The sequence below is a fragment of the Neopsephotus bourkii genome, unplaced genomic scaffold (genome assembly GCF_033783945.1).
Source record: "Neopsephotus bourkii isolate Nb327-2 ecotype Australia unplaced genomic scaffold, CSIRO-AGI_Nbou_v1 NB_549, whole genome shotgun sequence".
Classification (NCBI taxonomy): Eukaryota; Metazoa; Chordata; class Aves; order Psittaciformes; family Psittacidae; genus Neopsephotus; species Neopsephotus bourkii.
In genome coordinates this window covers 1006130-1150308 of record NW_026901050.1, presented here as the reverse complement: position 1 = coordinate 1150308, position 144179 = coordinate 1006130, and the positions used below count along the sequence as shown (strand labels likewise).

The 144179-nt window shown below is 41.5% G+C and overlaps 4 protein-coding genes and 1 long non-coding RNA gene across 5 annotated transcripts; 3 read left to right on the top strand and 2 right to left on the bottom strand.

The window, feature by feature from the left end:
* The first annotated feature begins 6425 nt into the window (after nt 1-6425).
* COLQ (collagen like tail subunit of asymmetric acetylcholinesterase) lies at nt 6426-50278 on the top strand. Its single transcript, XM_061351026.1, has 17 exons — nt 6426-6942; nt 19998-20110; nt 21861-21965; nt 24584-24628; nt 25314-25340; nt 27007-27078; nt 29474-29536; nt 30578-30604; nt 31262-31306; nt 32037-32072; nt 32924-33004; nt 37422-37518; nt 39557-39696; nt 42491-42610; nt 43201-43321; nt 45292-45394; nt 47362-50278. Exons 1-17 carry the CDS (start codon nt 6837-6839, stop codon nt 47429-47431), a joined length of 1371 nt encoding a protein of 456 aa, XP_061207010.1. The 5' UTR covers nt 6426-6836; the 3' UTR covers nt 47432-50278.
* A 12389-nt stretch (nt 50279-62667) lies between these two features.
* PLEKHA8 (pleckstrin homology domain containing A8) lies at nt 62668-87478 on the bottom strand. The gene is made up of 14 exons (XM_061351025.1): nt 87238-87478; nt 76115-76231; nt 75295-75450; nt 73461-73585; nt 72222-72380; nt 71476-71516; nt 70633-70790; nt 68615-68774; nt 68117-68202; nt 67410-67468; nt 65988-66118; nt 65411-65481; nt 64051-64112; nt 62668-63112 (listed from the first exon to the last, which is right to left on the bottom strand). The coding sequence occupies exons 1-14, from the start codon at nt 87275-87277 to the stop codon at nt 62915-62917; spliced, it is 1563 nt and encodes a 520-aa protein (XP_061207009.1). The 5' UTR covers nt 87278-87478; the 3' UTR covers nt 62668-62914.
* Nucleotides 87479-87944: 466 nt separating this feature from the next.
* Nucleotides 87945-94526, top strand: FKBP14 (FKBP prolyl isomerase 14). Its single transcript, XM_061351024.1, has 4 exons — nt 87945-88192; nt 90022-90173; nt 92846-92973; nt 94066-94526. Exons 1-4 carry the CDS (start codon nt 87996-87998, stop codon nt 94222-94224), a joined length of 636 nt encoding a protein of 211 aa, XP_061207008.1. The 5' UTR covers nt 87945-87995; the 3' UTR covers nt 94225-94526.
* Nucleotides 94527-100066: 5540 nt separating this feature from the next.
* Nucleotides 100067-105335, bottom strand: LOC133211027 (uncharacterized). The gene is made up of 3 exons (XR_009725078.1): nt 105120-105335; nt 104345-104470; nt 100067-101824 (listed from the first exon to the last, which is right to left on the bottom strand). It is a non-coding gene; the product is annotated as an uncharacterized LOC133211027 (long non-coding RNA).
* A 618-nt stretch (nt 105336-105953) lies between these two features.
* SCRN1 (secernin 1) lies at nt 105954-143657 on the top strand. Its single transcript, XM_061351022.1, has 9 exons — nt 105954-106095; nt 116556-116715; nt 127683-127864; nt 133922-134124; nt 137015-137209; nt 137623-137788; nt 139301-139481; nt 141092-141251; nt 141531-143657. The coding sequence occupies exons 2-8, from the start codon at nt 116557-116559 to the stop codon at nt 141248-141250; spliced, it is 1245 nt and encodes a 414-aa protein (XP_061207006.1). The 5' UTR covers nt 105954-106095; nt 116556; the 3' UTR covers nt 141251; nt 141531-143657.
* The last annotated feature ends 522 nt before the right edge of the window (nt 143658-144179 follow it).

The window sequence follows — 144179 nt, the reverse complement described above, 5'->3', positions numbered from 1 at the left end:
CAGTGGTGACAACATATCCTCAGGCACTCATCCAAGCTTGAGCTCCACAGTGTCTGGATCCGAGCCTCTCTCTAATGAAATCAGCACATAAAAAGTGTATAGCAAAAAAGAAGTTGGCACTTTCTGGAAGCGCTTGAAGAACTTGTCATCTGTCTCCTTGTCACTGTCATTAAGATACTGTGCACGTGTCATTTTATAGACCTTCGCCTTGGAGACAGTACTGGTGGACTTGAAGGTATACCTGAAGTTCCAGCCAAAGCAGTGCATCAGTCTTGCAGCAAGGAGGCACAGCTGCTGGGATTTAGATGTGTAAAACCTCATTAGCCAGGCCGTAAAACTTCTGCTTGCTCTGCAAACAGGGATGCCTTTCAAGTGCTCAGAAAATATGTTAGGAAAAATTAATCTTTCAGCCCTACCATTGGTTTTAAGCTACCAGAGGCAAGCAGCTAATGCTGGGCCTCTTTCTGTGTAGGTGAAATCAGTGAGACCTTTACACTAAAACTCAGCAGTGAGAGCTGTTTTTTTCTCCAAGTTTTCCTCCCTGTGTGCCAAATTGCTGCTTGGTAAGGATGTCTTAAATACAGATGATTGAAGCTTCAAAAGTAGGAAACGCTAATGCAGTCTTAATTGCAGCTCCCTGATTTTGCAAAGGAAATTGGGAAAATGCATTTGTCCAGTTAGATTAGGTTCAGCTGTTAGCCTGTGTTTGGAAGATGACAACCCTGGCATCCCAGAATGACTGGGCAGTGTGCAGTGCTACAGTAAGACCCAGCATCCCTGGAGATCAGCATGAAATTTGCCATCAGCTTACACTATGGCAGTTTTAAAACACATGTGGGCTGCCCAACAGCTATGGTGTTGGAGAAGTCTTACTGAGTTCTGCTTGCTGTAACTTCATAGTCAGCACTTGTAGCCATCCATTTGCTGAAATTAGAAAAACAAGCAAGCAAATTTGGCAACACACTGCTACTTCATCTTGTTCTACTGTGACCTATTTCTTTAGTCATCCTCAGCTTCATAATGTTGATGTTTCATCATGCCTTTGGGTAAGCACATGAGTGTTGTCTTCTACTACTGCTCCCCAGTTGAGCTCAGCAGCTCTGTGCCTGGTTTTGCATTCTGCAAGGCACGGGATCCATAAACATTTAGTTCCCAGAGGTACTCATGAGAGGAAAACCAGCTGCAGGAAAAGGAGGCATCCTTCTATGCTAAAAACAAAGTATCCGAAGCTTTTTCAAGGCCTTGTTTGGCAAGGCACCTATACACATGCTTCATTTCAGGAGCAGCTTCATTATGCTTCAGAATACACTATGAATACTGGGAATAGGATGCTGCATTGCCAGCATTCATAAAGCTCTCTGGAATGAAAAGTCCTGAGACTAGCGTGAGCATTGCAACAGTAGTATTTGTTCTCCTGTAAGAATGTTAACAGAGAAAAAAAGGAGATTGTGCCTTGTGGTGTTCAATTGATTGGGCTGTTTGGCAAGCTAGGTGATAAATCACATAAATTAGGAGTCTTGAGAGCCAGCTACTGCCAGATATTCCTCTGTTCTGTGTCTCCAGCAGCACTGCAGTGATACCAGTATGGGCAGCGAGTTCTGCAGGCTTTTACTAATAGAAATAAATTGCAGCACTGAACAATCCAAATGAAAACAAGATGGAAGAATTACTCTGAGGCCTATTTCCACCTCCTCTAAATAGGAATATCAAGAACAGTCTGGGTGATAGTTGTGACTTTTTTTGTGATTCACCATCCTAGGATGTTAAAAGCTATTTACCTACTAGTAAATGTAGAACTCAGCTGGCCAGGACTCCCATTGTCAAGGCCATTGTACATGTGGATTTCTACGAGCACCTTCCTTTTCCAGTAGAACATTTTTCTATGACTAATTCTGGGATTTTTTATGTTTATCCAGGATTTCCAAATACCTGGCAATGCTGGACACATCTCTTGATTCTGTGCAGGCTTGTGATCATGTGTGATGATTGCATCTCATCCAAGAAGCATCATGCATTCAGCATGGTGGTCTGCTCCTGCACGGTAGATACAGCACAATAGGAATGTGTTTGGCTTACTCTGTGTACACCACATACCTGAACATTGTAAGCAGCCATCAAACTTTTTGCTTATTTGATCAACACATTCAGCAAGTCCAGGGAATTCTTGTATGGATTTTTACAGCACGTGCATGCACTGTAGGGAAGCAGAGGTGTTCTGCATGTCTACCATATTATGTATATGGATGTATTTCAGCTGTGAAAGGTAGCGCTGCCATTATGCAAAATTCTATACAATCCCACAGTGATTTGCAGTTTAAAAGGCAGGGTCTAGAATGCAGCTGAAACAGGAAAGGGGAGTCAGAGTAATCTTATAAAGATCTGGGATTGAATTATTGTTTTAAAGTTGTTCTACTTTGTTGTGTCTTCCACCATTACAAGGCCACAGTGGGGTTTTGATAGCTCTGATGGAAGTCACTTTGCATTATCCCATTATTTTTAATTACGTCCATAACTTTTCTGTTTGGTAGTTTGTTCCATTATTATCAATAGAAAAATAAATGATACATGGGGATTACTCATCGGAGGAGAAAAAGTGAAGGACTGAGTCTTTGCAATAGGTCTAAAGTGCAAAATTAGAGTTTTGAGCTGAACTTTCTCAAAATGAGGTGAGAGCTCTGGAAACAAACAAATATGTAAAAATACTTTGAAAAGTGTAAAAATGATTTGGATTCCCTGGCCAGCTTTGCATTTCTGTGAACATGGGTTATAGAGAGAAGAGGAGGCTGGACGCCCACCACTCGTTATGCAGTGTGTAGCATCCATTAAGCTGCTGATTTCCAAAAAGGGGTTGCTTTTGGAAGTTCCTAGACAACAATGTCCTGCTTTCACCCTGTTCATCCAGTGCATAATCTGAAGATTTACTAGCTCTGGCTTGCCTTTAACTGGCCACCTGCCCTGTGCCTGATATCCAGCTGGGTGACTGGCATGGGTGGATCTGTGGAGTGAGCCAGAACTTCATCATGTGGTTGAATTTACTTCATCGCACACAGTTAGTGGGTCTGCTCCTATAGGGGCTTCTGAATTAGATTTAAATACACCAGCATGGTGAAGCCATTTGCTGGTATTCTGCACTTAATGTCCTCTTTACACCAGCAGCTGCCTTTGTACTTCAGATAACACCATCTGAGGTGAAAAGCTCAAGCAACAGTTACTTAAGCAGGTAAAATGTGTGGACTTCTTTTCTCCATCATGGTTTGGTTGGCTTTTGGCATTTTTAGTTTCTACTTGAAAGAGGATTCTTTTAAACTGCACTTGATTTGCTGCAATAAGACTGTGGGGGTCCTTACCTTTGAACACTAAACTGCAGATAACGTTTGGTGTTCTGGGGTTCTCACTGTAGAACAGTGGAAGGTTTTTAAATTTAAGTCCTCAAAGCCTCTTGTTCTCACTCAGGCCATTAGGGTGCCTTATAAGACTCAGAAACTGCAGTGTGAAATCTTTCCTGTGTTTCTTTCTTAAGCTAATGCTACCTGAAACAGAAGTAAGCTAAAGCTGTTATAGTTTCATTCAATGAATGCTACTCCTAGTATCAGAGTCACAATTCTAGGTGAGACAAGAATAAGAATTATAGATTACTTCTGTTTCTAGCAATGGCATAAATTTGTATAAAAATGTTAAGATTTTTTATTTATTTATTCCCCCAAAGATTTAAAATATTTTTATTCCCAAATATTTATGGATTTTCTTCAGTGGTTGCACTGTGAAGTCATATTAATGTGGGTTTTCACTGCACCCAGCAGCAGCAGCTCTGGATAATAGAAGCAAGGACTTACCTCTAATCTCACAGCACTGACCTTAGCTACCTGCTGCAGAGCTATCTGAAGGGAGCACAAGCTTTCCATTGGTTTTATGATCCCATGGCAATAGCTGTAAGAATGCACTGCTTGACTGAGCAAGCTCACAGATGACAGATGGCTCAGGAGCCTGGAAAGCACACATCTGTCAGATTTCTCACATCAGGTAAGACTTGCACGGCTACGTGACACTTCCCCTCCTCAGGACTGTCTCTGCACATGCATCAGTGCCACAGTGGTCAGAAACAAGCAGTGTAACCAGGTGTACACCCCTGTCATCTAGCATTGGGTGTCAGTCTTGCGCGGTGTCACCTAAGTCAAAAGCAAAAAGCCTGCAGCTATTGTCTATTTTATTTCCAACAGACTTCATTCATCTCCTGCGGAAACCATTAGCAACCTCGCCAGCAGTGTCAGCTGGTAATGCCAGTACCTTAAAATGAGAGGAAACAAAACCCAGCACTTGCACCTTGAAGTGGCCTGGCTCGCTGCCTTGTAATGAGTAAGAGCTCTCATTTGTGTTGACCTAATGGTGGTCCCAATAAAAAGCAATGAGTTGAACTACCACTACATCATGATGAAGAGGTCTCTTCAAACATAAATCCAAACATCTCCTTTTGAGTCTTTAATGGATGATGGTGTTTGCCACAGCAGGCTATTTGCCTACAGAGCTTTCTTCTTGCATTGGCTAAAAGCCAGTTCAATTCAAACAGGCCCAGATTTTGGAGTGATGGAGATGCTGTGTCAAAAGAAAGGAGAATGTTGACAAAACATTCATTTTTAGTCATGGTTCTCCACTGAAAAAAAGCTGATAAAGATTTTACCTAAGGATTGACTGCAAAGCCATCTATGTGCAAAGCCATTGTTTCAAATCTGAAGCAGCCCTGGCTTCCTGCATCATTCCTGGTCCCCTCTAATACAGCATTCCTTCTTACAAGGAAAAGCTACATTCCTTGTTCCTATCTTCTTTAAAGCAGATCAGAGGGTGGATGTGGTTTATGATAGAATTCCTTGCAACATTCTTTGAGGGAGATGTTGCATTTTTTCCAAACCCTATGTTTCTGGTCTAGGCTGAAGAACCAAGAACTGACATTGGTAAGGAGGTGATGGAGGAGGGGAAAGATATGGCTCCTACTGCATGATCTTAGTTCTTTGCAGTATTATTGTATTAATTAATTTCCCTATCAGATAGAACATATTTTACACTACAAATTTCTACCAAATTTTCTACTGCTAAAAGACTGCAGGAAGACTTCAGGAGGAACTGAAGTTACTCAATCGCTGCTCTAACTACTGAGTCGGTCAAATGTTTTCAGAGGTGAGCTTTTGATCAAATTTTGACATTCTAACTTTTGAGCAATTTCTTCCAGCATCTACGCAGGCTTTCTTAGGGTTTGTCATGATAAACTTTGCAGGAGCTATGCCTTTCCCTCTGAGATGCAGCATGCCTAAATGGCATGCTAATGGCACTTCCTTGATCCATGGTCATCTTGGCCTAAGCAGGAAGAAGTCAAACTACTGTCTTCACCAAAAATAACCAACTATTAAAAAGTAACAGACAGTGGAAGAAAGTGAATTAGATTAAAAAATAAATTCAGTTATCCAAAGTGTTGCAGTACTGGAAATAGATTTTAGAAAACATTGTGGTTATATTATGTCCTTTAAGGACAGAAATATATAAGGCAGATGTGATTGCTCCTGTCAAACCATTACATTTAGAAAGATTTTGTCAATATGTTTGCAATATGTAACAGTCAAGAGTGTTTAACTAGAGTTGTGGAAATACATCACTTTGCCCTTTAGTGGTGTACTCAGTAGGAATTAACGCCCAGTGGAACAGCCCATTGTCAATGAGTACCTTACTCATATGAAAAAAGCCCCATCAATTCTGTAATTAATCCAAAAGATTTCCGTGTTTGTCTTGGGAGGAGCAATAAACAGTGGGCAAAGAAAACCATCTCCATCTGGAAGAAAGGGAGTAATGACCATTTTGACAGCAAACGATTGCCTCTGCTTTTCATGGAAACCACAGTCAGATTCCAGGCAGAAGGAAGATCCCTCTGCTAGTTATTCACAGGACAGAAATTCATTTGCAAAGCCCTTGGGAGCTGCAAGTGAGGCACAGAAACACCAAGCTCTTGTACAGGTAACAAAGGCATATGTTGTTTTTCAGAGTGACAGAGGTTTGTTTTCTTCCTGCAGTGCTGTATAGAGTGTTGACCATCACCACCTTGGGAGCTGATAGCGTTCTGCTCACCCCATCATGACACATGTATTGTTCCTTCCACCTGTTGCACCCTGTCAGTAAATCCTTACGTCCTACAATGACTGGCACTGTCAGTGATGATACTGTTGTTTTCACTTAAGTACTAAATAATAATCTGTTCTGTACTTTGTGAAGCCTTCGTGGCATCCCCCAGCCTGCGCTGCACTCTGTAAATGAATGTAACGCTTGTAACTACCAGTGACAAGCAGATGTTAGGTCACTGCTCATCTCTCTCATTAAGGCAATTAGTGACCTGTACAAGATGATCGGTCAGGGGGTTTATCCATCTCGATATCGGTGTCTGGTTGCCTGCACCGCTGTTTATAGCCCCGTTCATAATTTCTCCCTTTCCTGTTCATCATTATTATTATCCAAAGTGCCTTTTTGCTTCTGTTAGCAAAACTGGAATCCCCCATGCCCCAGTTTTAGCAGCTAATGTCCACAATAGGGGCAACTGATCCAGCACAGGAGTTAAATATAACTGTGTCTAGTGCAAGGAGAAGATTTAATGGGAAATGGTTGTCATTCTTTCTTCCTAAAGGCACGGGAAGGGGAGGGGGGGGGAGAGAGGGAGACGTACACACACAGACACACACGCATCCCACAGCGAGGGAAGAGGCAGAGAGCAGGCAAGGCAGAGAGGGAGCGAGGGTAGAGACAGAGAGATCCCCAAGGCAGCCCTGCGCCTCTGAGGTGGAAGCTGCCAGGGCACAGCCAGCATGTTGGTCCTCAGCCCGCTTGTCTGGGGATCTTACCTGCAGCTTGTCTTCTGCTTTGCTTTATCTCAGACTGCGTACGTTGACAATGTCTTCTCAGTTTCAGCAGGTAAATTGCTTTAAGTCTTGTTACTTTTTCTTGCTTAGAGCTCTCTGCACTTTGCTTCTTGCAGTCTCCGGTGATTGGGAACACAGGAGAAAAAGACAAGTAGTTGAAATTGCAGATCTTGGTGAAGGGATTTTGCACTACAGACCTGTTCTGCCACATGCCGGGACGTTTTGTTGCTTGGTTGTTTCTGCTTTTTTCTTTATAATCTCTGTTTTTAAACCCCTCCCTTCCCTTCCCCAGAAGAAATAATAGACAAGATGCTCAGCTGCTTTAAAATGCCTTTTCTCCATTGGCTTCTATGGTGCTGTGCTAATTCATGGATCTGGCCCAATTAGTATACTACTTGCATGTCTGCATGTTTCCTTCTACTTTGGATGAGTTTAGGTGGATTACAGCAAGGGAAAGAGAATGAATCTCAATGTATATCTGCTTCTATAAATAAAGCCCTGACCTCAATGAGCGCTGCCGGAGTCCAACTGGATGTTAACAGAATAAACATCATCTGGCTCTGGCTTTGACACTAACAAATACTCGGATGACTTACATAGCAAACAAGAGCCCACTGCATGGAAAATCCCTGCTAGGCAAAGGCAAAACAAATTAGTTGTCAGCTGAGGCAGGGCCCTGGAAACCCCACTTAATAGATTTTACAGTTTCATCAGCAAGATGTTCCTTTAGCCACGTTCTGTGCAAAGGAAGGGGAAAGCTGCCCAGAGCTCTGACTTCATCCCTCCTATGAGGAACTTGTACCAACTTAGGCAAATTGCTGTCTCCCACCTTCTGTCTGTTATTCCGTATCTTGTCAACAGAGATGCTTTTGACTAACATCCTGAGTTCCTTCAGTGTCAAATCTGAGATGGTTCAACTGAGATTGGTCAAGGTCAGCTATACCTACAGATCCCCCCTCCTCCATGTCTTTCACATGAAGACAGTGCCCAAAAGGGTGCACATTTTAAGGGTATACATAAAATATGCCTTAGACATGACGCTAAAGACACACAGACTTTCTCTCTCTCTGATCTCTGGTGTGACTGTAGAGCCAGATGGTTTAATTCAGAGCATTTACAAGATAAGGGCATCAAGAGGGTGGCTTCTATGAGGTGATAGATTTCTGCACTAAGTTACAGAATACATGATTTTTTCTAAGGGTTTGGGTTTTCTTTAATCTTTTCAAATATGCAGAACCAGTATTTCACTCCAAAGAGTCTGTCTGAACAGTCCATTCATTTAAAGATATTAAAATAATAAGATTCTGAAGGCCAGATGAGTAATGCAGATATGCTTTGGGGAAAAGCCCTATAGCATTTAGTAATACAACCTTTATGGTCCTGTAGTCATTTCAGATAGCTTTTAAGGTAGCATCTAGAGAAGCCTAATGTGTGAAGAAGTACATGCTTTGAAAAACAATTTAATCCATTCTTTTAGGAACTAGTATTTTTTTCTACTAGGCTCTGCAGGATGCTAAAGAGCATTTACATTTGTTACCGTTTCTACTCAGTTGGGTAGGCTTTTTCCGTTATGTTGAGATTAGGTAATGCTGAGGTACAGGCATTGTCAAGATTTATTTTCACTCATATATTCCAAATTGCTTTGCAATAACACGTATGTTATTAGACCTTAAATTTGTTTATTTGGCACTTGTACAGGCCACGAAGTCAAACAAGAATGTCATGTATCCATCACCTGCATGACCTGGACTTTCTCATATGGCACATACTTGTGTGTCTAGAGAAGCCATTTTAACTGTCCCCTTAAAAAACAATTAACTTTCCCCTTAGAAGAGGAAAAACTTATCTTCTCTACTGAAACCATAGTAGAATAGGCAAATATGAAGGAAAATGCCAGGCTCTGCCCTTTGCACTAGAATATTTTCCATAGTGGAGCCCTGGAGCCTTGCCTGCAAGAGATCCCAGGGCTCCCCACACAGACTGCAGCCAGTCAGCAGCTCCTGGTTTTAGGCTTGGACAAGGTGTGAACCTGATTGGGAAATCTGGTTCCCCATGTGGTGGTTTGGGCAGACTGCCACCCCATGCACCTGTCTGGGATAAAGCCCCACACCATGCTCTTCTGGCCAAGCCACTGGGAATCACCTTTATACCCAGCAAGCATTAGGAAGGCTTTTGTCACAAATGTATTATAAATGTTTACTTGATAATATGTGAACAAAATAGCATCAGGCATATTCAGTCATAACCCCACAGCTGAAGGGCTGGATTAAGAGCCATACCTTGGAAAGCTGTTACATACCTGTGTGCCATTATTATTTGTTAATCAGGGCTGTTTGGTATGAAAAATGATGCAATAAAAAAATTCCTGCGTTTTAAGAAATATCTCCTTAGAAAAAAGCTGATTTGAATCTCACAGCAGGTACAGGAGGTGAATTAATCCTCTTTAAATTCTCAGTTATTGTAATGGTTTCTGGAATGTTCTGTAACTGTCAGCTCTATCTGGCACTGGGATGTAATTTCCCATTTAAAGAATGGATTTAGCACTGTGCTTGCAAATTCTATAACTAATCACAGTTAACAGTGAGGATGTTCTTAAGTGACAACTTGTTTTTGCTACACTTGGGAAATGCATTTGGGTATTTTCCAGGTATGCCTGAAAACTTCTGGGCTAAAAGTACCTTGAGTTCTGCATAGCAACAGATCACGTATAAAGAGGTTTACAGGTCACAGAGCAGTAACTGGAAGGCTGAGATAAACAACTGGTAAGGGGGAAATTGTAGAATATTTGGGGAAAGAATAAATGTAGAATAAATGTAGAAATTCTTGTAGAATAATTGGGGAAAGAAAGATAATCTGGGTCTTTGTTTTGCTGCCAACTCCACCTTATGTTCCCATTAGCCTCAAGCAACAGCGCATCCTTGTTTCTGGAAGTATTTTCAATGTCACAGCAGCTCCAGAGAGTTGAATCTTCTGGTACTGAAGCATCAATCCTAGAGGAAATACTTCAGGGAATAATACTACAGCACGCTTGAGCATGTTGCTGTGGTTCCACATGGCAGTGAAGATCCCCAGGAATGGGTAGCTCAACCCTCCTGGCAACAGCAGGTTTCTTTTCAGGGTAACCCCTTGTATCTCACCCTGGTGCCACTGCGTTTATGGGGTCATTTATAACTATTTTTCAAAGCTCTGCTCTCCGAGGTTCCTGCATTGTGCACTTGAGGAGGTTGCACTCACACGATGTAAACCAGGCATGAAGTTTATACTAATCTTTAGCAGTTACATGAACCAGCTGCACCTTGTAAGAACCAGCCTGAAGGGAGCCACCTTCCAAATTCAGGTAGCAGAAAGGCACTCGTCCTCTCCCCTTCATTCCTTCTCCTCCCCTATTCAAAACATCCAGGATGAAGATTTCTGAGGTTTTGCAGAGAGATGGGAAAGTATTTAAATTACCAGAAACAGCTGGAGAATAAGAACGGTATCTTGATGCTTTGGACCTTGGCACACTCTGTGCTGCTCAACTAAGGGAAGAGGATGCTTTTCATGTGTGAAAGAAACATCAGGAGAGACAAAACATAAAACCAAGTGGCTATTCCTGACACTGAGGGAATCAGGGTCCCAGCTGCCTTTCTGTAATATATGACCCTCACGTTTGTCTTAGGGTTTGTTTTAGGTTTTTTCCTCTAATGAAACAACCTGTGGGAGCTCTAAATATTGTCCAAAAGGACAGAAGAGATGTCAGGTGGATGATTTTGTTTCTAAAGAGAGTAACTGTAAACATTTGTTTATGTGAAATCGCAAGGGAAAAAATGATCAGAGTGCTTGCAGGAGTAAGAAAGATTCAGAAGGGATTTAAAACGAGACCAAATGTAAAAGCCAGAAGACTCTCACAGAGCCTACTAAGAGAACAGCCCAAAGGTGACTAGCAAGTAAATCTTTGAGGGGCAAAAATATCAGCCCAGGGAAGGAAGCCTGGCTCTGCTCTGGAAAGTCAGTGTGGGCCCAGGAGGTGCCCAGCATCCTGACACTGTTGCTCAAGGGCTTTCTCGTGGAACACACGAGTAGGAGATCTTAGGTAGACTAAAATTCCTGGTGGAAATGAGCCCCTGGCAGAGGCTTCACTAGGAGAAGGAAAGCAGAGTGCCACTGGCCATAAGACAAGGCAGTCACCTGGTTGTGGATCGGGTTAGGAAAAGGTCTTGGGGCTGAACTCTCTTAGGGCTGGGCATTTAAAAGCTTTCTATCTATCTTGTTCGTGACTCACAGAAGCTTGAAAGGGAGGCAACAAATTCTTTCAGTAGAGTATCTCTTCAGCTTCAGAGAAACAAGTAACTTTGGGATAGGCCCAAATGAATGGCTAGAATGATAAGCCAAAAGAACGGTTGTATAGTGGTTAGCCTTCGAAGAAGGTAGTTCCTGAACAGCTTCTGCAGAAAACCTTGGACTGGTAGCAAAACAGCAGGCTAGTATGGTGTGGTTGCTCTTGCTTTAAGTAAATGGGTCATTAAAATAAACACAGTTAGGTTAAAGAAGCACTTGATTTGTCTTTATCCATAGTTCCACCCCCTAGTAGAGATGACCTGTGAAAATCGCAGACTGGGTTCCATGCTCAGGTCAATGCAGGTAATACTCAGGGATGAGATTACCTAAGGATTCATAGACCCTTGTGGCATATGGTACAACGCCTGTGCTGAGTCATGTGTGAGCAGAGCAGCCATGCTGGTGCACAGCCTGTCCATGACCTTGTGCCTGCACCCAGCTTCATGTCGGGAAGGACAAGGGGAAGATCGGTGCAAGTCACAATAGCAGAGGATCCTCAGGACGTCCTGTGAAATTAGCAGTAGACCATGATTAGCAGCCCACTTGATCCTGTGGGTAAGAGACAAGGAAAGGCTATCAGAGGCAGTTAAGAAGGCTGTGGCATTTGCCTTGAAGCAGTAAATAAAAACCAGAAGAAGACACAGCCACTGGTGAGAAAGCTGGAAATTGTCCTTGAATACAGCTCTGGGTTTTGCATGCAGGACAGGAATGGGGGCTGCTGACCTGCTTGTGACATTACTGGGTGACAAGGTGCTCAGCTTGTCAAAAAAGATTCAGTGACTATAATGCAAAGTAAGAGAAAGGGTTCAGTGAAATGCTGCTAAAGGTATCACAGATGTTCACTTGCTCAAGGAAATGCATGTCAAAGGACCACATGGTGTGTCCCTCCCCCTGGGTTCCCCTGCTGCCCCTGACTGAATATAAAGGTGGACTTGTTTGGCTTCATGTGGTGAGCTGATGGGGGCAGAGGCATGCTGAAATACAGAAGGCAGGTTTCATACCTGGGCTCCTGAAGCGCAGGAAGCTGGGACTGCACTGCTGGGCAACACTTGCATGACAAGCAAGGCAGCTGTCCAGCCTGAGACTGGGGAAACTCCTCTGGAGACACAACCAAAGCAAAGCCAGTAGTTGCTCTGCGGTGAACAAGTTATCTGCCTGCCAGGAGCAGAGGTCAGGACAGGAGCTGAGGCAGCGCTTGCTTTCTTTCCAGCAAAGGAAGCAGTAACTGATCCGAAGGGTTTTCAATAACCTGCGAATGTTTCTGACAGCCAGCAGCAGGTCCAAAAGGGAATCTCAGGGCAAGGATGGGAGCTCCACTGACAAGCAATCCAAAGTGCTGAAAATCAGTTTATTCCCTATGTACTTGTAGACAGTGCCTGCAGACCTCAGCCCTAGTATAGACAGTTCATTTGTGGATTTGTCAATGTCACCAAACCCCTGCACATGAAGGGAACAGTCTGTGACTTCACATTTTAGCCTCCTTGGTTTTTACAGCCTGTTTCATATCAGATACAGAGACTCCCCATTGGGTAGGCTGTATTGGCACAGGAGCAGCAGCAGCACGATTGCAGCAAAAGAAATCGTTAATCTTAGTTAGAACTATAGAAAAATATCATTTGTGTTTATGTGGGAGGAAGTTTGTTGTCAGGATAGGCCATGTATCCCTGCAGTCTTTAGCTCTCAGTGCTAGAATAGAAAGTGATTGCAAAATCAGGGGGCACATTCAGCTGTACTGCAATAGTTGACTCACTTAGGACACGTTCAGGAGACCTGCATCATGCTGCTCCTTAGCAACCAGAAGAGAACTGGGAAAGCCCTTCAGTTCCAGGGCTTTGAGAAAGATCAGAAATAGGCAAGAGATAAAAACCCCACAGGAGTTGACAGACCCCAAACTAGATGTGCTGTTTCTTCCCTTCTCTCCAACGAATTGCTGTTTTAATGGTGAAGGCACTGGGAGGATGTTTTCTGTAGTCACACAATTTTAATGGTACAAAGGCATTTGGGCTGAGAAGATGGATGTAGGAAGAATACAGAAGAGGACTGAGACTGTGGGGAAAAGAGACAAATAGCTATTAACCATTTTTCTCAGCAGCTAACAAGTGTGTATGCATAAATACATGTGCCTGGGGAATGCACACCAGTAAAGGGAGATGCTTTATCTCAAGAAGGCAGCGCTACGACTTCAATTTTCTTCTATCCAGGGAAAATGTTGATGGATTTATTTTTTTAGCTTCTTGAGACTACAAAGTGAATGACTTTTTACAATACCAAGTCAGTGCAGAGTTATTTCTTGTGAAGGGTGGGAGAATAAAGTCATCTGGGCTGTGAATCTGTCACAACAAGGGAGTCATGAGGAATTAATCTAGCCAAAGTCTCAAAGAGGAATTTGAAGGCCTATCTCTGAAGTGTTTCTGAGCACACAGCAACACCCCCAGTCTCATAGGGATTGTCTGGGACTCTCTGAGTATACGGTGGAACAACATCAAAGTCAAGTACATGTTTGATCTGTGCCAGCACTGATGGATTATGATCTTGCAGTTGCAGAAGGGCGGCACTGGTGTCTCTCAGTTTTGTGGCTACTGATCTCACAGATAAAGTGAGAGAGGACTATGCAGCAGTGGATGACATGGAGAAGTTTTAGGGCTGATGCAGCAGCCATCTTGCATTAATCTTTTGGATTTCAGGCTCTTCTACAGATCGTAGAAGGTTCTTAGGCTTTATATAGAGTATATATGTTACACTGCTGGTATGACAAGCAGCTGAGTTTCGTAATACAGTTCATAAAATGACTGAGATGAGATACTGTAGTTTACCAGAATGGAACTCTGTTTCTGGTATTGTAATTGACTTGTCTGTGGATTTGGGGTAGTTACTTAACTTCTCTATGCCTCAGTTTCTCATGCACTAAAGGGGAGCATATTGAGTTGCCAACATTGTGTAGCAGTGTCTAGAACTCTGGACATCTGCAAATGGAAGTCAATAGAAGGAAAATGGCACAAAATAGCCCTGTTGTAGGGATTTATAAGTCATGGGTTTATTTTATAAACCCATATAATAAACCATGTTACACCCATGACAGATTTTACTGGGATTTTCTTGTTCTTGTGAAACTGGAGTGCAGAACCTATCTGAGCAAATGCTTCTCTCTCTGTACTGACCTCAGCATTTTCCTACTGCAGTCAACCTGAGAGAAGAGAATACAGTCTTTTGGTATATGCATTGCCCTCATGTATGCACATGCACACAGACCGAATGTCTGAAATATTTGCATATAGGGAATAGAAGGCCTTTCCCTTGCTTAGAAATCTTGCATCTTGCCATTTCTGCAGCGTTTTCTAAGGCTGTCCTGCAAAGATGCAGCCACCTATGACTGCTGAGCCAGGAGGCTGCAAGGGGCTCACTGGGGCCTCACTGTTTGTGAACACATGGGAGGTGCTTGGAGATGCTGGGGGACGTGGGCTAAGTATTAGGTGGGGACATGGGACAGAGTGTCCTTGCTCCTCCAGCCGGGTGAATACCAAGATCCGCTGTCCAGGCAGTGTGCCAGGGTCCTGCTATTGTCAAGCTTGTTGAACGTTGACTGATTTTAAATACTTTTATTTATTCATTTGTTTGTTTGTTTATTTATTTATTATGACAGCTTCTGAGTGTGAGCCAGCTGCTAAAGCGCACATTACTGCTGCCACAGCCCGTAGCCACTTTGGGGGATTAAAAATGGAGTATTTTCAGATTTGTATGAGTTTTTCTTGGCTGAAAAGAGACTTGCAAAGGTTTCAGCTGGATTTGTTTATTTTTTTTGTCAGAAAGATGGGGAATTATTTTCTCATCAGGTTTTCTCTGTTCCTTAAATACTCTGAAGCCCCATTTCGAGCAAAAGGAAACCAGAAACAGGGGAGAGCTGCAGCTGTGTGTCTCATCCTGTAACTCCCAGGGGAGCTTCATGGGTCACCACCTCCTTCTCCACACAGACACCATTACCTAAGCTGTAGGGCTTGGTATACTTCTTTGGCACTTTTATGTTAGCTGGTTTATAAGGAAAAATGTATTTAGCCCATCAACTGTAGGGTCTAAGCTTGAACATGTACTGAGATGCGGACCATCTGCCAACCTGACTGTTCAACCCAGCTCCAGACACGAGCTCTATTCTATGCTTCTGTGTAAATAAGGCACATTTTTGGTCACAAAGCTTTGTAAAACATGTTTTTAAGAGGTATGTATTGTGAATATGCTGCTTCATGTCTGGGTTTTAAAGAAGAGCTTAGCTCCTGTGTCTGCTCTGTAAGTAAAGTATTCTGACCTGTATGGCTCTCAAAAGGCACCTTTGGCAGGCTCTTAAACTTTCCTAACTTAAAAGGAACATGTGCTATAGTAACCTTGCAATAGATGTACAGAAAGGCACTGGGTGGCTGTGGCCCCTGGCACGCTGCTCTTCTTGCGAGAAGAGTAAGAGGAGCCTGAATGAATGACAACAAAGCAGATGAAAGCAGATGAAAGTCTCAGTTTCAGCTGTGACAAGCCCACAGTCATTAACTGGCTGGTCTGCCCAGCTTGTTTATTATTAATTCTGAGTGCCATCCAAGCAGCAGAAGCACCTGTGATGGGGTATCAGCCATCAGAGGTCCCCTTCTAGCAAAGCCCTGCCCATCACAAGCTGGGCAGGCCACCAGCACTGCTGTCAGGGTGACAAGCCTTTGGATAGCAGCTCGGCTTCCCGTCAGGGCTCGCTGGAAGAATGTGGTTGGAAATAGGAAGGGAAACACATGTTAAGTATCTCTTTCCTTCCATGCCCTTTCCTCCTGGCAGTTGGCCTACAGCTTTGTGATTCATAGAGTCATAGAATGGTTAGAGTTGGAAAGAACCTTAAGGTCATCAAGTTCCAACCCCCTTGCCACGGGCAGGGGTGCCTCACTCTAGACCACGTCACCCAAGACTCCATCCAACCTGGCCTTGAACACCGCCAGGGATGGAGCATTCACCACTTCTCTGTGCAACCTGTTCCAGTGCCTCACCACCCTCACAGTAAAGAACTTCTTCCTTATATCTTACCTGGACTTCCCCTGTTTAAGTTTGAACCCATTACACCTTGTCCTATCGCTACAGTCTCTGACGAAGAGTCCCTTGTAGGGTCCCTTCAGACACTGGAAGGTTGCTATGAGGTCTCCACGCAGCTTTCTCTTCTTCAGATTTAAAGATAACAAGTAACTCAGGGTTTATTTATGAGGTTTTTTTCAATGAAATCCTATAAAACTAACTGTAACACAGGGCAGGACTTCTCTGGTACCCCCACTGTAGTGTAGCTGAGGGGGGTTGAGGGTTGAAGGTCAGCTCTAGGATCAGCTCTAGGAGAGCTCAGAGACCTCATATGAGCCCCATTCCAGGGGACTCAGTATGGGTGACAGCTTCTCTCTGGCTCTGTCAGATCACCTCAGATAAGCATTCCCAGGCTTCAGCTATGTTCAGAAGCTAGCAGCCTGCAGGAGCAAAATGAAACATTGCAACAGCTTATCTAGAATATGTTATTTTATAAAGCAGCCATTGCCACTGTACCCGTAGATATATATAGTTACTTTCTTGAGCTACATTAATATACAGTGTGGACTGTAAAAATAGACTGAGTTTGAAAAGGGTACAGATCTTCTATTTTAAAGCTGACTATTATGATTTTTATGTTCTTTGAAAGCATCTGTCACTTAAACAAGTCTTAGAAGGAGTTTTTCATTTTGTTGTCCTTCTTTTATTGAGCACGTTCTTTGATACCGAAGCTGTTGACAGAGCAATTTCCATAGGAGATATGTAAACACACACTCTGTGTAGGCAGGGTCTTCATATTTCACAGAAAACTATGACAGTCCTATTCTTGGGCTGAGATTTTTTCCACTGATGGGGACTGGAGTATTCCGAAGCTGTGTTTAGCAAACAAAGCTAACCTGAAGCCTAAAAATATACATTGCATTTGCACAGGGCCTGTAAGCCTGTCAAGGTAACCCTGTTGTGACATAAAACAAGCCAATACTGAACTAGTGTGTATATCTTGGACCCATAGCAGTTACAAAATCTGTACCAATGAGATGTGGTGCTTATTGGAAGATCAAATTAAAGCAGTCATACCTGTAGTCATTCAGTGACCCGCTTTTTTACTCTATATGATGTCCTGTCACCTCTCATACCTCAGTGTGGGAGTTCCTTGGGTCCAGGACCAGCCTTACAAATACACCTTCCAGAGCATAGCCGTAGTTAATGATAGAGCCCCCGGAATATTATCTACCCACATCATTTATAATTGATATCTATCCTACATAATAGAAATTAGACACTTTTTTCTTGTTTTGACATAGAGATCAGTACATGCTATCACCATTTGTGCCAGCAAACCTAAATTGATTTGGTACAGTAGTATTAGAATAAGACTATAAAGACTGAAATCAGTGGCTGTTCTGCTACTAACTTGGTTAGCTAGAGTGTTTTCCATGACAAAACCCATTCCACAGAATTTCAGATTTTGCTGCTAAGAAAGAAAATCCAAACTTTATAACCCAGGACTTGACTTTACTCGTAAGGACATGATAAATTGAAACTATTAGGACTATAGATGTACATCTATATTTAATCTTTGTAAAATAATTAAACGACAACACTTTAATCTACTCCTTTTAAAAAAAGAAGTGCAATAACTAAAACCTTTTTCTACAGTGCCTGGTAGTGATCTCTTAGCAACTAAACCTCATCGAGCCAGCTTTGATGTTCTTATTCTTATTGAACGATAACAACCCTATTTAAATTTAGCTAGATCCTGGCATAAAGTAATACTAAAAAAGAGTCATGATATTGGAATATAGCCTAAAATAAAATAATAAGCACATTTATATCTGTTAAATTACCAGCTGTCCACTGTTTTAGTAATATGCAATTCAGTCCCAGTGCAATATATTCAGATACAGTCCTGAAATTAAGAAAAGACAGAATTATGTGGAGTAAAAATTGAAGGCCTTAGTTACAGCTGCATAAGAGTGATTGAATTCAGGATAAGCCAATACAGAACTTAGCTCTACTTATCTTTCTATTTTATTGCTTGTGAGACTGGAGACAGGCAAACGCAAACCTTTGTTACTTTTTAATAGGCATTGGCATATTCAGTATGTATTTAAATTTTTAAATGAAATAATATGGGTCTATTTTGAAACTGAAAAAGGGTAGGCTTAGATTAGATATTAGGAAAAAATTCTTCACTGTATGGGTGGTGAGGCACGGGCACAGGGTGCCCAGAGAAGCTGTGACTGTCCCATCCCTGGCAGTGTTCAAGGCCAGGTTGGGTGGGTCTTGGAGCAACCTGGTCTAGTGGAAGGTGTCCATGGCTGTGATAGGGGGTTGGAACTGGATGAGCTTTAAGGTCCCTCTCAACTTAAACCATTCTATGAGTCTATAAGTTTTTCATTATTATTATTACTATAAATCTTCTACCTTTCTCTCATATTTAAGTTTTTAGTTCAGTTTCAAACTTGTGAGGAAATGTTGTGAAAGAGTCTTCATTATGGAACTTTTTAGACTTTAATTGACTCACCTCTCAAAGGTATCATCACAGATAGTATTTTGATAGAGAAAAATATCTGCATAACATAAACTATCCTGAATGCTGCTGAATCACACTCCTCTGGGCATGAACATTTTCTATGCATCAGGACTGAGAAAATACTGCACCCATTAACAGCATAGGATGCTAGAACTGATATAATACATTTTCTGAGACATTTGAAAACTCTCAGAGTACCTCTGTCACTTGGAAAATTTGCCTTACCTTGAGATGTGACCAATATCCAGCTTGTGATTGATTTGCACACAAATCTAACTTTCTATCTATCTATCTATTCTATCTATCCAGTTTGCTTTCCTAGAAACTTAATTTGGAGATTTTCTATTCATAGCAGATACTCCACCATAGGCTTTTCTTCCTGCTGTGTTTGGCTCAGTTCATTCCAGCTGGAATTTGCCAAAGGAAGAAACCAACAGACATAAATAAATGTTTGGTGTCTTTGGCAGAACCTTTGTAGAAGGCCCCCACCATGATTAGAGGTGTATTTCCCAAGGAGCAAACTGATTCAGAACACCCTCCGCCCCAGTATAAATGCATCATCTTCACACCCTTTCTCTGTGAATCTTTGGTCACAGCTTCTCAGGTTGTTGGTGGAAGTTTACCTCTTAGAAAAGGTTGAATACACTGGTGAACACAACTGAGATCCTGCCTTACCAATCAGCTGGTGATGAAGCTACCAGATAAATCTGGGTTGCAGAGTATTTATTCTTAGGGATGATGCATGAACCAGAAATAAGGCAACCTGATTTCAGTCCCGGAGGAAATATAAGCAAATGTGCTGTAGAACAGCTTCCCACTCTGTTATCATGCAAGTGCCTGAAACAATTTGGTCCACAGGGAATGTTACTGGGTGACAACACAGAGTTCCTGGTGGCATGCAGGCTATAATGGGAATGAGAAAATGCTATTTCTAATAATGAGAGAGACAAAGCAAGAAATACTTCTATTTTCCAGTGTTGCCTATCTGAAATTTTCCAAAACAGTCACATTAAGAACTTAAATCTCCGCACAGCCTTCCTTCAGCACAAGAAGGAACTTATAAACTTGAGAGACCATCTGGTTTCTTAAATCCCTGCTTGGATTGCAGTGTTACAACCAATGCACACAAGACGTAGGAAAACCCTGTGGAATGGAAACTCCTCTTATGCTGTAAGAAATGTTTGTGGTGTTCAAGACAACCCATGAGTGTTTGTGTTGAACAGATCTCCCTTGTTTGGAACAGAAGAAACAGCTCAACCTCAGAGCGTGCTGCCTCCTCATCCCTCCTCCACCACCCCTCTTCCCACCACCGTCCTTCAGGCACGGCTGGAACACTGTAAGTGTACCCTGGAGCCTTTCTCTTTCTTTTACATGACTCTTTATATATGACAAAGACTGAAGCATCCTCTCAAACACTGCTTCATGGTGTCACTCAACAAACCTCTCTGATCTGGCTTTGTTGATATGGCTCTGTTAGGAGCATCATTCACATCCCAGACTGTGGCTTGAAGTGAATCTCAAATAGATCAAGGCATCAAATGAAGTAGGGTTTGTTCAGGCAGTTAATTTAATTAACTTAAAATATTCTTATTCTGTTTTGGGAACTTACTTAGCAGAAGGCAATCCTGAACTAAGTGAAACGGCAATGCAATAAACCAAGTAAGGACAGAAAGGCAATTTTCCATCCCACACAGTGATTTCAGGGTGTATGTTATGTATGTGTCCTGGTTTAGGTCACATTTGCTTATCCAGCAGATGAAATGAAGGTCCCAAAATCCTCCAGTGGAATCTATTCCCACCATTTCATTTTGCAGAAAGACAGACATGTCTGAGTTGCTGTATGCAATTTTAACTCACCCACCTATGCATGTACCTGCTCTAGATGATACATACCCATATGCATGTTAACATGCGCAGCATACAGCATACAATGGGTATGTTTGCCCAGTTACTGTCATTGCTAGGGTCTGTTAACTCTGATATATTTTCCATCCCAACATTAAGAATTTTTCTACCTACTCCATAATTTCTTTTTCTTAATTCTACTATTCATTTACCATATACAAATACTGCAATTATTGCTACTGGTATAGAAATAGTCATTAGCAAGATGTCCGACAAGAACTAACCCAAGAAAAAGTACAGTGTAAGATTCTCCATTGCCTTCAGAGAGATAAGGATTGAGCCCAGGCTGCTGTTTCCACCAGACCAAAATCTAGTTGCTTCCATCTTCCTCATCCCCTCCCTGTGCCTTAATGTCCATAGAAAGGAGACCCAGAGACAAGATTTCCTTAGGAATGTGGCATACTCCTTCACTGAGGATGAGGTTGGGACCAGGGCCCTGAGAGTAATGTGAGTATAAGTTCACCCTTCACATCATCCCCCTTATGTGGGGGAGAGAATAAGACTAGTTACTATGAGGATGAGCCATGTGAATACACTATGGACTTTGTGCTTTGGAGTCTCTACTTGGAACTTTTCTGGAGACTGGCTTTTTGCTGGGAAGCTGAAGATCAGTTTTGTTAATCTGGTGTTTCTGGCTCAATGTTAGTCTACATTTCCAAGGGATATCACTTCTGTCACAAGCCATAAGGCAGTTTACTCATGCAATCCTAATTTTTAAATCAAAAGATTAAGCTTTCATTGATTATCAAAGAATTCTGCTCTGGTCTGGAGTGAATGAAAGCCTATGGGCTGATGTCTTCTGGATCGAAGTGCCTATACCCTCGCTGAGCACAGTCTCTATTATTAGAGCAAAGATGCTATTTTTGGAGAGATGCAGATACATGTAAAGTGGAACAGAGAGAGCAGGGTCAGGTCTAAGAATAGGCCAGGATCCCATGCTGGCTCTGAAAGACGTATGGCAGCCTGGCTGCCATGTGCCTCTAGGAGAGGAGGAGGAGGAAGTGTGGGGCAGGACACTGCTGAAGTGCTAATGTTCAAACATGCGTGAAGTTAAACTTGTGACAAACCCTGGGCAAATAAACTCTCCTGGGCCTGTAGCACTTTGTGGCACTTCTCTTGTTGCATTTCTCCAACAGGCTACATATGGCTGCATATTCACCCCTATGTTTTATTTTATGTAGAAACTCCTTGCACCGGATAGGAAAGAGTTGTGTCAGGAGCACCCGATGGTACAAGTTCCCTCTCTGCCCAAATCATATTGCCCTGCAGGGCCACCTGGCCCCCAGGTGAGTGATGCCCTTGTGATTAAACCACATGTTTTCTCACTTGCTCCTAGGTCCTTGCAAAGCTGTAAAACATCTGCAAATGCTTTTTGCCTCTCAAGCTCTATCTTAATTTCATTGTGACATGACTATGCATAAATCATGTAGGCATTATACACTATGTTCTCATCTCTGCCTTGTGTACTCATTGGTTTCAAGTTCACCCTTTGTTTGTTGTGGAGTTTTATAGTGGGTAGCACCCATCAAATATCACAGAGGTGCAATCGCTTCCATCAGAGGCTCTTGTTACTTTTCTCTTTGCTTTAGACTCTGTTGTCCTTCATGTGAGCCTGTAAATGGATGCTCAGAAAGTGCAATGAGCTTGCATATTAGTGGAGTATATCCCTGAGATGGCAAACCCCTACAGGAAACATCAAAGACAAGGAGAGGCTTCAGGAGGGCAGTGGTATGGGATCCAGGAGATGTGGGATCTTCTAGCTTGACCTCCAACATCTCCGCCTCGGACTTGCTGGGTAGCCTTGGGCCATTCTTTCTGACCTCCCATTTCATTCTGTACAGTTTGTATGTTCAGAAATGTTCTGAGTGAGATCAGAAATCTTCCAAGGAAATGGTCTGTCCTTAGGGGTAACGTTTTTGCACACATCTCTGTAGCATGGAGAAGATCACCCACCTGCCCTTCCGTTCCAGTTCATTCTATCCAAGGAAAAATTAATGGAGACGTAATGTCAGTTTCTCCTGGGGCATAGGAGTTCCCAAGCTACATGCTGTGCCTGGTGCACTGGGACAGTGATCTTCCTCAAGGGCCCCAGGTGTAGATTTTGTTGCAATACAGCTAATAGCAGACATGGCACAGGACCTTTGCTGCAGCAAAAGCTGTGAATAGGGCTTGGGCAGCCTGAGAAGTTAACAAGCACCCAAAACGTATTTAAAACATATGGACAATAGGTCACAGTAAAGGTTCAGTTATGTGGAAAAAAGCTTAGCTATAATTATTTAGAAGTCAATACTTCAGAAGGTATTTGTGAACAGTCTAGAAGCTGCAATGTGAAAGCCACAAAGTCTTGTTTTACCAACTTTGACTTTATTGTTCTGCCATTTTGTCTTTGCTGAGATGCAGGACGAGGCAGATTCATTTAGCATGTGGATGATGTGAGAAGTGATGGGAAGTGTTTGTCCTGTCCTGCACTATGGAACAGCCCTGCAACGTGGTTGGCCATGATCCAGAGTTGCAGTATATGTTAAAGAAGCCGTTGTTATTTCAGTCTTCTCTAGACTCTCTTTTTTTTTAATGAAAAACCCTCTTAATGCTCTATCTGACTTAACTGGAAGAACAGAAATATTAATTCTATTGTTCCCCAAGGTCCATTGCTATAAATAATACTGATCTTGCAACCAGATGACCTACCATCCCTCCAAGAACATTTTTCAATGGAGTAGGCTGGCAGATTTTATCACAGCAGCAGACAGTAGGGTGGGTATAACATGGCTTTGGCATTTTTAATTATACATGATGGGACTGTGTCGCTTAATGGGACAGTGTAAGAGCCAGCAGTCCTCTGGGCAATACTTTATGGCCATGGTCACCTGAAAAGAAATGCTACCATTACAAAAAAGAAAAAGTAATCTAAGAAGCAATTCTGAATTCTTTTCTGCTGTAGTTTGCTCGGCTTTCCAAGGTGCTCTAAAACCTCCTACTATTGACTCGGAGCTACATTTTAACACTTTTTCATTAGAAAAAGAACTAGAATTGTAATGGTTTAACTCACAGTGTAATAACCTGAGGTAAAATGGAAGTAATAAGATAAAATTTGGCTCTGACTCTAATAGGGTGCATTCTGATTTATGGTATTGAAAACCTAAACTAACTCCACTGACAAAAATATTTGGAGTAATTTACATTTGAGGGTACACTTTCCTGCTATTCATGTACAATTTGCATTATGTTTTGGACAGCATAAATCAGGATCCAAACCTGGGGTGATTTGTATGGTGAATCTAACACTCCTCTGATACAGGCTCAGAGGAGTTTTTTCCTTGGTCATTCACAAATGCAAGGTGATCTGTGACCTGGAGCACTCTAGAAACAGCACTGTTTTTCTCATTTCTTTTTCTCTAAGATGGGGTTCAAGGTCTGTCTGGATTAAGAAGTCTCCTGAAAGAAGAAAACCGTCCTCATTTGAGGGAGAGAAATATATCCAGAATTCAGAAGTGGTGGCAATACACTATGTCTGTACTACACTGCAGAGCCCATCCCACATGTTTTATGCCACTTCCCTTACCACCCCTTTGGCTGACCTGGTTTGCCAGGTGACACAGTGTCTCTGTGTCCTCATTGTCACTAATTCTTCAGGACTCCAATAACTGTTCATCTTTCCTTTGCCCCAGGCCTTTTTTCCTGCTTTTTGCTTCATTTAGAAGATGCCCCTGCATTTCTCACACCAGTCCAGTTCTCAAGCCTGCCATTCAGCAATGGCAGAGACTTGGCATTTAGATGCCACGTTCAAACATCATACCCAACTTTATTCCCAGGAGACACCTACAGGGTCAGGGGCTGAGGGAAGACAACCACTAGTACCTCCTTACTAATGTAATTTAATAACAGCATTCACTTTTCTCCCTAGGGCCCACAAGGAATTCCTGGTATAATGGGACCAAAAGGGGAGAAAGTAAGTGTCACTTGCTATGGAGTTTGATGTGGTTTTGAGGAAGAAAGGAGGGGGCGGGGGCATGTTCACTTTTTTCCTTTTGTTTGTAAGGGTGGGCCTTACTGATGTGGGAGTTTGGTTTGAGTGTAAGGCTGTGAATTGGTTTGAATCTGTAATTTAAAGCTTCATATTTCAGTGTACATTTTCAGTCTTTACATATTTTTTATGGCTTCTCACCATGCCTACCTCTGTCTAGAGTATGTGTTAAGAAAGCAGCTCAGGTGTACAAGTCAGGGATCGTACTGATCCAAAGGCGTTTGAATGTCCTGTCCTTCTGGGAGGACATGAAAAGCAGAGCTCTCCATGCATGTTAATTGTATGGGTCAGCTCAGATGTGAAAATTGGCCTGTATGTTAAGTTTGGTCATTTGCTCCATGATGATGATTTTAGGGGCCTTATACCTGAAGCTGGACATATAATTATGTGCTTTACTATACAAGGGGATGACTGTAGATTTAGGGCTGAGAACACAGCGAAAACCAAGGAGCTTTCTTAAAGTAATTTTTCTCATTTTGCCTTTGGAAGCGAAGTCCTGAACACAAAGGTATTCCCAAATTATTATTATTTTTCATATAAACGCATTGACGAATGAATCTCTGTGCTTCGTGTGGTGCCTATGGGACTAACATGTTCCTTTCTCTGGCAGGGGGAGATTGGCAGGCCAGGAAGAAAGGTATGAACAAAAGTGCTCTCTCAGAACCCACCTAATACTTGACATGTAACAGCTGTCAGAGAGGGGTGCAGACAATAGTTAGATAAAGATTAGCTAATGTTGAAGTTTAACCTGTATGTGCTGCTTCTCCTGGTACCCAGGGTGGGTGGTAGGGAGCGCTGGGTGAAGGCTGGAGAGCTGGGCCCTCTGGTTTGGAGACCTGTCCCAGCTGGTTTGAATTTGACAAATTCGCTCATTAAAAGCATACATCTCTGGCCAGACAATTAAAACAGAATAGGAAGTTATCTGACCCATGCCTTCTGTGGACAGGGAAAGAGGAGTATGCGAGCTATCACAAAAGGTGCATGAAAAAGAAGTCCAAAACAGCATTAAACTTTTTACTTCTCCAAAGTCCCCAGAAGGGGGATAGCCATCAATGATTACACTTCCAAGGTTCTGGCACCAATACAATATGCTGACTACAGTCCTATGCTTGGTGACACATGAGCCATGATATGCTGTCCGAAATATGTGTCCCTACATGTGATGAAACAGAATATGTTACCTCAGTCACTAAGTACCTCCATTTAATGTAATTAACTTTGAAAGAAGACAGCAATGCAGGATGAAACCAGAGATAAGCAGAGGGTAGTCACTAACCAGGAAAAGAAATACTCTTCTAATAATACACCAAGGATTTTAACACCTTTTAAATAACATACAAAGGATTTTAACACCAATCAGTAGTTCAAATAGATATGAAACACATAAACAGAAGAGGTTTTTTTCTTTAATCTAAATTGCAAATGCCCTACAGTAAACAAAGATATTACTTCTATAAATTCAAGATTTCAAAACAGTAATGTCTCAGAGAGGGTCACCCACCAATCTACAAGAAAGTACAGCCTTAAAAGTAGTACATCAGTACTTACTTTTCTAAAATAAACTAATAGGTCCAGAAAAAGAAGTTGCTCAAGGTGGAAATAAAACAGTTTAACCCTTGCTACAAGCTGTCTGGCTCATGGGAGGTCATTTATGGCCCCGGATGTCATAAGGACATTTCTAAGATCATATTGTCAAGTGGCATAAAGCAGTGGAGTAGCACTAATCTGCAGCATTTCAGGAGACGCTCAAACAGTGATTTACAGACAATAATTAAAATAGATAAATAACTGTATGTATGTAGTTATTGCTAGTCATAAAGTAGCTATAAAGAAGCTGTTATAGTTAGTAATATGAGAATGTTCAAAATAACAGTAAATAAATGTAGAAATATCTCACTCAGCTAAAAACCTGGTTCTGTTCTTAACATAGATATGTACTGATATAACTACATGAAATTCTTTCTGATTTACATCATATTATTAAATGAAAAGAAGATTTAAGTTATTCACACTGGGGTTTTAGGGTAATTATTTTAACTGCGTGTAGATTTACTGTGTAACTGAACTGCTTATTTGAATCAGTATAATTTGGTATTTCTGTAAGCCCACACTTCCTCCAGCAGCATCAATGTAAACTGTACTATGAATATAATATAGTATTTTTTTGTATTAACAACCAGGTAAAGAAGCATTTTCAGGTCTTTTGCTGAAAAGACTTTATTCCTCTATACCTCTTGTCTGCAGCGGAGGTCTGTGTGTAGGAATGTTGTTACATGAATTGCTGTAATTGTTTTCCGTTCAAGGGTAGACCAGGTCCCCCGGGTCTCCCTGGAATGCCAGGACCGATAGGATGGCCTGGACCTGTGGGACCAAAGGTAAGACTAAAATTCACATGGAATAACCTGTTCAACATCATGATCTGAACATGATAGTTGTCATGGGAAGTCATTGGGAAGTCTCTAAGTGATTATCTGCTAGAGGCTGGGAAGCTGCAGCAGTGCAAGGACACTCTGTGCTTGTCCTGTTTCTTACACTGCTCTGCAAAGACCTGCCAGATCTAGAGTTAGCTTTATCCACCTTCTGCCTAGCCCCTGTAGCACTTCTTATGTTGGTTAAAATATGTCAGAGGGAAACCAAAAATCAATCTAATGAAGACTCATTGATAACCACTGGTGTCTCACAGTCACATTGATCAGTGCTTTAAAGCTGATCATTATCTTTATGAGTGTTCTTTATGATGATCTCTTTGCCTGAATGTGTACTTCTTGGCAGTGCAACTATGTGCCCATGCAGTCAGAGGGAAAACACCAGGTTGGTCTCAGCAGAAAGAGATTACAAACCATGTGAATTACTGATCGTGTCTTTGAAGTTAATTCCCATACAAACAGACATTTATTCCTGTGACTTTTAATAACCAACAGCAGAAGAAATGTCAGGACCCGCTTTGCTACTGCGGAGCGGTTGCTTCCCCTGCATTTCTTATGGAAAAGCTTTAGGACAGTCCTTTGCTGAGTATAATATCATGTGAAATCTATACAGCTCTTTACAGAAGCCACAGTATATGGTGTTTCTACTAGGACTTGTGAGATAACCTGCTTTCCTTCAATTCAGTATGCATCAGGCAAAAGGACTGCATACAATGTTTAGTTCAATGCTACGTTTTCCAGTAAATCTTTGACTCTTCATTTGCTCCATGGATGCTTGTGCCACCACCTCAGAGGACTGCAAGAATTACAGTATATGACTTCTGAATTCAAGCCACATCTGGAAAGCAGACCCTCAACCCTAACACATCTTCACTGTGTTAGATGAAAAGTATCATATCATAGAATGTAGACAAGCAACAAGAGTGTTGCTTAAAGGGATACAATGTTCACTTTGAACTGTGAGATAGGAAATGGTGTCCCCCCTGAAAACGCATTGTGTGCTGTGATTTCTGACAGTAGGAGCAGTGAGGGTAGAAGGAAGCTTCAACTACCTCCTTTTCTCACAGTCTTACTACTAAGAGCAGAGTAGTCAGAAAAATCATTCACTTGGCCTTTCCTTATGCAAGCTCTCGTTTTATTTACAAAGTCTTCCTAATTTTGATATTATCTCCTCTTTGCTTGTTGTTATGCTTTTTCATAACACTTCTAGAAGCATCCTTCATATTCAGTAGTAATACTTTTTTCTATACTTTGACTGCAAGTGATACTCGCTGTTTGATTCCAATTCTTCTGCTTTTATTGTCTCCTCTGATACCTGTCTCCTGTGTTTCTTAGAGGAGTTCACATTTTCATTTCTCCTGGTCTTTACAAATTTCAGATTCCTGCTTGTCAGTAAAGGCTCCAGTCAAATAGAGGCCAGCAGATCTCTCTGCTCATTTCCATTGGTTGCGTCTCTCTTTCCTTTCTCTCCTTCTCATCTCTCATCTTCCCAGACTCCTGATACTCATCTTCTCTACAGTCATTTGCTGCATTCTCTTCTTGCTGTAAATATCCAGTAAGATGCTCTCTGTTTTGTTTTGCTTTGTTTTTTTCTCTCATACCCATCTCTGTGCTTTCTGGTTTTTAGCTGTCTCCTTACTTCTCTTTCGTTGACACAATGTTGGTTTAATCCTTACTTCTACTTTGTTTCTTCAAGTCTTTTCTAAACTTCTGCTGGGACAGCAGCCAATGTGAGAATCCTCTTCATTTCTAGGACAGTGAAAGCCAAAGGAGAATGAGAGCCAACTGTATTCTGCTGTAGTGCTGCTGCATGTCTGCAGGGACTACTCTGTATTTCACGCTAGATATAATTAGCTGGCAGCAGCCAGAGAAGTTGTTGCAAAGCCTTTTCATGATTTGCTGGCTCCAAACCACTGTAAAGCACATGATGTCTCAGAGCTGCAATAAAACTACTCACTATGTTTTCCCAAGCCATAAGGACTTGCAGCAAAATACCTTTATTTTCTGCAGTTCAGTGGACGTGATGCTGGGTAGAGATAATGCACCTTCATGCAGAAAAAATGATGCACTGCTGCTTCTAATTTGTTTGCATGTCCTTTAATAGCATCTGGCAAAACTGAAGCAGAAGTTATGCATCCAAGAAAATGCCAATAGAAGGATAAGATAACATATGAGGACTCAGGCAGGATATAATTGAAATATAGACCTCTGACTACAATTCTACACCAAGGTCAGACTTGTCTCACTCATTTGAGATAAAGCCTCAACTGCTAAACTGTCAGACATTCAAATATGACCTCATCAGAGAGCCACAATGAATAACTCTCTTTATTGACCCCTTTAGGGTGAAAAGGGAGAGTTGGGTGTGATGGGATTGCCAGGTACAAGAGGACCAATGGGCTCCAAGGTTTGTTAACCAAACACTGCATTTTCAGACATTGGTTTCTAACGCTCTGCTGACAGCTGCTTCCCTCATGAATTGGCTAGAAAGCATTTATCAAGATGCATCTTTTCTAATACAGCTTAAAAGATGTGCTCTTCAAGCAAGGTTATGTTGTCTGGTTGGGCTTGGCTGTGGTTTTGGCTTTTCATACAAAATGCTTAGGTATAAATTATTTTAATGCAAAAATTTATGTTAAAAGCAAAACTCATATATAATTGTATCCCATTAGAAAACTGGAGTTGTTAAGTTTATCTGAGGCATTAAATCATGTCTGCAACGTTTTCCACCCACCTCAGAAGACTGGAGATCATTTTGGTCCTCTACTAAATCTATGCATGTGTATTGACAGTCAGATAGTAAGCACAGTTTAGTCTGAATGTTCTAGTATCTGCCCATCATGGTCTATAGCATAGCCTTTGCCTTTACAGATTTAAGCCACAACATTTTTAGGTACTTGAAAAAGATTATGCAGTCAGTTTATTCAAATAAAGGACTGGAAAGAAGAATTGAACCCCCTTGTTTATTGTGTGTTTCTGAAAGAAAAACTTGTTTTTATGGCAATCTTCACATTGGAAAATGACTTATATATAATTTAGAGATGTCCCGGGGGGGGGGGAGGGGGGAGGAGGAGGGGGAGGAACCTAAACACAACAACCCAGAAGAAGAAGATTATTGCTAAAAATATTTTAGATTATTAATTGTGTCATCTAAGGCTTTATTCAGCTACATTTTATCTCCCTTGTTTCAATTTTAAAGCAATATCAAACCTGCTGGCTTTACCCGGCTTTTTCATGTTGGCTTTTGGGCTGAGTTGTCTTGCCTTTAATTCGTGTTTCATAGCTCTGTTTCAGTGCAATTTTAGAAGCTATAAATATTCATTTGCATTTACAAGTTGATGCAGTTAATTATTTGTGCTTCACTCTTTTTCTTCACTTCAAAGTTTGAAAGTTCAGCTTGGGTGATGTTGAAAGCCAGAAGCATTAAAGTGTCTATCATTCCCTTTAGGGTTTTCCTGGAAGTAGAGGAGAAAAGGTCAGTGTGACAACAGAATAATGTGTAATTTAACCATGGGAAACAGTTATGCAAAAGAAGTAACTGTAGAAATGAGACTGGGTTTTGATGGGGTGGAGTCCAAAGGTCCCACTGAGAAATGAAAACAAGCATCAATAAGGAGCACAGTCTTGTGGTTTGGGCTGGAATGCTGAAGAAGTGAGTTTTGCACCATGTCTTGTGAACAAATTACTACAGTGCACCTCACTACAGCTTCTCCATCTGTAGAATGGGTATAATAATACTTAGTTGTCCCTCTGGTTTATTTAGGCTACATATATATACTTTGACACACAGACAGTTTTTACTATAAGACCTTAACAGTGGAACCTCAACTTAGATGAAGCCAAGTGGGGAAAAAAATCAAGTTTGGAATTATTATATCCAGGAAAGCACCTATTTAAAGTAATAATATGGGGAGAATGAGTCCTTTTTCCTGAAAGCCTTATTTTTAATTCTGTTGTAATGTCAATGAAAGTAGAAAGGAAACACTTTAGGGTATGGAACCATATGCCTCACTCTGAAGATAATACTGTATTATGTGTGACTCCAAATAACACCTCATGTGGGAGAAATATTTATTACTTCCTCATGAAATGGTAGTAATCAAGCTGTTATTACCCTGTTATCTCCTTCCAGGGATCCAGAGGTGACAGGGGTGACAAAGGAGTCAAAGGAGACCAGGTAATTTTCTTTTCCAAATAGCTGTGAGCTTTAGCTGAATGTGCACATGAGGACTAATGTACTTCTGATGGCAAAAAACAGGAGTGGCTTGGAGGAAGGGAGCCTGGAGGCATCTTCCTTGGAGGGCAAGAGTGGGGAGGGAAGGCAGTGGTCCTGCCTGATGGGAGGGTGGTGGGGTAGCATCCATGTCCATGTGCCCTTCAGTGTCAGCACACAGGGGGGCTCACGAGTCAGGGAGGGAATTCCCTGGGGATAATCTCAGTCTCTCGTGGCATGTGCAGTCCAGAACCACAACAGCTTGCCCAAATGGTTTTAACTGGTGAATGATAATGCTGAGGATAGGAGGGAAACGGAGGGGTGAGATTCGTGGCTTGGGGGTTCTTTGAACTGAGAAAGTAAACTGTTTCTGATGTAAATGGAGAACGCTATTCCAAAACGCAGGAACTGTCCAGGTAGCAGAGTTGCCTGCAGACAAAATATGATCAGAGTGTTCTTGCTGGAGGAAAGGAAGCAGGTGGCAGAGGAATAGTGTTACAGTATAAGGCGATTTACAGGAAAATTGTGCTTATAATTCTCCACCTACTGCACTGCCCACAGTGCTGAATCACAGTGTGGGTTTCTTTAACCAGTGTCTGTACATGGCACTTGTTCTTCTTGCATCCAAGGAAGGTGCTGCTTTGGCAAAGATGACTCCACAATTTTTTATCATTTTTGTCCTTTTATTTTGTAGGGAGAAATAGGCTTCCCTGGAATGCTGGGACAAAAAGTAAGTGGGTGTGATGTGTTGGGGAGCTGTGTTAAGTGCTGGCACAGAGTCAATCAGTGGCTTCAGGGGCATCCTGGAAAGTATAAGACATTGAAAGTCATACCTGACTTCTTAGACTGATGATCAGATTCTTCAGACCTTTTATCTTAGGAGAAACCCCTGAAATGTAGTCATTGGTTGCTTCTCTTTTTTCCTCAGAACACTGGTTTAGTTATAATTTTCCTCCTGTTTAATATGTTCAACCCCTTGTTTACAGGTTCATAACTGCCCTAGCTGTTTGGAAATTATTCATTTGAAGCTAATAAACATTTCCTCCTTGGTACTCTGAATTCAAGTGGCACCACTATAAATATCAGTGATAACCCTGACCAGTTTTTATGTCAACATAAATCTGTACTTGAAAAACAATAAAATTTGGATGTTGGCTCCTGGATAGAAACTCTAAAAGAGGATAATTTTAAGATGTAATCAGGTCTTGTCTCTGAAATTAGGATAAGGAAATAATAGTTGCTTCTAAGGAGGCTAGAAGATGAGTGAATTCACTTCCTTTTCCATGAGTGATTTTGTTATACATCCATCTTAACAGCAGAGCATGATATTGCCAAGGCATCAGAGAGTTTTGCTAGCCTTGGCCTATCCAAGTCTCTGAGCATGTTTCTGATCTTCCCATTCGGCCTCCTCTTTAAAGGATTTTTCAGGGAAATTTTAAGCAATATTTTTTAATTTACACTTGTTTGAAAATATTTAATTGAATTTGGGATTTTTGAGTAAGAAACAGTGCCCGCATTGTCCAGAGGAATCATGTGAATCATGTACTCACATCCTGCTTCCTTCCCTCTGCACCCGCCAAGGGAGAGATGGGCCCGAAGGGACAATCGGGAGTACCAGGACACAGAGGACCTATAGGAAGACCTGGAAAACGAGGCAAACAAGTAAGACCATGGCTTTTCCTTTTCCTGTGACTCGTGGCATATGTGTGGTGTGTACTTGTGTGATACCAGGCACTTCATCACATGAGGAGCAGACAGAAACTCTGAAGCCCCTCATATACACGTACAGACTATACAGGAGTTAAAGCCTCATCTTTAGGGCTGGAACCTTACCTGTAGCGTTCAGCTCTCTGGCCTTGCAACATGGGGAAAATCATTTTCTTCCTGTCTTGGTAATGAACTCATTGAATAGAGCTTGAGCAGACCATGAACACCTCCTTGGAGTCCTAAGCAACACAGAGCTACAGTCTCAGCCCGGCCTGATGGCTAGATAGTTGATACAAGGTTCAGGTCTTAGACAGTGTGGGATATAACATTGTGGTGCCTTACACTTTGTAGATCCTAACCGTGAAGCTGACTTAGGGAGCAGGGCTGCTTGATTTACAGGCTGGCTGCAATGGCAAATGGGATATATCCAAAATTCAACAACCAATGCCATCCTCTATCCCTCACAATAACAGGTTCCTGGGATGAGTGAAAGAAGGTTTGTAGGGGAACACCTGTTTTCTGAGCCTCTGAATGGGGAGAGGGATTGCTGTTGATGCTACAAAAGCTCACCTTAGCTTTGGGCAGAAAAGGCAGCATTAGCATCCTGCAAGGAAGGTCCCATTGCCCGTGCATGAATATTCTCCCTGGCTTACCAGTGTCAGGAGGTACGCTACTGCTAACAAAACCACTGCTCATGTGCACTAGCAGGAGCTGCCTGTACACTAGGAATGGTGTGCTGTAATGGGTTAAACTGGTGTGTGTGGGGGTGGCGGCAATGAAAAACGCTGGTCTATATGTCCAACATGCAGCCTTGTATTGCATTGTAATGCACTCTGGGTTTCTAGCACAGGTACGAAGTGTTTATCCAATGTATATTCAGGCTCTGCCCTTGCTGCCTAGCCTGCCTGGAAGATGCTTTCTGTCCACACTATCCAATTTGGTTGATTCAGGCTTTGTGCAGACCCAAGTGTTGGTCAGCACAGATCAGTTTTCCGAGCCACAAGGTCTTGGAGGTGTTTGGCATGCAGTGCAAAGAACCAAAGCACTAAAACACCCTCTCTGTTTCTCCCATTTCCTCTAAATCAAGATTGATGTGTTAGACTAGATATTTATATGGCAGTTCTCACCGTAGTACTGCATGCCAGGGACAGATTCTTCTGCTCTGAGAAAGGTCAGGAAGACACACAGTGACTTTAAGGAATGGTAATCTTGTACGGAACCTGTTGAGGAATGGGGTAGCTGACAAACAGTCCTTATTTAGAGTTCAAAATAATTATACTGGTAGAACTATTTTTTTCAGACTTTCAGAGGAATTGTGAAGACCAGGAGTTGTGTGTAAATTTGGTATTGACTCGTCAACCATAGCATTTTCCAAGGAAGAGGTAGCAACATCAGTACAGTTACCTGTTCAAGTCACCAAATGGGCCTCTTTGAGTACACCTTTCCTTTTGTATTCATTTTAAACAATGGTACCGGGGGTAGAAGGACACCAGTTCCTGGTGCTCTGAATCACTGCCTCAGAGCCTGTTTCTTTCTGCTGACCAACAGGGAAGGGAACCTGTTCCCACTGCACTGACTCGGGGTTAACGTACATCTCTATCTGCTCAGACACAGGAGCTCGTAGATGAGGTGATTAACAGGCTTAGCTGAATATATTTTATTTGCAGTGTGGTTATGCCCAGCACTGCAAACAAAAGCACATCTGCTGCTGAGGCTTTGATGCTGTCAGCTAATATCTGAAGTGAAAGAATAGCCAGTGTGGGGAAAAACTAAAAGTTGGGTGTTAGGAAAGGAAAACAGGTCACCAAGTAGGGAAAGTCTGCGCAAAGTACGTCTGCTTTGTGACCCACAAGAAATGGGGGTTTTGTCCTTGGTTTGTCAGGTTTTAAAAGCTGATGTGTGCTCTCTCCTCCTTTGGTTTTGCTTGCTGTTTTTATAAACTGTGCTCATCTGTCCTGCCAGGGTAATATGTGCACAATGTCTTTCTATAGCACAAGGCAAAGGGAAGACACAGCACCTGTAGATCAACCTGAACACAGCATGTTCCTTACTTGACCTTTAACATTTTGTCACATTCCAACATGTCTTAATCAAAAAGTGGTGGCATAAGGCATGCCATAATTTAAGGCAACGATCAGTGTGACTGAAAGAACAGTAGTCTGGCCCTAAATTAGGATTTCTAGGCCCAAGGCTCAATACACAAACCTTTCTTATGCCCCAAAAGCAGTTTTAGCATTGATTTTCTGCATGAAAACCTTTACTTTTTGTAAACCTTTGAAAAAACTTGACAGTGGCATTTTAAGGCTCTGTGGGCCTGGGTGCTGCCTTTAAGTGCTGTAGTTGTCTGGCTGTTTGTTCAGCTGAGAAGATAGTTTCCATCAACATGGGGCCATTTCCTGTCTCTTGATCCCGCTGACACCCCTAGATAAAAGCAGCTAAATTAGGAAGGTGTCACTTCCACTTCCATTTCAAGATACGTCTTGATTATCTCACTGACTTCTTCAGCTCTCCCTTGCCTCTGGGCAGGCTCTTCCTAAAAGGTGACCAGGAGGTGGGAGTCACAAGTCACAGCCTCACTGCCCTCTGAGCTACAACACTCAAAACTTGGGACTTGATCCTAAGCAGCAAGTTTCGGGTTTCAGTCTTGATAAGGAGGAATGACTCAGGGCTTTAGACAACGTTACATTGAAAGAAAGGGAGGGAATATAAATATTGTCCCTGGGGAAAGCTTCTCTGATGCCATGTGTACATTTGAACAGAAGCAAGCAAACATGTTTAATATAAACCTCCGCCATTATTTAATCCATCTGTGCTAAGCAAGAGAGCATTAAGCAATGCTCCTCCAAAGCAGGAGACATAGAAGACAGCTCATTTTCAGGCAGTATATGTCCAACTGGCACTGACTTATCTCTGCCAGATCACTGTTCTGTGGGGGAAAGAGGTTTCCCACAGACTTCTCTGGGGCTACAAAATCCTGGTCTGCTCATTCTGTGTTGCATAATGTAAGAAGTAATTAGGGATCAGCATCATTGACATCCACATAAATCCTGGAAGAGTTTGATGGCACAGAGCTTACCTAATAGGATTAAACAAGGCAAATATTCGATTAAGTTCTTTATGGGCCATGTCAAAATGAACCTTCCTCAACATTCAAATGTATCCATGGGATATGACATGTTATATAACAACAGATTATTTTAGCATCCTTAACCCCATATGCTTTATTACCCTGAAACCAGACATGTAACCACTCATCATAAGCCCTTGAATTTACATTAACCTAGAATTTTACCATCTTTGAGGAACTCATCTCCCTTCTTATTAAAAGAAAACTTACGCAACATACATTATTTTTGTTATGCTAAATAATGTATGCTGTCATGTAAAATCAAATCAGATATTTACACTTTAAGCTATGTAATATGCTTCCGAAATATAAAGCTGAGAAACCCAAGCCTTGGAGAGCGCATGAGCAGGAAGATATATATAGGTATTTTTAATAAGTGTTACCATATTAAATTCAGGAGCATAAATATGAAGGTGCTGAATAGTTCTAAGGTGAAAACTTCAAATGCCTAAGGCCATAGCTGCAGAAACAGGATCCCATGAGGCAAACTACGGCTGATTTTGCAGAATATTAGCTATTGTATGGTAACTGTGTGTAAGCTCATCTCCCATAGATAATGTTACAGCACTTTGACTGAGAGGTAGGGTACTGGAGAAACACTGTTTGTCAGTATGTGGTTGCCACACACCAGCTTGCACTTCTTAAAGCCAAGCCCTTGCCTTGTGATTTGTTAACGTAGCTATACCTGTGGCGAAAGTCAAGGAGATACAGGAGTCCAGGCAGCTAAGGTACTTCTGGAAACAGTGTGGGCATCAAAGTCATTGGTGTCCTTCTGAAAGATGGCACCCTCATACTGGGAAATGTCACGTGGAAGCCCTTGCCAACTGCTTAGTGAATTGTCTCTTTTTTCAGTGTGTATTACTCCAGTAACTAAGGATTTCCAGGATCAGCTATTTCAGCTCCATCAGCCCTTTCTGTCTGAGCTGCACTGACAGCTACCAGGGGTAAAAGGTATCCTTGAAGAAAGGCTATCAAATAACTGAAGTCAGGGTGATTCCTTACTCCACACAGAGCACAACTCTGGGACCATTCACATTTAGGAGCAGAAGCCCTGCCTGGACACACTTTTCTGTCTCCAGGTAGAAGAGGACAGAACCTTTTCTTTGGGGTGGTGGCTATGAAGCTTGTGCTGCGTGCTTCTACTGGCAAATGCCTTGGCTTTCTTGAAAGGGAAGCTAGTGTGGCTGGAAAAGGTTGTGTGTTATGAGTAGTTCATCAAATAAATGGATGTCTCCTCTCTCCTAGGGGCTGAAGGGAGACACCGGACCTGCGGGTGTCATGGGTCCGCCTGGAAGGCCTGGTCCTTCTGGCCAGCCAGGCCCCCCTGGACCTTCAGGATCAGGTAAGCAGTGTCCCTTCCTCCCTAACCCCTCCTAACTCAGCATATATGCCTACATAGGCCCCTTTACAAAAAGTGTTGCAGGAATATGTTTGATTCTCCGCTGACAGCAAGCAGAGGATTTCTCCTGAAGGCAGGTCATGCCATCCTTGTCCATTGTATGGATTCGATACCTTGCTTTAAAGCCTACATTTTGGCTTCTGATGTTTCAAAGAAAAACAAAAATATGGCTTAAGTGGTTCCTGTGGGACTTTGGTAGATGAGGATGATGCAAAGCCATCTGGCAGCCTAGGAGGGACTAGTTAATCTCCACCATCAAAGGTCTGCAGCTTCTCCAAATACCCTGGCTTACAGTGAAAGACTGGTTTCTGATCAACATACCCTGTGCAGCTCTGTAAAAGAAAACCAGATAAAACTCAAGTCACGATGGCATTAGGGAAAGAAGGGAAGAGGAGGGACAGGAGTCAGTGGGGGAAAAAGGCAGTGGGGAAAAGCTTTAATTAAGTGCTGGAGATGTGTGCTTGCTGCAATTGTGCCTGTGCTACAGATCATGAGAAAAATCTTGTAACTGGTAGTTGTACAGCTTCAAAGCTATGCATGCACATGAACTGGGCATCTTGTAGGACCAAGTGTAGACATGAAGGACAATACACAGCCCACAGTGTTCAGTGACTGGATACATACTAAGGTATCTGAAAACAAAAGCAAAGCCATCTGGAAACTACTGTTGTTTCAAATGGACATCTGCTTCTACTGCAGCTGATCTGTTCAGTGTCCTCTTCCATTTTGCTTTCCCTTATTCTTCCCTTGTTTACATCTGTGAGCATAAGGTCTTTTCTAGCGGTGATGTGGAAATGCTACATCTGTGAAGCTGGGGTTTGCTTCAGAATCTTCACATACCTCATGTCTCCCCTAATGAAACATCTTTGTCTTGAGTAAATTAGCTGGAAGTTGTTTTCAGAGGAGAGAATTTTCACTGTGCCAATGGGAAGGCAGCCATGATCTTGAGACTGAAATAATTCCGTCTATGGAAAGTTTATGTGGTGTCAGGCTTGTTAATCTTTTTCCTCTAGAATACAAATCCTCATCCTAAAAGACCTTGCTGTAATGATGTCACTGCTTGCAGTATGAGTGTGGTGGCTCACAGTCTAATTCTGCAGGTAGCGCATCCTTGCCAAAGTTTGAAGTAAAAAAGCAGTATTTTTTACATTTTAATTTGCAGCTCTCCTGTATTTCTAGTTGTGTTTTCTATCTCTGAAACAGCACTGTTCAAGTGGTTATATAAATGCACAAGTCCTATGCACTGTGGTTCTATACACAGACTGACTCTGCTAAACTTGGTGCACAGGTGTTATAGAGTGATCTGTGTGTTCACCGTGTCCTAAATTTCTATAGCTTGAAACAGGCTGATATTTGTTCTAAGCAAATAGTGTCTCTTCCTCTGCAAATGTGGTAGAAAATTTAAAAAGAGAACTGAAATAATGTGACTATGGTACAAACTTGGGTCTTTCTCCTGAAGTGCTGGAATTGGTGGTTCTGCTAATCATAGAATCATAGAATCATAGAATCATAGAATTCATAGACTCAGAATGGTTTGGGCTGTAAGGGACCCTAAAAATCATCCATTTCCAAGCCTATGCCGTGGCCAGGGACACCTTCCATTAGACCAGGTTGCTCCAAGCCCTGTATAACCTGGCCTTGAACACTGCCAGGGATGGGGCAGCCACAGCTTCCCTGAGCAACCTGTGCCAGTGCCTCACCACCCTTACAGGGAAGAACTTCCTCCTAATATCTGACCTAAATCTCTCCTCTTTCAGTTTAAAACCTTCTCACCTTGTCCTGTCACTACATGCCCTTGTAAAAAGTCCCCTTCCAGATTTCTTACAAGGTAATCTCTTCCCTCAGTTCCCAGTGAATTTAGTGGGAGATATGCATATCTGAAAGCTTATATCCACCTGACCTGTACTTTTTCCACTAAGACTGTGTTTGTGTTTTGTGTATTAATTTCTCAACAAGGGCAACCTGGTATTTTGCTTCCTAGGGCAATTCGCAATAGGACCAAAAGGGGAAAGAGGACTTCCAGGACTTCCAGGGAGATGTCTCTGCAGACCCCCACAGCACATGAGTAACCCATCGTATGAGGAATCTGTGTTTGGACACAGTTATCCAAAAGTCCCTGTGGTAAGCAGATTTTCTGGGAGATGGTGTGAGCAGTTCTTAAGTAGTTTTGTTGTGAGAGGTGGTGTACTCACTACTATTTTTGATTTAACATGGAAGATGTCTGTATGTGGGCAATGTGTTATTTCTAGCATCCAAAACCTCTGCAATCCAGTTGGTGCAAAAGAGTTTGGTCTCATAACTAGTCTGAGAGGTTTGTGATTGTGGTGCTGAAATGCAGCTGTTTCAAACCATCAGTAATGCAGCATGTGTTTAGAAACCTTTTTCAAGCCTGAGGATGCTCTCTTTCATCTTCTACTGTACATACATAAACTATTCTCTTTATTTCAGTAAACTGAAATATATTTCAGATTGCTCAGTGAAGTCTCTTTCTTGCTTATTTTTTTGTATCTTCTTCTGCAAAAACAGTGATTTTAGAATTGAATATTGGGATCTTAAAGTACGGGCCATCTACCTTGAAAAAAAAATGTGAGATTTCTGAGCTCCTGTCTGTAGACGTACACTTTGTACAGCTAATTTTAAACTCTAGCATCCTTGAAAGCATTTAAGTAGGGAGATTGGACACAGCAATGTAAAGGAAAAGTCATTGGTGGGAGGTTACTTAGCAATTTTTCATCTCTGATTTCTTTGGACTTTGTAAATACTATTCCTGCACATTTTCCTTCTGCTGGGCCCTGCCATTATTCTGTGCATTGTAACACTCAATCGGCAATGAAAATGCTGCCTTGCTGCTGTGTACCAGCACAGCCCAGCCACCCCACTCATGCATGGATATTGCTGGTGTCTGGTCCCCTCTGAATGACAAAAAGCAGCAATTAGCTGTGTTAACTTTCCCATCTGTCACGTTGTCAGAAAGCTGTTACAGTGTGTGAAAAGGACCTACTCGCAACACTTCCCATTAAACCGGGTCATTGAACTCAATCTTCTGCTTGAGTGTACTGCAAGGCTTGTCAGCTGCTCGTTCATCCCTTTCTCTGTTGCATTACAAAAAAGCCCCATTGTTCTGAAAATGTAATGGTGAGAGAAGAATGTTCATGAAATAAATGTACATATCGCATCACGCTGCATACTATTGCAGAAAAACCTATCATGCTTCATGGCTGGAGAACTTGTAGGAAAGGGTATAAGGCTTGCAATGTTCTGTGTAGGTCTTCCTTCTCCATCAGGCAGTTTCATATTAGATCTTAAAAGATGGAAATGAGAATGTGACCACCTAATCATATAATACCCTGCTCTATCACTGTGCACCCTCAATTGATGATGATCAAATGCCATTTTGTCCTCAGAAATGTGGGATGACAAAGCAGCAAACCTCAGCTCTCTGGAAGTGGAGCACACACATAGCATCAGTCCCTATACTCCTGCCCCATTTGTTTTACTCCCTGGAGTGTCAAGAGCAGGAAGTTAAACATTGCTGTTATTTATTCTGTTCAGATCCCCATGCAGCAGCTTTGAAGCCTGCCTTGTACCACTTGAAAACTATCATCAGGGTTTCTATAGCTATACATGGAAAAGACCCAGAGATAGCGCTCTGTGTCCCAGTGCCGGTGTCGAGTGGTTTGCCAAAGCAGCATCCTTCTGCAACAAGTCCCCAGTGCACTCACCCGTTTGCCCATCAGCTCCTCCAGTGCCAGTACTGCCAGAGAGGGGAGAGGCCAGGAGACAAAGCAGTTTTCTGTCACTGGCTAAGGTTCATTCTGGTTTTTAAATCTTTTGCAATTTCAAAGGCCAGTGTCTGTAGCAGAGAGCACAGATCTGCTATTGATTTCAAGGGAAATTAGAGCTCTGGGGCTGGGGCTTGAGCTCCTGAGCACAATTACAGGATCAGTTCTTTGTTGGCTTTCTATTTCTTTGCTTTCTTTCATTCAAGCTGAAGGCAATTTTATTCAGTGCGTCTTTAATGAAATTGGCCATTGTTGAGGGCTATGGGAATATTCTGCTATGTAAAAATTTCAGGGTATTTTGCTTTAAAAAGAGCCAGTTCTGTTTCTGCTGGTGGGAATCGGGCTCAGCCCTGAATCCATTTTGATCAGAAGCACTCCATTTGCCTTTGCCTAATTTAAAAATGGTTTAATCTTGCTAAAATTACTTTGGTTAAACTGCTGAAGGGAGAGACTGTTTCCTAATGCCCCTTACAGCCCATTGCAGTCACTGAGACATTTAAAAAAAGGGTAAGAGAGGAGCTCATCCTAATTTCTCCATTTTAAACTTCTTTTTTTTCTATTTAATTGGAGACTTGGCTTTAGACCAAAGTGCATACATATAAAGAAACATGCATTTCAATGCAAATTGAGTCTAAATAAAGTACAAGGTAGTAAAAGTGAAGGTTGCATTGAGTGATGAGTTATTTATTTTGTACACATGAGCATGCCTAAAACATTATAGACGAACCTCCAAAAAGCACATGCACCCATGTGGATTTTGCAGTTGTTCCAGCCTTTAACCATTTGAGCATCTGACAGATTTCCTCAGCAATGACTGTGCATAAGTGTTTGCATGCTCATTACCTGTGGAAGTACAAGCTGTAATAGGGGCCACTGGAGCCATAGCTGGGTGCTCAGGAGAGGCAGCTCTCCTTTGGAAACTTGTGTCTCACTGATCACTAAGGAGGCTCTTATGGTCTGGCAATCAGGGGTGTAAGTTCTCACGCCATTCTGTATCTGGAAACAACAAAACCGTTTTTCTGTGTGATTATTTAACTATGTGCAGGTGCATGGGTCTGTTGGCAAAACTAGATTCTGTGAGAAGCCAAAGTACTTCAAGAGGGTCCCCAATCACCTCTCTTTCTGTGCCCCAGATTTTTGTGGTGAATAATCAAGAAGAATTGGACCGGTTAAACACAGAAAATGCCTTAGCTTTCAGAAGAGATCAGAGATCTTTGTATTTCAAGGATACCTTTGGATGGCTCCCAGTCCAGGTGAAAATATGACTGTGGTCTCAGAAAACTCGTGAGTGTATGTTTCATTTTTAAATACAGAACATAATGTCTGTACTTAAGGTGTCATATGTAGAGCAAGCTCATTTTTGAGCACTGCCACAACTGTACATAGTTCTGTGATTTTTGTTCACAGGAGTCTTAATTACTGAGGCATTAACTCATCAGTGTTGCAGGTTGTGATAACACCTCTGTGAACCAGGCTCCACTGGTGAGCAAAATGGGGACAGTTTGGGGGATTACAATAGTAAAGAATTTTTTTTTTATTTAATACAAAATGAGGCAAAACTCACCAGGGTACAAGGTTATGGAAAACACAGAGCCTGCAAACCAAACCTGTGGATTTTGTTTTTGCTTCATGGTGCTATACTAAGTCTTGCTGAGATCAGGAACAGGATCTTTCTTCTGTCCACTGGATTTTGAATCAGATTCTGTATAAACTCTGTGAGCCACCAAATAGCAGGATATGAAAACCTTGTTGTGGGATCTGCCTCCCACAGCCCTTCACCTCGGCTTGCTAGCCAGGCTGCTCATGGTCCAGTTCAGTAACCGCTGTGTGTTTGTTTGGCCAGCTATCCCCTTTCTATCCCATGGATTACCGCTTCAAGGATGGTGATACTTGTGGAGATGGGATTGTACAGGATGGGGAAGAGTGCGATGATGGCAATACGGTTGTGACTGATGACTGTATAAGTAAGTTACAGCACATCAAGAGCAGCCTCTTTCTAACTGGGAAGGTGCATGAATTGTTTCCATAGGGTACACTGCTGTGTAAGTCACACAAGTATATCAGTTAGGGAAGCTTGCGTGGCTTGTGGATAGAGTGCAAAGGAATTAGGTACAATAGCCATAGTGTGAAAACTGAGGTCCTTTGTGCATGCGGATGTCACACACCAGCACAAGCTAGATCCTGGGTCCAGTAAAACTGCTTTGGATTTTGTTATTCACTTGCATAGGGAAGGTGTCAGCCTTCACTGCCCTCACAGTTCGGTTTATACAACATTTGATTCCTGTCTAGTCGAGCTTCCTTCATTTTGCTGGTTGTGGATAGCAAAGGGCATGTAAGCATGCAAGCAGCTGTGACAACCTTCGTATCTACCTTTCAGTTACTTTTACCGCTTGATTCCTTCCCCGGAGCACAGCTCTGTACCCAGTCTACAGCTGACACACATCTGGTTTGGTACTCTGTTGGTTCTAGCAAAGGGATGCTTCTTCACATTTCAGAACCAGCATCAGCTGGCGCTGAAAGATTTAGTTTTTCTTTGTCATTTATATAGCACTCCGTTCTTTAACCTGACTGCAAATGTGGTACATGCAGCCACGCTCCATATGAGTTTATCTATTCACCTGTCCATCACCATGCTTCCCCTTATAGCTTAGGAATCCCAAACAACTTCTTGATGACAACAGGAAAGAGATTTCAAAGGCAATACAATTGCAACAGGTATAGGAAGACATATAAACAAATGCCCCTCTAAGCTTGCCTGACTGGAGAGTAATCCAGCAAGAGAGCATGAGCTCTCCAGCCTCTGAGCATGGGAAAATGATTCAATTAGAATTTGCAATTAACTCTGGGGAACAAGCATGCAGGAAATGATGTTCATTAGTTCTAGTGCCTGCAACATTGTACATTGCTTGTCTGAAGGCACATTGTGTTACTTTGCACTGTATGCTGGGCAAAACTTCGGGTCAATCGAGGCCTTCTGACAGTGATGTGACCTGGAGAGGTACCACTGAGTTACTTGGAAATGAGCACATTGTCATCCTTCTGCTCTTGTGACTCAATCAAAAGAAAAAAGTTAACCAAATATTAGGTAGATTTAACTGTAAAATAGGCTCGTTTTTCTTGGAAGCATCAATTTCTAATAAGCAGATACTTGGTGAAATTAATTAATAATATCTCTTTGTAAACAACTCACATTACCTCCTACAGATTCCCTATTCCTGAGTGTCCTCTTAGCCTTTATCTTCACAGTTTTCCAAGAAAATATCAAAGGGATTTTAGCTAAATGGATTTGAGTCACACTTAAAAAGCTGAAGATGTCAAAAGCAAAGACCGGTTGCTAGAACAGCAAAACACCCCACAAATTACAACAGCCTACACTTCAGTTACCATGAAAAAATGCCACAAGACCCACTCACACCCCAGTCAGTAGGAGTCAGCAGTAGGAAAACCACCTTTTTGGCAATCATAACATACTCTTTTAATTTTGATAGACAGGCAATAGGTCTGCATAATTCTGTTGGTATGTGGGAACTTGTTTGCAGTAGACACACATAGATACCGTGCAATATTGGGTAAAGGTCTAGGCTGGGATTTTCAAACCACTTAAAGATCTCAGAGTGTTCTTTCGAAGTTATATATGTTAACTCTATTTTATGCCTAATTTATTTCATTTTGACAGTAATTATCTGTGGTAATAGTAATTATTAGAATGCTGTTGTGATTAGTGTTTCTGTAGTAAACAGCTTTAGTAGTTAACCATTCTTTCATATTCTTTATAGGGAAGAATATTCCTCCTCCTAAGACAGTTCTTACAGGGTGCCCTCCCCAAAATGCCTTGTTTTATACTTTGTCCTTAAAAATCTAGTTCCATTTACCTTACCTGCTTCTTGTACATATGAGGTGCCTTGAAAGTATTTCTTTCTGTATTTTTCACCAGGATGCCGCCGTGCTTACTGTGGAGATGGGTACAGACATGAAGGGGTTGAAGACTGTGATGGAAAGGATTTTGGATATTTGACATGTAGAACATATCTCCCTGGGTGTGTATGACCTGCCTTCACTTTGGTTCAGGGGCTTTTGGTCGGTTGGCTTTTCTTTTTTGTCTTTGCCAGCTTTAACACAAAGAAGTGTTACCCACTTCAAGCTTGTTCCACTGGGACCACTGCAGACAGTGGAAGAGAAAGACTGTATCAGATTATTTCTGTATATCATTGACTTTAAGAGCCAAATCTCATCTCTCAGTGATTACCACACACCTCTTACTGTACAAAATGAGTAAAGGTAAATAGACATATATTGGCTCAATATTTGCAAGGTTTCCTCATTTTGTGGCATTATCATTGCATTAATGCTCACCCATAACATGGCAGGAGTAGGAAAGACCATGATATGGAAATTATCACACTGAAGAAAAAAACCCAACAAACCAAATCACAACCTCCAACCGTCCTCCTGTTGCCCTTACCTTTAATGGATATTCATATCTTTGTTTCTGGATCAACCTGTCATCTATGGGCCTTTCCAAAGGCCAGGAAATTCACTGAGCTGCGATGCAAAGCCATAAATCTGCTTAGCAATGGCCTTCATTTAAAACGTCTGCTTATTGTTGATTTGCCTTCTCTGCCTTTGTTTAAGCAGCTTCTTCTGGTGAGCACTTTGCCTCCTACAGCAGTACCCCTATTTAACTGTCAGGTATTGTTACTGGCTAGCAGGGAACATCTAATTTGCAAATGAAATTAAACACAGAGCTCTCATCATTCATGGAAGAATAATGTGCTAATTGGCACGGGTAAGAAACCACAGGATGTCTTTGTAAGTCAGGTGCTGTGCTAATCCTTCCACTGTAATTGTTGGAGCACTCCTGGTGTAAGAGATTACCAACATGGAGTACCAGCAAACCTGGCGATCTGAAACATTTTGTAAGTATCTCATCTTCAGACAGTGTGGATCTGTTCTCTACTGTGAAAGTGATTCCCTTCTAAGAGTCCAAAGTTTGGTGCCAAAAATAGCAAGCTTTTTCTTGAGATTTTTTTACAAATGTCACGTTCCATGGATAACCAAGTCGTGAAGAGCAACTGAGATACTTTAGTTTTGTGCGTGCAGTCTGCAAATTATCTGCTAAACTAAAGAAAAGGCTGTGACTCATGAGTAAAATGGAATAAGTATGTCAGCAGGCACTCCTGTGGGAGTTTAATCCCAAAGCACCCTTTCCCTCAAGAGCTCTGCTACAACTGTTTTTCCCATTTTCTACTCTTTCCAGTCCCCAGATCCATCCTCTTATTTCACATGCCTTCACTTGAGTTTTTATGTTGGTTTTCTGAGAATGTGGGTTATCCCAGGACATAATTTTAAGGACCTGCTTAACGGCTGCTTAATCCACAGTTTGTGGGTAATTTGATGGATGAGTTATTTACTTACACATATGCTAGCAATAAAAGCTCAGGTCTTCAGTAGGTGGAGTCACTGCACTCAATTTTAGTCAGTAGAAAGACTAAAATCACTAGTTTTCCTTATTTGCAAGGACCCTTACATTCCCTTTTTTTTTTTTTAACCTTGAAGGTGTGCAAGTGTCAGTGTCATTATTTCAAGTACACAAAAAATAAGTTAAAGGACAGGCACAGTCATGCCAGCTGGAGATATTGGAAGTAACTGGAAAAACACTTAACTCAAAGGCTCAGATATTTCATTACACAGTTCCCATGGGTGAGCGCCAAGGCCTCCTGCACCCACCTCCTGCTCAAGTCCCAGTGCCCACAGGGATTTTATTCCTTAATTGACATTACTGGGAATTAAATCCTCACTCACAGTTTCTCTGGGACTCTTGTTTCACTGACAAGTGGGAGCACAGTGGAGCACTGATGAAATTACCCTCTTACTTTGGTTCCTGTATGTTGAGACTCCATATGGCATTTTCTGGTGTTCATCACTCCTACAGAGAGTATATCCAGAATCCACGTAATGTGAACTATAGCATACTTTGAAACTGAAATATTCTCTTTTATTTTAGGTCTTATGGAAAATTGCGATGCACTTCTTATTGCTACATCGACTCTACACAGTGTCGATACTTCACATGAGGGGAGCAGAGGTGGGTAGCATCCCACATGCAGCAGGGTGCTAGGTGCTACACTGTCATCTACCCAAGAAGGACTGGGACAAAAAAAATACCCACCCACCTCTGTGTGAAAGCAAAGAAAGAGACATCATGCTGCTGACAGCCATTCTGAGATGTTTTTCTTCTGTTTTTAAATTGTCAGATTGGGAAAAAAATAGGACCACTGCATCCTGTCTTAATAGAGAAATGTCAAACGCTGTTTGCCAGTAAGAGCTTTGTGCGGCCGTGGGTGGCAACTCACGCTCCATCACAAATGCCATGTTAAGCTACTGGAAACTGAGTTTCACTAACCAGGAATATCATGTAACAATTACCTCTTTTTAGCACTGCTAAACCTACATGTAAGATCTTCAGGGTTTCTGCCTTTGAACCTCCTCAGCATAAACATGAAGCTTATCTTGGATGCACTGTTTATAGAGACTTTCTTTTATTACAATGTGAACTTTGCAAGTGTTGTATCCACGAGTGATGGCTTCAGTGACATTAAGGGTAACTGTACACCTTCATGGGTTGAAGAAGCAGATGCCCTTCAGTAAATGCTTTCAGGATCAGCAAATCAGTCAAAAAAACTAGTTATCTTCACCTTTAAGCTAAGATGTTTGGCTGTGTGCTTCTGCGCAAATGCATAGCAATGCAATCACAGGAGTCCTGAAACTGCAGATCAGAAGGCCAAAAGGACAAATATACTGTGAAATAACCAAGGAGATCTCTCCCACGAGAGAAATCAGACAAGGAGCGGAGATAAAGAAGGAACATGTTTCCGTATTTTTTACCTTTGTGCTAAGCTGGCTGGGATCTGTGTGACCCTGAAGGGGCTGGGACAGCATTGGTCACCTGCCTGAAACTACAGCATGACCATGTACACATTGCCCTCACTCTGGTTTCTGTACTGGAAGGTCTTCTCGTTTTCATCCCCTTGTCCATCCAACCTTCATCACTGAATCCCGGTTATACCCTGTTCTCTCCCATTTGTTGTTTCCGCTGTTGTGTCTGGGGTACCCCCACAATATGTTCTCACTTTTGTACTGCTGTAAATCAGACATTGGAGTAGGGTGTTCATGGATGCTTATACATGCTGTGTAATGAACAGTGTAATGTACATGTATTTTTGTTTTTAAGAAAGTTTGTTCAACTATATTAGCTCTGATAGGAGTCAGGGTAATTATATACTTATTTATTAGTAAGCATTAAAGATCAAATTTCACATGGGAAGCATATCAAATGTTATGTGTGAAAGAGTCTATAACAGAGAAAAATGAAGCAATGGATGTGCAGAATACGGGACTAAAAGCCTCAAATCAAGGTGTTATTTTCATACAAGCCCCTCTTTCCTGCTTCATGATCAATGCTGCACACAACTGTTTGAAATGCAAGAGTTATCTGTACCAGTGACAGCACTGCGACAGCTGCACTCACACTGGTACTGCTGTAAAGGTTAAATAAAGGTGGGTGTTGTGTTATAATGATAATGCATTAAAGCAATCAAGAAACGCACACAGCTTTCACCACCTGTATAGAAGACTTTAACTCCGCATGTCCAAAGTGATACTGGAAACAACAAAAACCACAGTTAGTGTGCTCTTTGTGGCTATCACTTACTTGGGCTATTTATGTTGCTATGAAGCCAAGCCACCAGCATCTGTAGCTCAGTTCAAAACTTTTCATCTGGTTGCTTTTCTTCTTTTTAAATAGAGGTCTTAATAAAAGGTCGGGGAACCACTGGGGCAGGAACTTGCCATAAGCTCTGGAAATCTGGCCGCTAGCGCAACTGCCTTGTAATTTCCCATGCTTGTGCTGTGATGGGTTCCAGCAACGTCACACCATGCAATAGCATGCATCCTGTCAGGAGGCTCCCGAGGACAGCCATGCTTCCTGCAGCACATCCTGCTGGCCAGCCCTCCAGATGAACCTTTGGCAACATCTGCCTGGTGTTACTATCCTGGGCTTGGAGACACTTCATCTGAACCCCTCACCTTCTCCAAGGAGTTCATCTCCGCTCCCCAGAAGGCTGGAGTCTTTGGGAAAATTGATGATTCCAGTGGCCTTTCAGGTTTGAGTCACATCATTTTTAAAAGCTCCTACCTCCAAAGGACATTGGAGTTGCAAAGCGAAGTGTGTGGAAGGTAGGGAATATAAACAGCAGATCTGAGCATGTAGTACAATTGTACTGTGCTGCACATGTTTGAGGAAGGGGCATATTGGTCTGGCCAGAAAACAGTCACAAAGCATGGATTTTAAACGGACTTCGTTAATACAGCACAAACAATTCAGCATCTTAACAGAAAGAAATCAATGTAAGATATAAGGGGAAAAAAAAAGAAGACATGAAACAAGTTTCTCTGCCATTATTGTCTTGCTTCCCTCCGATGATAAAGCATGAGGAAGACATCTGGGAAGTTGTTAAGTATATATGATTTAAAAGGCTGCAAAATAAATCCTTCCTCTTTATCTCTGACATACCTGCTTTACCATTAATTGGGGATTCTTTAGCTGGATGGTGCCTGGAATGTTGTGAATTGTCTTCCCTCCTTCTCTGAGTTTCTTAACATGTGCCAAGACTGATTCAAAACTTAATTGGGGTATTGCAGTTCCTTGGCCTTTTGGAGCAGCAAAAGTTTGTGGGAGAGTTCTCTAGTGATTAGCACACAGCTCTAGAGAAACACAAAACCAGTATGACCCTACACCATGCACTGTATTAAATGCCTACTAAAAATCCAGCTTGCACTTAATATATAATTAAATACATGTAGTTATCTACTGTGTGTATTAGCAGCTCATGTCAATAAATTGTGCTACCTTAGTCCTGCTATCTCCTTACTTTCACCCATTTTGTTTTGGGTTTAGTAACACATTTAGTAACATTTAAAGACAATGACCTAGTTTAAGACAGGGGAGAGAAAAAAGCCTGTGCCTCCTCTCCCATGCCTGCTGCCTCTCCTGGCCTGCCTCTGGACCCAGCTCTGTGCTGTCACACCAGCATGGACAGCCCAGGATTGGGACTGTGCATCCCCATGCCTGGTCTCACCTCTGCCTCAGCCCCACACTGACCCTTGCAACATGCCATGTGCAGAAAGGCTCCACTTCCATTGACTTCTGGTTGTAATCAATGCCACATGGGCTGCTCTAAGGTGGCTTTGGGCTGAGTTTGGATGTTATCTCCTCCTGCTACCTCATAACCTACTGGCTGGTTTGTAACTCCTACCAGCGGCTCAGCTGATGGCTGCAAAACAGAAGGCGGTGTTGGGTGCTAATGGACAATGGGAATGGTGGTGGTGGCACCCAGGGTTTGGTCAGTTCCAGCAGCCAGTACCCAGGTTTTGGGAAGAGGCTCCTGCGTTCCCATAGCAGCCGGCAAGTCCGTTATCCAGAGGCTTTTTGTACAAGAGGGCATCCCAGAGAAGGGCAGTGCTGTCTGTTCCTGGGGAAGTGGAAGTGAATTGACAGCCAGAGGATGAATGAGTCTTTGGGGCGATATATTTTCTGCCTCTCATTTCTAAAAGCTCATGTCTGTGACACTCACCTCTCTGGCTTTCCAAACGCTTACATCATGTCTGTCTTCACTTTGAATCATTCAGAATTGTAGCCAACCCCATCCTTCCCCATAAATCTGGCCACACAGCTCATGGCCCTTCTTCATCCTTATGGTTTCCTTTAACATCACCAAAGTTCATAGCCTTTGTAGTCCCTCCAAAACCCTGCAATGCCCTCACTGCTCTGCAGGCACTGGGTTTAGTTGGCTTCTTTTTCAGCCTCTCATGCCATCCCTTTCCAAACATCTTCTGCATGTCACAGCCCCACAAATCTCACAGCAAAGCCCCTTGGCCACAGTTCTTTCCTTCTTAAAGGTAACATTAGTGCAATTCCCATTCCAGTCTCAGTGATAGGGAGCAGAGGAGAGGGGATTGGTAGTTATCCTTACACTGTGAGTTCCCCAGAACAGGCACTGTCTTTGGGCACCAGCTGTTTATGAGTAATAACAGTAAAAAGTCGCAGGTTATCTGCTTTTGGGGACAATTCAACAGCTTTGGCACTCTGCATCCAATCAGGACATGTATGAAAAAAAGAAGACCAAAATAAACCCTAGAGAAGTGAACCAGTGCTGTGCTGTGATGATAGTCAAGTGTGTCATGCAGGCAAGGCAGTGCCACAAGAAGATCTTTAAAGAGATGTTGGAAAAATAATGTTTTAACTCACAAAGAATGAGGCAACAGACAACTTTGTGATAGACTTTCAAGTTCTTCCTCTGATACCTCAGGAGATGGATACAGCAGAGCAAGTGTCCCTCCCCTGGAAACCATTCTCCCGCATGGAAAACACTGAGTAATGGGCTATTGAGCTCTGCTACAGGCAATGTAAGGTGCTGACAGAAAGACAAACTAAAGCAGGCAGCTAGTGAATGCTCAGAGTAACTGATGCTTATTGATCTGGTGAGGGACTGTGCAACTTGCAGACTGAGTGCTGCCAAACCTTAATCAAAGAGAAAAAAGGAACAAAGCCCAAGCAAATGAGACATTTTGTGTCTTTATTGAACACGGTCAGTGAAAAAAACCCACTGGATCAATGCATTCAGCCCCATGCCCAGCAATGTGCTCTTTGCTGGAGTCCTCTGTGCTGAAGGCTGCTGTGACTCCAGGGCTGCAGAGGCCAGAGCAAATGCTGGGCACATGCTTCCATTGCATCAGTAATTACTGGGGCAGTTAGGAGGATGGTCCTGAACCAGCCCAGCCAAGGAAAGGCTGTGTTTGAAAGAGTAGCCAGGCCAAATTATATTAGAGGAGTGTAATCCTGCTGGAAATCACATTACTGTCTACTTCTCTCCCTCCTCCCCCAGCAAAATCTTGGCACTTAAAAAGCACTGAGTTATAGCCCTGGCCTTTCAGGGATTTTAATTCACTCTAACAGTTTCCTGTGCATCTGATGGAGGGCACAGTTTGGATGCATGATCTTCTCAAAAGAGAGAGAATAGGGTTTAAACAGCTGTATTTTGCTGCTGCCATCCCACCCACTGCTGAACAAGTATCCCTTCCTGCACGGGCTGCTGCTTAGCATCTTCTTTGGGAAAGGAGAACCATGGAGCTGAGCCCATCAAGCTAAGCAGTGCTGCAGAGCACTGCAGGAAGCAAGAGCCTCTCTGGCCGTTGTGCTCAGGGTGGAAAAGATGCCACACGTGCATCTCTTCAGGAAAACCCATGTGAAAGGCTGTCTCCATTGTCCCCCAGGGCTAATGTTACCAGTGGCACCTTCTGCAGGACACAGGGAAGGACAAAGCAATCCCAGAGCTGTTTTGCAGGCATGGCTGGGGGCCTGCCCAGCTGGTGCATGACAACACAAATGCAGAGCCTGATGGAGCAGGGATCTGAGGTAACAGGACGATAAATCAACCAGGAGGAAGAGGAGGTAACATAAACCTTGTCTCACTGCAGCACACTGAGTATATTTAGAAAGTCAGCAACTTAAGACCCTCTCTCAGCCAGTTTAAAGTGTCACCATTTAATAAGTGAACAAACTGATATCAGCATTAAATTCAAGCCTGTGGCAAAATATATGTTTGACCCTTGTACCAGGCATGGGAGGAAGCTTTTGGGGCTCGTCTTGGAGGGGAGACAGAGACCTGCCTGGGTCCACAGCATCCCTGGTGTGGAGTGAGCAGGGGGAATGACAGCCATTCACCATCACTCTCCCAGGAGGAAGAGGCACCCAATGGCATTTCCCACTGAACCACCAGCAAGCACTGACTAAAGTCATGGAAATGCAGGCATGTAAGACTCGTTTTCCTTTGCCCTCTTAACCAGAGCATCTCCAGCTTGGTGAAGCAAGGAGGAAATAGCTTGGGGAGTCCATGTTATTCCCAAACCCGCTAGTGGGGGGCCAGAAACCTTTTAGTGATGAATTTTGTTTGGAAGAGAAGAGCTCCTGTTGCTCCCTATCCTCGTGTCCATCACCCATGAAGCTCAACATGCAGGAGCTGAGGGAGGTTGCACTGAGCCAGTCAGACATTTGGTACTTCCCATGCCTTCCTCTCGGAGGTTATTTGATGGGCAAACATACAGGGCAACCTGGCAACCCTGACACTTTATAGGAATATAATTCCTCTCATACATTTCCATTGGGTTTCTCATCTTACCTACCTAGCACTACTGCTCTGATGATGGGATGCACCAAGCAAGGCAATACTGAGGACTGCTGAGGTTTCAAATTGTTACCAGATTTAAAGGGGAGGATGACTGCTTAGGGGTAAGAAACAGAGAACAGTTGAGGCAACTGAAGTGTCCAGAAGTGTCCTGTTGAAATGTGTGTATTACGGGCCAAAACCGACAGGGAGGCTGGTCAAGAAGTACAATAAAAAGCCAAGTTTTACCTGTAATGCCCCAGTGCATTCAAACAAACCACCATAAACCATCTGGTTACTGCAGTAACGAGTTACTTTCTTGCTGTCTTTTGACCAGAGATTAGTTGTCAAACCCAGCAGTAACCCCAAAGCAGAAGGACGGGTCCAGCAGGGTAAAGCTGGCAATCTCACAGGTCTTGGTAGTCACAGTGAAGGGCAGAGAGGCTTGGTCTGTGCCAGGACATTTTGAACAAGACACCACCTGGTGTGAAATGATGCAGGATTACGGCTGCTAAATAAAGTCAGGGACCTGTACCTGTTGCTGCTTAGGCTTGGCAGGCTCGCTCTGCCTTAAGCTGTATGAGACAGAGCTGTTATGCTGATCTAGACATTAAATACTTGTTCTCCACTCCACACTACCTTGTTATTTGATAAGCAGGAACGTCCTGTAGGCTTGCCTGGGGTAACCACAGCAGGAATGACTGGACTGATGTGACTGGCCCTTGGGGCACATAGACTGACTTAAGAGAGTTTGTTCTGGGCATAAGCAAGGAAGAACCGAGTCCTGAGGACATACAAATAATGAGATTACTCCTCCTACATTCAGCAGCCAAGTATCAGTTACACAGACCGCATGTAAGGGGAAAACCTTACTCTCTTTACACATATTGTCCCTGTATTTTGGAGCCCTGAGGATGGTGGGACTCTAGTTGTGGGATAAAAGACAGGCAAAACCACCCCAGAGGTTGTTCACCATGTCTCAGTGATGGGGTTTCTGCAGCGCCACACAACACTGCACAGCGATGCCTCAGGGGGCTCTGGTTTCTCCCCTTGCCTGCAACACCTCTGCCCATTTTCACAGCTGGGTGGTCTGTTTGGTGAGCACATCTGCACATGAAGGTTCAAGTCTTCTTAATTTCTACTGTATCAATGCACTGCATGGGGATTTGGGAGTGGAAGGAGCTCCCCTCTGCACCCTCACCAGTTACAGCTCAACTGAATGTTGTTGCTGAGACTGAGGGACACACGCTTGACAGCTCTGATTTAAGGAGATAGTTAGATGTGTCTGACGTTTAGTTATGGAATAAGTGTCTGATGTTTATTTAGGGAACAGAACCAAGACAGCTTTCCAGACCCTGTCTTGGTTCACCAAATTTTGAAGCGCACAAGAAAAGTCCTTTAAGGCAAGACCCCCCCAGCAGAGAGCTGACTGCTTCTCAGCTTCTGTTAAAAGAGTAATAACAAATAGTTACCTTTGAGAAGTTACATTTGTGCAGGAACAGCCTATTTTGACATGTTTTTAAGCACCTGTATCAATAGCTGAAAGCAGCGCTCCATTTGCGATGATCTGTGGACAAGAAAATATGAAGTGGACAGATGAATCCTCTCCCTGTACTGGTAACAGCTACATACTCCCAGGCTGTTCACACTGCCTGATGATACAGGCTTCAGAAAATGTAAATTAATACTTAATTAATTTATCCAAAGTGGAACAGCTTCAAGAGAAGAATGCTATTTCAGAAGGAGCAAAGCCTGGATGTATGAACTCTCTACATAAGTAAAGGACCAATATAGAAAATAAAGTGCCACATAAACAAACTTGTGGGCTGGCTGACGAGAAGCATGTCCAAGTTCTTTGAAATAGCTTCCATTCAGAGGCTGGTTCAAGCCCTCAGGGAGAGCAACCTTCTCAAGGTGACTGATGAAGTGTGAGGTGACTAAAGCCACAGTGATTTATACACCCACAGGGTGCTGTAATTAAAGGTGAGAGAATACAAATCCTTAAAAGACTTTGGGGGAAGGGGAATTTAATAAGCTGAAGAAAATAAACTGAAAAGTCCTGGCAGGATCCAATATGCAATTTGTTATTGTTCAGCGTGTCCCCGACAAGGAGACAACTCTTGTACTACAGACAAGTGCCTGCAGGAAGGTCCCTGTGCCTGGCTGGCACATCTTCTGAAGCAGGACTGGTGGTGCCCCAACGCAAGGGTAGCAGAAGGAAGCTCTGTGAGGGAGAGGGTACCTCTTGCTCTTGATGAGGGTCTCCTACTGTGGTTTTGGCATGAAAGCTCTCCCAGACACCATGGTGCTCGGAGGGGCATAGGTTTCACAGGGACATTCCGCTGCACACACAGATGTGTCCTGCTGCAGGGCAAAGCGTCTTGTTCTGTTGGTTTGGGGAAAGCTGGTTGCTGCTCTATGCGTGGGACGTGGAGCTTTGGGCTCAGCAAGTATTGAATGCCTGAGACCACAGTTCAAATGTCATGCTAGGGAGAAAGCGGGGCAAGCAACAGGGAACATGGTGGAGGCTGCACGATACGTCTTCCTCTCGCTTGCAGGAAGGAGGTTGGGTACCAGCTGCTAAGCAAGGAGGCAAGTGGAAAACTATGACCTATAGGAAACTATGTGAGGCACGTCTGGTTGCTGAAGGCTACAGATGAGCTGACAATACCAACACTGGAAACAGATGCTAAACTGATTGGAAATTATTTTGGAGGAAAGCCATAGCTGGAGCAGGAGCGCTGGTAGGAAGATAAATTGATGTAAAATGCATTCTGAAGCATCAAATCTGTTTGATTTTGAGAAAGGCATGACCTGCTCTCTCTTTGGCATTGCTGCAGGACTTTGCACAGGCCATACACCACTGCATCTTGCTGAAAGCAGCATGGTACACGCTTAGAAAGCAGCCAAATGCTGCTGGTTGGCACCAGGATCCATTAGGGATCCTGACAGAGAAGCAGTATCTCAGTGACTCCTTGATTGACAGCTCTGCGAGGACACAAGTATCGCCAATTCCAGGAGCCTCTGCTCCAGGTGAAACTCCTGCACTAACGGTGATGTCTTGCTAAAGCAGTGGGTAAACAGCAAAAGATCCTGGAAAAATTTTACTGGGCCTTGCAAATCAAAACACCAGGTCAGGGGAATGCAAGAACACAGTGAAACTTGGAAAAGCTTTTTTCCCCTCATCCCCAAAGTCAAGACTGAGCCTGTACTGCTGTCACTGCAGCTTCTCTGGGAACCATCTCTCAGAGGGTTGGGAAGGGAAGCTGGAAGCTTTCTAAGGCTGATGTATTTCTTAAGGATGATATGCAGGAAACAAATTTAAATTTCTGTTAGACACAAAAGGAGAAAAAGGAGAAGAATAAATATCTGTTAATACAAATATTTGGATCAGTATATTGAAATATTAGGAAAAAATACATAGCAACATATTGGATGAAATATTCCAGATGAACACTTAGCTTGGTTGCACCCACGTCTGGAAGTGCCCAGCATCCTGCAGCATCTACTGCACTTCATTTTCTCCATCTTAATACTTGTGCTTGATACTGAACTCTCACGCTGACAGGCTGGTTTTTGTTACTACAGCCTTCACGTATTTACACTGGCCAAAAACCCACAACCATATGCCAGAAACAGCTTTTATTCTCGTCATCTAAACAGGCTCCATGTTTGTTAACATTCTTCATACAAAGATACATACAGGTAGTTTCTGTGAACCAGAAACATACTGGTTTTGACTGTTCACACAGTACCTAGAACAGATGCAGTCCTGAAGAGCACTTTAGGCCCCCGAATGCAATAGAAGAAACAAAATCCATGCATGGAGAAAGCAAGATTTTAAAACATGCTTATTTAAAATAAGTTTATTATAATGAAATAATATAAAAGTCTGACAAAGGTCTTAACAATGTTCCAGAAGAAGAGACAGATGCTGTATGATTTGAGAGATGATGAGGACTGGAAATTCCAAAGTATCTTGGACATAACTGCTTATGCAAGCACAATTTGTGCAACGCTTACACTGGAACAGGTGATTTTGGGGGCATGAATAAGCCCTTAGAAAGGTAAATTTAAAGTGTGAGGCAATATACCTTCTCTTAATCTTTAAATGTATTTCAGTATGTATGTAATGTATTTAGTATGTATAAGTAAGGCTTTTCATAAGCTCAGCTTGACATTGGTAAAATGTATGCCCAAAATTGGCTTGAAAAAAGAAAATAGAAAACACAAAAGCAAGCTACTTTGGTTTTCAGTTTAGTCACCATATTGTGGAATGAGATTTACTTGTCAGGTTTCAAGTAGACATAAATCTCAAACTTTCAAGATGGCTTTAAATAAAGTTTTGGACTCCCTGAATGCTGCAATGAAAACAAAAAATAACAAACAGTGTTAAGCAGAAATCAGGATATGAAAACAAGGAAGTGTCATATATATGTGTGTGTGTCTATATATACATATATATATTTTATATGTGTGTGTATACACACACACACACACACACACACGCGTATAAAACCCATCTCCATCACATCTGGAGTACGTGGGGGGAGAAATCCTATACCAAGAAAAAGGTGTTAAAAATTACAGTCAAAGATCACATTTTGAAGAACTGCATGCTGGTGGGAGGGTGCATGAGTGTTTAAGTGATGCATATGCCTATGTTCTAACTTCAAAGTAAATGCCTAAACACATGTGTGAACCATAAGCAGGATCAGCTACTGCCTGGGCTTGCTCAGAGCCAGTAAGTGTGCTATGATACCCCTTCTGCACAAGGGTGGTTTTATATCGCTTCAAGCATACAGTAGTTTGCAGGGTTTGTTCACAAAGAGGCTACAGAAAGTAGCAGCATGGCATGAATTCAGTTATTCCCAGCCTCCTTCTCTTTTTGTTTTATTTGTACTATGCAGACAAGAGAAGTCAATTAAGAACAAAAATAATCCCTGTGCTTTCACTCATAAGAGGTAGAGCTGCCAAGTCTGAAGTGGCCCAATTTCAATTTCAGCAGTGAAATTAAACATTCCAAGTGGTGTGGTTTTCCTAGCAAAATATATCAAACCAGGGAGAAAGTTCAAACAAAAGCAACACATTCTCCACCTGACTGTATGTTTGGTTGCCTGCCAAAGAATTCAGGTCCAATTTTCTGAGTTTACATTTGTACCACTTAAAATTTCCTGCTTTGTGTTCTTATTGAGAGGCTTTGACGTGACAGCAACAATGGAAGACCTGTCAGATGATAGTAGAAGGAAATGAAGGAATGGGGACCAGGTAGGGTAAGAGGGAAATACAGTCAGGGAGGAACATGCTAACAAACTTTTCTGGGGTCTGAAACACACTTCAAGGCTCCCTAACGTTTTTGACAACAGCTGAAGTGATAGTGAAAAGCAATAATGAAAAGAAAGGGTTGGGTCCAGCACATGAACATGGGTAACACTGTTTTCTATAATGGTCCACACTCCTTGGCCAAAGCACCCTGTGAACAACTGGAGCAATTCTGGGCATACTTTTTATACATCCAGCCAAATAAGTGACACTTTTCAAACTATGGAACATTTTTAAATGCAGCTGTAACCTAAAATCCTCTTTACAAAGAGCTTGTAAGCGAAGGTATATGGCCCTTAAAAGTTAAGTGCATCTGTTAAAGGGAGACCCATATTACAACAGTGGCAAGACAGGATGTTTCAGAGATTCCTTAAGTTTACACTAAAGCATTTGAGTATCCAGTTCATATTATACAATTGTAAAGTCACAGTACATCAATATGCAACCGAGTATAGGGTCTTAAAATAGCAGAAGGGGCCGCAGAACATAGTTGAAAAAAAACAACCCCAAACAAACAAACAAGAAAACCCCAAACAACCAAGAAACCAAACTCTCAACAATAAAATAAATAAAATAAATAACAGCCTCCCATTGCTAAGCAGAACTCGTCTGAAATTATTTGAGAGCCCTGCTCTAATGCCAATGGCACTATATTACAAAGATGCTTGTATGATCTCTATTCAAATATGCTGACTGCCATTATTCAGTACTAGATAGCACTTCTATCAGACTGCTTTGGGATTTACCACATCTCAGCAAGGATGCGCACCAGATAGACACTGCCAGTGTCATATGCTGTATCAGAGTTCTACGCTCAGCTATACCAATTTCGCAAAAAGCAGCCTTACGCCACTAGGGTAAGGCTGTGATTGCTCTTATTTTGCCATGGCTAAGTAAAATCCCTGAGAATATGCAACTGTTAGACACCGCAGGAAACAGCCGAAAGCATTTCTAAGGAAAGGGATGCAAAACTTTAGACTACTGCAGTATAAGAAACTAAAGCTGTTCATGTAAAGTATACAGAGCAAGGGTGCTGTTATCTGGGGATCATGTGGACTTTTATCAATGTGCAGGTTAGCTGTTTGTAAATGTCAGCCATTAAAAAAAAACCCCAGAACAACCCTAACAAATCAACAAACCAAAGAAATCAAACAGAAAACAGCAGCCTTCTCTCCATTCCTAAATCTGAAGTCAGTCACTTGTTCTCTATGATTATTAAAATCAAAAGCAATCCTGTTTGCCAAACTGGCATCACTGGAAAAGAACTGTGTAGCAGTGCGTACGCTCCCTCTTGGTCATCTGTCTACTGCATCCTTAGGGGTATAACCTGGAGTTCAGCTCTACAATATTGTGCATGGGTTTCTTTCTCAGTGGTGATCTAACTGGAAAGATAGCATGTGTAAGTCTTAGAAGTGCTCAACACCCTGCAAGAGAAGTGCATGGTGAAGTACAAGTTTTGAAGGCAAGGAGACTTTGCTCAATTCTGTCTCTGCAAGAGAAAGCCCCCATTAACAACAAACACACAGGAGCCTCCTGAAGACACGGTCTCCTAAAAACATTCTCAAGCACCAATTCCAGAGTTCAGAAAGACCAACTTTACATAGAAAAGCAAGCTCTGAGGCAGGGTGCCATACTGATCAGAGGATATGCAGTGTAGACTACTCTATTTGTTAGAAGAAAGAAGAATGGTATGAGTTAGTAATTGCTGAAGCTAATGAACCAATGAAGCTGTAAAGTTCTCTGTCTATGAAATAAACCCTCCTGACTGCATCAAATACTGGGTATAATGCACTACTAACAGACCAGTGGTTCTCCTGATAGTTACAAAAAACCCCCAAACCAAACCAAAACTAACCAATCAAAACCAGAAAACTCAAACATACCTCCAAGACTTTAAGTGCTGAATACACTTCCCTGCTACTGGAAAAGCTTAGAGCAAAAAGGGAACTCAATTTTCATCATGATCTGACAGTTAATTTCTAGAGAAGAGAGATCTCTTCCAGCTGATATTTTGTGGAATTATGGTCTCCATTACCTTTCCAAAGCATTCCGCTAAGAACTATTACAGCAAAGTTTTCCACATAACAGCTGAAAACCTGGGTGCAGAGTTAGTTTTCCTGCTCCAGGAGTAGTTTCTTTGCATTCATGCTTAGAAGCAGCAGGCAGCTGAACTTCTACCTCATTTTTAGCACTGCAAGAAGTGAAATAATTGAATGGAGCTTTGGTCAATTTAACTTTGTACTCAGACATAAATATATACTACTTAAATTAAGAAAATCCAAAAGACTAAAACCCCTACATCCTTCTGATTCCTCTTGGAGTACGCAGGAACTACAGATAGGCACAACTTGGAGAAGATGATAGGAACAAGGAAATTGCACTGTTCAAATGCCTAATTAAAGCCCTGGTATCTTGCTTTATACAGCAAGTGTGAGGTTTGGTCTTCTCTTCAAGCATCACATGCTTTCCTTAAAGCTCACAATGCTAGGCTCTTTAAAAAGGATCAAGTATTCAATGTGCAGAGAGGCTCCCATCACAGAGCAATGCAGGGCAGCAGGTCTGCAGTACATTCATTTTACTGACAACATGGTTTTTAGCCTAGAAAAGCCAGTACTTCTCCTGTATGGTGACACTGACTTCTATATTTATGAAGATTTACTAATTATAAGTACCTTATTACCACAGCCTTCTCTCCTGCATATGAGTTAAACTCAACTGTTTGCACAAAGCCATGTGAAGCCCTAGGTCACCACTGAAAGACCTGCTTATGCTTTGAATGGCCAGTCAGTAATTCACAGGCAACCTTCTAGTCATCAACACAACTAGGAATTTTGTCCATTCCATATCACTAGGTAGAAGAACTTCCTTCTTTTCAATAGCAGCAGTGTCAAGGAGCACATTTTCATCTGCATCAGCAAAATGGGAAAAAGGGCAAATCTTACCTTCTTAATTTCCAGTCACTTGTATGTCATTTCAGGTTTTTAGGTTTGTAATTGGCCCAATAACAGTGTAACAGCTCCATGACAAATTCTAGCTTCCCCTACACTTTACTCACTTCATATCCACTTTCACGAAGTCACTGCCTATAACAGCAGTTTAGGAAGGATTTTAATGAAATCTGCCTCTTAAACTACCAGCCATATTAAATTTAAAAGCAAATACTTTGTTTTTGTGTGAATTTAAGAAAACCCTAAACGCAAAATAGAAAAACCCAACAAAACTTTAATAAACCAGAATGATGGACATGATCTTCAATTGCTTGTGTGATGCACTGTTGAAATTAGCTGGGCTTTGCCCGTCTGTGCCAGCAAATTTCTTGTGGACCCCTGGCAGGAACTGACAGGGAGACCATAACACATACTGGGAGCTGGTCAGGGAACATGACACCCAGTTTCAAAGGCTGGCTCCTGGGGAAGCTCAGACCACCAGCCACATACCCCTGTGGTGAAGACCCCCCCACCGAGGAGGTGCTGCATTAAAAAGCTGCAACTCAAATTAAGGGACAAACTCACCACATACCTTATAGGCTGGCATTTAGGTGCCTTCTACTACTGTGCTAACTATAACTCTCTACCCCTGTCCTACACAGTCACAGGGAGTGGGCACAGAGCACGGGAAAGCCAGAGCCAGCAGTGCCTACCTGGGCACTGTGCTGACATCCCAATGCTCCACTGCACACACAGGTCTCCTCTAAGGGAGCAAAGGCCAAATTCTGCTCTGTTAATTTGATGAGGTGAAGAGAAAAGGAAGCACACAGGCAGGAGAGAAACAATCAAAAAAATTCATCATGGACATAGTTATGACCCAAAAAGAAACAGTACCTCTGCCTTTAAACACAGTCCAAGTGTAACAAAAAAGTAAAAATCACACATACCCTTCCCCAAAACACTCACAACACCCTTCCCACATGAAAAGATACAATGAACAGAAACAATGTCCAAAAATAAATCAAATGAAAGAAATCTTTGTTAACAGACACAGTCCCTGAAGTTTTAAGACGTGGTCTTGCTGTAGTCATACCACCTCATCTGACTCCAAACCATGTACTTCATAGAGAGTGTCCAAGATATTTAGCTGCTTTTCCATGGCTGGTAAGTAAATGTTGAGGTCCCTCTGCATTCCTCTGTAAAATGTTTCTTCCTGAGGATCACAATCCTCTACAGACAGAGCTGCCACAAAGTCTTCGTAAGTTGGAGCTGCCCTTAAAGCTAACTGGGAGAGGAAACAAAGCTATCAGATTTGCAAAACAGGACAAGAAAAGAAACCTAACTAAAGCCAGGAAAAAATTCCAAGACATCCCTCATTGCACTTAAATTGCATATCTTTAATGTATTTATGTGTACATGCATATGTTAAGGATTTTTACTGGTAGGAAAGCCAACATCTTTTCATTTTATTGTTTTTATTATCCCTGCATAGATCCCCAGTCCAAATCATCTTCAGGGAGGCCTGATTTTTAGGAGTGTCTGTAGATCATATTTTGTATTGATAAATAACATACATTAAATACAAACCCCAAATAAAGTACAGTTTGTTTGGGGAACTCCCAACCCAGTGTCACACACTACTGCCCTAAAGTCCCATTCTCAAAATGCTCTTCAGAAAGCTCTCCCCAACATTTCTGTTTCTCCCAGTTGAAGTCTGTTATGATTGCCTGGATGAAGCTTTCCTTTCTCCTTTTGCAGTTTCAGTGATAATTTCCAGTGATAAACACAAGGGGGAGCTGCCAGACTGGACAAAAAAATAAACCATGTCCCCTGGCCGATATATTCTAATACAACTCCTGGCACATTCTGCACTAAACCTTCTTGAATAATCACATCCAAAGACAGATCAATCCTCAAAAAAAGCAACCTCAAACTCTAATTTCTTAATTTAATAGCCCTGCAAGACTGTGCTGAAAAACACATAATGAACAAAGTGTACATGCACACGTGATCTGGTTTGGCACCAGAAAGCAGGTTCCACCCTGAAATCGCAATACTAAACATAGTAAACATAACTATAATCCTCCCCATGAGAATCAGGTTGGACAAAGGCATCTATTAATCGTAATGCTCAGAACTTTAACATAAGTTATTAATTACATACAACATAAGATCACACGAATAAGACCCCCACCTTCATCAGCAAGCAAGATAAATACTTACTGCAAAGACCCCACGGACAACCCAACCATGGTGCTGCCGTAATGTCTTTCCATAAGCATTGTCTTAAAGGAAAAGTAAATAAGAAATAAATAAATCAAGAGATAAATGTACAGCAGTTTTAAGTTTGCATCACAAACAGAACTTAGAGCTTAGAAATTACTATTATTTGATATATTCTTGTCACTGGATGAAAATAATGGCTGTTTCTGAGCACCACAGTTATAACTGAACCTTGATGACAGATATAGGATTTCTGCACTGCGGTCTCAGCTCTGCTGTCAAGTCTCCTTCAACACATCCTCAGCAAGCGTTCTAACAGACAGGTAGCCAAATGTAATCTTTGACTACCTGTGCTTCATAAATAACACCTCTTATACTGTCTAGAACTCAGTCCAGTGCAAATCTGAGAACACATCATATGGGGTTAAACAATCCTGCAAGCTGATGGTTAGCTAGCCTCAAACAAGGTGGTTAGCTCAGGCATTAACCAAGAACTCCATCTTCACATCTGGAGGTCTAGTTTTGAGGATCACTAGAAAAGAAAGCACCAGGCCTTTACGAAAATAACCCTCAGGATCTCTTATGAATACCCACAGTGTAGCCTGTGATGAAGACCCCTGTTATGTTCCTAGGCACCTCCACTTTCATATACAAACTGCCTGCATACAAAGCCAAACATCTCTGAGCCATATTTTCCCAGTCTCAGTTTGTTACTGTTGTAATTTCATATTCTTGTGCTTCAGTTGAAGTTTTAAGTATCTGACATTGTATCACACTTTCCCTGAGCTGCTCGCCTCGAAAAATCACCTCTGCATTTTTCTGCTTACTCAGGGATAACCACATCAAGTCTAAGGCAGGTTTGTATTTTGTTTTATACTTGCTGTGGGCACTAGCCTAATTCGGTAAGTGTCAGAAACTGTGGACTTGGAAAAAATTCCTTCACCTCTGTTACAAGTTCCCTTCTAATTGATACAGGGAGTTCACAACCATGCTGGCAAAGAGGTGATTTCAAAGAGCGATGGCCAATCTCACAAGGAACTAAAAACATAACACAACAGCAGCTATAAATTCCAGAGCACTCCTGCTGCAAACTCATGGAGAAAATGGAACAAATACTTTTTTCCCTTGTCAAAAGTATGCCAGTTAAAGAATTCTTTATCTGCTGTTAAATCAACATTGACCAGTTATCTAGTAATCCGCCTGAAGGTGACCATTTTCAAAACTGTGGTTTTCAAGAAAAGTCATGTCTTGGAGATTACTTGCATCATTAGTCACTGCAGAAAAGAAAACAGGTTCTAAATGAGCAGGAAGGCAGCCAAGTATGTAAATTCAGAAGCACACAAAGAACAAAGCAACTTACTCAGAGCTGTTTGGATATTCTTTTCCCCATTCTTCACTTCTGTCAGAAACCCTTTCAAGAACTTTAAGCCTCTGTCAGGATGATCCCATGAAATAGAAAGAAACCATGTTTATAACAAAGTAACCCAAAGTGTAACAAAGCCCCTAAAGTTGCAATACAGCTCAGAAGTGCAATAAAACTCAGAATTAAGGTGTTACTTTCAATCTGGATTAAAAAAAAAAAAAAAATGCAGCCACAACCTCCAGCTTCTCTCCCTGCCCAAGGTAAAATACTTGCTAAAACATTTCTGCCACAGCCTGAAATCACCTGTGTGATGTTCTGGCCCAGAAAGATCAGTCACTCTCTGTAACTTCACTTTTATGGGAAAAACAGTTGCCTGCCATGGCCTTTGCAGGCCTTTTGGCAAAATTGCAGCAATACATCCACAGGTGACATATTAGTCTTGGAACCAGCCAATTTGGATTAATGAAGCCTGTGGAAAGTAACTGATTTGCTCCACATACATAAGCCTGCACTGGTGAAAGGTCCCTCATTGCACCTCAGAAGTTCATAGGATTAGCAGGTATGAGACTGTTACCTTTTCAGCCACAGAAGAGCCTCCGTAGCAGAGTTTCTAACTTGTGCTACACCTGCATTCACTTCATGCAGCACTATCTTCTGAAGAGTATCAAATTCTTCTTTGTTGGTTATAAATTTCTGGTTTATTTTCTGGGAAAAAAAAAAACAACAAACCAAGAGGCAAAGCTTTAGGTTTTTAAGACAAAAGAGTGGCCTGCCCTATAAATACCACCTATTTACCAGAACTCTTCCCTTCAAAAGCATACCACAGATACTCAACCACGTCACGCACTCCCCACGGCACAACTGCCCTGCCATGCTGGACATGGCCTTCCCAGAGCACCACCCCAGACACATCTGGCTAGCCATTTGGGTAGTGCCACCAAAAAAACCCACCTCAGTCAAAGATTTACATGGAACCTGTGTGACAAAATGCTTTGGATTCCCATGATACCCCCCACACTGGTGGACAGGAGTTAACTCAGTCTGCTCTCCAAGCAAGTCCTATTTGCCCTGTGCTTCAACTACAAGCAAGACTGCCTTCTGACAACTGCTAAGCTGCAAATTCTTGATTACACTTAGCAGTCATCAGCATGCTTAAGCTTTTTTAATTTATTCCTAAGTTTGTTATACACAAAACTCACAAAAACAAGAGAGAAAATATATAAGGGGCAGATAAACAGATTCTTCTTCTACATTAAAGGAGTAGCTTTCTATCAGTTGATGATAAATATTCAAGGTTTTAGGTTTTTAAATAGCATTCTTCTCTCTTGCTATTTCTGTCTTTCAGTGACTACCTTCAGTGAGATAAGCAAATACGTGTCTTTGCACCAAACAAGTCTGAATGTATGTGATGCTCCTTATCATCCACTCAAAAGATATGTTTTGCCTTTCTTTTTCCCCTTTAAAGAAAACCTATGAAATCTCGCTATGAGTACGTCTTCTCTCACAAGCAGCACTTCAAACCTTTGCAGACTTGGAGCGGGAAGAACTTCCAGAACAAGAACTGAGGCTGCTGAGGAGCTGTTTTTTAATGCACTAACTTCCTCCTCCTTGGTTAAGGAAAGGGTTCCATCCTGCCCCTCCCTGTTTGTTTTAGAGTCTAAAGTCAATATTGCTACCACCTCATTATGACTTACAACCTATTGAGCTAAGAATCAAAGTAATATTCCTTAGGTGTAACATAATTTTTATATGGTAGTCAATCAAGTGTTTTATAAGCTTATGCACAACAATTGGATTTATCGAAGACCACATATACTGCGAGAACAGAATTAGGGGCATTTCAGCATTCTGATCTGACAGATGGTACCATTATCAAACATTAAACAGCCTTCCAGTATTGACTCCTACAACAAAGATTCTTGAGCTTTAGTCCCTAAAAAAGATACTTTGTTAATAAAAAAAAAAATAATAATCAGTGCTAGAAATATGCTTTTACCTTGATGTTACCTACAAAATCCATTTTAACAGGAGCAAAAACAGTTGGCCCCAACTTGTCTAGAAAAGAAAAAAAGTCCATATTTTAAAATTGTGTCTTTTTCCAGCCCTCATGTCTTCATGTCTTAGTAACAATTAATTTCATTTACTGTCTTAATCCTTCTAAATGGCAAGAGAATATTGATAAAAATCGATAAATGAACAATCAAAGTTTTTTCTTTGGTGTAGAACCAATGTTCATACAAGTGTTAAATACACCAACCTACGCTTTGGAAGCCTTCAAAAGTGTGCATGCTCACAGGACCTCACATCCACTGTTAGATGCAAGGACCAAGCAGGTAGGGGGCTACATTAGCTGGAGATAGAAGTCTTTCAAGAAATCATTAGCTAGTTCAGCTGATGGTGTGCTGTCAACTGTACTGGATGTGTAAGGTACTGTTCTTGAGGGGAACAAATCTATCTAGTCCAGATAGATCTACATATTTCCAGACAGACTATACATGGGTTTGTACTAAATGAGAGTGGATCCTGTATAAAAACAAGGAGTAAGAAACATCTTCAGTTATCAGTCAAATTGATTTTGCTGATAGGAACTGTTTCTACTATATCACTTTGGCAGAGAAATTAATTCTTCAAACAAACTGCTCTGCCTTTTCTTGCAGCTGGCAGCAGTTAAAAGTAGTCAGGAGAAAAGAAGTAGCTGCTTACCAAGAACAGGCACAATTGCATAACACGACTCCAGAAACTCTTCTGTCGGAATGCCCTCCTCCTCCCGAAGTTCAATATCACTGAACCTGGTGTCCAGGGCAAGCAGAAAAGACTGTTACCTTAACTCATTTTGTGCAGCTTCTAAAAGCAGAATTACATTTCATGCCCACTTTATTTTCTCAGAGGTAAAATTTATAGATATATGTAAAACCAAATAAAACCTAGTGAAACAAAACCAGCATGACTTTTGTTTCACTTGGTTAAAGAAAATAACTGCAGAAAATAGACATTCAGTAGTGTGCAAGCAAGGCTTGTAATTACAAACAAGGAAAAAACCTCCCACTCTGCTCTGCACAGCTCATTCTAAAAAGGATATCTTCTTCAGTCTTGTTAAATAATCCCAGCAAATATAGCTTTACAGACAGAATAGTCTTAAAAATGAGTCAATTAAAGGCTTAACAAAGTTTCAATAATCTTTTAAACTGAAATCTGTACTACCTATTGCTCATGACGCTGAAGAAGGTAGGAGAATCATTGTCATTTGTGTCTTCCTCACACAGTGTCAATCCACTTAAAGAATTCATTTCCAACTGCAGCAACTTGTGGGCACCAGAGCTTTCTACAGCTTGCTGCTTGCTCTCTCCATCTTCTTTAATGCCTTATATTTATAGGAAACAGAAGAAAAAACATAAGAAAACAGCTACCTACCCATATTGTTATTCATCGAGATGCTTTCTATTTGATGGAAGGCACCTGGATATCTAGATCATGCAAGTTTAAAAGCTTTCCCTGCCAGCACTATGACTCTCACTATAGGTCTATTGGGTCCTCAGACCACATTTCAACCAGTTCCCTTCCAGTTTCTTCAAATGAAACAGGCCAAGCACCAGGCTCCAATGAGGTGAGCCCACGCACCTTCAAGCAAGGACAGCCTTATGAGAGGATTGAAGAAGTGATTGGGTGCAGCAGAAAGCAGGCCATCTCCTCAAAAGAAAGACTACTTCTTACATGGTTCTAACTTCCCCAGCACTGATAAAGTGGCACAGTGCATTTTCAAAAGCAAAAGAGTAACAGTGACTTGTTTGCTCCTTCTGATAACTAAGACAACTGGCTGCTCAGATGGATACTGCTATGATATCAAAGGCTGCTATGTTCTCTCTGATTTGTGTGAGTATCTTTAATGTTTCTCAGAAAAAGATCCAAGTGCCCCTTCCACACTGTGGTCTATTTTATCTCTTCTTTGGGGTCAAGCACATCCATTTCAAATGAACAGAACACTGCACAAGCATCTACAAAAGAAGACAAAGTCTCATATATCCTTTGCATTTCTGACCTCATGAAGAACTACACAGAACAAGTCAAGAAGCAAAATTGATATACTCACAGCATCTGCAGCACACAAGCCATGGCTACAGCACATCTTGCTGCTAGACTGTCAAACTAGCATGCAAGATTTCTCAGGGAACCTGTCTCTCCAGCAAAAGAAGACTTTCAGGTGCCACTGAAGACTATATGCCACCAACCTGACTTGAATTAGTTTGGCCTCCTTACTTTAGCACTGTATTCTTGAGGTGTTACACTAAATGGTGACACATACATATTACTCTGCAGGGACTTACTACGCTACATGAGCCACAGAAATGGGAGGGTGGGGGCCGGGAAATAAATCAAGGAAAAAAACATTTAAAAGCAAAATCACCATGTTCATTAATTTGGGCTTGGGCTTAGAGACTTCAGCTAATTCACTGACTTGCATACATATGTTTTGGAATAACAGCCAGGCAGAGAAAGCTACTGTTCACAAATGATACAGTCCATTCAACAGAACTAGCAGAAATAATGTGTTACTTATATAGGCTTACCAAAATTAAGTTCATCAGCCCCTAACAACATAGCTACTTTGGATGGAATTTTATACTCAGTCAGTTCAACAGCCTTTTACTGAAGTCATGCGTAAACATAATGTTCATGCTATTGCTAAGGTAATGGAAGAAATAAGGTCCTTTCTAGTAAACTCTTAGTTGCAGAAAAAGGGTTAATTTTCTGTAAAGATCCGTTATAGCAATCAAGAGCTACTACAAGGTCAACCCCTCACAGACAGGCATACAAAGCTTTAATGTCCCCCTTTGACACTGTAGCTCTATGTACTAGCAGAGATGCCAGCATCCCTAGTGGAGGGCCTCTGGGAATAATGTGCCTGTCTACAGTGCAAGAAGAACCCAAGCTCTGCCAGACTGTATTGTTACACATGTCAATCAGCATCCAGAAGAGCCTCCACCTGTCAAAAAAAGACTTTTTAGTTTCCTCCCCCATTCAGTCCCACGTTAGCTTATGAACAAGGGCTTCAGCTTCGTGGTTACGAGAAGACTTGCAAAGGTCAGATAGCAGACTAAAGCACACTGACATTCCCCCTCCTGGGAAGCAAGGTATCAGCGCACTCTGAAGCAGCCTACACCTCCCTCCATTTACATTTAAAAAAGTAATAATCCTGGATAAATGCTGATGCATGTATTTACCTGACAAATCCTCTGCTATGTGATTGTCAATAGAAACATCCCTACTTCCTTCATTTGTTTCCAGGTTTAAACATTCCAGACTTTTAATAAGGGTTTGCTCTTGATGGTTTATTTCTACTTTTACAGAGCCATTTTCACAGGGGTTCAATTCCATCTGCCTGAAGAAAGGGAAAGAATAATGGTTAGTATATAAAACATTGCTTGGTAAGCTTCTTCCTGTGAAAACACACAAACAACAGTAAGAGAAAAATAGCAGGCAAATTATAGGCTGTCACAGGCTGCTCTGAGCAAAGAACTTGTCTAAAATAATAAAAGGAACCAGGCAGCTCTTTGCAGCAAGAAGGATGAATGATTCAACCTCAGTTTGCTGAGTTTGAATATATTTCCAGTGAACTTTATTCAAAAGAGACTTAATAAAAAAATAACGCAATTGATTACAAAAAAGAAAATCACAGGCAGGTGTTGTAACTAAATAGTATCCCCTGTTCAGTACTTTAAACATACCCTTGCCATCTATTCCACAAATCACAGCCTGCTCTCTATCAGTGATTTTATGAGGTTATCGAGTGGAACCTGAGATGCAGGACAGAGTACTGAAGTGGGAGAGAGCTGGCTGGTGACTAACCAGTAAGTCACCAAGTAGACGGCTGAGAGAAACAAAGGGGAAAGAGCCACTAAGGGAGAGACGTGGTGAACCAGCTCCCTTTTGTTGTGTCAGCTTTCAAGTACACAGCTCAGCTATACAATTCTGCCTGCATCCAATACTAGAATAAAAATATGGAAGTAACAGCTACTAACAAAAACAGATTAGAGAAAGACTGAAAGTAAAGAATTTTATTATACCTTTCCATTGGGGTGTGACCGGACAAAACAGAGTGCTTTATCTGTAAGATAAGTGGGAAGGGAGAATATTTTTTAAAGCAAGATGACTGTATCATGCTTCTCAAACTTCATGTTTTATTAAATACAAATTGGAGTCAGCAAAAAAGCTGAAAGACTAAGCATATGCTTCCCAATTCTCTGACCAGGAGGCAGTATACAGACAAACACAAAAGAGGTGCTACATTATTACACCATTAGAATATTTCTCAGATGCAGTGACACATGTACCTTCTTACATATACCTTAATCTGCTGTTTGCCAGTTTTGCCTATGTAAGTTGTGGATCCAGGATTCAACAAAGTGCCCTTGCCTTAAAAGATAAGCTCATCACCTCCTATTGGTGTATTACCACAGATCCAATGTTGCAGGAGCTTAGGAGAGTAATAATTGCGGTAAGCTCCTTCAGTGGACCAACTTGCCAAACAGCCAAGGTATTTTGAAACACCACTGTCTGCAGCTGGAGCAGGCCAGAAAGTTAATGCTTACTAAGTTCCCCCTGTCATTAAAAGTTAAAAGATTGGTCACTGCTTATTAAGAAATGGCCCTACCTCATTTGCAAACCACAAGAAATAGCCAGGTATGTCCAGTGGAGGATTACTAGCTGTAATACAGTTAAAACCACATTCCCTACTTCTGTAAATGCTGCTTTATGAAACAGAGCCTTAGCATCCCTCCCAAGGCTGAGAGAAGATGATACTGTCCATTACCTTGTTCATTCTGAGAACTGCTAAATGTGGGGATCCTGGTGGGGTCTGATGCAGTAACTCAGAAGTGAAGGCAGTATTTGCAATCTGCATACATTCTTCAAGAGTCTTCAGGAAGGTGTCACAGGTTGATTTTAACAGAGCTCCCATATCAATCTCACTCTGTGGGAAGAAACCAATTGGAATAAATAGACTCACCGCAGAAGATAGATTTGGAGCAGCTAACATCTACAAAGCCCACAGCTGCTACAGTCATGATTTCTGTTTAGCATGAATTAAAACGCAGTGTGTCAGCTTCTCAGAGAACTGTCATCCTGTATTACTGGGGCCATACCCCCCACATCATTACCAATCTTATCGGTCTCTGACCACAACAAATTCAGTACACTTGCATTTTAAAAGCGATGCCTTTTGGTTACTTATCTCTGGTGTTAAAAGTGTATTAAATACTAAGCCTTCGTGTATTCAACAATGACATTCCAGAAGACACCACTGACATGAGAAATGAAAAGTAAACAAATAGATACAGAGTGTTCTGCAGACAATAACTTCAAAAATCTCGAACAAAAAATACTGCAATTGAAAACCAGGCAGAATGAAGTATCACATTGCCACAATACTCTTCATCACTGCAAACTGCAGTTATTGATGCTGAAATGCTTTTAGCAACAAATTTTTCCAGTTAAATACCAGCAAGATCAGGGAAAGTGAGCTTTCCCCCAGAATCATGAACTATGAGCTTGATAAATACCACATTACTTGTTCATTGTCAAACACCTGTGAGCTGCAAGTTCTAACAACGACTTTTAGTCACACACTACACCATGCTTCTGCACTGGCTGTTAATTCACCATAAACAGCTTATCAGATATCTTTACAGAGACGGTTTGGACACACAAATGATTAACCTTCAGATGTTTTGCCTGCCTGTCCTGCACCTGAGGACGCACCTCTCCAGGGGGAGGCATCCTGGAACTTCACACCAGCTTTTCTAGCAAGTGATGTGCATCCTCCTTCACATCTTTCTCAAAGCAAGGGGTAGATGACTGTATTAGGAGACTGCACTTAAATGAAGCTGCTTTGGTCAGGAAGATTTGCAAATTTGAAACTTCAACATAAACAAGGCTAATCAAGCAGGGTACAATATTAAGTAACTGTGAGTGAATACTACATTGGCTAACCAGAAGAGTTCACGATGCTCAAGAGTTTACAGATGTGATCTACACCAAATTAGAGCTGTACCTCTGGTTCTGATATGCCAGAAATGCTAGCTTCCTTTGTTTTATGCACCTGCTGAACAAGGAGGTTACAGTACAGTCTGAGTTCAGACATTTTGGTCTTCAAGGCTTCTGTGTTTTCAGTGAACTCTAAAAAGTGAAACAAAAGAAGAATTAAATTTATTGCATTCATCCTGCAGTATATGATTTTGGACAGCTGCTGAAATAGTATTATCCAATCTAATTCAGTCAGTGCTTCCTTACTTCAAAACATTTTCTATCAACTCAAAAAGGTGAGCTGTATTTGCCATAAAATATTCTCCTGACAGATAAAATACTGTTTTATTATTTGCCATCGCAGATAAGAACAGCGAATAGGATATGCTCCTAGACTTAGAACATAGAAAAAGCAAGTACACAACACTTGACCTTAATAGGCCTTTTAAAGTAGTGAAAACAAAAAATAGGATACATAAGGATTTCATCCTGAGTAGCTTAAGGGTCAAACAAATACACTGTGAATTAAAAGATCAGGGTTCTGGGAAAAAACACTGGAGGAGAAATACACATCCAGCCCAACATAAAGGGATTAATTTAATATATACACTTGAATCTTGAAATAGTTGAGGTTGGAATGGATCTCTGGAGACCAGATAGTCCTAGTGCCCTGGTCAGATCAGGGTCAGCCAGAGCACACTACTCAGGGCCATGTCTAGTCAGGTTTTGAACACTGCCAAGGATGGAGACTCAGCAACCTCTCTGTTCAACTTGTTTCAGTGCTCCCTCATTCCTCACAATATAAACATTTTTGCTTATGTCTCAGTGGAGTTGCTCATGTTTAAATTTATGCCCATTTCCCCTCATCCATTCACTAAGAGTCTGGCTCCACCTTTTTTATGCTCTTCCAGCAGATATTTCCTTAATCATCTTAGTGGCCCTTTGCTGGATTCAGTCCAGTATGTCCATATGTTTCTTGTACTGGAGACTGTAGAACTGAGCAGATTAATCCAGATATGACTAACAGTCAATCTGAGAATTTTCAGAAGTATTTTTTTACATTGGAGTCCCAGAATTACAAAATATATTTGTCTGTTAACAACACTAACATGATTTAGTTCTGCAAATACATCAGTACCTTTTCACCCGTGCTACTGCAGGTCAGTTATACCTGTAAACTTTGCCCTGCTTCTAAGCACTGCACATCAGGTCTCCACTTTGTGCAGGACCCTACAAATCCATCCCTGGCAGAGTTCAAGGCCAGGTTGGGCAGAGCCTCGGCTGACATGGTTTAATGGGAGATGTCCCTGCCTATGCCAGGGGGGTTGGAACTAGATGATTTTAAGGTCCTTTCCAACCCTAACTATTCTGTGATGCTACTATATGATTCTAAGGATCATATTCTGCTCAGCTCTGACTCAGTTTGAACTGGTAGATGCAAAGCCTGGGGAAGATGCACATAAGGCCAAGAGGTAAAGTGATTTCTCACCTCAGGTAAAGGAAGTATCTGCTGCCCCTGCATTTGCTCAGGATCACTGACATATTAATAATTCAATGTTTTCCCATCTGCTACAAAGTCACTGTGCTGAGGTTACACAAGGTTAAGCCCAGAGGTCTCACAGTGACTCGTGAAGAACACCATACTTGTAAGCAAGAGGGTTTTTCACTGGGGTGGAAGTGATGAAAGCAAAGTGAGGTAGATGAATTAAGAGTAACATAAGCAAGAGGGTTTTTCACTGGGGTGAAAGTTGATGAAAGCCAAGAGGTAGATGAATTAATCTTCACAGCCTAACCATGATGGCATTTCAGTTTCCAAATACTAATATGAATATTTAAAAATCAATCACAAAGGGTATTCTTGCCTTTCTCCTTCTGTGTCCTGCTGTCAGTCAGACAGGCTTTGGCAGTTCCTAGTGCAACCAACCACTTTTGCCTTTCGACTGCATTTCTTGCCTTCAGATAGAAGTATTGCTCCCCTGGGATGATCAGATCCATTCGCGTGTTATCTGCAGGATGAACTGGAAGCAACACAGGTTTCAGAGCAGTCCTTCACCCCTTCCCAGCCCAACTGAGTATCTTAACAGATATGTTAAGTGGCAGGTCAAGCAGTAACGAAAGAGAGGCAACATACAGCCCCAGACTTCCCCTGTTTCAATTTCATGACTTCATTTCTGGGTTGGGGAATAGACAGGACACACACATGTACAGCTGTGGGATAAAAGGCTATGAAAGGCAGTTTTGTGATCAGTACAGTAAAATCTGGGAGCCTTTATGGAAAGAGAATCCTCTCTGGCAACTCTCTCTTTGAGGTTTTCAGCCCTTAACTGTACTTCAAACATGTGGCAAACATGCTCTTAGAGAGCAGACCTAGTACTTGTTTATTATTCATATTTCTAGCTTCAGTTTTTTTCTTATGAAGAGTCATTCGAAGCTGTATGATGTTCCACCATGACTCATGAAACAGCAACCCACATGTAGAATACCCATTATATTAGAGGCTTGCAGCTCTCTAGCATTTTTAAAATACTATAAAAACTGGTACATAGATTAATATATATACCAATACAAATACATACCAAAGAAATCAAGCTACCAAATAGCCCTTGGGACCTGAAATCTCATCTTGAGTGCAACATTACTAGAAAAACTTCATGCAGCTGAGTGTTTCTGCATCTTAGTTACCTTGGATTTCACACACGGCCATTTGGATGCTTCCCTTACAACCCTTCCAGGCATCTTCCTGAGAGTCATAATAGGACAGGATGCCACCACAGAGAAGAAACCATCTAGGCTGCCAGCCTGAAAAACAAAACTGCATTTCTCAGTTACTCCTCTCCCTGCAGTTCCACCACCTCTCTCATCTGGGATTTACTGCAAGTAGGGCCCCAGAGGTTCTCAGTTCCCCTCAGAAAATGAAATCCTCTGAAGTATAAAGAGCTGTGGACAGGCCTGGATACTGTACACCACAACCCCTGCTTGCTGGCAGCTACATGTCCTTTCTGCAGGCAGCTGGACCACAGCAGTATGCTCCTGAGATGCCATATGTCATTTCCAGTAGTTTTGCTAACATTTGTGTCACTGACATACTCTCTTCCAAACCCACCTTTTAGTTCACCACCCCTCAATTCCTCCCATCACTCCTCAACCGACCTCTTCTGTCTTACCAAAAGCTACCCCAGCTGTCTTGCCTTACATGTCTACCTTCCTTGTTAGAAGGGCTAGCCGCATTGTCTTGAAAAACAATGGGCAATAAACTCCTAAAAATCAAGGGAAGGAGAGGACAGAGGTGGATGCATTGATTTCTGAAAACCATCTTTCAATTAAACAGTTCTCAACAGCTCTTGAAACTCCCATGCTGCCCACACAAAGAGTTTTGAATTAATGACATGCTCTTCTGGATACTTCCCCAGAGAACAACCAAAATGCCAGACTAGACCAAAATCAATAGTTCTGGTACACTTTTGTCCACCCTGCTGCTCAACTTCAGAACTAAATCACCCCTTTTGTTTTCTCCTTTTGGAAGTACTACAGCATCATGAAAAGATAGAAACAAACCAGGCTCAATTAAATGTCTAATTAAAAACTACAAGCTCATCAATTTAAGAAGAAATGAGATAGCAACATCACTGGAGGAAAGCCGCTTTTATTACTGAGCTGCAAGTTTCCCTGGCCAGGATCAATGGAGTGAGACGCTGAAGCTCCCATGCCACAGGAATGACTGCACCTTACCACCTAGGGACTGACCGCTTAGGCTATGCTGAAGCCAAGTCCAACTCAGTTTAAGGTCTGAAAGCCACAAGCTAATAGTAGGAGCATGGTTTCAGGTTTTTGTTTGGTTATATTTTTAAACAAGCAATACTACTGTAGCTGGGCCAACTTGGGCTGTAGATTGCTGAATCTTAGGGGAGGCTGGAAAACAAATCAAACAAATCCTTTTCTACACCCTTCCAGAGCTTTCCCGCATTTCCTAGAAGAATGTAAAAACATTATAAATCCTAAAGTATTCTCAATACTTCTTTATTTTGTATGTAGAGGAAAATAATCACAAGAATGAGAATTGAAAAAAAAAGAAATAAAAACCCAAACAAGACTGATTTTTATTTGCCTTGCCACCAAAATAAATAAATTATCCTAAAAGTCACTATTGATATAGAGGAACTCACAAAAAAAAGGAGGTGATTGTTTAGCAGAGAGAAGCAGTTAATTGCTTCAGACACTCAGTGGCACAGAACCAATCCTTTAACTAATGCACAGCGCCACAGTCAATACAAGCCTCTAATTCAGTCTGGAGATCCTGCTGCTGCACATGAATCATTTCAGCCACGGCCATACAGCTTACAATTGCAGCTGATGCTAAACCAAACTGCATCCCATCAATCAAAGGCTGTGCAATCAATTAGCCAACATACATGCCACTCTGCCTCCATCACTTTGGAGGCTGGTTAAAAATACATTATGAGTCAATATATTTTGCTGAGGTTTTTGTTTGGTTAGGTTTTTTGGCAGTGGTTTTTGGGTTTTTTTTTGTGGTTTTTTTTTTTTGTTTTTTTTTTTTTTGAGGGGGAAGCAGCAATTACTTGTCGTCCTTTGCAGAACCTAGCTCTTCTTTATTAAGATATGCATTAAAAAGTCTATGATGGGCAACTGTTAACTAGGACAGCATTTTCAGAATAGAATTGTTCCGATAAATGCAATAAAAACACATTTTTGTAAAAGAAAACCAATGTAAAAAAATTAAGAAGATCCCAGCAAGGTTCTTTCTGTCTGAAGGTGCAGTAACCACCTGGTACTCACTGACACTGAGTCAGCAGCCATGGGAAGGTTATCCTAAACAACCAGCTAAAAATAGTGTGTGGCTGACAAATCATAGGCAGTGCAACAGGGATACAATCTTCAATTACAGGAGCTTCACACTGACAAGCACAGCGAAAAGGGGAGGAAGAAAAAAACTCCAAACAACAATAATCAACAACAAAAATCAAAGCAGCAGAAGGACACTTGGATGCTTCCATGGACACAAGTGTTGGGTTTATGCATTTTTATTCTCTCCCCATAAACTGTCCTGAGAATACTGCAATTTTTGGAACTGAGCATTCAGACCTCACCCGATACAGAAAATTAAAGCTGATACTTCCAAGGTCTTATTGGTACTAGTACTGATACAACTTTGGAGAATTTACTAAGCCCATTCATAGTGGTGGTGCACAGACAGGACAAAATATAGCTCATACTTCCACAGCTCATTTTGGAGGCACAGAGCCATTAATAGTAAAAATTGACCTCGCTGGAGAAAGACAGGTATGAGAAAAAAACCCAACCCAAACAATAAAATGCAAAGTACAATCAAAGCTAGCAGCAGCTTAAGGTATCAGCCATAGAAGAAAATTAAGAGATTCCAGACAACTTCACAGGTACAGGTTAAGGTCCTAATACATACACACACTCCTGTGTGAAACTTCTAGTACCTACTGTACCTGGAAGATTTGATATTGTCCACTACAGAAACAGCAATCTGTGCCTGCTAAGGATTCAGTATTTCTGCTGAAATTTCGACAGCCTGAAAGACCTGCCTACTTCCACCATTACACTTCAGGAAGTCTGGATGCAGCTATCACTGAGCAAACTTGATATTTCTCGATAACACAGTTGAATTTTGGACATAATTCAAACCTAAATGTTACACAACTCAGGCTCCAGACAGCATTCATTCAAAGTGCCAAGCCTGAAGACAGAAAAAAACATTTGAAGACATGCAGATCATGTAAGACACCCACAAAGCCAAACCATCTGGGAGAACTGCATACTCAACAAGTCAAACTGATGACCTGGAAAACAAGCTGCAATTAAGAGATGCCAGTTCCAGCTGCATTTCTAAAAGACACAAAGAGCAGACACCCAGGATTTTATTATTGCTTGCTTTCCACTAGAATTATGTAATAGAATCATAGAATAGTTAGGCTTGGAAAGGACCTTAAGATCATCAAGTTCCAACCCCCCTGCCATCGGCAGGGACACCTCACACCAAACCATGTCACCCAAGGCTCTGTACAACCTGGCCTTGAACACCGCCAGGAATGGAGCATTCACAGCTTCCCTGGGCAACCTATTCCAGTGCCTCATCACCCTTACAGTAGAGAACTCTTCCTTATATCCAATCTAAACTTCCCCTGTTTAAGTTTTAACCCATTACCCCTTGTCCTATCACTACAGTCCATGACAAAGAGTCCCTCCCCACCATCTCTATAGCCCCCCTCCAGGCTGAACAGCCCCAGCTTTCTCAGACTCTCTTCACACGGGAGGTGCTCCAGTGCCCTGATCATCCTCGTGGCCCTCCTCTGGACTTGTTCCAACAGTTCCATGTCCTTTTTATGCTGAGGACACCAGAAGTACACACCATACTCCAAGTGAGGTCTCATAAGAGCAGAATAAAGGGGCAGGATCACCTCCTTTGACCTGCTGGTCACGCTCCTTTTGATGCAGCCCAGGATACGGCTGGCTTTCTGGGCTGCAAGTGCGCACTGCTGGCTCATTTTCATTTTCTCATCAACCATAACACCATAATACTTTATGCTTATTAATTTCTTGAGCTTCAACATAAGTCTATATAAAAGAACTCATGCAACAGACAGTCCTTGGACTTCTTTGACCTTAATTCAGATTTTAAGTGTGAAGAAGACATAATTCTGAAATTTCCATGTTATGGCAACATCTGCCTGATGGGAAGGAGAAATTAATGCCTTAATGACATCCATATTCCCAGTATCATAGGCAAGACCCAAGACTTAGCTGCAGGTGGCAGAGCAGGGGCAGATCCCTGCTTTTCTGTGCAGGATCACAGCAGAGTCCCAGAGTGGCTGCTCTGACAGTCAGACATTTCACAGCAAGAATAAGCAATATCCACCTTTTCATCCCACCCTGGGCAAAATAAGCTGTGCTGTGTGTTCACCATACCATCACCTACTGCTTTATCTCCCAGCATCCAAAGGTGGAAGAACCCCTGGCTATGCTCAGTGCTGTATCAAGCTAGACAAGAACTGCTGAAATCTCAGCTCAAATGAGACCAAGAGAGTTCAGGTGTCTTGAAAAAAGCAAAAGCAAACCCGATATATGTCCTTCCCCAGCTGTCAGTACTGATGTAAGTCTATGAACACTGCCAGGTTCACATCTTTGCTAAAACCCAGCCCGCTCTTGGTTGTCCGCATAGCAGCTGTTTGCCAGCAGATAGCACCTTCTCCTCGTGCAACTGTGAACACAAAACACCTGCCTTCCAGTTACGAGGAAAGTTATATTTTCCAGTTGCAGGATGCATCTAACAGCCAAAACATTGGATCACATCAATGTATCTTATTTCCAGTTAGAAAGAAGGCTACTGAGCTGCTAATGGACTTGTGCACTGAGCTCCTCAGCTATACAACACAAGCATTTCATACTGGCCCAGAAGGACCACTGCTGGTCTTAATGCACCAATGTCCAACACATAAGGATTTCCCCCAGGAAGTACAGCTATGGAAATCTCCATGTCACAAACTGAGGAAATGCTCATTTTCAAGATCCCAGAACACCAACTATTGGGCACCCACACTAAATCTTATAATCCAGTTTTTAACAACTGACTGCATGACAAAGTTCCGTGCACACGGCCATGTGTTTCATGCTGTCAGTCACCACCAGGTTTCTCGCAGAGAAAAGTGTTCAGCCAAAGAGTTTTCTTACACAGATCAAGCTTGAAAACTTTCCCTCTTCCTTCTCATACAATGAACAGAAGTAATACAGTTAAAGGGTTATCTTGACATAAGCAATCTGCACCCAAAACTGCTGTCTCCTTTCTCCATACAGCCTGCTAATTTTGGGAAGGGCAATCCCAGGTAATAGAAAACATTTTGCAGCCTTAATTTTCCAGCAAAACAATTTGTCAGGATGAAAATCCAGTCTATATCCATGAGGGACAGCAGAAAGGCAGTCAAGAGTGTGTGACAATTCATGACTCGCCTCTGAGCTATTATCTGTCACCTAGAGATCAGCTTCTGAAAATGCCCATATTGCAATTTAACTCTGATTATGTGCATATTAACAGCAGGAATCAATACCAAAAGCCCCTAACGGTAATGAATTTAACAGATGTAGAACTTAATTGTATCACTTTTTAAAGCACTTGTCTGAGGGACATGAGCAATAGCTGGAACTAGCTTTAACATAGTGATCCTCTCCTCAAATGATTTTTCTTGCAGGGCTCCCATAAAAATCACTCACAATCACAACTGTTAGGGCAGTGCTAGCAGCAGTGGAAAAGCATCCTGCCATCTAAGGGATTTGCTTGTGAATGATTTTATGCCAGTGACCAGCCAAGGCATGGAGAGCACAACGGATCAACACTCAGGCATTTGTGAAGGGGCACAGCGAAAGGATGTAGGGCAGAGACAGGATCATGATGAGCAATGGAGGCAAAAGTTCAATAATCCAGGCCACTGCTCAGACACGTTTATTCAAGTCATTCATTGCTCCTGGGAGTTTCCATCCTCTGTTTACACTTCCCAGCAAACTAGCTGCTCCTCTCTCTGACCCCTGGGGTGATTATCAGGCCAGACTCAGCCAACCAATGAATTTATGTAAACACAGATACCACATTGTCCTATCTCTTCATGATCATTCTGCCACACCTTTCACTTCTATACTACCCAGTCATTCCCTGTGAGCGCTTCAGTGCAGAAGGACTGAATGCAGAGGCACTGGTACTGCAGCATACCTGGCAGGGAACACTGCACCATGTAGGCTCTGCAGCATTGCTCAGATACCAAGAGAGGAGAGAGGGGACACTGATTTCCATTCCTGCAGCCTCACCACACTTTTCTGCTGCAAGCACATTATTAAATTCCAAAAAGGTATGACAAAAGCAAGATTGCTTGAGGAAGATGTGGGGAAGGAAAGAGAAACAAGAGTGAGAAGGTCAAAGCACACAAACATAATTACGCAAAATCTGAAGAGAATGAACTAACCAGTGCCTAAAGCATCTGGGGTGAAAAGTGTAGCCAGAACTGGGTGAGACTTGATCATCCATCTAAACCAACACCCAGTCTCTGAAAGCAGTCAACAATACTGGGCAGACCACTGCCCTGAAGGCAACAGAAACCTCTTAAGATCCACCTCCACAAAAGCCAGACTTCTAATTTTATACCAGCAGAACTTAGACTATACCCAGAGACTAAAAAGAAGGAAAAACATTATAAACAAAAGCATTTTTGAACCAGATGTTTATCTAAGTATGAAGTTTTCAGTTACTTCCTTCATCTCTGAGAACACAGGACCTTATTTCCAGAGCTTGGTATCAACTGAAAGTTCACGTGTTTCCCATCCTAAAAAAAGTCAGATTTCTTTATCTGAACTCCCAAAAGAAAGAGCTATTATAAGCAGTATCATGTACATCCAATTCAAGCTATAAAACCTAATGCTTTTTCACATTTTCTTGAGCTGTACCCCCAAGTTTTTTAAGGAATTCCAGATCATTAGAAACAAGAGTAATGTAAAGTTTTATGTGAATGCTGAAATTTACTGCTTGGTGCTGGCTCTGGGCATCTTCAAATAAACTGAAAAGAATTCAGACCACAACAAATGAGGGGATGATCACATACAGGAAGATGGGGAGAGCTAACTATGGTATGTGGTGTGATGCAGTGTCACTAGTGATTACATGAACACAAATGTGTCATACCTTGAGGAACGATATGATAGTGTTACTCGGCACAATTGAGGAAGCAAATGTTTAAATACAAAGAAAATCTTAGCTTTGCGAAGAAAAATGATCAAAGCCATTTCACAGAGCACATAATGAATATCAGGCAAGTCAGTGGAGGCAGTCAGCATTTTTCTTTCTAATGACAAAGCTGCCTTTGATCCCCAAGCCAAGAGCTGATACGTACAACCTCTTCCAGAGTTAGTGGCAATCCTGTCTGTGGCCAGTGATCCCATGTGAGGCGTGCCTAAGCTGAGTATCTGAACTGAACTGAATTTCAGCAGGGTGTGTGGGAGGAATTAACTTGAAAGCGCCAAGCCCTCACACACACCACTGAAGAAAGGTATTCCCCAACTCCATGCTCTGCTCCTGTAGGTAAGCAATAGCTTACACATTCTATAAACCTGCTGAGAAATAAAAATTGCAGATGATTTTTACAAGGCAATCTCCAAAGAGTAGACAAATTTGTTTTATTAATCAGGAGGTATGCTTAACAAAGAATGTGAATTGGAGCTTGAGTTCAGTCAGAGTCCTGTGGGAAACAGCTTCCAAACAGCAGAGAGCAGCCTTCACGTGCAGTTCACCTCCACTCTCTCCTTTCTTTGTTCTGCCAGCAGCATCCCCGAGGTTGAGATGAGTCCTGCTACAACACTGCAGCCAGGATCTGGCTTTGCTGCTGTCCACACCAGAATGCTTTATGTTCAGCCAGGACCACAGGCAGTGGCAGCACAACAGACTGAGGAGCTGTAGGGAAGGTATGGAGCAATACTTTTATTGCCCCAACTGCTTACTACAATAAAAAACTGAAATAAATATTATACTCCCTTTATCCATGTGATAAGCCCATCCCTAGCCTCCACAACCTTTGCTGTGCAATGCTAACGTTAGATAAAGAGTTTTGGCAAAGGGTGAAGTCTTGGAATTTTTTAAGATCAACTTGCATGCTTTGACTGCAGGTTCAGCTGAGGTCAACAGTGCCTGCAGGATGTAAGTCACTGAGCTCTGGGGATATTTAGGATTTATAATTTGAAGTTTGCAGAAGCATCATATACTTGCCCAAGTGAAAAAGTGCGATCACACTTTCTACATCAACGGTAACTCTGCTTGCAAAATTCCTTCCTCCCGTAAGGTTTTAACCGTGTTGGAGGGGGGCAGCACAGATGAGAGCAATCTCAGGACACACTTATTACAAACACAAGATCCCAAGTGGATTTTTACAGGTTAGACCTCTATGCATGCATATCTGATCCAAATTTGCCACACTTCACTTAAAAAGATGACATTGAGAAATCGCTATCTGGTGGCCACTGTATTAGTGGGGAAAAACCTCTAAAATCTCAGTTCTCTGAACTCAAGAGATTTCAGAGGCAGCACTGGAAACCCTGCATATAGAAACCACAACGTGAGCTCAGAACCAACAGCAGAGGAAAAACCCTAATTCAATTAACGCTAATCTATATAAAGCAAACAAGTGCATTTGTTATAAACAAGATAACTTGTTTGAGCAGTAAAACAAGCTAATCTATCTTTCAGTTGTTGGCAATCATGCTATGCTTTCTTTGCCCACAGAAAGCCAAACTTGTTTCCTACTTCTGAAATGCTCTTGCTGTCAATAACTATGTAATTTACAACACAGATCTAGCTCCCTGACCAAGAGCCAGGGGGAAATAGGTTAATGCAGACTTGACCTCTCATGATGGTGATGTTATAAAACCAGAAGACTCTATCACCAACAAACTCGTATCAGTTCCTCTTTCACAGCAAGATGGGAAAGCAGTTCTCATTTTCTACAGTCAGAAGCTTGTTCTTTGATGAACATCTTATCTCCTCTCTGTGTGAAACAAAGGTGTGTTGTTATGAAGAGGAAAGTGCGTAAGACACCTGCTGTGTATGTCTGTATCAGGACTGTGTTACTAGCACAGGCACATGCCAACATATGGAGATGATACACATTTTCTCTACCCTTTGCATACATCCTTTACACTATGCAGCACCAGACTGATTAAGCTTGATCAAGACGAAAGGCATACTGGGGGCAGAATACTGGCAGAAATGCTGTTCTGGATGACCTGTTGAACCTTCTTAGCTCCCTTAATCCCTGAAAGGAGGCTTTCCTGTCTCTCACTCCCCAGCCCTCTGCTCCTGCTATGATAAATGCCACATTCCAGCATGTGGGTTGTTTTTTTTTTCATTCTTGCATAAATTTATAACTTAATGGTTCAGGGCAGGAATTCCTCATGCCAAAAGAAAGCACATGTAAGCATAGTTAGCTTATAGAGCAACAAATTTCTTGTTCTCAAACACATGACATCTTCTGCAACCTAAAAGGCAAGTAGCGACCTTGACCACCACACTTACTATGAGAATCAAGTTTCAGCAAAGCAATCAGAAAGATGCATCAATCCTCCACCACAGACTTTCTCTCTGTTGAGAACACAACCTCATTTAGTTTTTAGCAGATGCAAGTCTCATATATCTTAAGAAAAGATATTCCTTCTGTCTGCATTCAGTTAGAGAGAGGTTTGCAAAGCACCATCCTTCTTCATGAAGGGTCATTTGGTTGAAAATGTGTATCAGAGTGGCTAGCAAAAGAAAAAATATTAATATTGATGGAACAAGTATACTTCTGGTTCTTAGGCTTCATCTTATCATCAGAAGACAAGTCCAGCTGGTGCTACCACACACTCACTTGGGCACAAATACTACAATGCCAAATGCCTGTCAGTCATCTGCACACACACTGGTTCCCACAGACAAACATTCCCCAGGTCTCATGGCACAAAAGCAAGCACAAGGGTTCCAAATACATACCAGCATTTAAGCAATGCAAAGAAAAACACACAGAACTGTAGATAAATGTAACCATAGATGTTTTTATATGGGGAAAGAGCTAAGCATAGAATAGTAAGGGTTGGAAAGGCCCTTAAGATCATCTAGTTCCAGCCTGACTAACATAGCCTGAGTTCTGCAAACCGAATGGAAAAGCCAAGCCACATGCTCCATCACTCAAAAGCACAAAAAATAGATAAATAAATAAAAATCCATGTCTATTCACTGAAACCTGACAAATTTTGATTCCCCTCTCAGAACACCTATTGCCCAGAGGAGAAAGCGGCAGCAGTGTTCCAGCACACCAATAAATCCACCCTCACGCACCACTCTCCCCATTCCCCTGCCACATGAATTTACCACTTGCTTGTGCTTCAGCTTTTTCTTGGTTTAATCCCGATTTCTTACACTTGCACAACGAACCGGAGAGGTGCAGCTGTTCCAGCCTCTCTAAGAAGAAACTCCAGCAAGAAGGCAGCCCTGATACATCCACTACCGCACAGAACTTACACATGGCAACGTCAGAGTGGTCGTGGTTATTCTCCTTTGACCATCAAGTATCCAAACTGCTTCAACAATCCACAGAGAGGTTTTACAAGCCTAAGTTACAGCCCCCCCAACTCCAACGCATCCAGCGGTGGACGTTCCACAGCAATACAGGTGGCACCGACAGCATTTCTACCTCTACAGCATTTCTAACCCCGCCACCTCCGCTGAACAAACCCTGGCCCTGTACGGCTGCTTCCAGTCTGCTAACAAAGCCAAGCCTCCCATGGCACGGGGACACCCCCAAAATGACAATCTGGGCCTAACGCCAGCAGGACAGTTCCTGTTCTTTCTTTCTTTTCTTGTTTTCAACGCATTTTCACCCAAACCTCCCAAGTGTATTTTAACGCTAATACCTTTTCCTCCCAGCTCCGGGATTTCCCCAACTCCCCACAGCGCCTCCATAAGAGCAATCAAAGTTTCACAGGGGAAGTTCTCTGGCGAGTATGACCCAGCGCATCCAGAACAACCCCGAACCCCAACCCACCACTCCAGGGACCCCCCCAACAAGCGGGTCCAACGCCTCCTCCAATGCTGAGCGGTGACAATATGACAGCACAGCTGGGTGAGCCGGGACTAGTCCCCATCACGGCGGGGTCAGCATTGATCCACGCTCAGCCAGTACACATACAAAGCAGAGGACGGCACCGTGCCGCTGGGGAAGCCCGCTCCACAAAGAAGCTGAGGACTGGCAGCAACTCACCACTCAGGTAGTTGGTCCACTTGTACAGCACCCCCTCCATGACGGCCGGCTCCCGTCCCCATGCGGCGCGGCCGCCCCCCGGCGGAGTCACGCCGCCCGCCGCCGCCCGCGCCCCACCGCGCCGCCGGCACACAGGGCCATAGCGGGGCGCCGCCCGCCTGCAAGAGCCGGCCCGGCCCCTACCGCCGAGCCGGCCCACCGCCGCCACGCTTCTAGCGCAGCCGCGCACACACAGAACGACCCCACAGCGCTACGCAAACGCAAGCAGTTCCAGGAATCGCAACTCATGTGACAGACAGAGGAAAGGAGGGGAGCAGGAGCAGACCGCCCAAAGCAGGTGGCCTTCCTCAGCCAATCAAAACTCGCCGCCGGTGAGAGCACCGCCCAATCGGCGCCCGGCAGGAGCCGGCTCTTTTGTGCGAGCGGTCCGCTGGGCTCCCCCGCTCTCTACTGTTCGCTTCCTGGAGCCCGAAGGCCCGCACACTCCCACGGAGCGCTGCCGCTGATTGGACAAGCTGAGGGACGAAGTGGGGCGTGCCCCAATGGACGGCTGCTTCTGCTGGGCTCACTCTGAGGCGAGCCAATCAGAGGGTTCACCCCGGCCGTCGGAAGCTGGGGGTGTTCCCTGCGAAGGCCGCTGCCACGTCTGCGGGACCGGCGAGCGGGGTCGTGCACCTACCCTGGCCGCTGCCTCCCAGGGGAGGGGTGCGGGATGACGGCCCCGCGGCGCTGAGGTGGGCCCTGGCTGCGGAGCGGCGATGGCGGCGCTGCTGCGGGCCGTACTGCTCGGCGCGGTGCTGGGCTGCGCGGCCGCGGCGCTGATCCCCGCGGCTGACGTGAAGGTGGAGGTGCTGCAGAAGCCGTTCATCTGCCACAGGAGGACCAAGTGGGGGGACATGATGCTGGTTCACTACGAGGGCTTCTTGGAGAGGGATGGCTCCATGTTTCACTCCACGTAAGTAGCTCGCCCTTGCGTCCCGCCTTAGAGTGGGCTGTTGGGTGAGTTTCAGCGGGGAAACACCGCTATACCTCTCGATACATACCTTTATTTTCATGTAGGTGATCTCTTCTGGCAGCCTGGCTCCGCACCCCTCACAGCAGTCCATCCCTCATAGCTCTGTAAGGAGTGCTTTGTTGAGGACGGTGGACTTTTATTTACACAGTTACATCTTCGTCCCAAAATTTGCGTTTACCTGTGTGCAAGAAAGCAAAAGCAGTGGGTGTGTGTTAATGGCATGCCCTGGAGTTTATTTGCGATTGAATTGAAGTAGCTTAAATAACGCTACACAGACTTGTCAGTGGGACCCTTGCCACCACCAGCTGTTCTCAGAAAGTTTGGTTTACCTTTATGCTTTGGGAGTTTAGGAATCGCTGGATCGCAGTGCTGTTTAAGAAGAGCACCAATAGTAAAACTTACCTCCTTCCCCTTTGCCAGAGCGAGGCTATAAGAGAGGCCTTGTTTAGCCTTTGTTTTCTGGTTAGTCCGTAGAAAGCAGAGCCATGTGGCATTTGTTAAAAGGGGGAGATATGAAGCATTCTCTGCTGGAACTTAGACACAGGATTCGGTATATGATACCGGTAGTTTAATAAGCATTCTTCCGTGCACGAATTTCTGTCTAGTTTCTAAAGAAAACTTCTAGGGGAGAAGCGTGCTTCTAATTAAAAAAAAACAAAACAAAACAAAAAAAACCCCAAAACCAAACAAGTATATATATGTATGTCCATTACTGGCAGCACAATGACAGCTTTTCATTTACTGAAACGGCGGATTCTTCACCGGCCGCCGACCAGAGAAATCAACATACCAGAGCCACAGTAATACAAGTAGGAGGCAAAACCAGAAAGTCGAGGGAGTGCTAAGAGCCTGCAACTGCTTGCTGATGGCTCTTTTCCTGTAAAACATCGACGAAGTGTTAATAGCGGGAGACAGCAAAATGCTCAAGTGTCTGTAGGCCATGTCTGAAATCTACTTGCATGGAACGTATTGAAAAAGACAGTGGTTTTGCATGTTTAGGCTCTTGCAGGCCATTAAACTAAAATCTCACTAATTTTCTCTTGTAGTTAACCTGCCTCTCTAAAAGGAGCTATAGTGGCACTCTTTTAAGTTTTTGCTGCTGACTAACTTCTGTAAGTGCTGTTTTCTTGTTAAGTACTTTTCCTACATAAGTAGTAAATTGATCTTTTAAAACTGTGTAAAGTAGTCCTGGTGTACTCTCTGGTTAAACTGGGAAAGGGCCTTGTCTGTCTTTTTTAAACTTGAATGTCTTGCATGCATTTGTTTCTATTTTTCTAGACAATCTGTCATGTAGCTTGTTTTTTATTTCCCAATGGCTTTTTTGGAAGAGATGTGGCCAGTTCTTCTAAGCATGTTATAAGGTATATTGTAGTCATGACCAAACTGGGTTTTGATTTGCAGTCTACCAAATATGCATGGTCTTGAATGTAGATTTTGAAGTAGAAATGCGTTTCTCATCTGATCAGTTTCAAAGTGGAAATAGGTGATCAGGAAAGTGAAGGTGGGTATTCGGGTTGCTTAGTGTTGTCATAAAAATACCACGTAGATGTTGTTTTATTTCTTCCTAGTTCTTAAGCAAGCTTGTCTTGCAAGCTGTGGGTTTGAAGACTTTAAAAGTCTGTGTTTTTCATATAAGAAATGCCAAGGTGCCAAATAGTGATGTGTTTTTCATTATGTATCAATGCTCTGATCATATTCCATGTGCTCCACATACCTCTTATGGAACTTGCTGTCTAAAGACTTAAGTGTTTTATTCTGTTCTTTTCCAGTCACAAGCATAACAATGGTCAACCTATGTGGTTTACACTTGGCATAAGGGAAGCTATCAAAGGCTGGGACAAAGGTTTGAAGGACATGTGTGTGGGAGAGAAGCGGAAGCTAACTATTCCACCAGCCCTTGCTTATGGGAAAGAAGGGAAAGGTAAAACACCTGAAGTCCTTCCCTTAACTGCTTTTAATCTCTGTATTTTACTGTTATTCTTGGCCTAAGAGGTTAGCAAGCTTTTCAGGCTGATTCCATTAAATAAGAATTGATGGATTCAGGTGCTCTTTCTCACTGATTTATTTTCTGCAGAAGCAGAAGTGGTTACATGACAAATACAGGAAAAAAAAATCCAGGAATTGATGGTAGCTGCTGTGCAGTATGCTCTGAGTGCCTTCTCTGTTATTGCTGTGCTCAACAGTGCCCTCCTTTTTTATTTTCCTTTGCTTTATTTTTTCCCCTTTTTACAGTCAAGCTGGAAGTGGTTGCTTAGGTAACGGTTGGCTTTTTGGCTGTTGCATCTCTGTTTGTGGTACTGCTTCATGAATGGGAATGTACAAGCCTCATTCTCACTCACAGGTGTCTTTTAGAACCATAAGAAGCTCCCTGTGGTGCTGCTGTTCTTATCTGATGCAGTGAAAGTCACCGCTTACTACTTCCCTACAGGGCCACTTAATTCTTTCCCTTTTTTAGCTATCTTCAGTTTGGACAGTAAGATAGGTAATGCACATGGGTGGTCATCTTGGCATCTACTGGAAATGTATTGAATGGCGTACAAACAGAGAAAAGCATTCTTTGTAGTGATTTCTCAACCTAGCTACTACTGATGGGTTTGGGGTTTTTCCTTTCAAACATTTCCAGATTCCTGTTTCAATAGGAGGGCCAAAGCTGGAATTTGCAGTTAAATGAGTGACAGCTTGAACAATGGTTATTTTTCTGCTTTATGGGGTTTGTTTTAGTTAACTTTTCTTGGAGCAGTTATTAACTGACAACAGTTATCACAATGACTTAAGGTAATACAAGGTTCCACAGCAGAAAGGATAAATGTCTTGGAACATACAATCCTTCCTGCTGCTGTCCTCTCCCATTAATCTGTTTTAGAACCCAGACTGTTTTAGAAATGAGGAGTGTTTACATGGATCTTCAGGCAACTAGGCTGAACGTAGGCTAAGTAATAGTCCATATTACTCTGTGCTACATAGTACTCCATACATGCAGTATACTCCATACCTTCCTTTCTTGAAAATATCCTTTTAAAACATATTTTTTTCTAGAAGAACTGGTTTTAAGAGATAGTATTGGAAATAATCATGTTTCTAGTAGAGAACACAAAACTTTTGGTGGTCAGCTGATTGTATGCAGGGCACAACTGTAACTTTCCACAAAGAGATACTAAATGCTGCAGTATTCAGTCATCACAGGCTAATTGCCTTGATTAATATGTAAAGCACTGCAGTTCTTCGGAGACTTGCAAACCTCACCTCTGTGCTAGTGAAAGAAGGTTGAACAAGTAAACACTGCTACTGCTGTGAGAAATTACTTGCTTTGGGAACACTTTGAAGTATTTGAAAATAATTATGTTGCTATATTCAAGTTATGCCCTTGAAGACCAAATTACTCCATTTTCTTCATGTTTTCCTCTGAAGGCACATAATTTCACTAGTCTCCCACCTTGCTTGATGTCTGACTTGAATGATGAGTCAGATGCCTTTTCCTGTAGCAGTCAGAAAAATTACATGTGTTCCAAACTCTAAGCAGGCCACTGTGCCCTGTATTTCCAGAAGTTTCTGCACATTTATTCATCCCATAAATTTATTCAATCTCAGAAGACAGACAAGCCTGTTTACTGCTGCAGTTCAGTGTGTATTTAACACCATAGCTCCAAAATATAAGAAGTGGATTATTTTTTCCCCTGCCTTCTGAAGGCACAGGAATATTCTGGGGGGATGTTGCTGGCCAGTATAGAAATATATTTGGTCCTATTCAAGCTTTCTCTATATAAGGAGCAAAGTGGTGTGCAGAAAAGTCTTTGACAGTAGCTTCAGGCATTGGCATGAAGGCATATCACGTCACTGTAAAAGCCAATGCCTGATAAACTGGAATCCTTGAGGGATGGTGACATGGGGGGGCTGGTCCTTGGTGCTGTTAGGAAATGACCAGTCTGTTCAGCTGCCTCAGAAAGGGCATGATGCCAACACATGTCTTTGGGCAGATGTACATACTTAGTTTTTGCTGTGTGTTTGGAAATAGCTCAGTGCCCTGTGCAGCAGTCCAGACACTCCTGGCTTTCTCTACAAGAAGAGTTTTTCCAGTGACAGACTAGCAGGTACAAGGTGTAAGTTGGCAGTGGAGAAGAATTTGGACACTGATGAGTTTATGGTGTGTCAGGAGGACTGGACTCTCCCTTCTTGCTACCCTGTCCATCAGGGTTGGCTGTAATTTGCAGTTGTGGCCAGCTGGCTGGCTGTACAGTCTCCTTCACTCTTTTCCACTTTACTGGCTCCGGCCTTGAAACAAAAAATTCAAGAATGATGGTCTTGATAAACCTGAGATGATGATTGTTGGATATGAGCTCACATCAACGTGTACTCATCTCCAACAAACCTAATTGCATCTCAAGTTGTATGTGTACTGTAAGGGCTGCTCAGGATCCAGGCTACGGTCTGAAATAGTTATCACTGTTGCAGTTACTTATCCACTTCAGTTCCAATTGAAGGATGCTTTTACAGTAGTAGGATTACTGGAATATTTATCTGAGGCATATGGCTTTTTGTATGGCACTGAATATGTAATTGTTTTTAACTTTTCTTCATGTTTACCATTTTGGGCAGGAAAAATTCCACCTGAGAGCACACTGATTTTCAACATTGATCTTCTAGAAATTAGGAATGGACCACGGTCCCATGAGTCATTTCAAGAGATGGATCTTAATGATGACTGGAAACTGTCCAAGCAAGAGGTGAGTGGGTTACCCTTCTGTGAGCAAAACTAACAGGATGGGATAGTGGAAAGGGACAGCTTAACTTGAGCGAGGCATCTAAAGGTAAGTTAGATCTTTAGCTAATACTGTGTACAGAGCAACTCTGCAAGCAGAATACACGATATTTAAGAATGCTTAAGGCAGTTATTTATTGAATGATGCACAATACAAGTAACTATTTGTTAGCATAACTACTGAACTGATACCACGAATGCTAAGACACCCAAAAAGTCATTGCTGGCCAGGTGATCATCAGTCATGTGAGGAAGGGTGAGTCTTCATTCTTCCTTGAAGATAACTTTTTCTATGTTGCTGCTTTCCAGTTCTCTGCTTTTTTCGACTTTGTTTTATGCCTTTTCATGTTAGTATCTCTCCCGTTGAATGCTCTTGAACTCCTGGCTCAACAGTTAAGCTCCTGTTTGTGCTTTGCCTTTCTTGCATGGCTTCAGCTCACATATTTTCTTGCACCTTACCAATAGATTTCTTTATTTTTCAATATCAGCTCACCTTTAGTAACTAGCTTAGTGTAAATAACTGTTCCACTAGTCTGTTTAAAAGCTACCTCAAATCTTTGTTCTTCAAAATTGAGATGTCTAGAAATAAATCCTTATTAATGTAGTTCCCATGACAGCAGCAAACACTGAGATTGTGGACAGACTTCCGTATATATTTGGGATGGCTGTTTACATCTACTGGTTTGTTAAAGTGCTAGGATGTGAAAAAGCTCTTTGGGGGCCTGGTCAAATTGGTAGCTGATAACTTCTGCCTAGCTATTTATACTTCACTGTATAGACACCAGATTACAGGTTGTCCTGGCTCATGTTTCAGTCAGATATCATAAAGGTATGGCAACTGCTTTCCTAATTTTACTGTCAGTTATATTACTGGAGTCTTCCATGACTGATCAGGGCTGCAGAATCACTCAGACAAGTATTGCTCTGGCAGTGGCATAGGAAGGAAGGTATCTGTTGTCTAATAGTACAATCCTGAACATAGTGGCCCTCCTTTACACTGTAATAATCAATTCTTTCATAAGCCTAAAAAAATTATCTCTCATCTTTTGTCTAATAGGTGAAAATTTACTTGAAGAAGGAATTTGAAAGGCATGGAGCAGTGGTCAATGACACCCAGCATGATGCTTTGGTTGAAGACATATTTGATAAAGAAGATGAAGACAGTGATGGGTTTATATCTGCAAGGGAATTCACATATAAGCATGATGAGCTGTAGAAAAGGGTGGCATAATTTTTTTGACACAAATGGCAGTGACTCAGACTGTCTGGTTCTCTTGTCGACTTAATTATGTATTTTGGAGTTGACAGCTGCTGTCAGCAAAGAAACACTCTTTGTTTATATAAAAGAATTTCTGTTCATTATGTACAAATGTTTTAAACTATTTTAAAGTATGGAAATGTACCTCTTTTTATGCAGAAAAGACTTGCACATCAGTGTTTTTTAAATTTTGTATTAACTTATTTTTCAGAAATGAAACAAACTTTCCTGTTATCAAACATTGTGAAAATCAAAATCCAGTTCAGTGCCTTTCTGTGATTTGTTTGTGTGTTTAAGATCATATCCAGTGATCCTTTATATATGACTTCTATTCTGTGGCTAAATTACTTGCCCTTCCTTCTTGAGTGTTACTGGTTAAAAAGCAGTGTGCTGACCTTGCTTTTTTTCCTGCAGATTTTAAAAAGATGCACTAGAAAGGCATTGGCATCTCTTTATACAGCTGAGAAACTGATACAAAGCTGAATGAGATGAATGACTACCCTGTCCCGATTTTGTTCTTGAAAGTCTCTCTAAAGGTGAAATATTAGCAACCAATAATTGTCTGCATTTTTCTTTAAATTACGTGAACAAACTAGGAGTTAAATGTCAGACTTTCACTTTTAATGTCAGCAAGATTCTAGGAAATGTCTGTAATTTGGAAAATAGCAAATTATGCTGCAGTGCAGAGGTGATATCCTTCACATTTGTTTTGAAACTCAGAGCTTGCATTCATGAAGAAAGGTCATACCAGTCCCTTTCAAGTTTCGAGGAAGGTCTTGAGCGCAATGTTACAAGTCTGAAGTTTTCCCCATATCCAGAAGGGCAAGAGCATACTGACAGGAGGATCAGTATGGCCTGAAGAGCAATTTGCATTGGCTTGCCTGCTTTATGACTGCCTGAGTTGCAGAACTTGTTTCATCATTTCCCTTTGCAGTATTTGCACAAGTAGCACAGAAATGATGTGAATTTTAAATAATAAAGTGACTTTTTTAGAAAAATAGAGGCATGAGGTAAATGTTATTGCTGTGTTTTCGTGAAGGAGGAGACTATGAGGATTTCAACTCCAATTTGCATGTGTTTAAACTGTTTCTGGAGAGGAAGAATCATTTCGCAATTTCCTATCGCCTCTTAAATGAGAGGTCAGGGTATCTCAGGGAAGGAATTGGCCTCTATTCTGGCACCAGTAATACATGGGTCTCTGAACACCTTCCACTAGACCAGGTTGCTCAAAAGTCCCATCCAGCCTGGCCTTGAACACTTCCAGGGATGGGGCAGCCACAACTTCTCTGGGCAACCTCTGCCAGTGTTTCACCACCCTCACAGTAAAGAATTGCCAAGTGAGATTCTACATTCAAATGCTATATATGAAGTAGGTATTTTCCCTGCCACCTAGTGTTGCATGCAAGTATTAGAAGACTACCTTATTAAACAGTTCGACTGCATATGGATCTTATAGGTTGTCTGTTTTGGCATAAAAAATGTGTCAAGTCATGCAATAGTTTGGAGTTTTGTTTTGTGGTTTTGTTTGGGTTTTTTTTTTTCCTTCTGGTACTCTGTGGCTTACAGCCTACTTGGAATTGTGGCCACCTATTTTGTTTTCAGTAACCTTTAGATCTTTCCTCAATGCTATCTAGTTTTCTTGAATGTTCCATGGCAGTGATTTTCACAGTAGAACAGTGTTGGAAAATACTTCCCTTTGTTTTTTAGGCTTGTTGCCAATCCTGATTCTTGTATTGTGAGGGGATAATGAATAATTTAGCTCTTCATACCAGTTGTGATTTTGCATATTGATGTTTCTTTCTCCTTGTTAATCTTGCCTGATTTCAGCTTTCCCAAAGTTGCTTGCATGTTCTGTGCTGGGTATGTTGATTGGTCACTGGAGCACTTGGTATCTGGGGCAACATGTCACACGTGTATTGTTCATGTTGTATTGGGACAGAAGCATTACCGAATAGTTTGACTCTATTGACTACATGGGGAGCCTAGGCAATTAGCATAGCGTAGAGCAAGAAGGGCTGGTAGTGTATGAAGTTCACCCTTCAGGCAGCCGTGTCTAGGATGTGGGAACTGGCAGGCACCCAACCAAAGGGGAAATGCTGTGTGTGCACTACTAGAAAAGTGGAGCTGAGACTTGCATTTGGTTTGTCAGGGTTTCAGGTGACTGCAGTGTTTAGTGTGTTTTCTGAACATCTGGCCAGGGAACGAAAGCATAAAAGCATGAAATTAAACTTAGCCCAGGTGACTGACCAAATATATGAAAAGCTAAGCTTAAAATGGGGGTGCAGTATGTGCCTTCAGTAAAGGGCAACTGTTGTTTCCTTTGTATTAAGTAGGAGTTCGGAGCTGGTGAATGTTGTGAAATGCACATATGCATTATCTGCTGCTTAGATTTTTAAAGCATTTCATAAAAATGACTTTTAGTGAACATGCAGGTAAGTTGTTAATGCCAGCAGACATTAAAGCTGCCAGGTCCAAGGTGTTGCATGTAGGTTTATGCTGGATGAGTGGATGGGGTTTGGTTTTAGTGCTCTTCTTGGTAGCTGTGTTATTCTGAACTTGAACTGAAAAAAGATTTCAAAAGTGCAGGATCAGCAGCAGATTTGGGAAGCCAAAACCATTTTTGCTGTTTGCTGTTTTACAGTCCTTCTGTGAAGATGAAGGGATTTTTTAGGTAGAAACAGCAGTGCTTGTCTTAACCTCAGTTGCATCTGTTTGTGAATCCATGGGCATTGTGCTGCAGTGCCAGCAGGAGCCAGCTAGCTACCTGCAGGAGAGCAGGAACAGGCAGCTGTCTGTCCCCTGAGGGGATGGAGGAGTATTGGAACTTCAGTGGTACCCAGCATCATTTTGGCTGGCTTGTGTGTGAAGTGCAAGGTGTATTGAAGAAGAAACAAACCCTCACTGTGTGTCAGTAAAATGCAGCATTTGAAAAAGTGGAGAGAATTCCATACAGTGCACTTTCCCCCTGTTCTTAGAGCATTCTTTATACATTTCTTGTTGTTTTGTGGTTATATAGGAAAATATGTACTGATGGCTTTTAGAACCGCAGCCTGTCATTCACAGCCACAACCTAACAATTATAGTGGGAGTTGCTGCCTTCTGTAGGTACAGAAGCAGCCTTCAGAGTTCCTTTTATTTGAAAATTCTTGATATGCAATGCAATGACACAAGAAAGCTTTTGGCAAAGTATCAGGAATGGTGCTTATAGCCTGAAATGTTTTTTAAAGCTTTCTTCTTCAAGATCAACTGATAAGGCAAACAGCGTTGAAAATGAAGGAATCACTTTATCGGATCTTAAGTCTTTACTTTTCAGTACCTTATGTCCTTGTGCTGCCAATAACATTCCCAGTGTGGAGTTGTTTTGGTGAGTGCTTTATGTGACAGTCATAAAATTGCAGTGTTAAGTACATATCAAACTGCTACCATTTCTTCTTCATGACATTTAGAACAAAAATAATCCATAGCATATTTTCTGAGTACTTCAGTGTAAAAATAGGTGGTACAGGTCAGCCTTTAAATTACAATTGTCTTTGTCATACATGCTCCCCAAACCCCCCATTGATTCTGCTGTTAGATACAAGGTGGTTTACCCCTTGATACAGACATCCCAGTTTCAGATGGTAGGTATCAGCAGGATGAGGAGAGCTCATCGCTTTGGGGCATTCCAGGAAAAGGAGAAAAATTCCAGGAAAAGGAGCAAAATTAGTGGTGTGTGAGAGAGTTTTTGTATTTCTTACAGAGCAATGTGAGAAATACAAAAGATTTTGTTTCCTAGTTTCTCTGGCATCTGCTTACTTGGAAGAAAGAACACTGGCAGCCACCGATACAGGTACTGCAAATAATGAGTCTAGTTCCTGATCTGACTTTGATTAGAAATCACTGCTTCAGCTAGATCCTATATGGATTTTTACTCCTAGGACAAAGCTTAAATACATACTTCCAAGATCCATTAAAGAATATTCAGGATAGGTATGTTGGGTTTGCTTTTTAAAAATACATTGGCCTCATCATAGAGCTTTTGCAAAAAAAAACAAAAACAAAAAGACAAAAAAAGCCAAACCTCAGTACCCCAAACCCCTTCATTTGTCATTGACACTGAATTGGTTTTAGTACCAGCAAAATCAAAACAAGCAGCCAACACCAAAACAAACAAAAACTGCATATATTTGTATAATCCTGGATAATTTTAGCCTCTCCTGAAAGTTAATCGTAGTGCTTACATTCTGTGCCCTAGTTTTCTTCTGGTACATAGGAAAAACAATTCTTTGACAACATGGTATTTCTTTAGCTATCCTGCTTCTGTTTTTATGCTTGTGCTTGATTGTGTCAACAGTTTCACACAGGAAATGTTAATTGAAAAGCTCAGTAGGAAACTTACCTATTTGTATGTACAGAGACAAGGGCCTTCATTACTAGCCCTCCCAGCCTGGAGGGGATTCAGGTGGAACTACCTCCGGTATCACAGTTCTTCATTCTAGGAGGTTCTGTTCCAAAAGCAGGCTGGTTTAGCTAGGGGTTGCACCCACTTAGGAGCTGTGTGGTATTTCTATCCTTTTCAATGATGTAAATAAAGTAGGAGATGGGTTTTGCTGAGAAATTTGCCATGAACATAAGGGATAGTTTGGAACTTGTCAGGTAAGTAATGTTGTGCAAAGTTTCTGAAGGCAACATTCGTGATGGATGGTTTGAAGTTGTTCACAAGGATAGTGTTTTTCTTTTCCATTCTTTCCCTTTTCTACCTTTCCCTCTCTCCTGTTTTTTCCTTCTCCCCCTCTCTATTTTCCCCTTTTTCATTCTGCATCTCCATTAGGTAAACAATGAACAAATCCACTTTTAAAATCTGAAGAGCTGATTGTGGAAAGCTAGTGTAGCCAGCTCTTCAGAGCTTCCCAATTCTCAGTTATGTTTCCCTCTAAAAAATCTGAGGCTGATGCTAACTACCATTAAGAACTGCTCTTCATATTAGATACAATGCTTCTAATTTCTAGTTTGTGTCATGCCCTGCTTAAGGAGATTAAATGATGCAGGATAATTGATTCTCATCTGGGAGTCGGACTGAAAGCATTAAATCAATCCTGTTCTCTTACATGTTACTGCCATTGACATTTCTTTAAAGCAACTGATGTTTCCTCTTCTGCCTCTTTCCCTGACTAGTGAACTAGATAATACCTATTTCTTCTGTGTGCTTGCCCTGCTTTCTCTCTGGGAGTAAATAGCACAGCTTAGCTCTGGTCTCTCTAATCTGCTGGGATATGTCTTTAGAGAACAGGTTTTCATTCCATAAATACAATGCAGAATGTTTTTGGTGACCCTGTGTCCATCTCTACGGAATCTATAGGGCTATAGCTAACGAACTAATCCAAGCTTAAAGAACATTAACTATCTGCTGGGTTTTGCTCTCAGTACTGCTGACCACTAAGAGAGGTAAAACTGGTGATGTTCCTTCCTTTTAACAGAAGGTAAGAATTTACATTTGCATACAGTATTGTGGCCCTTATCTGCCATCATGTCGTCATTGTTAATGTCACTATTATTAGTTAAAAGCTGGGCTTAACAGTCACACAGGCATTGCGATGTAGGCTTGCACTCTGAAATAACTCGGTGCTGTGCCTCTGCAGAACTCAGTCTGAAGCATGGCTCCCAGACACGTGGTGCTCATCTTGCAGCTGACAAACGAACACAGACTGCAATGGGAGCACGTATGGAGCAGAAACAGTCAATGATCCTGTTCATATGGTACCACATCCTGTTCTTGCTAACTGCGCCATAGCACCCTTTGGGAACAGCCACGACCAGCCCTCCATCAGTGGTGGAGCTGTGTGAAGGCGGGCTGGTGAGGTGGGCTCTGGAGCACCAATTAATATGCTCTGCCAGACCTCTGGTGGCTTTGAGCTTTCACACCTTGTTTCTTGAGCAGGAAGCTGCGGGAGGGCAGCACAGGACTGTCAGTGTCAGGTTTGTGTTGTCACAACACTGCCTGAGGGTAAAGCCAAGAGCAGGCTTGGGGCTCTTGTGCTGGGGGGAAATCACAGATGAAATAGACAGGGGAATAGCTGTCTGTACTATCCAGTTTTTCTTTTCTGGCATCCACATCTAATATAAGGAAGTTTAAAAACTCCTGTGTAATTTATTGTAGACATCTCTTTATTAAAATACATACATAAGGAATAACATGCAAATGGCATGAAATGTACAATATAATTTGAGCTTTGTTATTTTCCCCATCTATGAACTACTGTTTTCCAGTTGTATGTTGTGGACAAGGACATTTATGTAAATGTGAGATCTTTTACGACTGAGATACTCAGTTGTAGACATTTAAAAAAAAAATATGTATTTTCCTGTCCTTTGGAAGTGCAGGAATGAAAAGGACTTCTTTGTTTTGAAAGTTTTTCAGTATGTTATCAGGTGTCCCTTCCCACCTGCAGATATCTACCACTTCCATGAATAAGGAAAACTATTTAACATTGAGGTGAGCTCCTTAAAGTGTGCCACTGCTCACAGCGCCCAGTGTACTGTGTATGGGAGGGGAAAAAAGGTTGCTGATGTTGACACATGCATAACTTTTTACGTGTACTCAGCAGACCTGTTGCTGTGGTAACTAATCAGAAGATTCTAACCTCTCCTGATTGAGTGCTGTTTGAACTGCACCAGATGGCTGATAAATCACGTAGTGGAATTTTCTGTCCCTTGAATTACTGTCTGATCTTTTCCCTAAGTGCTGTGGTTTAATTTACAGCAATTTACACAGATTATTTAGACCTGACAAACTAATGCAAAATGCAAAGCTGCTTCAGGTATGTAGTCACTTTAGTGAACTCCTGTATCGCCTGCATAACACTAGAACTGATTTTTGTCTTATGTATTGATGTTCAAGCTGTTGCAATTTTATGAATAATGCTAAGCTAAAAAACATTATGCTTGAATTTTAATATAATTTTAATAAAGGGTAACTATATAGCACATAGTTACTACAGCACATTTCTTGCAGAAGGAAGTGAGACACCTTTTCCAGTTCATTGGTCTGCTACAGCATTTCTGTACAGGCAGCATTGTAACAAGGGAAGCATACATGAAGATTAAACAGGGTCATTGCATAAGAAAGCAATGCTGTTGTCTCTATTTTCTGCTTCTTTGTTGTCACTGCTGGCTTATCTTCTCAGGATGATAGGTTTCCTTTTTCCACCCACCTCGGCTGTTTATGAGTCTTAAGCTATTGTCAAGTGTTTTAGCCTCATTGTTACAGGTTCTGTTCTAGCACACTAAAAAAAAGCTCCAGGCTCACAGAATTTATAAGCCAATACTAAAAAATGTGCCTTATGGTACCTTTTAGAGTTATGAAAATAAGTATGTTGTCACTGGTTACTGTAAATTAAAACAAGACAAAAGACAAAAATTATGAAAACAAATCAAGAAACTGATACTATTTTGGTAAATCATTACTCCAGAAGGCAGCAACCTTTTTGAATGGGCAATGGAGCAGCTTAGTTGTGTGGTGCAGTGCTGTTCCTGATACGTTTCTGGACTCTGAGTCCTTGCAGCACTCCATCTTCTGTCCCTGTGACACAAAATAGTTGTGTTCTGTCATGTTACTCGTTCAGTGAAGAAACTAGTCATTTCTGTGGCTCACGAATAAGAGCTTGACACCTCAGCCTGCCGTTGTGCCTACTATGACATCTTACGTGCAGCTGCAGCCATTTCCATAGATTAGTCTTCAGTGGTGTAACTGGATAAAGGGGCTGCAGCCACTATTTCTCTTTTGGTTTCGATTTTGAACATTCACTGAGCCTAGCAGGTGGTATCTTCACATCAGAATACTGCACTTGCCACCCTCTTTCTTTGTTATGGATGAAGCCACCTTCAGCATAGGAAAAGTACTATCAAGTTTCTACTCCAGACTGGAGCATATGAATATGACTATATACAAAACCCAGAACACCCAAGTACTATTGATACTTTTTGTTCTTTAACATTATTTTATAACATCAGTTGAATTTACTGGTCTATGGTGAAACTATTATCTAGGGTCTTGCAGCGTTTTTCAACGTTCCTAACTCTACCTAAGACATATAAGAAGTTATTTTATTCTTATCACTCACTGTGAGAGGAACCATTTAAATTCCGTGAGATGCCTTTATGGGTATAAGATTAGAATTCTGACTTAGCAGCAGTTCATCTGATTTTTAGGTACTCCAAATCAGTGCTCCATTGGAGAGAACAAGACTAAGACAGTGGCTTGGAACAGTAAAAAGGAATATTGACACGAAGGCTTTCTTGGATACACTACCCTTTTACCAAAATCTATCCCAGTAGATTTTTAAAATATAATTTAAACTCTTAGATGGTCTTTTTCACCATCTGCATTAAGTCGACTTCTTTCATTCTAAACACTGCTGAGAAAACCAGTTCCATCAGCAGTAAGCCTGCGTGGCTGCTGTCTTGAACTTGCAGAAAAAAGTATTTTGGAAATGGCAAATCAAAGATTAGTGCTGCAGTGTCTTGAGGATTTTTGGGTACTAGTTCTGCTGAATAGGCTTTGATCTGAAACTAAAGAGGTGTTTAAAAAAGAACAAAAATAAACTGTAACTTAAGCTGTGTGTTGCTGTATTTGCCTTCTGGTCTCTTCCTTTCACAGATAAAACATGGAATAAAGGTTCTTTGAAACTCCTATTTTTTCTAAAGATGTGTCCTTCCTGCACTCCTTCTTTGATGCTTCATCCAATTGGAAACTTGTTTTTTATAGAAGAAATAAATCACTTTTTAATATCCATAAATTCTATTGCTATGTTATTAAAGACAAAGAGCAAATAATCAATAAACAAGCATTGTGGCTTTGTCCTGATTGTTATACTTTTGTATTTTCTGTTTACACAGCAATCTCCATTCAAGGATTTCATAGATACAGCTGTGAGTAAATGCTCTCCCCATTTCATGCATGAGGTAATTTAATTGCTATGAGGTTACAAGATTTATCCAAAGCCAAGCAGCAAGCTTATTGCAGAACAACACACCCCAGGCTCTCTTAATTCCCCAGGACCATGTTCTAACCACTCATCCTTGCTGCTTTATGCAGTTCATGACAGCTTGCACAGAAAGGAAGCCTCAAAGACTTCTGTGTCGCCAGTATGTAATCATTCTGTAGACTGTCTAATAATTCTTAGGTAGATTATACTCAGACATAATCATCTCCAGTGTAATTAGAGAATAGACTTAGTCATCTAAGTGAGCATAATACGGGTAATGCAAGTGGTGCGTTATAGGATATAATTTAAACCTCCTTTTAAATTGCACCTGCTCTTTTCATCGGCTATCTTTCTGATTCTAAGAAGCAAGCTGCCTGTGACACAGTTAATCCTTGATGTAACTCCAGAGCAAAGAATTTGGGTTGTTATGTTCAACTAAAATTGTTACGATTAAATTGATATAAACTCCTCAGCCTTTCAGCGATTCAAATCACCTTTCAGTTAGGTATTGTAAGGCGGAGATATACAGCCTTTTTTCTATTGCAACACAGATTGAACTGTAATTCTGATGACAGCAAACTGATAGCAGAGGAAAACAAAGGTCTTGCTTAAAATACACAACGGAAAACCTTAGAGTATGAAGGGCCCCATGTTGCTGATGATCAGCCTGGCGTTTAAAAATGAAAAGCATTGATCTTAAGTAATAACTTCTAAATTAGTCCCTATTCAGGTTACTGATATACCCCCAAAAGGTGCAGATGCCACAATGTTTCACATTCACTGAGATTTAGATGGGGAACAGCAAATTATTTTCTCTTTTGGTTATACGATGAAGTTACAACTTCTGGTCTGTGATTAAGTTTGACAGCAAGTGTCCAAAGCTTGTCCATAGTTTCTGAAAGCATGCAGACCCCTGGATCCTTCTGCTCCTTGCAGTGTTGAGAGGAAAGTCTTTTTGCTGCATATGATTCCAGGATTTTTCCTTCTAAATTTCCTTTTCATGTAGGGTTCCATATGCAGATCCTGCCTGGCCTTTTGGTTTTCTTTTGCCAGATTACTAAACAAGGTCTATTGATCTAATAAGCAGTGTGATATTTAAGTGTCTTGATTCCTACCTTGTAGGAGTGCATCACATATAGTACTAACTGAAATTTGGACTGACTCTCAGTCCCGTGCTTTATGTGGCAGCTGCTTCTGCAGACATGTTAGTCTGGCTTGCCCCTTGTTAATGAGTTAGGATCCTGAAGAGAAAGAGGAAGAAAAGCAAATATCCTGAGGAACTCAACTCTGACCACCCTGCCCAGTTGTGCAGCACTATGGAGGACATGCTGACAGGGTTCTTCCAGGTAGTTAGTTCTGCTGGCAAAAAGCATTCAAACCTGTGAAATGAGGCAATAGCTGAGTGTAAAATCTCTCGGACTTAGGTACAATGCTCTTTTATAGATTTCTGTATTTTCTGTGCCTTCCCCAAGTTCCACACTGCTGCACCAACTTAACACACTTACTCCTTCCTGCTCTGGCACTGAAATGCTCTAGCTTTTAATGCTCTTTGTTCGTCTACTGTCATCCACACAGCTTTGCCTTTCTGACCTTGTCACCAGATTCCTTTTAACCCTCCCCTCTTCCCATCAAACATATCTGTCAGTCTCCTCCACACTAAGTGTGTACTTGTAGAATCAGAATAGTTAGGGTTGGAAAGGACCTTAAGATCATCAAGTTCCAAGTCTGAGGCAGGCATTGGTGTTCCTTGGTTCCTTTCCTTGAAGACAGATAGAAACACAAAGGTGATGCCTCACACCAGCGAACCATGTTTGTTTCCCTAAACCGGAGTAGTTTAACCGAGTAGCTGGGGACACACACGGTTAACCCTAGCAGTGAAGCTACCCTCACCTCTGTATGGAGGCACAGGTTGTGTGCTGAACAGACTGGACAGCTCCACGTGGCAAATGGAACAGGCCACCTACTCCATGCATGACAGCCGAGGGGTGCTGTGCTCAGTGTGATGCCACTCAGGGATCATCACTGCCGCCTTGCTCCGGGCATGGCAGTGCTGGTGCTGCTGCACCCCAAGAGCTGAGAAGTCCCCAGGGGTTCAGCTGCTGCAGGGACAGGACCTCACTGTGGTGCTTCTCAAGGGGCCAGCAGAAATGTCCCTGGCCATGAGGTCACCCTCATAGCTTTGCCAGGTTGGGTGGACTCCTTGTCTGGTGGTTTGACTGGTTAATGAGGTAGCAGCCACATTTTAAATTGCCTGCTTAATTTACTTCCTGCACTTACCCTGTGTGTGGGGCAGAGGGACACAAGTTACCCACCCAGTTATATGAGGAAAACTGAATAAACGAGCTTCGACTCTTCCAACACCTGATGTGAAGGGAACAATTAGCCCCCTTAGTCCCTGAAGGACGATGCATGCACCACTCCCTACCCATGCATGCGGGACACGGATGCCTCTATCGCACTTTGGTGGCCTTTCCTTTGGCGCGGTGTTTGCGGGAGCAATCACCCACCCGGCAGGGCACCTCTCGCCCTGAGGGCAGCAGGCGCCCGCCAGGAGCCAGGACCGGCGCTGTCTCTCTAAGGGAGGGACCTGACGAAGGCCCCGGGCAAGGGCAGGCACGTTCCCCGCGGCGCAGCCCAGGCCCTGGTCGCGCTGTGCGGCCCATGCGGAGCTGAGCCCCACGCGGTGAAGGAGCCCCAGCACCGCCACCCCCCGGCGCCGCGGCACCGGCCGGGACTCGCCGCGCGGAGCGGTTCGGTGGCGGCTGCGCGCGCAGGGAGGGGAGGGTGCCGCGCGCCGCGCCTGCTCCTACCGGTAGGGGCCGCCGCCAGGCTGAGGGGAGCGGAGCGGAGCGTGAGGCGCGCTGAGGTACGGTACCCGTGCTGGTAACGCTGCGGGGCAGGGCGGCATCAACCCGACTCCTTCCTCCTCTGAGCGGCGGGGTCGGTGCCTTACTGAGCGGCCAGAGGGATGTGGGGTCTGCGGGCAGCGACTTGCCTGCGGGGCTCGCCCTGTTCGCGCCGGGCAGCGGCAGGCGGGCAGGGAGGGAGGGAGGATGGATGCCGCCGAGGATGGCGGGGAGGGATGGCGCAGAGCCGGTTTAGCGGTGTCGGTGCGGGCGCTGTTCCCCGGGAGCGATGTCCTTCTGCGCACCTGCTCCCGCGGCGGCTGCGGGAGGCACCGCACCGCCCTGGGCGGGGGCTGTGGGCACCGTATAGCATGGCTGCCCCGCGGGGGCTGGGGCCCTGGGGCTCGTGTGGCGGCCCGGAGCTGGGGGAAGGCTTGGTGTTGGGGCTGGCAACTGGCAAACGACGTGACCGCTGGCCCCTGCTTCCCAGTTTGGAGCCGGGCTCTACGGTCTCCGTCTTCCCTGGCTGCCCTCTCTACTAGCTGCTGCTTTCCCTTCTCTTTAAAGACCTGGCGTGGGCTGTATCCCCCGTTCTTTATTTTGAAGGTGCCTTTTCATAGTCACCTTGAAATCTAGATGCCTTCATGTACGTTTCTAAGCATACTGTTACGCTTAGGTAGGTATGTGATGGTTTCATGCTGCTGATGAGCAGACATACCTTCCTGCAGGAGTCTACAAAACGAAGATCTCTATTCGTGCTACTATAATAATACTAGAAGCTATGATTAACCTGCCTTAAAATACAAAAAATGTCTCCAGTAATGATAATTAGAAGCAGAAAAATCATATTAAGCTGATCTCTCAGCCAGAAGACAGCTTTGTTAGGGTCCGATTCTAGAAGTGCACGTATGTATAAATCTGTCCCTGTGAAAAATGTCTTTAAAACTGGGTAAAACCATCCATACCCTTAAGATGTGAAACTAATTATCCTAGTGAAGTGGTGGTGCTGCAATGCACCTGTTAGATTCTGTGGTGCAAATTACATGTGTATGTTAAATTTGCTCAATAGTGTAGAAGGTAATAAATACATGAACTTGTGAGAACTGGAGTATCTGATTCAATTGGCTATGGACTATTACTGTTTCAACTATTGGTCTAAAAGCTGTTTAGAATTGGAGTTAGGGATTTGAAGTACCTCTAAGCACATTGGTTTGTTTGTAACATGCTCCCCAAACCCTCCAGACAAACAGAAAGAGATCTGGACTCCTGAATTGTAAATATTTAGGAAATTGACCTCTGTGGACACAGTACTTTCACTGGTTTGAGATGAATCAGGACTGAAATTGACTTAAGCCATTCATAGTGCTGTAACCTTTCCCAGGTACTTTAGAACCCAGGGCTTACATAGACAGTCTAGACCCACACGTGTCATAGTAAGGTAAATGTGATGGATGGAAATCCTTTACTGATGTAAGTAGGCTTGGGCCTCCCCAGAAAAGTATTTCTGATGCTTAGAGTTTGAGATTTTTATGGTAACTTTGTGGTTTTTTTGAGGAAATTTGCAACTTTTTTCCCTCATAAAGTTGGGCATGGCTTAAGCTCCATTTATTTACTCTTGCCGACTTTGGTGTTTTTGGTAAAGGGTACTGAATTTAGCTCTCCATCCTCGCCTTCAAAAGTCATCAACCATGGATGCTTTATGCAGCTTGCGTGTGAGAAAGTGTGTTAGGAGATGCCAGTAAGAATTTCTGTGCTTATTATGGACTTGAGTTGTGAAGCTGGACGTTGTCTCTGTGGTATGCTGGCCTTCTCCTTGTGTAAATTAAGCAGATTGGGAAGTTGCACAGAATTGCTGTCTGTATTGCCTCTCTGTAAGGTACCCAAATGGCTGGTTTGTGCCAGTGTGTTTCATTACATCCTAACATTTGCAAACTCTGTTGCTCATATTGCAACACTTGCTGTTGTTTTAGGTTATCTTTTAAACTAAACTGAGACTTCCAGCAAGGTACTTTGCTTTTTATTTTACCCTTTGTTAGCATAACGATGTTGCTAATTTGAAATGACTACCAGTCAGTGTGCATTAGCCAGCTGTGCTTGGAGGTGGACAGTCTCTTATGTGCAGTGATGAAGGCCTAGCTAAAGCACAAAATTGGGTTATGCTGGATCTTTACAAAGAGAAAAGCTACGTGGCTAAGTGTTATGCACCACTTAGCGACTTCTCATTATGAAGTTGTGTGTTGTACAAAGATGATTTAGATGCCAGGATCCTAGCAAAGGTCCCTGCACCTGTGGCAGAAGCAGGAAAACAAGTGCTTCTCTATGAAATTGAGAGTTTTACAGATGTGACCTTAGGCTGTTGACTGGAACAGCAGCTACAAAAGGAACAGAGTTGTATGGCTGCTTGGAGACTTAATTAAGTGCACTGACATCCACTCAGTAAAAAGTCTGTATAAATAATGAATTTTGCCTGTATGTGCAGCCTGTGATGGAAATGAGACTTAAATCTGTTGTCTTCTGGGTGACTGACCCTGATTTGTTGTTAAATAGGACTGTTTTCATTAACATAATTCAGATTTCTTGAGGCAAAAAAAAAAGCTCCTATCTTTTTTTGAAAGCTGCCTACTTTGAAAGGTTGGGTTGGGTAAGGGTGTATTAAAATAGAACTGGTTGGTCAAGGGACTGTAAACTTTTATAGCAGCTGAAATCTTACCATTTGTTAGGACTTTAAATGCTGAAGAGTTTTAGCATGCTCATTTGATAGCCAGTATCTAATTTGTTAGATGGCCTTAAGGAATCTGGCAGCTGTTGCCAGGAATATTACAAATTTTCCCACATGCAGCAAGAGAAATATTTTCAGTTCCTTATAGGCCTATCATGCATTTGCTCAGTTAAATCACTGAAGGGGGTGTACTGCTTAGGGAAGCTTTGAAACGCAACTTGATTTTATGCTGATGTAGGGAATTGCTATGTCTTATAATTTAAAAATTAAAGTAAACTTAGTGGGGAAAAGGGCCGTTTCAAATCTCCGAGTGAAAGTTAGAGATGTTGCTCATTTTGAGCAAATTCTTCAGAAATTTTCAGTAGTTAATGGAGGTGGGAGGGAGGAATGGACAGAGAAGTGTTGAACATGCTAAGTTGCAGCTGCTGATAATTCCTCTCAGGTATCTTCTCAGACACAGTTTAGAGAGACAGAGACTGTCAAAGTTGAGAGTGGCACCTTCAAATTGTAAGTCGGTGTTGTCTGTTGGTGGTAAGGAAAGAGTCAAACAGTTTGACTAAGGTCTAATAATGAAATGTCCAAACTATAGGGACATGGAGATCTGGCATGGTTTTGTACTTTATATTCAGGAACAGTCTCTGCTTTCTAGTTTCTTGATAAATGCAACCTTCCTCTGTCCTGATAAGTCATGCATTAAAGCTGTCCAAATTGTCAATTAAAAAAATAACCTTTCAATGTTTCCCGAGATGGAAACAATATTATTATTGTGCCTTTCAGTTTGCTGTCTTTGTTCTCTGCCTGCAGCTGAATGAATTTTGCTTTTCATTTCTGTTTTTGGAAACATTGCTTTTCTGCAGGACGCAGAGATCACATGTCTCTATGTGCATAAGACACTAGGCTTGATTTGTAAATGGAAATATAAGCTGTCTCAGGCACAGCTTAATTTCAAAGCTAAAACAGGGGTTCAGAACAAAGAACTGAACCCTGAACAAAGTTTTCACAGTTCTAATTGACCTTTTTTTTCTGCCAGTCCGTTAAAAATATGGAAGGATTAAGAATAAATAATGTGTGGCCTATTTGATATATTCTTCCCCTCCTAATGTCTTGATCCAAATCTGAGGATCCTTGTTCAGATGCTGTCTCTCAGTTTTTCATTTTACATGGTTTTTGCAGGTTATGTCACTTTTATTTCTGATAACACTGAAAACAGGTCTTTAAATGCTACTGAAATAATTCAGAAGCATTAGCACAGCTGGGTTTCTGTTTTATAAAAGCCCAAAATATAGTGAAGTCATTCTTTAATACACAGAATGTCTTTGTAAAAGGTTTAATGTGCTTCTGGACTTCTAAAGCAGCTCAAATCTTTTATGCAATATAAATGTTAAAGAAAATGCTGTCAATCACCAACACTGTGCTCAGAACTTACCAGCAAGTTTGGCACCCTGTGTATTTCTGGTACATAAAGCGCCTGCTCCAGACCAGCTTTAACTGTAGGAGAGAGAGTGGAAAAAATAGGGTATATGATCAGACCAAACTCTTATGGAGGTCTGAGATGAAACCCCAGCATTAACCCTCCCACCCTTGTTTTTGTGGTCTCTTAAAGACCTGCACTATCTGGAAAACATGATGTTGATTATTGCCAGCATTGGCAATAACTACTTTGGTTATGTCTGTGTTTCAGAAAGCTCAACAGTTATGCCAGAAACTCTTGAAGACAGACTTTGAAAATGTTTAGATGAGTTTTTCTGATTTATCTGTGCAGGTACCTCACTAAACTAAATGAAAGCAAGGTGTAGTGTTCCTGGTTCCATCCATGCAGGAAAACTTGCTAGCATAGCTATGCTTAGTAATGAATGCAGCAGTTGTGCTCCTAGGTGAAGGTTTGGCTTGATCAAGCTGAAGTTTTGCCAGCTTCTGAGTCAAATCATATCAACACAAGGCAGATTTAACAGTTAAATTCTATGCATAGTAACATGAGGTGAATGCTTTTCTGTTGTCAGTGCTGACTGCTTGGGCTCACTGAATTTTTCTTCCTTGATATCTGTTTGAACGTTGTTTTGATTTCTTGTGAAGACAAGCTGTAATGGTGGTAGCTGACTTCTCATGTAATATCTTTTACTGATCTGGTATTGCTCTATGTGATGGTGACTGGGTATTATTAAATTCTTAGGCAAGAGACTATATTGGTGCAGAAAAAAAAAATCTGTGTGGTGTATTAAGGGCAGAACTTCTTGTACTTGTGCATCACTTAACATGTCCTAAATGGTGCCTTGTTGGGAAAGCAGTAGCTCTACACATAGGAATAACTACTTCAGAAATTTTTGTTTGGTGTATATCTTAGTTAACGTTAACAGTAAATCTTAATTGGCATTTCAGAAGCCCTAGCTAACCTAACTTGTATTAAAACCAAAGGGGTTTTATATATGATGTTAGGGGCATCTTTAGCTTTTCCTTAGATAAAGTCGCGGCGTATTAAAAGCAATTAAAAAAATGGGCAGTGTAAATACTGGTTTAGCTCAATAAGCATGAATAAGATTTCAAGACATCTTTTTTTTTGATCCTGTTTTCTCACACTAATCCTTTCTATTGCCCACTGCTTCCTAGTGAGTGCTCCATTTTCTTTATAAACCTATTGTTTTCTTTTCCAATTGAAAGAAAAGACACAGAAAATAACCTGCTGTTGGCAAAACCAGTTTTACTGGTTTAGAAATAAGCTTTGGAATTGCTCGAACAGTAAGTTATTAGAAGAGCTTCAAACCTAATATTATTAAAAAAAAAATAATGCTATAAGTAAGACATAGCAACTGTGAAAGCTACCATTGGCAAGCCAGTTTTCACATAATTTATAACTTCATAATACTAATATCTACTTTGTCCTTAAGATCTTTGGGGTGTTTTGGCAAACAAGGAAAATTAGTTGGATTGAAAAGAGGACATCTATTTGATATGGGACGATGAAGTTACTTTTCTGAGAAGTTATTGTAGCAGTCAAATTCTTGAACTTTATAAAAGATCATTTCAGTACCAAGTTGCAGCTTTGGGAGAAGCAGTATATAATGTTATTCTGAGAAAAAACCCACCCAGAAAAACAAACAAAAAGGTCTTGAGCAAGTCAGTATGAAAATCTTCCTGTCTTCACTCTGGTCTCTGACTTGGTAAGCTCAGAGTGCTTTGCTGTGGATACACAGCTATTTAAGTTTTCCAGGGTTGGGCTAGGGGGGGGAAGATTCCAAAACACACTGAATAATTTATGCCCATCCCTATTCTCCTAGGAGTGTGGCTTCTGTCTCTTGACAGCTGTGTTCATCAGGGGAGGATGGGGTACTGCAATTTTCCTCCATGTCTGTTGCTATAACAGAACTATTTGTATATTCCTTTTTTTAGAACTGAAAAATGACATCTAAATGAAGGTTTAATTAGATTATGTCACAATCTGTATGTACAGACTTAAAGAATAACAATTTTTTTCCTTGTTAACCACTCCAGAAGTCTGGTTGAAGGCAAATTTTGACACTAATAGTGCAAGTTGTTCTAATTAGATTTTGTGACCTGTCTTAATACACATTGGCATTTGTAAGATCCTCATATTGTGGAATTGAAAATACTCTAAAATGAAATGTCCTGGATCTTGCTATTTTGAACTGGAAGATTAGTATTTTGTGTCTATCAAAATCTGTGGGTTAGTTTTCTTGATGTGGTGCTAGGCAATAGCACTTACATGTTCACCCTATTTCAGGAGTATGGTCATGTTCACACATTTATAAAGGCCTCATAATTGTCATACCTGTTGTTTCAAATGGTGATGTTTGGAGCCAGATGTTGCCCAGTGCTCATGTGTTTTACCACTGACAGTAATGGTTATTTGTTCACAGAATTAATTTGGCTTGGCAGCCTCTAAATGAGGTTTATCACAATAAGAGACAAACTTAATCAAGGAACTTGTTAAACAAAACTTCATAGTGTCAGAACACAAACTAAGTGCCATAGTGACCAGAAGACTCTGAAAAAAATATGGCCACATGTAATATTGCATCCCTGCTGCAGTACATTTTTGTCAAATAAAAAGATAGCAAGTGGAATATATTACCTTGTGACTGTTGCTCAGAGCTGGTTTTGCAACCTTTGTGGAAAGTGGTTCTGGGTCAGCCAAGTGTGGTGCGTGTTAACTATTGTGAAGCTGCAGCAGCATTACATTGTGGCATACCATAACATACAGTTCTTTGGCTATTTCTACTGCTTTCATATGTAGAATGTATGTAGGGTTTGTATATAGACTGTATGGTCCCTGTTCCTCTTAAGTTGCAGTGGCCCATCCATGAGTGTAATGGTCTGCAAATGTAGGGTCTGTTGACATACAGTGTAGATTCACCTTTGTTTACACCAACATGTAGGCCTGAGAAAATCAGGCCTGTGTGCTAACAAGCGCTTTGGTAATGAACAGTTTGAGTGGGTGTTCTTTGAGATCTATTTGCAGTTATTCCCAGTGTTTTCTAAGGTTTTCAGGGTTGCCTTTCGTTGGAGGAGCAAATAATCTGTGAAGAAAGAGTAGGGATTAACAGTGGGTGGTTTTGTAAATTAGCCTGATTTGTCAGAGGTACTGTGGAGGAGGAGTATTCTGTTCTTCTTGTAGATGAAAAATGCTTGTTCGCTATTGAGTCAAGATGGCACCTTGTGAGAGGGCAAAGAGGGTAGCAAATGTGTGAAATTGAGAATGAGGGCAACCTGAAGTTGAACTAAGGAAAAAAGAAAGTTAAGTAGGCAAGTAGAAATGTCTTGCTTAGATAGGCGGCTACTAACAGACTGCTTTAGTTAAGTGATGAAAGATGAAGTTCAGTAGTTTTGTGAACAAACAAGCTACGGGTGTATCTGAGAAACTGCCATCCTTACCATATTGAAAATGAGCCAAATGAGGTTCTAGGAAAAACTGCTACCTAGCAAACTGAGTAGAGTTAAACTGTAGTAGATGGCTAGCTAACTAGCTTCCTTCTCTAGAAAAATGATTTAAGGTCTCAGCGCTAACTCTTACGACAGTCATGTTTTCAGTATAAGGTTTGCAGTGTTTAACTGTTATATACCTATCCCCGCATGAAATATGCTGAACTCTAGCTACAGTGTAGCTTACTCATACTTTCATACTTTAAAAGTGTTAACCAAAATGGCAGTTTGGTTTTTTGTTTAGTAACTTGGTATATTTAAGGGACAAAAATAAAACAAATCCTCAGAAGATAGGCTGAGAAAGTTGGGGCTGTTCGGGCTGGAGAAGAGAAGGCTGCGTGGAGACCTCATAGCAGCCTCCCAGTATCTGAAGGGGGCATATAGGGATGCTAGGGGTGGACTCTTCATTAGGGACTGTAGTGACAGGACAAGGGATAACGGGTTAAAACTTAAACAGGGGAAGTTTAGATTGGTTATAAGGAGGAAATTCCTCTTATTTAGGGTGGTGAGGCACTGGAATAGGTTGTCCAGGGAGGTTGTGAATGCTCCATCCCTGGCAGTGTTCAAGGCCAGGTTGGACGAGGCCTTGGGTGACATGGTTTAGAGTGAGGTGTCCCTGCCCATGGCAGGGGGGTTGGAACTTGATGATCTTGAGGTCCTTTCCAACCCTAACTATTCTATGATTCTATAGGTACAATTGAGGCTGCTTTATTCCAAGGAGGACTTCAGGAGTCTGTAGAACATTAGATAGAAGTTTTTAATTTTTTTCTCTGCCTAGTTTAGTCTGTAGGTATGTGAAAATCTGCCTTGCATACCTTCCAATTTGTTCAGTAATACAGTGCTGAAGTTTTCCCTCCCATCTTTTTAAGCCTATTTACAACTTCATGTAATAAAAATTAGTATTAATACTTTAAACTTTCTCTCTAGGCTGTTGGGTGTCTAATGTATTTCAGCTGCCTTATATATTTCAAATACGTCCACTTAGTTAGTGTTTAGAATAAAGAAAATATTTCTTTCGAGTACTGAGATCTGTAGTAAGCCTGCAAGTTATTCAGGATTTTGGCTGGTCTGGCAAGGCATCAGAAGACAAATTTAAAGCACTAAATGATGACTTATCTGAAGGTAGACGTGACTTCGTAGGGTGCTGGAAAGCAGTTATGTTGACATCGCCAACACAGCAAAATAAATGTACATACTCTGAATAATTCATAACAAAACACTATGTGATTTCATTAGTATTGAAGCTTGGGCAAAACTCCACATGTTGCATTTCAGTTTAATCACAAATGCTTTGATGACTCAGAAGTGGTAAGAGTGGTAATTGAAGTGGGACTTTGTCTTCATGTCTGTCTGCAAGACACTTACCTAAAACAAGTATACTGACAATGGTAAAATACCCAAGTCTGCAGGTACGTGTCCTCTGCTGGATGCATTCTCTCAGCTGAAGCCATTCCAGTTCATAGTAGCTTGTCCTATCTCACTGTTCAAAACTCTGCTTATAAAAAGGGGTTGGTTTTTTTCCTAATGCACTTCGAACTCGAATGGCAACTTATATATAATCTTACCTAAATTAAAAAGTCATGTCAGTTCTCTAGACAAGTCATCATGCCACGTTGTGTTGGTAGAGAGCGCCTTTAACCCTCGTCTTCTCTTGAAGTTGTTTTTTGCAAGGTAGGGCATCTGTGTGATCTGTTCATAATCTATAGGCAAACTTTTAAGTGTGTTCTTCCCAAACGATTACCACTTTATGGGTTATCACCTTAATCCAAAAGGTATTCTTTCTTTGGGTTAATATGGGAGGCCTGCTGTTCTGTGAGAAGTGTGTGCTGAAATGGTACTGCTCAAAAAAAATAAAAATAAAAGGTCAATTTGAATGGTTTGAAAGATGTGCAAGTTAATTATCAAAGCAGCTTTCCACACCCTCCCCCCCATCTTTGTCTTTCAAATAAATTAGCAGCTTTTGAGGGGGAAATCTTAACTGTATTGGTTTGTTTTTAAATGTGTCAGAAGTTTTCCTGAGTGGTGGAAAAAATAGCAGATACGGCAATACACACAAGACTTCCTACTATAGTGTTGTAATCCTGAAACAGTTTAAAGTTTTTATTTATATGTTGTCATTGGAAAAACTTAAAATCTTAAAACATTTGTGCTACTCTGTAAGCACGTTAAAGAATATTCACATTAGCCTGCATAAACAAATAATCAGTTATCAATTAGCTTTAGGTAAGGGCAGCAATGCAGGCAAACCACAGACAAAATAAAGTGCAGTTAGTGCTTCAGGCTCTCTCTGATCTGAGTAGATAAATTGACAGTTCTTAATATAATTGTGTTATATCTTTGTTCAGTTTCCAGTTACACCATTGTCCTCCTTCAGGAATCCCTCAAACTTGTTTTCTCTTTCCTTTTTTAAAATACCAAGCTGCATGGGAGCAGAGAGTAAATTATTTATTCTGTGTCTCTGCACTTGTCTGAGTCAGCAGAATACATATAGGTCATGTGTTCCTGAACAGCTCTGGTGCAGAATATCTTCCTTGTGTGGCGGCTGAGTAGGCTCTTAAGGTACAGCTATCTTTTTCACTCTTCGTTATTCCTTCACAAGCCTTGGCTGGAAAATGTCTGAAAATTGCTATTATTTTTTATTTTATTAAATCCAGAGAAGCTTCCTGTGAGCTAATCTTTCATTATCATTGGACAATCAAGTGACAGATAGAGGGAATGCGTTATCTCTTAGCTGCAATAAGTAGCGGTAGACTGAGTGATTCTCTAATGCATGCAGTTATGAATTCAGCAAACACTAGTTTTGTTTACTCTTCCTTTCCTTTTCAGGATGGCTGCAGCTCCTCCAAGTTACTGTTTTGTAGCCTTCCCCCCATGTTCTAAAGATGGGCTGGTGGTGTTCGGAAAGAACTCTGCAAGGCCAAGGGATGAAGTACAGGAGGTGGTCTACTTTGCTGCCGCAGAGCATGATCCAGGAAGCAAAGTTGAGGTAAGGGTGAAATGTTAACGTTCAAACTGTCAGAAATTATTATAATTGGAAGAAATGAATGCTGTCTTGTTTTCCAGTCAGACTGTGGAGTCCTTGTTCCCTTCACTCAAACCTCTCTTAAGTAGAGAACAGACAAGATTTTTGAAAGTCCTGAAAGTGAAACTCAGAGTGCAACTTTTTTGTTTTTTTTGAGGAAAAAGCCACAATCCAGAGACAGGCCAGACTTTTTTTTTAAGGGAAGAATATTCTGGCTAACTGTAAGTTAGAGCAAATTTTCAAAGTTTGTTGCTTGCCATATGACTTGTTCTTCATGGTAGTTGTTTTAGAATTATAATGGAACCTGACTATACTATGCATGCAAAACAGGTAGTCAGAAATCACTGCCTCAAAAGAACATGTGCTCTAATAAGGCAGAGTGAGGAGGAAAGCAAGAGTGTCAACTCTGTAAGCTTTGTACATACAGTTGGCTTTGACATGTTCTGCAGCTGAGGCACCTGCATCATGGGCAATTTTCGTACTGTGGCTTCTGTCTGTATCCAGGCCAGATGTGGAATCCTGTAGCTGGATATTAATGCCATGGATGCAGGTTGAATGTGACCCTGCTGGAAGTAATTTTAATTATAGTTTTTACTGTAGCCTCACTTTAATGATGGAATAAATGAAAGGATAAGCAGATGTGGAAGTGTGAAGCAAGGGGACAAATGAAACAAGAAGACGGGAAGAGGGGAAAGTGTGGTGAAGAAGGAATGAAGAGACAGAAGGGAAGATAAAGATAGGTGCAGGTAGCTAAAAAGCAGAGGACACAGAGCCTGATCTGCACTGTCAAGAGCGTTTGGAGTTCACAGGTTTGTGCTCTTCCTGGCAGCTGGGAAAGCAGGAGCTGTGAGGTTCCCTGTGTTCAACTTCCTCCTGTCTCTGTGCAGAAGGCTGAGAATACTAGGTGTTCTGCACCAGTTAGTGACTGTCATCCCTACAGGTTCCTTATGGATAGAATTGTCACTTCCCCAGAGGGGATCCTAAGGCAGTTTTAGTTCTGTATTTCAAGTGGGACAGCTTTCAAATGTCAGAGGGCTTGTTTGTTCTAACAGTTAATGTTCTCTTGATTATTGTTTCTACCAACATCTTTTACAACTCATGCATTATTAAATGGCATAATCGTGGATAGGAAGAAGTCCTCTTGGACTACTAGAAGCACTACTTGGACAGTACAAGTAACTTGCTGTTACTTCTAGTGCTGTATTGGTCACACCTTGTAGACTTGTGCTAGACAAGAAGAAAACTTCAGAGTAGTTCTTTTTGTTTGGTGGTTGTTTTTTTTTTTTTTTGTTTGTTTTCTTCTTTTTTTAAGGCTCTCTTCATTGAACTGGCAATGGAGAGAAATAAAATAAAATAAAATACAATCTGTTATTATAGAAACATAGAATGGTTTGTGTTGGAAGGGACCTTAGAGATCATTTCGTTCTAACCCCCTGCCATGGGCATGGACACCTTCCACTAGACCAGATTGCCCAAACCCCCATCCAACCTGGCCTTGAACACTGCCAGGGATGGGGCAGCCTCAGCTTCTCTGGGCAACAGGTTCACTTCAGCAACAAGTTTCTCACCACCTCCTAGTAAATAATTCTTACTGTGGAAGATGAACTTCCAGAAGCTCCTCTTGAGTGTTTTTATACTTTGGATAAAAAAAGGATACATTGTAAGAACTTAATGTTAGAATACTTGATTCTTTTGGTCTTTTCGCCCCATATTTTATTCTTTGGTAGACTGTCATAATTTGATGAAGGATTTAATTAAGACATATATAATCTTATTACGATCCCTCTCCCACACCATGATTCACCAATTTAATGCCTTTTATAGCAATCAGTCATAAACTAACTCTCTTGACAGTCTTTTGGAAGCAAGGAGCACAGTCCTTTTGCCTAGCACACTGCCATTTGTAGATCTATTCTGCTACCCAGTACCTTCAAACCTCCCCCTTAAATGTTCAGTTGGTTCTTTATTAATGAAGGTGAGGTTTGTTGCAATGTGGTGAAGGTGCACTTTTAGAAAAGGGACAGGAATGGACAAATACATTATTCTTTAAATAGGGGCGTAAGCTCTAATTAGCTGGGTCATTTGGCTTCTGCTAGTCCGTGCTACTGCATACTTTTTCATTAGCTAGCCTGAGGTTTTCCAAGGATAGCGGTATGCAGAAACTTATACAGGCTTCAGATATTTATTGAAATTCTTCCCGTTTCCTTTAACTGCTCTCCTTTGGACAGATATAAGCATAGATTTATTTGTTATTTCTTCGTTAAAGTTCAAGATTTCCCCCCCCACCTGCAGAGAGTAAGTGTTAGTCAAACAAGTCTAGAAAATGCCAGTGCTGTGGAGTAATTGTCTTTATAAATAACTTATTTTTTTTATTCTATTTTCAATTTATTTTCTTTTAGAGCTGGCCACTTGAAAGGTCTTTAGAAAAATATTAATCCACTTTGTAGGAATTGTGAAAAATTGACTGATCAGTAAGAGCTCTACAAGTTTTAGGCTGCTATGTTTGCTTCTAGATTTTGCTGTTTTACAAAATAAGGACACTAATGAATAAGAAGATTGAAATTTCAAACATGCTTTGTAATAGCATAATAGAAGTAAGGTCTTCAGTTTTGCTAATTAGCTGAAATGTATGTATTTCTCCTGTTGTATGGTTGTGTCTAAGACTACTCTTTGTTTTAGAGCAAATGCATGTATACCTATAGGCAGAGCTTGTGCAAAGTCTGTTAATTCCATGTGTGCAGTTAGTAGTACCTCTGAAAGTTACAGAAAGCTTTAAGGAAGGTCTTGAATTCGGCTGCCTCATGTTTTTTAAGAATAAGGCGTGCAACACTATATCCATTTTATAAACAAACTTACTGTCAAGTAATTAGCTAATAGAGTGAAGAGGAATGTCAAAGTTTCTAGATGCAGCCTTTGACATGTTCAGAATTATTACGTTGTTCTTTAAAACCTGTCAAAACTGCCAACACTTCAGTTATCATTGGGTTGGGGTATTTTTGCTACAGTTTTCCTTCCCTTGTGTTTTATAAAACTAGCTAAGCAGGCCTGCTATAAAGGAATCTGGCAGACAGTGCTATATAGCTATCAGCTGGTTTGTGGCAGAGGCTTAAACATGGGAATTCAGTCAATGCTGCAAGTTGTTTTAAGCATGATCTTTTTGGCTCAACCTACCAGACAAGTAACCCTGCAGCTAACTCATCAACATAATTCCTTCCCTTCATGTCAGCAGATTCCCAAGACCCCAGACAATGGGGCTTTTCATTAAGGTCTGTTCTCTGTGTGACAACTTTCCAACTTTCTCAAAAGTTTGTTCTTGCCTTGCATTGTAATTTTGCAGTTTCAGATGCTGATCAGCGCTTTTCCTCGTTGTAGTGATCAGTCTAGTAAGCTTGTTTGTGCAGGTCTGCTCCCTTAACCATAAATAGGGGCCTTTTTTTGAATTTCTCTACTAAAAGTAAGTGTATCCTTTCTTCCCCAGATGTGGATTTTAAGAGTTTTTCATGTGTTTGCGAGGATTCAGGCTGTATTCATGTGTATTAAGACAGGTCACTTGCACTATTAAAGTAAAGCCCTTTATCTTGTTTTTAAGGTAGACTTTACTGACTAGATTTCTGTTGTTCCCTGGTAACCTGCTGCTTGCTGTGGTTTTCTTTCTTCTTTGGGAGTCCTGAGTGGGTGACCTTTTGTTAGCTGAATTTTCCAGGTCATTTTTTTTCTTTTTTTCTTTTATATCAACCTCACTTTCTTCTGATTTGAGCTTTTATCCATGATTTGAAAATAGTCATGGTTGCTTGTTTCAGTGCAGAGCTGTAAAAGCTTTTCTAACTTAATAACATGCAACTTCTGGAGGAGTGGAAGTGGGAAAATAGAAAGGATGTTCTACAACAAAGTCTATCAAATTGTGGAATATGAAATTTTTTCTAATATGTTGGTATCAAACCTCTTCTGAGCTCAGAGTCAGCCCTCTGTGGGGCAGGAGGAATTCTGTGTTCTGTAAAACTTCATGGTGCAGTTATACCTGAGTGGTTTTGGTTGTTTGGCTGTTACTTTTTTTTTTTTGCTGAGGTTTTTCAGAAGAGCAGGAAGATTTTTTTGCTGTGTGTTGGTCTGAGCACTGATACAGAACTTGAAGCTAACTGAGGGGTCTCTGATGTTGCAAGATGATATAAAGCTTGGAAAACAGACTTTGAGTGTTTTAAAGCTGGCTTTGTGTTACCTGGAGGTATCTTAATTCTCCTATTTGTAACTAAATCACCAGGCATCATGCTAGTGCCACAGTTTAATTCTGGTATACTTCGGTTCCTTGTTATGCCAGCTGTTAGGGTTATTTGCATTAAATCTGGGGGTAAGATGTTCAGAACCTGGTAACAGAAGCCAAGCAGCAGCCTAATCTATTGAGAATTTGCTCCTTGGGGAGCCTCCAGATTAGATTGACAGTGCCACTCTTAACAGTCAAGTTACTGCAGCTGTGACCTTGAATGAGGCACCCCTGCACCCCTGCACCATCCATGGGTAAGTGCTGCCTGGCAGGAAACGTTGATGAAACACAGCAGTGTTTGGTGCCCATGATGAAAATTTTCATTTACTCTATATAGATAAAAAAGGTTGTAGTTTAAAGAGTTACAATGCTGAGAGAGTTTAGGTACCTGCTTTGTCTTGCCTCTCAGTTGAGACCCGATAACTCGCTGTATAAGCAGCCTGTCTCATGACCAAGGCAGATGTCTTGCATCAAGCCACCTTGTTTGAATTAACCCTTAGACTTTGCACAGAGATAGAAGAGAGGCACTATACAGGCAGACAGCAACTAATACAAGTGGTTTCTGTCTTCAACAGAGTATGTTGCTTGGCTAATGGGGGCTTTTTCTCTGTTCTGCTCCACTGCAGGTGGCTGGCCTTTAAACTAATGTGTTTGACTTTGCTTTGAAACACAGTGCATGGGTTGGCAGCATTTCAGAGGTAGAAGCCTAATCTCTTGGATGTTTCTGCCCTCCCAAAGACTGGGTTTTTTTTTTACTGCAGGAGTGCTGCTGCTTTGCTCCTTTCTGCTACCAAAGCAAAACTGGTTAACTTGGACTATTTTTTAACTTCTTTTTTCTTGCTCTCTTTATTTTTTAAATTGGAACAAAGAGGAAGAGGAGGAAGAGTGCTGGTATTGTCTGGGGCAAAAAAATTGCTGTCTTCACCCAGACTATTCACTTACTGCAAAACAGATGTGTGAGCAGGCATTTCAAAGTCCCCAATTAAAGAAATCAGTCCTAGGATACCTGAGAGCTCCAGGGATATCTCTGTGGTGAGCTTTTTGTAGCTTCTTTGACATCTGTTTCTTAATGGTTTAAAATACTGAGTTGATAAGCTTCATACTTATTTCAGTTTTACTTTTGCTCATCACCCAGATTTGTAACATAAAGAACAAGAGGTGAATTGACTGCTAAATCAACGCTGTCTTCAGTGAGTATTCTCAACCTTGGGTGCCTTGCTGCACTTTGTGGCATTTTATTTTTTTAAAGATTTTCATATTAAATTTTGCTGAGCACATTTCTATACTATGGCTCCCCTGCCTGATACTCCTTGGTGGCTTGATAGAGTAGGTTAGAGTAGGTCAGAGTAGTTCTGCTTTTGGACAGGAGAACTGCTTGGCTTTTTCTAGCTTCTCCAATTCTTTTCTAGAATAAAATCTATCATCCTTACTCTTCAGGATAAATGACACTGCTAGATTCAAATTTTGCAGTTATCAATGAACAGAAACAGCCAGGAACAATATGCAAATATAAAAGTTTGCATAAAGTGTGCTAGGTTCTTCATAAAAAAGGAAAAACTGTTCCTAATTCAAAGAATGGGTTTTGTTCTGTATTTCTATACCTAGTAAATGCCGCTGCTGTTTATATCTGGCTACAACATGAGGATGCAAGTACTAGCATAGCACGTGTCTTTGAAAGCTGTATACCTGAGGATTCATCCTGCCACTGAGACACTTCTGTTCACCATTCTGGTTCGACTACGTGACTTCTAGAACTAGGGCTGACTCCTTGAGATTACTCAGCCTAGATGTATCCTCATATATCGGTGTCCCCTCCACCGCAGCACAGCAGTTTTGCTGCTAGTTTTATGATACCATGGCCGTGCTTAATGGGTGCTGTAAAGTCATCCAGGTGTCTTCCACTGTGTACTTGGTGCTGGTTAAGTGCATAAGCAAGCAGTGCTAAGAGCATCAACTAGCCACTAGCATTGCATGCTACTGCTTGCATGTTTTTCTTTTCAGAGAATGGTCATCCCCTGTCCTTTTAGCTGTATTGAATTTTTTTCCTGTAAATAAGCAGCAACACAATTGTTTGTAAAACTCATTCTGTCAGGCGCATCCACAGGGACGTGGGGCTTTATTAAGCAACCATGTTTTATCTTTCCAGTTCCCACTATGGTGGGAGGGCCCATGTAGCCCATGTCACCTCTGGAGTTGCCTCTATAGACAGACCCCGCCAGGCTGTCAGTCTTGATGGCAATGGAGGCAGCAGGCTGGCAGACTGCCTTGTCGCATTTTTGCCATGTTAAAAACAGCCACAGTGCAACTTATTGAATTACTGAAATAGCACAGATATTTTGTTGTTTTCTAATATGTGCTGTGATACAGCAGTGCTTGAAGTGGCTAAGCAAAGAGTTAATGCCAAATTAAAGTCTGGATCTGATGAGAGTGGTGTGGAGGAATCTCCTCTGCGATCTAGAATTTTATGGCCATTCTTCAAAGATTATTTCTTTCTAAAGCATTCCCTGACTATTGCCTTTGTTATCCAGGGCTGAAGCCTGTGTGATTTCACTGATATTTCATAATGACCTGACTGACAGTGCTAGGAATTGGGCTTCTGCAGCTTGGGTACAGTAGAAGCTGCACAATAGTTTCTTTTCATTAATGAAAGAAGAAATCTCTTGTGCTTATAACTGTTGTGTCTGGTTTTGGAATACCTCCAACATATCTGTATGCCTTGGCTAGGGTGGGAGATCATTGGTGCCTTGTACTATACTTAGAACTGCCTTCATAAGATTCTTTTCTTGATATACTGTAAGTGAAAAAGTTTTCAGCCTGCTCAGTTCTCTTTAAAGTCATTGGCTTGTTCTCTTGTATGTGAAGTCTGTGTTTGTTGCTTTGAAATTTCCTGTTGGGAATTTATTGTCACAGGGCATCATGCCAGTTATGCTGCTTTCAGGGCTGGGGTTCTAGCAAATGAATGGAGCCTGACACTACTCACTCACAGCCATTACCACCAAATGTATGAGTATTCTTCTGGTTTAGCATTCATACTTAAAGAAAAATGTTAGTGTTAGGACATGCTGAGGCTGGATGCCTCAAGAATTTTAAAGACAGGGTTCATAGCAAGCAGAATCACAGCAGTACCTTATGTCCATTTTATTTGTCATTGCCTAGTTTGACACTGCTCTCAGCGGAACAGGATGCTATGCTGTTGTGCTGGAGGGATTTGCCAGGTCGGTGGGGTGCAGGAGAGAAGACAGGGAGGTTATCCTTTGTGCTTGCTTCTGAGATCTTGTCATCATCTGAGCTCTAAAGATCTAGTGGCCAGGGAGGTATTTTGGTGGATAGGGCTGTCTTTCCCCACTATTTCCTTCCATGTTTGCTTCCACGTGTGCTGTTACAAGCATACGTTCTGATTTCTGTGGAATAGGCAGCAATGGTTTGTTGTGCTGCGCATGCAGTGACTGGCTTTGGTTGAGCTACCTTTGCAATTGATGTGTCTTGGCTACAGGTGGATAGTTAAGTTCCTCTGTTTCCTACATGAAGATATTCTTTTATCTGGAAGTTTATGATGTTAATTTAAGGGGGGGAAAGGGGGTGGAGTTGCAGAGTGGGAGGTTTGTTAAAATGAATAATCTATTGTCACATCTGGACCCTAGTTTTTTGATAAGCTCATACCTGTTAGCAGATATGAACCAAATGCCTGCCTTAATACATCAGTCCTGTTGACTGCCTACTTTTCTGCTTACTGGATTAATTAGTTCTAATGGGAAGGTAAAACCTTATCAAGTTTTTTTCAGCAATAACCATGGCAAAGGATTGTTGAATAAGAGTCAAGACAATGGTGGTTCCACAAAGCCTGTCAGCTGCTATCAGACTGGAATGGTTTTCTGTTATTCAGGTCTTCTAAGGCAGTTTATGTAAGTGAGGTTTGAACACTGTGTACATAAGCTAATGTATGGAAGCTGAAAATAATATGGAGATATGGTCCATGTTTGCTTATCACTGGATTGGGGAATGTAAAGAAGCAGTTTAGAAGGTGACAGCTCTATTCTGAGGTAGAGAGGCTTCTGAATGGTTTCTGTCATATGATTATGTAGTTACAGAGCAAAAGCACTTTTTCCCCAGAATGCTCTGGATCCTTCAAGCAGGAGCAAACAATTTTCTCTTTCCCCTTTCTTGACTGCTACCATTGACAATAATATCTCTATCATGAATAGCAACATTGGAAATGTTTGGCTCTGGAATGAGGCCCCAAGTACTCAGCAGTTGGTAGCAAGGATAGCCAGAATGTTTTGCAGGGAGAAGTCATTCAGCACTTTTTTAACCTAACTATCACTTTTTCAGTGTGTTTTCATAATTTATTTTTTTCTTCTGGAAAATCAGAACAGCAGCATAAGCAAGCTTGTATAATAGGGCTATTCAGCTAAAGAATGCTATGCACGTGGGGGTTTATGGAGTACTAACATCTCTTCCTTACTGTGCCTTGGTTTTTGCTCTCTGCTGCAGTGTGGGGAAGATTCATGTCCTGAATGGCTCTGCAGAATGGCTCCAGCTAGCTGACCACCTGTGATGAGATGCAGGGAGTCCAGTGCTGTGCAGGGACTGGTGTCTGCCTGGCTGCAGCCCTGCCTCCTGATAGCTGCTCTGGTCACATCTTCACATGTAATGTGGGAAGGTGCTTGGTCCAGCCCTTTTTCTTGCTGCTGCAGCAGCAATTTTGCATGTCCAGGAAATATAGTTATTCTCTCTTCAGTCACACACATGCTTATCCAAACAGCTCGGACCTAAAGCTCTGAAAAAACTCAGTATATCAAAAAATGTGATTTGCTTGCTGACAGCTCAGCTGGAGAAGCGGGAGTCCTGATAAGAAATGTCTCCTCTAGTGTGGCTGGGTTAGCAAATGAAGCCGAGGGTGAACTGTATAGTGTTTTTTATTAGTCGGATCATAGCTCCTGGCCAGTGCCAGATGTTGTTCCACCTCAACAGATGAAGAATCTGCCTCTACGCAATCATAGTGTGTTACTATATAAGCGATTTGGTCAAACAGCTTGGTCAAATATTAGGGATTTTCTCCACCAAATACAGCAGGTATTTATATAAGTCCCTGCTGGGGTCTTAATGCCTAAGCCAAAATCAAAATCAAGCACACAGCAGAAAGTAAAAGGGAAGCATGTCCCTACTCTATTTTTAATGCCTTGGAATGAAAGAATTCCCCACCTTTCTTTTTTTTAAACGTGTGTCCTCTGTGAAAAATCATCCTCTTGTTTCAACTGTAATTTGCTTTATAAAAAGGTGACAATTTGACCTGTTTGCACACAATTACTAATGAGGGTGGCAAGCTCATTTCTAGTGTCCTTCTTGCATGGTTAGAGTGAAGGACTGTACAAATGCCATTTCTGATCAAAGGTGATCTGTTACACATTTTAATTGTATGCTAGCCTAACTATTACTGTGAAAATCATTGCCCAGAATTAGAGGCTGAAGGTGATCATGCTGTGTAATCCCCAGTGGGGGAATGACAGGTTAGGGAAAAAAGAATAGCTTTTCATTGCTAATAATCTTGGACTGATTCCTTTGGCTTTAGGTTCCAATGTATTCACAGTATGTGTTTTCATGGCAAACAACCTCTAGTCCACTAGTCCAGTCTACTCATCCTGCTTCCTTTGATACCTCTGACCAAATATTCCTCTAGAAAAATGTTGCAGATTACTTCCTGCAAGGTGCTACAACAGGAATGCTGGCCGCTAAGAGTGTCTCATAAATAACACAGACAGCTTCAGCTTCCTCAAAAGAAAATTCTGTGGAGTTTGGTCCTTGAACAACACAATGTGACCTCAGTAATAAAATGTAAAACCCATTTTTTTGGCTTGTACAAGCCAATGATCTAATGATGGCTCAGGCTCTCTTCCATGCTGTCTGGGAAAACAGTGCTTGTTTTTAAGTCCAAAAGCAAGGGAAAGGTAAATATATTTGAAGGATAACATAATTTATTTCTTCCTTGCAATTTCAATGACTTCAGCCTTCCTTTGTATTTTTAACGTAGAATACATTCACATAACTCTGATCACATTTAAAGTAGCAGAAACATCAGCTTTAAGCAAAAACAATGCCTGTGTTTTATTTCCTCTGACTGCTTATCAAAGCATTCCATTTAATCTTTTCAAGTCTTGATTTCCACCCCCACCCCCTTTTCTACTGGCAGTTTCAGTCCTGGGGGCAGCTGCAGGGGAGGCAGCAAGGAAGAGAGTGAAGCCTTCTGATGTACTTTATCCAGTTACCATTGTTATACTGTGTACTTAATAACATACTAGAGATTGTGCTTAGGTGAGATGGTATAATGGTTTGATGTTGTTGCTATGTACAAATGTGATCTGTGCTTCTTTACTGTAACAGTACAGTCTATCTACCTCTGCTTGCCGCTGATTTTAGCATTTCTGTTCTGCTTGACTCTTTGAAGCCTGCAACTACCAAGAGAGATGTATTTTTCCAACTTCTGCAATATAAGCCTGTAAAGGTTCAAATATGACAGTTAGATGTTGTTTAAAAAGTTCCCTGCTCATACATAAGACATGGACTTTTTAAAACAATGTGCTCTGTCTGTACACAGAAGTTTTGTGTTACTTCAGTCACAGCATTAGATAGAGTGCTTGCAACTGGTTTGCTTTTTCTCTTCCTGCTCTCTCTGCAGTGCACATATATTGAGATTGAGCAGGTGCCGAAGACTCACGCTGTTGTGCTGAGCAGGCCTTCCTGGCTCTGGGGGGCAGAGATGGGAGCGAACGAGCATGGAGTCTGTGTAGCTAATGAAGCCGTCGTAACCAGAGAACCAGCTTCTGAATCTGAAGCCTTGCTTGGAATGGATCTTGTCAGGTGGGTGGCTTACCAAGCTGTGACCAGCCTTTCAAACACCAAGGATTAGATGGTAATGATACTAGATAACAGCTTTGTGGCAATGATATCGGGAGATTTTAAAATTATATAAGCAGACCTGTCTAGACAGAGCTTCAGACACAGCTGAGTTAACACTTAAAATACTTTGAATCTGAGTTTGGCTCCCAAATATGTACTAGTCTAATGGAGGTTCATTAAACCTACCTTGTCTATGTACCTTATAGTCTAGAAGTGGCTGTTCTGACAAGATAAGAGATACGATTCCATTGTTAGCAAAGAACTGCTAACTGATTTGTGAAATCGGATTGCTGGTGTGTCCTTCATTCTCCCCCACGTTACAACAGCCTACTCTGACCTGAAAAGCTTATCCTGGGCTTATAGCTAACTGTAGGCATAAACAGGCGACTATGTCTCACTTCAGCCCATGCATTCCAATGTAAACCATTGCCCTTTTTTAAATGCTGGCAAACTCCTGTAAGTCTCTTCATTGAAGGCTGGCTGCCTAAAAGGCTTGTGCTGCACTGTAAGCCTCAACCTGCATGCTGATCTTGTAGTGAGAGAATTTCTTGTAGGAGAGTTGGGTGGGAGAAGAAAGCTGAAAATGAAAGAACAAGAGAAAATGGGGCAGACAGTACAAAGAGAAAGGGAGCAAACAGACTCAGTTAAAGATAGGACAGTGAAGCATGAAATCAGATTCTACAACTCAGACTTATAAGGCAGGTATGTTTATTATGGCGCCGGGTGCAAGGGGGATCGCTCCTCCTAACTTGCACACCGAGGGGTTAAGCAAGCAGATATTTATTACACACAAACATGCATGTTCATTAGGTTCCCCAGAGTTCGGTGGGGATATTACAATTAGTTTAGGTACTCATTATCATAAGTCTCCCCCCCTTTTGGCGCTTGTGTACTGCCCCCCAATGGTCGAAGGTCATGGGCAGGGGTCTTCAAGATGAAGTAAGTAGTCTTCCTCATGTGGGCAGGGGTCTTCAAGATGAAGTAAGTAGTCTTCCTCATGTGGGCAGGGGTCTTCAAGATGAAGTAAGCAGTCTTCCTCAGAGTGCACTTTTCACCTTTGGCACAGTTGGATGCCCCAGTAATCACCAGTTAGCTGACACCAACTGTATCTGCAAGTTTCTGATAGCTGGCAAAGATTTAAAACAGTGCAACCTTCGTCTACAGAATTTACTGCCTCCCAAGTTAGCAGATGTTTGGGAGTCACTGTCTCCAAACTAACTGATAATTAGAAGGATGGTAAGAAGTACTTCACTTACTAGAAGGATGAAAGGAAACAGTTCACTCTTGTTAGTAAGACTACTAAGTTCTGTTATCACACCACAGACTTGCAACACAAACATTGTTCTCTATCTTAGATATAAGTTAAAAGTATCTTAACCCTATGTTTTCCAGGCACTTGCTTTCCCTATATCAACAGGACAACTGCTTGTTTAAACGAATCAGTGTTAGACCCAGTGGTCCTGCTGACATTTGCCTTAGGGTATTTGATGAGTGGGCTGAACCAATTTCAGGTGAATGCACATTTTTCTTGAAACTAGTGAAAGATGAAGGACGCTCTGGATGACTGGAAAAGGTTAAATGTTGTGGATATGCTTAATAGGGTTAAAAAGAGTTGTGGTTATAGACAGGTTATAAACCAGTGGTTATTAACCACTGTTCCTGAAGGGGAGAAAAACCACTTAAATATCAATGAGTTGATAAATATGCTATAATAATTGTTAGTAAAGAAAAATCCTGTTGGACCATTCTGATTTATTCCTGCTATAGGTTAACAAATTTTATGAGTAGAGGATAGGAAATAGATACCTGACTTTTAAGAGGGCATTAAAACCTTAGAAGGTATTCTCATAAGCAAGCTGGGATGCATGAGTTACAAGAAATTATCGTTAGGTATATAGGTGCCTGAAACGGTAATTGTAGATGTTCTTTAATGGTGTCTCTGCAGAAATACAGTATCTGGTTCCAGCTACCATTAAGCAAGATGACCATGAGCCAGTTGGAGAGAATGCAGTGGAAATGGGAAATATGATCTAAGATCTATAGGATCTGGCCAGTGTGAAAGTCATGAGGAAATTTGGGTTATGCTTCTCTTTGGTGTTTTCTCTAAACTCTGTATTATAGAAGGAATCTTTATTTTCTCCCTCCTACTACCATTCTTCTAAAACTTTAACAAAGCATTACTTCAGATGCAGAGTTCTGCTTATTTTTGTCATAGTTATTGCAGTCTCGAAATACTTTTTAACATTCAAATATATAGGTTGTCCAGCGTCTCTAGGTTTACCCACCTAGCAAATCAGGAGATCTCAAAATAAGGAGAAACTGGTAATAAACTGTGAGTGAACATCATGTGTTGATATTACATTCTCTCTATTCCTTTTTATCTGCAGATGAAATGGTCTGTAGCTCAAATGCAGGGTGTGCTTCAGGCAAGGAGAACTAGAGATATGTTGCAGACTACCATCTGCTGCTTGTTCCAGCCAAAGTGATTCTTTTTCTTACTGTGAAGACTTGGCCAGTTGCATTAAGCTTATCTGTTTTGGATCACCTCATAGAATAGAGAGCCATCAAGTACAAAATCAGTCATATTGCCTGCAATGAAGCAGCTGGCATCAGCTCTGCCTCTTTTTACCTATCTGAGAACAGGCTAATTCTGTCACTCAGGATTTACTGGAATAAAAATAAAGCCTAATTAAGAAATGCACATCTCTGCTGGCCAAATTTTTCTCACACCTATGTATGTGTTTGACTTCTGTATCTGTGTCAGACCTTAGTGAAGGATGAAGATTGATATTCTGTGTGTGCATGTATGACTAGCTGTTAGCTAAAGAAACATAAAGATTTATACTCTGAAACATGTTCTTCAGAGTTGTCAACCCAGGAATGTCATCCAGGTAATAGAATGAAATTTTACTTGACTGCTCAGGCTCCCCTAAGAGTTTGTTTCTGTGTTTTCTTAACCTGATTATTCTTTTTCTCTAGGGGAGTCTTCCTCTCTCTTGAACTGATTTGGAATTGTCACTTTTCAGTTAGGATTTAAAACCCAGCCAATATGGGCAAAGGCTGTAGGTGGGTGTTGGGAGAGCACATGGCATTGAACAGATCAGAGGCATCTTTCAGCAGGGTAGTATAGTTCTGAAGTCAGCTTGTGTTGTTGAAATAGGAAATTGAAAATTCATCTTGCAAGTTCATAGGCAAAGGATTTTTTTCAGTAAAGGTCACAATGCACATCAGTAAAGATGTATTTCACAAAGTTTTTAGCTTGTTTAGCAACTGAACTCCTGGCTTAATAACTGAAAAGTGTGTTACCCTGAACACTGATGTATCTGAGGATTTACAGTTTTGCTTATGCCGGTACAGTTAGAACAGGACAACATTATCATACAAAAAGCATATATGAAGAAAGCTGTAAATTACACCCTTATTTTTGTATTGTTGACTTACTTTTTAATCCCTGTGTGTTTGTATTATTTCTTAGTTCCTCTCATTGCTGGTGCAGCCACTTTTTCAGAGCCGCAGAGACTCTCTTGGCAAGGAGTCAAGAATGCTCTTTAAAATTGTATTAATTTGTTTACCAATTTCGTTCCTTAGAGACATCAGAACTGAATAAAATAGAATGTCATCATGTATGTTACTGCATTGGGAAAGTTGGCATCTCTAACTGAGAAATTAAAAAGCTTAAGATAATGTTTTGACAGTGTGATAGCATATTGGAGGTACTGAGGCAATGGATTGCACGAAGTCACTGAAATTTTCTTAATGAATAATTCAAGCTCTCATCTGGGGGTAAAATTACTTAAATTTTTTTCCAGCTCACCTTGAAGGGTACTTTGAAATGTGGTAGTGGGAGGGCTATGCTGCAGTTACCCAGGACACCAATGCAGAGATAAGTGGCAAGACCTATGCTTTTGTGGAGATGAGCTGTGTGGTTGTGTAGGATGGGTTTTTGCTGTCCTTTGTGACTAACAGATAGGAGCACCCAAACAAAAGCGGAGTCTAGGCCTTTGTTAAATGGAAGTAAATGTAACATTGGAGCCATTTGCAAAAAAAAAAAAAAACCTGAAAGATTTCTTCAGCCTGAATACCTGCTGTAGTTTTGACAGAGAAAGGTAGACCATAGCCGTCTCAGAGGGATAATGTCAGGGAGACGTTATTAAAAGTTATGACATTATGCCTCTTGTCAGGTTTGGATCTAATTATAACCTGATGCTTTTGGTCATTAACTGGGGAGAAGGGAGCAGATTATCAATGAACCTAGTGACTATATGGTCACTAAGGTAGTTGTCAGCCCATTCGTTGACCTGTGGCAGTGACAGCTGTTTGAATTGCTCTTGGGGAATAAATCACACATGCTTTTGGATAGGCTTTTAAATGATTTCTGTGTTACATGCTAGGACTGGCAACTCTGTATTGCTCTTAAAAAAGTGACTGCACCAGTGATGGAAAGAATGGAGGAATAACAAGAATGTATAGGAACTAAAAATCGAGACAACAATACAGAACAAGTTTTAGCTAATACAAGAAACAAGAGGGAACAACTATAAATGCAAAGTAAGATGATGATGGGGGAGAAACTGTCACTGTAAGTTAGGACCTAAAATTCTAGTTGGTTCTCCTTTGTTATGAAGTGATAAACAGATGCTGCTGAGAGAGATGAAAACACTGCTTTCAATCATTTAACCTAAACGAAGGTTAATGGTGGCCAGCTATTTAACAAAGCAGGCCCAGTGCAGAGATCAGATAGAAAAGTACTTAGATCAGCAAATTTTATCCAAGTTATCAGGAGCTGATTTGTGTACTGTAGTTTTTAGGAAAGAAACAGTAGTGTCTTCTTGTCATGTGATTTCCAGGGAAATCATAGAATGGTTTGCGTTGGAAAGGACCTTAAAGGGCTAGCATAGCACTTACATTTAAAAAGGTGAATTTCTTGGAGCTATCCATCAGTCAAAATGACTTTGTCCATAGAGCTATCAGATAAACAAAGCAGAAAATATTAAGGTGACATAACCAACAGGGAGCAATGTTGGACTGATCCAGGTAATTGTCCTAAAGGACAGAGGCATGGATATTCTGTTGCTTGAAATAACGCATTTCCTCATTAGCAGTAATTACATTTTGGTGTGGAATTGTTTAAAGGTCTGATTTAGACTTTTCTAGTTACTGCTTTCATTGATTGACTTGGTTAGGGCTGTAAATTATATCTAGGGGTTATTTCATCCAATTTATTCAAGTCAGGGTACAGTAATTCCTTATAGCTTCATAGACCCTATTGTTCTTCAGCTTTCTTTTCCCTAAAATACCCTTGATTTGCTCAAACTTCCTTTTAAAATTGTGTTCTTTTAGACATATGGTTAATTTTAGTTCAGATGAAAGCCGTACCTGGTGTTAAGAGGCTTGTTTTTTTTGGGGAAGCCTCTGCAGGAACACTGAGCATGACTGTGCAAAAATGCTTCTGACTACAGTGTGCGTTATGCATGCAAGGATAACATACATCTAGCTTTGATGGCCAAATGAATATTGGAGCATTGGGAAAGAGAAGTTGTACAGAGATTTTAATACTGCATACCTCTTCCATTTTTTGTTCTCTGGTAATATTGATTTGCAGTTCCCCACTCTCTGTACAGCTAAGTAAGCTTGCATACAGCTGTTACTTTAAAAAGACCTTTGCAAATTATCCTTTAAATTTATTCTGCCTGGGGCAGGGATAAATAGAGCATTGTGTGTCTACAGCATGGTTGAGGTCATTGGTTGGTAGTTGACTTCTTTAAAAACTAAAAACCAGCTACGGCAGGCATCAGAATGAAAAAGCAGTGTAGAAAATAAAGGCTTGAAATAAATTATATCCTCTAATATGTCATCCTGTAATTCCAGTAACTCATTAAAGCAGGAATTCTTACACTAGGCATACCTGACACTTCATTATTTTTAAACCAGATCAATGCTGATGTTTAAAATCAATAATTTATGGAGACCTCACTGCTATATTTCTGTCCGAATCTCAGTTTTTCCCTTTTCTTACAGACTTGGTCTAGAAAGAGGAGCAACAGCTAAAGAAGCATTAGATGTAATAGTTGCTCTGTTGGAAGAGCATGGACAAGGTGGAAATTATTATGAAGATGGGAGCTCATGTCATACTTTCCAAAGTGCATTTTTGATCGTAGACAGAAATGAAGCCTGGGTACTGGAGACTTCTGGAAAATACTGGGCAGCAGAAAAAATCACAGGTCAGTATCACTCACAGCAAACCTTCCCTATTATAAAGAGCTGTGAGAATTGTTTTTGATGAATTGGTCCTATAAAGTCAGAGTTTAAGTAAGTGACCGGTTTATGCAAGTGTTTGATTAAATAATTGATTTTAACCTCCTGTATTTGTACTATTCTTTTTTTTTTCTTTTTTTTTAAATGGTGATTCGTATTAGCTGATGTAACAGCATTTTCTGTGAACCTGGGGATTGTTACCTGTATACCTCAGCTATGTAATAATCATGCTTAGATTTTTGCCTTTGGTAAGTGTTGTATTTTCCTAGATTTATTTACTGTTTGGAATGTGTCACATGTCTTTCTGATGCAGTTAATGCCCAAATTGGTACTTAAAAATCGAAAATATTAAGGAAGGATAAGCATTGATAGCTTTGAGAAAAGGGCTTGTGTTAGGAGGTACATGGAACGGGCTGCTGCTGGTTGCTTTAATGCAATAGATAGAGTCCCCTTATATCACCACTTATTCTTTGATACTGCAGAACAATGCTTTTCTGCTCTTTAAACTTGTAGGTGGTTTCTTCTTCTGTAGGTGTGAAGCCAGAGCTGCCAAACTATCTTCTAGATTTCACTGGCTTGGTGGATGAACTTAATTAAAACTTAGCTGGCAAATATTTGCTGTCTTAATATAAACAAGTTCTCGGGTTTTATATTTAATTTATTATCAGTTGTTGGTTTTGGTTTTGAAGGAATTTTTATTTTCATAAGAGTAGAGCTTTTTAAAATTTATTCATGTTAGAACAAACTAAAAATTCAGGTAACTTGAAAGGATTTTTATCATCCATGCTTTGAGCTGTGGCAGGTACATTGAATTCGGTTTTCATTTCCCCTTCAATGAAAGGTAGGACATAGCAGATATGGGGAGGTGGGAGGTTTAACTTCGGAAACCCCAAAGCAAAGAAATAGCACCAGGCTGTGTAAAGTTGTGTGATGGCCTATTGTCAGTTCATGCCATCAAAAGCGAATCAACTTACCTTAATGGGGATGGTGTTTTCCCAAGCAAAGCTTGCATTTTAAGGAAACCTACAGGACAGAAGTCCTCCAGCACAAACAGATACAAGACATAGGGGAGGGAAGAATGATAATGCTGTCCTCAAAGTCCAAATTCTGCAGAGCAGTTGGCTCCTGAAGTTCCTGGGGTCATGCAGTGACATCCTGCTGCCTCCTGTTGACATACCTGGCTGATACTTGAAGAATAGTGGTTTTTACTAGCCTTTTTAGCTGCATCCAGCAATACGTAACCTTCACATCGTTCTTCCCAGCAAATATACTGCTGCTTGCAGCTTTTTGAAATGACACTGTAGCTCTGTTCTGATTTTACCAGTGCATTTCTCTTCAGGAGGTCCTTTTAAGCTGCAGATAAGTAGTTTCTATCCCCTGCAGTCTGCTGAGCCTGCCAGGCTACTGGCTATGCAAGAACTCTGTATTTCATAGTTTGTTCAGGGGGTTCTTTGCAACCATAAGTGTATCTCTTAGGCTTTCAAATGACTGCACAAATGCTGCTAAAACAGGGAAAATGTGTCATTCCCCAGTGTGAAGGCGTTTGTTGGGTTTTTTTTCTGATTCTGTCATCATTGCTGAAGTTCTGTAAAGCTTATAGTGAATATTTTTCAAGCAACTCTCTTACAGTAATTTAAGGATAAACACTTTTACAATCCTTCCTATTACTGCTCTTCAGTCAGAGTGGAAATATTTATTTGCTTGATAAATTTTCATTTCTTGAAGGTGATAAAACCCATGAAATATTATTTTACAGATGTTACTAAATGTAATATTTAAAGAGCTCTTAAGGAATGGCTTGCCTAGCTTGATACGAACACAAATATTCCTATCACTCAAGTCAAGAAATTCAAGGAAGAAAGGTTTCCTGTTTGGGAGTGTAAATCAGAACGATCTCTCAGTGACCCTGGTAAAAGCTGGAACTGAATGACAGTGACTTTTTGCAGGCCGATGCAGAGAACTTCCTACTCTAAATTATTAGTCATTATTTAAATTGCATGCACAAGGCATTACAAAAGCAAGCTTACTTTTGTAGAAGGCAGTGTAATAGCTGTCACAAATACTACTTTGGTTTCTGTTTAAGAAAAAGTTTGTGCTGAATTCCAGAATCTGGTTTTGTTTTAGTTTAGAGATTTACTTTATCAGGTCTTTCTCTGGCTTCCAATGCATTTGCTTTATGCTCTCTGAGGAGTATCTGCAGCAGCCACCATTAGTCATGCTGTAGGTATATGGATATAAGCACTGCAGTGTTTTTGAGCAAAGCAAATTAAAAGACCCTTTAATATTCTTTGAAGGCTACTTACACTTTCTTTTTAATTCATGCCATTTTAAAATTTAAGATTTAAAATTAAGTTCAATTTAAGCCCATCTTGCAACTAAGAGTAAATTTTTTTTTAAACTGGGAAGCTTAAAGCAATTGGTAAGCTTTTAAAACCATCTTCCAAATCAAATTTTCAGTTTAGGAGGGCAAGGAATTTTTGTGAAACTAAATGCAGTCAGATCTCGAGCCTTGTTGTGGCAATGGAATACACCATTGGAGACAAGAGTAGGTATATTTGGAAACCACTGTAATTTCGTGGTCAGAATGTGAGAGGTCCAGATTGTGAAACTGGTATTCTGACTAAATACCACTACTAATCAGAAGTCAGTGTAAATATCTAAGTAGGGCACATATAATTGAGCTCTGCAACCTGCAGTGATTGGTAATTCTGTGTGTGTGTAGCTGTGTAGTTATGCAGCCATGGCAATGTACATCCTAACCAATGGTTTATTTTGTTTCCTAATTGAAATTAAATTGTCCTTCCAGCTTCTCCCAGAAAACTGTATTAATGCTTTAATACGTGACTCTTTCTACAGAGGGGGTAAAATGCATTTGCAATCAGCTTTCATTAACTACAAAAATTGATGCTGAGCATCCTGAACTAAGGGATTACGTGAGAAGTCAAGGCTGGTGGAATGGAGACTCCGACTTCAATTTTTCTGAAGTGTTCTCTCTCAGTGATGACCATTTAGCCTGCTCTTCTGGCAGGGAGAGCCTAGAAAAGCAAAGTGGTAAGTGTTGAATCATTCTCCTGTATATGCGGTGGGAGTTTTAGTCACTGCTGTCCCTTTTCACTGCTGTCCCTTTTCAGGCATTCTGTCCAGAACATGTAACTGGGAGTGCCTCTACGTGTGAACGATGTGGAGAGAAAAACCAGAGCTGAAGACTGTCCCTAAACTTGCCACAGTTTAGGATGAAGCACTAATGTCCCCCTCAAGTTTAATGCTTTAACCCAGGGTTGAAATTATAAAATAAGTTTCTTCCCAGTTGTTCTGATGTGCGTGGTGTGCCACTGCGTTTGTGCTTTGGTGTAATTATAGTGACCCTACCTGCTGTAACACCCTGTGAATATACTCAGCCTAAAATCCTTACCTGGAGTCCAAGCCATTGAACACTCAGGAATTCTTTCCCCCCCTCCATATAGGTGACGTTTCTGCACAAGCCATGATTGATGTCCTGCGTGACAAGGACAGCGGTGTCTGTGTGGACTCTGAATCTTTCCTTACTACAGCTAGCATAGTGTCTGTTCTGCCTCAGGACCCTAGTTTTCCCTGTATTCACTACTTCACTGGCACGCCAGACCCTTCAAGGTAAGCCACAATTATGGGGTTCCTTGAGGGCAGAGCAGGTAGTGGGTTGAAAGATATTAAACCCTGCTACCCAAATTGGAGCATGCTTCGAGAGCGTGTTCTAATCAGAAATGCAATCAGTAGTTGGTGGTGTGTAATCTGACAGTCCTGTGTTATTGAGCTGCATCTTGCTGCAATTCTAAATGAGCGCCACTGGGCTGAAAGGCCATAGCTGGAACTTTGCCTTAATTCAGAGCTTCTAGAGTAAATACAGCTCAGAGAGGTCCCAGGAACTACTACTCCAGCCTAGTTGCTTTCCAGTGGGTTCTTGTTGAGATGATGAGGTTGTAGATGATTTTAGTCACCTCTCTTGAACAAGTGGGTGCAAAGCTGAAATAAATAAAGTGTCTAACTAGCGAAGAGGGGATGTGTATTCTAGGTAGCCTTGCATGGCATCTAAACGTTACCTGGGACTTGCAGATGTTTCTCTGTTATCCCAATTATGTTTTTTATTGGAGGGACAATTTCCAGTTGGTTTAAATGATGTTATTCAGGAGATCTGCAACTTGCATTCAGTTAAAGAGGTTATGGAGAGAAGAAAATGGCACCCTTGAACAGCTGACAGTCATTCCTGTAAGAAGTGGTAGTAAGCACTAGGTTCTGTTGAGGGCTACAGAAGTCATCCATGCCAAAGGGACTTTTCACCCACTTGCATTATGCAACTCAGACTTTCAGGGTTAAGTATGAAGTTTGAGCTTGCTTATTAAAGCTTTCACTTGGTGCAAATCCTTTGAGATAAATAGGAGCAAAGCTTCAAATTGTTTTAGTGGGATTTATGTCCTTTTAAAAGGTGGAGAACCTAGCTGTGAAAAAAAACCCTTGTTCAGAGGCCCTTATCTTAACACTCTAATGCAGTAAAAAACACATTATTTTAAGTGTGCAGCTAGTGAGTCACATAAACTCTTAGTCAGCAAGGCTTCATGACAGTGATGGAAAGAGTAGCAGCAATGAACCTGCTGACTGTGTGCAGTCAGTGGTTATTAATCGTGTTTTGCAGAAGTCTTGCATTTCTGGCAGCTTCTTTACTGCAGAATGCAGGGTGCAGTTTCTCCATGCACTTGCCAATACCTACTCTCAGATTCTGTCAGTGGTTTTGATTTTAATGACAGCTAAATCTGGGAGGAGAAGGAGACATGGCTGTATGAACAGAGGAGAAAAAGTGGTGCAAGGCTGAATGCTGAGATTTCTGTAAAACAAACTTGGAGAGGAAATACAGTCCTAATTTTCTAAAGAAGTGACAAAGCTGACATGAAAGAGACCAAACATGATTATAGGTAAAAGGTCTAATAAAGTTTTACTGAAGGACATGTTTATTTTGCCTGTGACCAGTGCCAACTCTCTAGCCTAGCCCATGCCTAGCACAGATGAATTACTTTTGCTGTTCTGTATCTGTTTTATTATAGCCTGGTGAATATTTCAATTACACATAAAATCTCTCCTATTACTGCAAGCAGTAATTCTCATTTATTTCAGGTCCATATTTAAACCCTTTATTTTTGTTGATGATGTAAAATTAGTACCAAAGGTACAGTCACCTTCTTTCGGCAATGATGATCCTGCTAAAAAGATACCTCGATTCCAAGAGAAACCTGATCGCAGGCATGAATTGTACAAGGCACATGAGTGGGCTCGATCTCTCCTTGAGAATGATCAGGTAAGAACTGTGGGACCTGGAATTAAAGTAAATGTACATTCCTAACTCCATAATTTACTTCAGAATCATTCACTGAAACGCATTCTCAGAATCCTTGCATGTTTAGCTTGAATAGTGATGCTCTCTGAAGGACAAACTATTCTGCATGGTGGGTTTTCTGGTCATCCAGAAAGTGTTGTTCTGCTCCATTACTTTTACAAAGTGAAAAGTCAAACTGAGAAGCTGATGAGTTTGTTCAGCCTCCACTGTGTTTGTAGTCCTTTTTAAGTGATTATTGAACACTGGATGCTAGTGCAACATGGTATCAGCATTACATACTAGGACGATGGCAGGAATGTGATAATTTAAATTACATGGTGGGTTAAGAACTACGTAGTTGGAGGTTTTGGGGCCTTTTAAGAACTAATTTTCATATGACAGTTTTTAAGTCTTGATCTAATGCATTTCTGTTTATTTGTAAGAGCTAATCGAAAAAGCTATGCAAGAAAAAAGGATGCTTTTCGGTGCCATGCAAGAGGTACCTGAGCGCTGAAAACTTTTCAGTGTAGAAATCTGAAGTGTTAAAAATCTCTTATGGGAATAAATAAAGGCAGGAAGGGAATTATTCTGTACAGCTTTTCCAGCTGATTGAGATAACAGGTTTTGCTGTCATGGTGCAAGTAGTTTGATAACTGTTCTTTGACATTTGTAATTACAGCTACAGCAGTAAACTGGGTAACCGGTTATAAAGAAGTTTATCAGAGGGAGAGATCACCAGGGCATGCCACTCACACTTATATTGGTATTTTGGGCAATTTCTGGCAGACCCACATAGTCATGTTGGATTTGATTTTCTGAAGTTTTCATCTGTGTTTGTTTGCGTTAACTCAGAGTCTTGCTAAGATCGTAACAGCATTCGGAGTTGCTCATTAGTGATTAAGGAAACCATGATAATCTTTGCTAGTACAAACTTTATTTAAATGCAGTTTTGGCTAGATGTGGTTTTTAATCCCTCAGAATGGTTTATTTTAAAGCCTCTGGTCTCTGGTAATGTCAACTCTATATGCTGGATAAAACAAAATGACTCTTTAGGAGAGAACTTCTTGCCTAGAAACATGAAGAGCAGTATGCCAGAATGGCACGCAAAGCCTTTCCTGGGACCTGGAGTCTTAATGCTGCTACATTACACATAATTTCAGATTTAATCATCATCTTCCAGGTGATGATCTGAGGAATACGCATATACATACTATGATCTGTACATTCCTACCTCTACTCTTCTGACATAGTTCTGTTTGCAGGTTTACAGGCTTAATAAGTTGCTTTACTTCTTTCTCATGTGTACAAGCATTACAGCATTTTCCTCAGTCCATCTCTCATTCCATCTGCCTTCTCTGCTTTAAACGCAGCAACTCCTTTTTGGTTATTTTTCTTAATGCATAAGGTGTCTAGCACTGTTCCTTTTAGCTTTTAACCATAAAAAAAACAACACCTGTTCACTGGAATAATTTGCACTTAAAAAGATTTTCTCATTTTTAAAAATACTTGAAAAGATCTCCATAATAGAACAGTAAAATGCTTTAATGAGTCTGTTTCCTGGTTAATTAAGTTTGGTTGTTTCATGCCCGTAGGATAAAGGCCAGAAACTGATGAGGATTATGTTAGACCTTGAAAGACAAGGGTTAGAAGCAATGGAAGATATCCTCACCCGTGCAGAGGTTCTGGATCCTGATGAAGTAGTGGATCTTTTCTATGACTGTGTTGACACAGAACTAAAGTTCTTCAAGTAAAGTAAGCAAACACTTCCAATTCTTTAGATACTGAGTTTCTGCTGCCAGGTACCAGTGAATGTGAAATGTTGGATTCGTTTCCTATCCTCCTCCTTCCTTCTCTTTAGCACTAAGCTAAGAGTGTTCAGAATCAGGTCCAAAGCCACCTTTCTACCTCAATGCATCTGCCCACATTGTCTCTGGAGTTCCTTTTCCCTGTGTTGCATTGCAGGCAGTTTTTATTTTTCTCAATTTCACTCTTGCTTGGAATGGATTTTAAATGAATTTTATCTCATTTCAGCTACGGTGGCTATTGCTAGCCTTTTCACTGGAAGACTGCAAAGTTCTTCAGGCCTTGAAAGAAAGTCTTTACACCTGTGAATTTGCAGGAAAACATTTCTAGAGGAAAAAAAATGTTACTTGCTAGCTGTATCCAGTTAACAAATTGCTTTTCTTTGTCCAATCTTGTGCTGTTCCTGTTTGTGTATGTATATAGTGAAAGGAGAAAGTCACTGACTGGTCCAATTACTTTGTGCATGCTGGCTAATTTAGTACAGAATGTTTAAATATGTATGTTGGGCAGCCAATTAAAGCAAAGATTAACTTCATCAGGCTAACTGCCATATTGTCATTGAAAGCAATCTGGTTTGCCTCCGTTGCTCAGGACTAAGCTTGCAGCAAAGCTGACTCGCGTTTTCCTCTTGCTGATTCGTACAGTGAATGGTAGAGTTGAAATCCCAGTTGTGTGGGGGCAGGAAGGTAAGTCCTGGTTTTTGACCTTGCTGTACTGGCCTCAGATGGGTATACCTGGTTACAGTAGCTCTGCTTCTGACACTATGCCTGTACAAATGAGCAGAATTAGGTCCCCTGGGTTAACTTTTGCCTTCACCTCCACCCAACTTAAGGAAGCTTGTGTTTGTAATGCACCTGGCTGCTGCTGTAGTGCTGAGCACTGAAATGCAGAGCCAGCCTGGGTGCTTAAGACGTCTGTATGTAACCTATTGGCTCTTAAGGTGCAATTAATGAGATGTCATATTTATATACAAGCTACAAATTGGGAACTTTTTTAGGGAATAGATGCTGGGCATTGATCAGTAACACTTGACTATTCTCTATCTTTCTGCTTTTATACAGTTCTCATAATCTCTGTGGTGCATATACATGGCTGGTGAATCCAGTGAGTTACTGGTGGTTGTGGCAGTCCAGCTGGTTAGGCTTAGAAATGTCTGTCTTACGCTTCCTTATGATAAGTGTGATTCTGCAGCATGCTTCCCTTCCTTGACAGTCCTGCAGACAGAACTGCTTTTCATGTGTTTCCCTCTTGTAGAAATGAGATAGGGCAAACAGTTTTAAGAATTAAACCAATGACCACTGTTTCCTGTCATGCGAAGATGGATTTTTATTTTTTTTTTAACAGGAGGTTCAGACAAGAATTCCACATCTTTGATAAGTGGAAGTTAGCTTATGGCATTAAAGTCCTTCACTGTTCAGGGAAGGGGATTGTGAAGAACCATGGATTACTCTACTGAGGAAATAAAAGCTCCTTAGGAGGCAGCAACGCCTCAACTTGTTACTGTGAGAGCTGTGCATTCGGGAAACAGTCATTGCCATATTGGCACATTTAGTTCTCAGAAGTTTTTGGAATGAAATTGTTCCGTTCAGACTCATTGCTTTGGTGCTGCCTTACCTGACAACTGGCAATTGGACAAGAAAACATTGAGCCTTCTCACTTAGGAAAAACAAGCAGGAAGATACTTTCTCTTACGGCTTGCCTAATAATCTCCCACTCACAATTCACTCTTCCCACCCTCTCTACTGCAGGAGCAACTCCTGTGTTTTGGGTATTATGAAAATGGAGAAGGAGAAAATAGGCAAGGTAACCCTAAAATTAAGCTTCTATCTGCCTAGCCAGAATAGGGTCTGCAAGGGCCATGCTTCATTTCCGAATGTGTTGTGCTATATGCACACTGCCCACTGAAGTAAATGGATTTCTGATGAAATCCACTTTTGGAATTAAAGGCTGCTTCAAATGAAAATACTCCTAGTCAGAGTACATCTAACACATACCATATTGAACTTAATAGCTGCTTCTTTAAACTGTTGCTTGCTGTGCACTTTACGTCCTGATAGGAGTCGCTAGATGTTTGTGAACAAGGGGAGAACAGGGATAAAATGACTGACCCATCCAGAGGGCTCAGATCAGGATACACCACATCACACAGCTCTTTTGCACAACTTGGATCTGCAACCTTTGGCAGGTGGGAGGGAGGCAAGATGGAAGAATGTGTTCCTGCTAAAACCATAATATATCTTATTTGCTTGTTTCTTAAGAGAGAAGAAACCAACGTTTGCAATTATCTTGTGGGAATTTATGTCCTTATTTGGAACTGCTTATGTCAGAACTAATAAATTGTTTTGAGCACAGTGATGCAGGTGCTAATTTTCTAGTAGTATGTTGCTTTTGCTTCAGCCACCACTGGTTCTACAAGTTTGAGAAACCAGAGCACTCCCATAGCCTTAAAACTACCAGTAGTTTTGAGTGCAGCAGTGGCTTAGTGGAAGGACAGAGTGGGACTACTGGGAGTGACTGTTGCTGTGATTCTCTGTATCTCCAGGTTATAGCAACTTAGAAGCTTTAGTGGATCTTGAACAACAATCTAGTATATAAGGGAATAACATTTCACCAATGCTTCCAAATATGCACAGGCTTTCTGATTTAATCCCTAAAAGATGATGTTTGCATCTAATCGTAATAAAAACAGGAGTAAATTTTTTTTCTCCTTTAGTTTTCTCCTGGCAGGTCATCTAGCATTAAGGAGTTGTAAAATCCTCATGATGGTACTTATTACAGAGCAGTACACAAGTTTCAGAACAAATGAGAACCAACAATAAGTCACCTTTAATAGTACTATAACAAAATATTCATCAAAGCAGTAATAAATGGTTCTGG

Coding starts and splice junctions, on each gene's coding strand:
- PLEKHA8 (XM_061351025.1), bottom strand. CDS start 87,277: ATGGAGGGGGTGCTGTACAAGTGGACCAACTACCTGAGTG. Junction 68,775..70,632: donor CATAGCAGAGGATTTGTCAG/GTAAATACATGC, acceptor TATAAATATAAG/GCATTAAAGAAGATGGAGAG. Junction 66,119..67,409: donor ATTTTGTAGGTAACATCAAG/GTAAAAGCATAT, acceptor TTTTTTTCCCAG/AAAATAAACCAGAAATTTAT.
- FKBP14 (XM_061351024.1), top strand. CDS start 87,996: ATGGCGGCGCTGCTGCGGGCCGTACTGCTCGGCGCGGTGCTGGGCTGC. Junction 90,174..92,845: donor TTATGGGAAAGAAGGGAAAG/GTAAAACACCTG, acceptor CATTTTGGGCAG/GAAAAATTCCACCTGAGAGC. Junction 92,974..94,065: donor GGAAACTGTCCAAGCAAGAG/GTGAGTGGGTTA, acceptor TTTGTCTAATAG/GTGAAAATTTACTTGAAGAA.
- COLQ (XM_061351026.1), top strand. CDS start 6,837: ATGTTGGTCCTCAGCCCGCTTGTCTGGGGATCTTACCTGCAGCTTGTC. Junction 6,943..19,997: donor TGTCTTCTCAGTTTCAGCAG/GTAAATTGCTTT, acceptor TGTGTTGAACAG/ATCTCCCTTGTTTGGAACAG. Junction 25,341..27,006: donor TTGGCAGGCCAGGAAGAAAG/GTATGAACAAAA, acceptor TTTCCGTTCAAG/GGTAGACCAGGTCCCCCGGG.
- SCRN1 (XM_061351022.1), top strand. CDS start 116,557: ATGGCTGCAGCTCCTCCAAGTTACTGTTTTGTAGCCTTCCCCCCATGT. Junction 137,789..139,300: donor GGCACGCCAGACCCTTCAAG/GTAAGCCACAAT, acceptor CATTTATTTCAG/GTCCATATTTAAACCCTTTA. Junction 139,482..141,091: donor CTCTCCTTGAGAATGATCAG/GTAAGAACTGTG, acceptor TCATGCCCGTAG/GATAAAGGCCAGAAACTGAT.